The sequence below is a fragment of the Manacus candei genome, unplaced genomic scaffold (genome assembly GCF_025592945.1).
Source record: "Manacus candei isolate 608988 ecotype Guabito, Panama unplaced genomic scaffold, ASM2559294v1 h1tg000060l, whole genome shotgun sequence".
NCBI classification, from domain to species: Eukaryota; Metazoa; Chordata; class Aves; order Passeriformes; family Pipridae; genus Manacus; species Manacus candei.
Window position 1 is genome coordinate 142,165 of NW_026138108.1, and position 144,179 is coordinate 286,343.

The following is a 144,179-nucleotide window of genomic DNA, read 5'->3' on the forward strand; positions in this document are numbered from 1 at the left end:
TTAGGTACAGAATTTGGAGGCAATATTGGACAGGAACGGCATATATATATGTGAAGAGCTACTTGGTACATGTAATAGTTATTGCTACCAACTTTAGTTATAGCTAGTATTTCTTAATAACAGATAGAAATTTCATTTAATGGTAACAGATCAGAATAAAACCATTGGTTACCCATAAAGTTCAATTCATATTATAAACTGTTTACTTTGTAATGTATATGAAACCAAGGATAAGCAGCTGGACAGTCTTGTGGAGGACAAAAAGGAGTAACGCGTCTTAACCTCTGTTAGTAGACCTTTATTTTCATAGAATCATAGAAAAGCTTGTATTGGAAAGAACTGTGAGCAAGGGTATCACCGGTTAGATCAAGTTGCTCAGGGCCCCATCCAACCTACCCTTGAACACAAGGAAATCCACAACTTCTCTGGGCAACCTGCTCCTGCGTCTCACCACCCTCTGAATAAAGAACTTCTTCCTAATGCCTCATTTAAATCTTTCCTCTTTTAGTTCAAAACCCTTCCTTCTTATTTTATTGCTGTTTGTCTTTATAAAAAGTCTCTCTCCTTCTTTTTTATAAGCCCCCTTTAAGTACTGGGAGGCTGCAGTGAGGTTTCCCCAGAGCCTTCACTTTTCCAGGCTGAACCACCCCAGGACCTTCCGCCTGTCTTCGTAGGAGAGGTGTTCCAGCCCTCTGGTCAACTTCATGGCCCTAATATTTTGAAATATATAACTAGATTGTAATAAAACACCTTCTGCTTATAGCTTTGTCCTTTAGTATGTGGTGTACCTTGGCTCAGGTTACCAACTACTTTCTACAGAATGTTTCAAGTTGAAATATGAAGTCTGTGATGACATCACATGAGGTACTTTTCTTTTAAGGGACAGAGGGTCCAAACTGCATAAATGGGAAGATTGTTTCACTTTAACGTCAGCTAATGATGAAGTATTTGTAAGAACTAGAAGATGACCTTATTCAGAAGGCAGTAGCAAAAAGTATATTCCCAGACTAATAAATTTTATTCTAATACACCAGATTCTAATGAATTTTTTGTTATTGTATAATTTTTATCAAGTTATTACAAGCTATAAAAATTTAGATATTTTGCTTTTTGTGTTTAATTCCATGTTGTCCTCCATATTTTCTTTATTATTACAGTACAGAATCTCTGAGCGTTTTCTCTTATGTGTAATGGTAGGTACAAAAGTAAGTCTGTTATTGTATGTGACTGAGACTCCATTTTTGCTGAAGTAATGAGGGAACTCCACCATCTGTGTGGTACCTTATTCTACACTACTGATCTTTATATTTATTTTCCATTTGTATAGACATGAGATACATTTAGAGACTTAGATTCACTGGTTCACCAAAAGCCATTTGTCAAACTTGTGGCTGACTGGAAAGCGGAGTCCAACAGCACTTTATCTGCCAGGCAAAATAAATAGACATTATGACATCTCTTGTTTCAGAGGGAATTACAGTATTAAATGAATAAATAAAAAATAAAATAATTTTTTTTAGAAGTCCCAATGGATTTGAGCCCATTCTTGCTGTTTGTTTTCTAACCACTTATTAATTTTCATAAAAAAAAAAGGGGCATAAAAAATGTAATTAAAAATAATGGTATGTTAATCTTCTATCCCTAAGCTTCCATTTAATTGCTTGAAGGGTGATGGATTTGGATCTGATACTTATTTACTAGGGATGATTGCTTAGCCACTTACTGTATTAATATTGACAGATGTCCCAGAGAGATAATAAGTGAAAGCATATCAGTAGTTTGCAGTCATTTAATGTTAGCATATAATGCTACTTAATACATGTTGACTTTCACATTTAGCTTCTGTGGTGAACAGAGGAAGAGCGTGAGAGATTTTTCCAGAGTTTTTTTCCATCAAATAAATGAAAAATGACATGGAAATAAGCCTTTTAAAATGACAAATTTAATGTTTAATTCCCCCAATAGGGGGAATATAACATTAATTCTTCAGGTTAATTTATAGGTGTCTACAGGTGGTTTTAGAAAAGCTTTTGAACACTAACCATGATAGAAATTCTCCTCTCAAAGTCAGTATAAACTTCAGAGTATTAGGGGGACCAAAGTTCTTCAGCAAATTTTCACTTCTAAAAAGTCATGCGGAAAAGAAAGAAACAAAGACTGAAAAAGTCATAAATTCTACCCCTACAGGGACTATTGTACTCTTCCACAACATATTCTAAAGCATTTTCTGGTCTAGATTTGAAAATATTGAGTGATTAATCTCTCAACTGCCCTTTATTGGTTCCCTTGCTCTAAATGTGTGAAGAATTTTCAATACTTCTTTTTTAATGTCAAGGACATGCAAATACTAGTAGTAGCAGCAAAAAAAAAAAAAAAATGGGGAGGAAATGTTTAATGATTTTTTGAGGATTTTGAAACGTATATTATAGAGGTGCATGTTTCTGCCACACAGTTCATCTGACATGCAGTAACAAAGCAGAATGAATACATGAATATAAATACCTGTCTTAACATGCACCCTTAGCAAATCTTCTCATGTAGTAATAGCTAAATTAAAATTATGTATTCTGAAAGTTATCCAGGAGCTTGATATTTTTATGACTCTTCTTTGATTCCTATTGAATTTGAAAAAATGTAGCTAAAAATGTTTAGAAAAATTGGCTTGTTGCCTGACTGATATTACTTCTGATATACCTTTGAGCAGGGTGTTAAATTTTTATCTTTTCTTAGCCAGGGAATGCAGAAAAATATTAAATATATTCATGTAGTAGTAAGGAAAAAAAAGGAAAAGAGAGAAAAAAACCTCTTTATTCAATGGTAGTGATAGTAGTTGACATCATTATTCAGGATTAGGAAATGAGTTTGCTTTTTCTTTCTCGATAGGTATCCCTGTTTTGTTTCATATGATCCCCAGTTTAGCCAATGTACTTCCATTGCCCTTCAGAAGGCATAGACTGTTTCAGTAGGTAGAAGCTACTTTGGTTTACTGTATCTCTCTTGCAAGTTAAAGTATCCTTATAGAATCATACAATATACTGAGTTGGAAGGGACCCATCAGGATCAGTGAGTCCAGCTCCTGGTCCTGCACAGGACCCCCCAAGAATAACACCATGAACCTGAGAGTGTTGTTCAAACACTTCTTGCACTCTGTCAGTCTTGGTGCTGTGACCACTTCCCCGGGGGGGCTGTTCCAGTGCTCAACCACACTCTGGGTAAAAAACCTCTTCCTGATATCCATCCTAGGCCTCCTCCAACTCAGCTTCATGCCATTTCCTCTCACTGGTCACAATAGTTAAGAGATAACTACTGGCCCCTCCATTTCCCCTAGTGAGGAAATTGTCGACTGTGATAAGGTCTCCCCTCAGTCTCCTGTTCTCCAGGCTGAACACATCAAGTGACCTCAGGCTTCTCCTCCAGACCCTTTACCATCTTCTTGGCCCTCCTATGGGTGCTCTCTAATAGCTTAATGTCTTTTTTATATTGTGGTGGCCTAAACTGAACACAGAAATCAAGGTTAGGCTGCACCAGTGCAGAGTCGAGTGGGACAATCACCTCCTTTGACCACCTGAGCTTAATGCACCCTGGAACACCTAGAAAAATATTCCAGTTATATTCACTACCATTCTTCCTTCATCTATTGCTGCAAAATCAACAGTTACTTAGGAGCAGCCATGAGCCACTGTATTCTCTTGAGGAATTCTTTATCAAATTAGATAATATATTGACCATGTATCAAACCGTGAATGAACAGGGTGGGCTAAATGTATTATAGATGTTGTCTGTAGAGGAAATGGTATGAAGGAATAGGCTTTGGAACAGGTCAATATGTGAGCAAATTATTCAGCAAATGGAGCCTTTATTTTATTGGCTCACCAACACCAGAATGGAATGGATCCTTAACCCAGTGAGTATAGACAGGAGTACAGACTGGGAGAATTTGGTTACTGTGAGGAATATCTTGTTTGTTTGTTATTGGACAAGAGCAAAATCCATAAAAAAATTACATAAGTCTTTATTCACTAATTGAAAATATAATCTGATTGAAAAGAATCACAGAAGAAAAACTATGTGTTCATTAAGTAAGGAGCTGCATGCTTCAAGCTTTTCCCATATAAACCCCTTAGGTCTACAAGCACTTTTGAGCACCTTTGTTTATCAGGAATAAGAGACAGATATGACAATTTTAGATACAAGATCAAAACATGGAAATCCTGGTGACACTCTGTTGTTATCCTCCAGCTGAAGAAATCAATTTAGATTAAAAAAAAAGGAAAAAAAAAGTCTACATGGAGGAACTCCTTCAGATGCGCTGCTCTTCCTGCTGAGACAAGTCGAAGACTCTTTCTCATGAAGACAAATTAGCTCTCCCAGGGATTAGAGTATATTTCAGAGTGCAAGTTAGGTGTCTTACAGAATTACTGATCATTAAGGATGATGTCAGCTGGGTGGTACATTTAAAATCAAAAGACTTTCTCTGTAGAAACTGGTATTTTTAAAAAAGTTCAGTTTTATGCTGTGGTAAAAAAACCATATTATTACAGAGTGTATATCCTCAAAAGAAACATGTAAGCTAAGATCTATAGTTAGAGTTCCCATGATTGAATTCTCTATAACTTATTCTGTGCCCAAGAATAGGCCAGTAGGCTAGGAATACAGTAATGAAAAAAATTAGACAATTTATAAATAAAGGCATCATCATGCACAATTAATTTTGTCTTTTCATTTCTTCTGTCGAGCTGTTCATCCCAGGAATTCTGTACCCATCAACACCCATGAATAACTAGACATTTTGGAAACTGTTCCTTTTTTTTTGTTGTTATACTGTGATATCATTTTGGTATGATATGTTATAATGTGATATCATTTAGTTGCCTGTAGAAAGACTTGTATTTTTAACATACCTGGCAAACAGCCCTGAAAGTCTTGATTCAATTTTTGCTCAGTGAATGTTGTAGTCTCCTAAACAAATTGTCTGGGTAAGCCTGAGTTCAAATAGTAACAGTGAGACTTTATTCCTATTTAAAGAAGAGGAAGAGAAAAAAAAAGATTGAAGTGTGGGACGAAGTTGGTTGTCCTGATATTTTTTTCATATTTGGAGACTACGTATTTCAGTTTTAAGGTTTTATGTTAGTTAGATTTCTGAGATTATACAGAAACATGGACTTTTGGATTGTCTGTCTTATTGACTGTCTTATTTTAGAAATTCAGAATTTTCTTTAGTCAGCTAAACCTTTACCTTTGCTAATTTTTGTCTGTGACCATTGACAATCTCCCTAGCATGCACATTCTCTTGATTGTGCTGTTGTTGAACTAGCTTCACCTAAATTTGTGTCCCTGCTTCATCCATTTTCTACAGACAGTCAAGAAAAGGTTTTTCCTTTAGGTTTACCAGTACTATACTTGCAAGTTCCTGTTTAAAATTTCTTTTGTATGTGTGAAATTTCATTTAATTTGGTTAGTTTCCGGACTGGGAGTTACTCTTGTATCTGATGGTAATTTTGATAATTTGAATGTTGCCATTTGTTGTCATGTCACAGAGTAATATTGTTGAAAGTTTGCCTTCAGTTTATTCACATTTAAACACCTATCTGCCAGTCTGGTGTTCAGCTAACTGGCTATCACAAGAAAAATATAGTAGTCCATTATATGTGTATATTAGGTGAACAAAATTCTTAATCTAAGATTCTTCAGTATTTAGCCCAAAGCTCACATCAGTCATTTCCACGTTTCTCCATATTTTCCTATTATCACACTTGAAATTTTTATAAGTATTTCCTTTTCCCAAATAGAAGAAGATAAATTCTTCCTGAGACTGAGAAAGCAAGTAGAAAACCTCCTGGTGCTACATAGACACGAAACATCATTTGACAAGAAACTGAACTTATTAAATGAACAGAAATTACACTTCTATTGTACAGATGTACTGCATTATATACATGCAATTTAATTCCATTATTTCATTCTATTTCTTAGACTCGAATCTGTTGTGGATTAAATAGAAACATTTAAGGTTCTCAGGCCTCAGTTGTTTTACATGTAATGATCTTATGGAAACCAAATAACTCATACCAGGACGAATCAGAGTGTGCAAGCTGTAGTTTTCATGCTGCATGACTAAATTTCTTTTTGAGTCTGTGTTGCATTTAGGAACAAGAGTTGTGATCCTATTATTTTCAGAAGAGTTGTTTGAATTTACACAGTCACTTGAACTTGGACTTTTCACATGGATGATCAGGAAAATTCAAATAAATCAGTAAAAAGAATATGACACTATCCCTGGAAAAATATCAAGAAATTCCTGGGATTTTTTTTCAAGTGTACTGTATATGATTATGCTAGATGGCAATGGATAACTATTCAAGTTAAAAAAACAAAACCAAAAACCAAATCAGATTTTAAAAAAAAGAAGTCATACTTGTGCATTGTTGCATTAAAGGAAATGAAACATAGATATTTTCTTACAGAGCATGAAGTGGAAGAAAATATTTTTATTATGTTAAAAACAAAAAAAAGGAGGAATGAGATAACCTAGTTGCTTTGTAATGCATTGATGGAGAACTGCTCTTTGCCATTCTGTTCACAGACCTTCCATTAGCAGGTTTACCTTCTTGTAGAAAAAAAAAAGTCTGAGTATTTACAGGATCAGACAGATTATAGGACATGTGGAGTGTATTCCCAAGGAAGTTCTATTTTATGGCATGAAAACTTTCCTCTACTAAGTGCAGTAGCACTACCAAAAGGCTTGTGACTTGACTATTAATCTAAACCACTACAAAATGAATTTTAGTACCACGTAATAACAATTAGATCTCATTTTCATATTGCCTTTAAGAAAATATTAAGGGTTTTCTCTATCTACAGTACCCTGTTTTAATAGACACAATTTTAATTCTTCTGTGTTCGTTAACTGGAAACTTTAATATAAGGATTTAAACAGAATTTATCTGACAAAGTAAAACTCTTTAAGATGTAACTAGGTATATTGCTAAAATGATTTTTCAAAAATAATAACAAGTCAGAAAAGCAATGAACATCCCTTTTAAATTATTTTAGACTTTTCTACAATTTCAAACACCTTTAAAATGATTCATAAAAGCCAATTAAAAGCTAACCTGTTGGCTCAGCAGGAGGGATTCATATATCCCTTTTGCACAATCTTCACTGAGGTATGATGAAATGGGGTGGAGGTAAAGGAATAGTGAGTTTCTAGACTTAAAAGTGACAAAGTGTCTAGTTACCCCTCAGAGGAACTGAAGGGGAAAAATCAATTATAATGTCTTTGCATCTAAAAATATGGCTCATACCTCTGCATGGTGCATTATCATCAGAGTTGAGTAGATGAGAGAGCAAAGAGAGAATGGGAGATGACTGAGGAAGTGATCACCAGAGGATGTATTAGAAATTCAGTTAGCTGAAAGCAATTTCAGTTAGAAAGGAAGAAAGAAATATGTTTTGATGTTAATTCATTCATGCTTCACCATTTGACTTGCAGGCAGGGCTATGGGCTTTGTAGCTTACTGAAAGCAGGTAGAAAATTTTATGCCTGATTCTGACTTCTCTTAATGCTGAAGTAAATCAGAAAATAATCCAATAAAATCAGCCCAGAAGTATTTATATAAGATTAGTGTAAAAATCAGACCCCTTATATTTCTGTGACATAAATCTGTCGGATTTGTGGCTATCTCTTTCAGACACCCATCAATTCTTTGGACAGAATTAATAAATGTAATTCAGAGCAGTTTCTGAAGTAACTGCAAGCGGTTTTATTGTCAATTACTTCCTCCTCTAAGAGGGGAATCGGGATTCACCTTCCCTTCCTGAGGGAGATACATACATTTTAGGAAAACTCAAAAGTAGTTTATAAAATGTGTTTTGTTTGAGTTCTGGATGAAAGGGTCTTGGTTTTCCAAGCAGGTCAGTCTGCCCAATAAGAGTAGAAAGTAAAAGACCTGCCCCAATAATCATACTCACTCTTTGCTTAAGATAACTGCAAGCATTGACTGCAAAGTGATGACAGTACTTCTACTCTCCCCATACTGCAGTCAATTACACTTTGTTACTGCAGTGTTAGGACATCTAATACTCTTTAACTCACTCTGAAGAAAATGTGGGCAATTCATACAGAAAATTTCAGGAGTGCCATTCTGTGATGGCCAGACAAAGTCAAAGCAGTTATTTTAGATATTGACACCTTTCCAGTTTAAAGCATACTTCATTTTAAGCACACTGCTAAATTAGTAGACCTGCATATCATGTCTGGCTACCAGGTCTTATTCATATGATTTTGGTAACTTTTTTTTAAGAAACATTGTTTGTCTCCCTTTTCACACTTCATTCACCCCTCATCTGCCAAAAAGAAAAGCTTATTACCAATATAACACAGAGAAACCTATTTCCTCAGTAAGAAAGACATCTAAACCCAGGGCCATTAGAAGGTGGAGTACAAGGCAGCAAAACTGTAGCTCTGAAGAACCAGCAGCTGCCTTGAAATACTGTGCTTGTGGTGAAATTGCTGCAAATGGCTACTTTTCCACTGACTTAATTGGCACTTCACTGAACTGGAGCAGGATTCATTCTTTCATACTTTTCTGTTCAGACACAAGGAAAAGACTATATTAGCTGCTATGATGTATACTGACCATTTAGTCAGTTAACAGGATCGGTTGATTTGTTCAGTCCATCTAGTTCAGGCAAAATCAGACAAAAAAACTTTAGTTCTCTTTAGCGCATTAACTGATCTGCAGACAACTGTCAATAGAGAAGAGTTGAATCAGTGCATTTGACTAATATTTTGCACTTCATTACTGGAGCCAGAACTCAAGAGGCAGAAAGGTGCCCCTCCATAATCACCCCTTCTGCGAGACATATCTTCCAGTGTGTTTACAAGAATTACAATTCTACAACCATTTTTTTTCCCCAATGTTGGTGATTTTTATGTAATAGAAATATTTCAGTTGTCATATGTTTATATTGTATAACATTGTTCAGAGACAAGATTTTGACACATCTGTAACAATGGTTAACCAACCTTGTTGGAATGAAATGATTATGTAGAAAAGACAAGCTTAAAAGTATGGCACAAGAGAGACTTTTCTTAATTATTTCACTTTAAAAACTAGGGCTTAATACTTCTACTGGTAATTACTTAAAAGAAACAGTATTTTTAAAGTATACAGATATCTGAAAACAGTGTGAAATATATGTATCTGAAATATGTCCACCAGGATTAGTTTTGGCATTCCTTCACTCCAGCTGATAAAATAACTAAATTATGGAACAGAAAGAGCTATAAATTATATGTGAAAATATATTTAAGCAAGATATCTGGTTTTAAAAGCTCCAGAGGAACAAGGTCTTCATTTATGGTCAATTATCGCAGCTTAAAGCCCTATTGGGCTACATAGCTTGGCATTTAGTATAAAAAGACTGGATAGAGATCTTCTAAAATAAAATGCTTACTTGACCATGGCCTGAGAGTCATTTGAGTTTTTCCTGTGACTATTTCCTAGCTTATAATTGTCACGGGGAAAAACAAATCCTCAAACTGTAAATATTAACAGCTGTGTGTAGTGGTAAATGTATCTAACTGAACCATTGAACCTTAAAGCAGAACCTGCTCCTTGCTAACTGCAACTGTTGTGGACCGCTTGTAAATGCTTGAGAACACTAGCTGCAAAGAAAAGTGGCATGTCCCAAATCCTCCAGTTAACAGAGACATGAAATACAGGAGGCTGCTCTCACATTGCGTTACACATACAGAAAATTAAGAGCTTGGGGTTCTGAAAAGAAGACCATGTGGTGGAAAATAAGACTACCTAAACAAGGCAGTCTTCAAAATACAAACAGAACCGGGAAAGAAGAAAGCAAAGATCCTACCTGGAGGAATGATCCCGGAAATGGGGGAAGATCCTGAAGATTAGAAGGGTTTCACGAGCCATGATTTCTTTAAGATCTACAAATATGAGGAGAGCAAGTGCCCTTATGCTCGATGGTTTAACACGTTTTCTCTGTAGGCAGGGAAACACAAGCCTTTATTATTTGATGTCCCTCAATGTTTTAATGATTTCTTGTTGTCTTTCTAATATCTTGTTCTCTTTGTTGTGCATATCCACTTGCTTTTTATTATAGGGCTACATAAAAGTTATGATTGTTTTGATTTGTAAGTAGTTAGCTGTTGGAAAAATCCTTGCTGACAATTTTGGAACTGTATTAGGTTTTTGAAGATATAAAAGCAGATCTGTTAAAAAATGGACAGACCAAACATGACCATCATCATTTAAGATTCCGCTAAGATTTTATGCCCATGACCATAGCTTTACAAGATGATCCCAGGAGCATTTATTTGAACCCCTCCACAGATTATTGCAGGAAAAGTAAGTATTAAACCCTTTATGACAGAATAAAGATGATTTAATGGTGAATTTGATAATAACTTCTTTTAATATTTTTCTGTGCCTCGGAGACTAAGTATTTGGGTGCATTATCTCAGAGGATTATTCAATTTTTAGAATGCTAGCGTGCATCACAACTACCCTTTTTATTTCCCCCTGTTGAGTTATAGGAAGGTCGGTGTCTCCATTCTCAGAAAAGAGGGCAATCTGTTTAAATAATAAACAGTGAGAAATTAGTTTATGGTTCAAAATCAAGTTTGGAATCTGTGCTAGGGAGACAAAAGCAGATTAGATATATCCTTAACAGGAAATATTGCCATAGAAACTGAGGGAATACTTGATAGCTGTTAGAAGCACAGAGATAGGACTTATTTTAATTTTTGGGGCCTTTTATTATTAGGAAATCCTTAAAGTTTCAGCAGAAGCAGTATCTATAATCCCCTGAGATTTATACCTTTATTTTACTCTTTATCCTTCATGATGTACTAACCTCTATAAACTTCTCTGGCCTGCAGAAACATTCTAACTTCAATTCATTATTTCATCATAATAAAACTTATTTCAAGGCACATTAGGCTTTTCCAGCCAGAACACTAATATGATATGTTTGTTCCAAACAAACAAACAAATGAAAAGAAGTGGTGATGGGAGGAACATTTTTTCATTCAGCACTCAGTGAACTGAGACTGTCTCAAAATCTCTAGTTGGTTTCAGAGCTATTAACTGTATTGTGCTTGCTTGAAACGTATTGAAAGGAATAGGAATCTATAGGAAGAAAGTGATTCGTGTAGTTTTATGGGAAAACTTGGTGTCAGAATAATATCTCAAGGGAAAAAAAAAGCACAAAAAATACGAGAAAGCTATCAGGACAATTTCATCTGGAAGTTTCCAGTTCCTATCCTGGCAATTGCAGCAACATTGGCAGAGCCCTCAAAAGAATGCAGTATATGTATACAGATACATAAGAATGAAGGTGATCATCTCTCTTCTGTCTTTTCTCTATATATCGTTTTTCTCAAAACAAATCTATCCGTGTGTCATGGTTTAAACCCAGCTGACAGCCAAGTACCCCACAATCATTTTCTCACTCTCCACCCTGCCCAATGAGATAGCGTAGAGAATGAGGAAAAAAAAGTAAAACCCGAGAGTTGAGATAAGAAGAAGAAATAATAATAATAATAATAATAATAATAATAATAATAATAATAATAATAATAATAACAATAACAATAATAATAATAATAATAATAATTAATAATAATATGAAAGTAAACAAATGGAAGTAATTTGTTAACAAAAATTCTATACTGCATCAATTTTTGAATGAAACAAAAAAAGAAATCATACATTAAAGGACCATTGGTAATGTGAAAGTGAAATAGTTCCTTTAGTTAGGAAATCTATCCTTATCTTTCAGTGTTATTAAATGTAAACTGAATGCTCCTACCTAAATATTCATATGTATATAGTAATAGAAAGATGACAACACTCCCAGGAAACATGAATACATTTCACTGTCCAGGACAGCCGGATGAAAAAAAAATGCCAAGAATATGGCTGAATTAGACAGAAAATTTATTAATGCAATTTATCAGAGAACTGCTAGGCATTATTTTATAAACTGCAAGTATGCTGCAACTGTCAGAAAGACAGTATCAGCCCATTTTTTGACTCTTCTTCCCCAAGTCATAAGTAGTTATGAGAATTAGAGAGGGGAAGTGTTTTTACATTCCTACTGTATGAAAGATAAGTAATTTTAACTCATTTGTCAAAGAGGTTCCTCTTGGTTAATTTTCAGTTTTAGCTCATCAGGAGGCATTTCTTCATGCAAATAAATATGTAGTGCATAAAAAAGTTCTATCCCTTAAGCCACATTAACTCAAACCTAACCCCTAGATGAACTGCCTTAGATCACTGGCTTGTTTATAAATAAATTTTAAAAATAAACCAAACAAAAAAACCATGTACTTTCTACTTTGTCAGTAAGCAAATAATCCCTTTCCAATCCATACCACAACTCTCCTCTTTGTTCTTCAACCTTACAAGAGGCAAGGGGCAGAACGGCCAAGAACTAAGGCATAATTCTTGTCGGTTTATTATACTTCTTCAGTGCATGACACTGCAGATAGCTCTTTTCTGTATGCTTGGGTGAAGTTTTTGAAGAGTTGAATTACAGAAAAAAAGTTAAATTAAAGTTAAAAAAGGGAAAAGAAGAACTTCAGTTAAAAAGTTTACTTTGCATGTCTATGTGATTTATTATTTCATAAGACATGAGAATCTTATTCCAGAAAAAAAATCAGTTTCATATGTGTGACATTTTCAAGCCACATAAGTGAAGTACTAGTGAAAAATGTGATTTTATTTCTGTGAAGCTGTCAGATTACGGCATACTTGATATCTCATACTAATAGAGGAAAAGGATGTAAAATGTTCCATAATCACCTTCTTAGTTGCCACCAAGTTGCCCCTGTGAATTGTGTAGAAGATCAACAGATGCATTGCCTTCCTTATCTGTGAAATGCAATCTCATCTTTGGTTTAAAAGAAAAACGGAGACATACATATGCACAAAATTTCCAGCCAGTCACCTCCATTCTTTTTTAATTGAATGCTTATGTGCATTGGTCTCTCAGCACTCTACTGATAACAAAATTCCTTTCAACTCTCTAAACTATGAACTCTGTTTCCAAAGACACTGCATCTTCACTGGGATTCTTCTTCAAAAACTATCGTGGTTTAATTTTTCCCCTTTTCTTCTCTAGCCCTGTGTAATGCTCCAAAGATTTTTCTTTCATCTTCCTAAAGAGGCAGAAACAGGTTTCTCTATTTCTCACTTTTCTCCCCTGCACTGAGATAAACTTGAGTGGCAGCCAGTTGAGGGGATTAAAATGGGAAGAAAATAACTTCAGATCAAATATTTTGTTGATATCTTTCCTCCTAGATTATCAGCAGGAGATGTGCATATATATTTTTGGGAAAGTCACTACTCAGTTTTTATAATCAATCTGCTTTTGATTATAAAGTAACTGTAAAAAATTTAATAATATGTAACATCTAGCAAATGCACTTCAAAAAATCTAGGAATGACTGACTGCTAGAAACACAGATAAAAAGTTGCTATTTATTATTTAAATTCATGTTAAAAAATAAATGGCTATTTTTCACTGCTGCATACAAGCTGCACACTGTACAGAAAAGCTGTGACACAGTGTAGGACAAGGAGTAGCAACAGGATCTCAGATGTGCATGGGCTGCTAGGATTTTGTCCTGAGCTCAGCACTCCACAGGGAGTGGGACTAGAGAAGACGGATCTTTCACTACAGCCCTGCCCCTTGTTCCCCTGAGGATGTGGCCCCATTTGTGTTCTGCACCAGGCATAAGTGATGGGCTTTGGGTAATGGGACAGCTGGCTGCCCTGCACAGGGGAGGGTCAACCCACCCTGGGCCAATTCCAACTGGTCCTGAGGGGATGAGAGAAACCAATGCCCACCAAATACTTCAGTCAGTTGGAGGAGAGCATGGTACCTTGCATGAGTTTATTTTTTAAAAAGAGTGGTAATGGCCACCTGAGGGCCATTGATGGAGCAACATGCTGGTGGCAGTTGGCCTGGGATGTCCAGGAGAGGGGGACCCGTATCAAGACAGGTAGAACAACATCAGGTGGACGACGTGAGTGATGGCCAGGTCGGGCATGGCCTAAGGTGGGAGTAGCCAGGGTGACCTGAAGAGTCCAGTGGAAACTGTGGTGGTGCCCTAGCTCTGTGTGGGAAAAGGTGCATGCAACATGTGGACAGGAGAGAAATGGGGAGCCTGAGGGGACCCACAAAGATGCTGGCAGGGCAGGGAGGTGCTTAGAAAGAGCTGGGACTGGTCCTTCTCTTAGTCCCTGCTTAGTGTCCCAAAGCCCTGTCCCTCACCATGTGCGGAGCGGTGACCGGGAGCTCTGAGACCTGTGCTTAGCCCATGTTGTGCTTCTGTGGGCTCACTATGCCTTGAGTGGATGACTGGAGGGAGAGGGGACACTCAGCAGAGCAGGGTCAGGCTGAGGGCCACTGTTCAGGCAATGTACTGCTAACCTGGGTAGTGGCCATTGCCCTGGATGCCGCAGGGGCAGCCTGCGAGCTCGGAGGGGCTAACTGGGGCTGGGCAAAGCCTTTCCAACCTCACAGATGGAAAAACAGAGCTCATGAAGGCTGCCCAGTTCCAGCAGCTGAGCAGAGCTATGGAAAGGGGACCATGACTGCTCAGCAGTCCTATACTCCTCCACAGTCAAGAAAAAAGCCTGAACTCTATAATAAATGTTGCATTTATTCTGAACTAATAAGTTAGACTTTAGAGATAAGGGATGGAGAACGTATGGGTTTCCACTATTGCAACATTTTTGGTTTCGTTGAAGTGTTAACCCTTAAAACCTGGGCTGTAAGCATGAGCAGCTGAAGTTTCTGAGGAGTAAATGCAATAAAGTAAACCCAGTAATCTGTTTATTGGGGCAAGGAGTGGAGTTCAGCCCCAGGCATGTGCATATGTTACTGATGACAATTATTGTCTTACGAGAAGAGAAGACTTGATAACTCATTTATGCTAAGCTTGTGATGATGTTAAAGGAACTTAAAATGGATAGATAATCAAACTATTATTAAAATTCTTGAATAATCTGATTCAAGGAGGTGTCCGCAAGGTACCCTGTGGGAGGGAAAGGCTGTGAACCTCTCTGAGCTAGTCACAGCTAGTTCCAATGTGAAATAAATGAAAACAACCTTTTAAATGCCACTTTCCTCCAGTCAGAGAAACACATGGAGGTGCTAAAATATGTGTAAGAAAGGGCAGTACCTTCTAGAAACAGAAGACTAAGACCCAAGGACATAAAAAATAAAAGATGTGAGGACATGGAGAGAGACCTGAAGTTGTGTTAGGAGAAAAAAGAAGGAAGCAGAGGAGAGACGAAAATATAACACATGGAGATGCACTCTTGGAAAGAGGTGCTCCGTGGCAGAGGCAAATGTCCCTGAAGGGAGTTCAACCCTAAAGTGACCCATGTCAAAACAAGGATATCCCTGTGAATAAGCCATGCCAGAGCAGGGACGCTCCCAAAGGGTCTGTGTCCTGTAGGTGAGCTACACTGGAATAGATACTAAAGGGCCTGTTGCCCACAGAGGAACCCATGGTGGAGAAAAGGAACAGTACTGAGGAACAATGGAGGAAACAAGAGCCATGAAGTAATAACGAAATTATGCCAGTCATTATGCACTGACCCCAACCTCCAGCCTCATATGTTACCTCACCAGTGGATTTGTGAAAGGATCTGAGTTTAAAATACAGTGAAAACAAGAGAAGTTGAAAGTAGGAAGGGAGGAGAAGAGTTGATTCCTTAAGTGTTTATTTGCTCCCTTTTTTCTTCAATACTAGAATCAGTAATCAGATGAATGTTAAATTAAGTGAAATTCCCTTATTCAACAGTGCCCATGACATACCCATGCTGTGTGATTACAAGGCAGAGTTCAGTTGTGAACTCTTTAGACAAGTATTGGAGAATGATGGAGTGGAAAATCTGACTGTGCATCGCAGATAATGCATCAAATTTTCTGGCTACTTGCCTGAATAGACAATCAGTCTATACAGACAATCACCGGGGTTGTCAAGGTGAGCAGGTGCACAGGGGCATTTCCTGCACCAGGAAATCTTAAGGAAAGCTGAGAGAGCTACCAGGAGCCCACAAGTCATGTAACAGCCCCCCATTCCCTCCCCTTTCCCCTGTGTAAAACAAGCCCCGAGGGATCCCTAGCAACCAGACACTCTGCGAGCAGGGTGAGCAGGAAAGGAATGGCACTGTAGCTCAGCCAGCTCAACCAGGGAGCAGTGGTACCCACCCAGGGGAAAGCCATGGCCTCTCTAAGCCCTGCACTCACCACAACTGAGGCAGTTGCCCAGACAGAGCGCCAGTGGAAACATGCTGCCACCCAGGTGTAAGGTGCAGGGTGTCCTGCTCTTATGCCAGTGCCACACCAGCAGTGAGCACTGTGAGTTTAAGATGTTTATCCAACAAAGGCTTACTTATTTAGGTTTTACACAGTAGGTAAATTCTGCCTGCACTATAACCAGTGGAAACTTTGCCAGTATCTTAACTAGGACTAGGGTTTTACATTGAAGTGAGTGGTATTTCCTACAGGGTGAATTACATGAGTAAACCTAGGGAGAACTAGAACCAAATTTATTTATGGTGTCTTACAGTACTTTATAGATTGATCTTGGGGTTGTTAGATTTTAGTTACTGAAAAGCTTGTTTTATCACACTGGTTTACAAGTTCACAGAATAATGCTGAGATTAAAGATTCATCTTTCTTTATTCAACTGCAAGATCTTATATTGCCTATAAAATTGCAGTTACACAAAATGCTGTTCTTAGAACTTACTTACAAAATGGACAGGTGCCAAACAGGTAAAACAGATTCTGTTTCAATACATGAGACATAGCTTGCTCATATTTAAATATACTATTTATAAATAATTCACATTTTAGAAACATATGGGTAATGTGGCCTAATGATACTCATTAACTGTCATTATCCATTTCAGAGGTGAAACTAATTTGCTAGATTTGTGTTCTCCTTTAGCTCATGTAGGAGATGAAATGTAATTTCGAGGCTAGGTAATAAAAGTTTCCTCTGAAGGGAAAAATTCAAATGTGGATCATGAATTATGTTGTTCGTATACTAAAATACGGTGTAGTAATGTTCTAGGACTTTGTGAAAGCAAATTTCAGTGCCTTTAAAAATGAGTGTAAATGTAAAATAAGTTCAGATTGATTGCATTTAAATGAAAATAATGTCTGTTGAATCCTGAGTATGATTTTTTCAGATAATTCTGATTATAAAACATCTAATTGGTGATAAGTTAGTGTTTTCTATTTTGTTTTGATTACCACCTGATACAGATGTGCTAGTTATGCTAGTATCATGTCCTTCCCTATGCTCTTTGCCAGCAATAACCTCTGCTGTTATTCGGCCCTTCCCTCCCCTCTTGCTCTACTTCATCTTCCTGTGCTTCTTCCCCCAGATATCCTGTGCTCCCATCCTTCAGCTTCCATTCTGCCCAGAAGGTTTCAGCTAACTACAGAAAGGGGAAGGTATAAATGAGGGGAAAAAATGTGAAGTTCACAAAACTGGTAACCTCGCATTTACATTATTAACATTAACAGTGTCTTTCATATTAGGGGAAACTTGATCACCAGCTGTAGAGATGACTATCAGACCATATAAAGAATACTTCAAGAGGACAGTGTAGACTGATGGCCAGCTGCAAGCTTGTGTGTCAACGTCAATTTATCTTTTACAATTTTAGACCACACAGCAAAGTGGATTAAAGACCTCAACCATCAACAAACACTCTGGCAAATCCACAACCTGTCAGCAGTTCCTCTGCCTCAGTTGAGCTGAAAAGAAAGGAAGTGATGGTAAATCAATAGTGCTTAATTGTCATATGCAATACTGCATAATGGCAACACCGAACACCCAAGCTATTTGTGATAGTTCTCTACTTTGAGGAAAGCACAGAGTAGATGCATCTTTCTGGAAATAGATTCTAATAATCTCTGTGTTTTGCAATTAAATTGTTCCTTTCCTGCTGATTTCCAAATATACATGAGAAGGGGATCACTCTCTACCACTGTATTGAAATCAAAAATATAAATGTGACTATCTACAGGATTTCCAGTTCATTTCAAGGTACTCAGTCAGTACTAATACTTCTCTCAGAAGAAATTGTAAATAGATTTAGTATTCATGCATGTGTGGAAATCATTGTGGGAGGATGTACTGAAATGGTGTATATTTTTCTTTATCAATTTAGACATGACACAGGATAACATCCTTTGGCCTGAAAGAGATGATAGCAATGCATTGTTCATGTGACCATGTCTGTGATGCAATGTGATCCTCAAGTTAGAAAGAAGAACTGGAGTTCCACTTTGCATTCCAAATGTTAAATGTTTGTTAACATGTGAAGCTTAAATTACATGTTTCTGTATCTCTTGCCTGATGTTTTCATGAATACCAGATTTTTTTGGCCTAGCTCATTGCAATATCTGAAACAATTTATTGTGGTTTCTCTGTAAGGTATAAAATCACTGAATTCACACCTGAGCTAATACTTTATATGCAAGTTTTAACATATATATGCTAGGAATAGTTGATGGACAGATTCCAATTTCTCACGTCTTTTCTCTATTACAACACTGTGCCCTAGGAGGTTTTTCCTCCATTTTTCTTACCAATGTGTCATCTTGTTTCTTAACTTGAAAGGGTATTTATATTGATAAGCCATTTATTCAAATGGGTTTTTGTATAACACACCATAATCAGTCATTTTTAACTGTAAATGTCATACCTTTTTTAGGAAAAAAATTGTTTTATTTCTAGTTAGATTAGTCCCTTTGTTTAATTCACTCTTTGATAAGCACTGAAGAGGAAAATCTAATGAATTTTGTTTTTTCTGAGTTTTTTGAGTTATTTGAGTTATTTGTTGTATATCAAGCACAGAAATACACCCAACTCTCCCTCCACCCCAACTTTAATAATGCTACCATTACCATATTTTTCTCTCCAACGAGCAGCAAAAATTGTAGATGTTATGTGGTAAGCAGCAGAACATCATAATTTTAAGTTGTGCAACATCTCTTTTGCTTGGAGTTACTTTCTACCAATTGACTAGACTAACTCCCCTAAAATTTCCTCTCTCTGGATTAGTGCTGTCTCAAACTGGTTAGTCATGGTGCTTAATTGTACCACACCAGAATTTCAGGGTTGATTTCCTCTGCTTAAAGAAATTGTCATGTGCCAATGTCTGAAAGATGAACTTTCTCTTCCCCTAATAAACTGCTTATAACCTAACTTTTATCTTTTCACCTGTTGCACCCTGTGCAACTCTAAAATCAGTGAGTTTAAAAAATCTTAAAAATTGGAAATGCTTAGTGACCTCTTATTAATAAAGTCAAAGTATCTTTTGGTTTTTAATAGCTTAGTCTTACCACTTTTTTTTCAAGTCAGAAATTTTATTTTAATATGTATACTTTACATATCCTTTTACTGTATTAAAACTCACGAAGACATTTGCCCATCCTCTTCAGTTTCTGTTTACTTTTGTAGTTGAATTAACTAGCATATGTGACTGAATTTCCTTAGGCAGTGACGTTCTTTATTTAGTTTTTAATGTACCTTCTAATTGTACAAAACTATTGTATTAAGATAGCAATACCTTGGTATATCTTCCTCTGTTCTTAACTGTACCACATTAAGTGAGATGCAGTCCAGTGTGATGTCCTTTTATCATTGATGTGAATTGGGACTGTGAGCTTCACTCTTGTTTAACCATTCCATATGAACAATTTTCAAACGAGTTTTCTGGAAGCCTGAGCAGAATTATCTTTTTTAAGCAGAAGAGCATGAAAACATCTTTGTAGGCAAGATGGAGGTGGGAGATGATTATGTATTTACTAAGAAATTAAAAACAAACCCAAAACAAACTGTGTGAAATAGAACCCCATCACACACTATTCTCCCTCTGAGAAAATGAATGAGAAAGGGAATGCACTGGAAATGTTAGTCATATTGTTTAATGTACTATGCAAAGGTATTCAAATATTAGAACAAGGACAGTTAATTTGTGAATAAAACAGGAAGAAGAATATGCATATCGTGCTTCTACTTGGGGTACTTAAATGAGCTAAATCTAACATCTGTTTTATGTATTGTGTGTTTTATGCATTATGTTTTAATTCCTTTCTCAATTCCTATTTAAAGGAATATTTATTTTGTTGTATAAGTAACAAGTGTGTTTCTTAAACAAACAAAAACCAAATCTAGTCAATATGTTGTGCTTTGCATCTGTTCTGATGGTGCACAAATTTTCCCTGTAAATAATACTGAGTTATTTTCACTTTGGATGTACATAAAAGTTAAAATTTTCGCTGCCAGTCAGACATACTGTTTTCAAAGTTCTTATTCTAAAACTGTTATTTGATGAAACCAACACTACAGGTAAATTTTAAGGTACTTTTCCATGTGTAAGATCCAGGTGCACCCTGTCTTAATGCAAAGAACACAAAAGGAAATTGTGTGAAATGTGCTGTATGGTAGCTACATAGAGCAACATTAGGAGTATTTCTGTATTGACCTTTTAGATGTTTGAGGCTTTTTTCTTTATCTAATATTCTAGTTCTATATTCTCTGTTATAATTTTTTATCAGTGTATTGGTTGATTTTTTTCCTAATTATGACAGATTTGACCACTGGTGGCTTGAGTTTTATTCACCAGTTTTCTTTCATTTTACATACCTCTAGGGTACGCATTGCTATAATTTTGTGGTGAGGACATTGCTGAGTCAGCGTGGCAATAAATTGTGAATAATGTCTCTGCAAATGGGTTATTCTAGTACATCTCACCAGTACTTACATGCTTGAGTGACTACAACCAAATGCTTTTCCTTAGTCATTATGAAATCCTCATTCCCACCTCTTATGTAATCCTAGCCCAAGCTACCTCTCATTCTTAAGTTTGAGTACTTTCCTTCAAGCAATGACATCAGAACAGCAATGATTCACTTTCTCATACGCCTACACAACGGCAGAAGCTTGCCAAGTTAGAGAATGAAATGCCCAAGGTCAGTGACAGTGCAGTGTAGAAACTTTGTGAAAAAGATATAAACACCAAATTCTAAAAAAGATAAGCAATCAACTAAACTAGAGATACCGATTTCTCACAGAATATATTCCCTTCTTGATGGAGTGCTTTATTTAAGAAGTTTTTTAAAGTACAAGGCATTTCCAGTCTTTTGTTCAGATATGCAGTAAAAAGTACCCAACTTTCAAGAAAAAATAAATTTTTCATATTTGGGTTTCCATCCTAGCCTTTGTTTACCTCTGCATTTTTTAAGCTCTACAATGCCACATCAGTGTCTTAATTACAGAAGTATAATGTATTTTACCTACTTCTTCTATTCCTGTGGTTTGAGTTCTCTTATACCATGGCCCAGCTTCACTGAAGAGCATTTATTGTACCAATGTCTAAACCGTTTTGCAACTTAGAATTTTTTTGGAAATAGTGCATGGTGCCTTGAAGTATTCTGGGAAAAAAAATCAAGTCAATATTTTGCATTTTTCTGAGGGAAACACAGATTAAATTGATGTGCCATGATTCTTTTGATTTTCTCCTGAAGAAAAAACTGTTTATGAGGAGGAGATTATGATTTGAGTTATGAATTTAGAAGAAATCCTAATATCTAGACAGGAAGAGAAACTGGGATAGATCTCTTGTACTTAACATTTGGTCCCATCTATGCTTTCTATTGGTCAGTTTATCCTAAATGTTTTACATTTTTCCCAGCTGCTTTTGTATAGCACTAACCATATTCTGTGGATTGCATAAAACATTTGGGCATGTCAGTTGAGGGATCAAAATCATTCTGCTTGAGTATGATAACAAAGTTTTTATAACTTTAATACATACATGTGTTGAAAGTGTGTATTAATACCAGGTATTAACAAATTTTTGTCCCTCCTAAGTAATGATGGCAACTGTGACTATCCTAAGTGGTCTAAAATACTACTGGAAATTATATGTAAACTCTGCAGTTGCTATGATTTTTACTAACTCAATCTCTAAGAGGAATTGCTGTGCATTATACGACTCTCATTTATGAGCAGAAGGACTAAGAATGCAAAGTATCCCCAGGAAATACAAAATTTGGTGTGGGACATCCATTCTGTAGCAATAAAAATGGGGGAAGTAAGGAAGGCAAGTTTAGGAGATTTCTTTCTGGTATGTTAACAGAATTTTGACTTATAACGACTTGCTTTTTGCACAATTTTAAACTGTGACGATACTAAATTGGGAGGAACTGTTGACTCCCTTGAAGGCAGAGAGGTCCTTCAGTGAGACCCAAACAAATTAGAGGGCTAGGCAATCACCAACCATGTGAAGTTTGACAAGGACAAGTGCCAGATCCTGTACGTGGGACAGGGCAACCTTGGATACACATACAGACTGGGGAATGAGAGGCACTGTGGAAATCATTGACAGCAAGTTGAATATGAGTCAGCAGTGCCCTGGCAGCCAGGAGGGTCAGCCGTGTCCTGAGGGGCATCAGGCACAGCATCACCAGCCAGTTGAGGGAGGGGATTGTCCTGCTCTGCTCTGCACTGGTGCAGCCTCACCTTGAATATTGGTGACAGTTTTGGGCACCACAATATAAGAAAGATCTTCAGTTGTTGGAGAGCATCCAAAGGAGGGTAATGAAGGTGGTGAAGGGTCTAGAGGGGAAGTCATATGAGCAGAGGCTGAGGTCACTTGGTTTGTTCAATCTAGAGAAGAGGAGACTGAGGGTAAACCTTATAGCTGTCTACATCTTCCTCACAAAGGGAAGCAGAAGGGCAGGCACTGATCTCTTCTCTGTGGTGACCAGTTGCAGGATCTGTGGGAATGGCATGAAATTGTGTCAGCAGAGATTTAGGTGGGATATTAGGAAATGGTTCTTCACCCAGAGGATGGTTGAGTACTGGAACAGGCCCCCCAGGGAAGTGGTCACAGCACCAAGCCTGAGGGAGTGCAAGAAGTATTTGGACAATATTCTCAGGTACATGATGTGATTCTTGGGGTAGTTTTCTGCAGAACCAGGAGCTTTTATGATCCTTGTGTATGCCTTCCAACTCAGGAGATTCTATGATCCTATGATTTAATTTGTAATCAGGTAGTAAGTAAGATGCATTAATATTTATAAGATCTGATGTATACATATTGTATATTACTACAACTCCTGCAGTTTAAATACTAGTTAAAGAAGTTCTGGTGAAAAATATAACCTTTCCTGAGACTTTCACTGCAGTGGCCAGGAATAAGATGTATCTCTTGAAATAAGCAGATCCTTACAATGCAGTCTACTGCCTTGTGTGATAGGCTTTCTCCTCTTAAATTTGATGCAGTAAGGGAAAAAGTGTCATTGGCTGATTTTGGATGCTTCAGATGTAATTACAAATCATTACTAGCTTTGGAATAAAGCCAGATATATAAACTTTTATGAAAATAGTTGTATACAAAATGAGTCTTGATACAAATACTATTGTTTTCCATTGTTAACAACCATGTAATTGCTTCCAATTCCCACAAGAATAAAATAGAAGGGGATCCTAAATAGCAGTGGGGAGTAAACAATGACCATAAAAACATTGTGCGTAACTGATGCTTTAAAGTATGGATATCAAGATAGAGTTCTACCTCTGGGGATCAAAACCTGGAAATAATCCACAATGCAGCTCCCCTGTTAACTTCATTTTAATTAGTTTATTGTAAAAGAATATAAGTAAATGGGGAACAAGCTGAAATTCAAAAGGTTACAGATACCAGCACTTGAAGCAGAACTCTTTGCACTCTATTACAATTTCACAAAATGTGAAAAATACTCTGGAGAGATAATTTCCAAATCTGTGACGATCAACATTGCTTTTATGTGATACACCAAAGTAAAGTAAAACTTAAATGTGAAAACTTGTAAAAACAAGAAAAATGTATGATGAACAGGTTTTAGAGGTACATAGAAAAGACATCAGCACATTTAATCAGGTTGATACATTTTAGAAATAATCATATGAATAAAGCCAATTTTTTTGTATGATTCCTTATACATTATTGTGCAAAGTCGATAGGAACTGTTGTAGCCCTTGAATAACCAGTGTTACATCACCTGGACGAAATATTCACCTTGTAATAAAATCTGCTTGTGATCAATGTGTGTACACAGAGCATTTCCAATACACTTGGTGGTATCTTTAAGTCCCTGCAGATCAATAAATACTCAAAATAACTTCTTCACAGGAAAATTGAAGCAAAGATGAAAATGAGATAGCTCCAAATAAAGACTACTTTTTGTAACTTTAAACAGAATGACACAGGTGTTTCATTGGCATTCCCTTGATCAAGCTGTTATGATGGTACTTGTAAATCTTAACTCTCGAAGAAGAAGGTTGAAGGCTACATCTCCATAATATCAATTAAGCACTAGTAGGTATCATCATTATGATACGAAGAATTATATTTGTTCCATGTTCGCAAGTTTTATAAATCACTAATATTGCTAGAAGTTAGAATTCCTACATATTTATGTACTTTTTAGGGTAGCTATTTAGTATTAGATCTCCATCACATAAGATAAGAGATTCTATTAAAGCATGATTAAGAACAATTTTAATGGAATTTGTTTACCTTGCTTAAGCAAGACTTCCAGTTCCAGAGGGAGGTATTTCCTGAGCAATGAATACTTGCATAGCCAGTCTCCAGTGGGGTACTTAATTTTTTCCACTTTTTCTATTGGTTCAATAGACTACTGGAAACTGAATGAGAAGAGAGGAAGAAAATTTTTCAGGAACAAAACAGGAACTAAATATTTCTTTCCTAAATGCATTCAATCCCTAAAAGACTGGCATCTATTCAGATATGCTAAGAGTTTTCTAAAGCTACTGTGTAAATGTTCGTTGAAAATTACTGTCTTTTCTATTTCTTTTGTACATCTTTAGACACCGAATTCTTTTGGTTATAAAAGGTCAGATTTTTTGTAGGTATTAGACCCAATAAAATATTAAATAAGGAGAGTACAACTTCCATGTTACAAAGTGAGATACATGAAAAATTGGAATGAATGTGGAAATTATGAAAGCAGAATTATAAACCACTTGTAACTGTATTGAAGCTGGAAGGAGAAAAACAAGAACACTACATTCTTCTGTCAAATAGTGTGGAAAAGTATCCATTGTATTCATCTCTGATAGCAGCAGTAAGACTCCAAGAAAAACCCCCTGTTGTAAGATAGAATAATTTTAATTCAGGAAGAGCTGCATAACAGGGAGATGCTGAATGTAGCACTCGTTGTTAAGGATCCATATTTCTTCACAAAAACAAAAATCTCAAAAATATGCTTTGACTTGAAAAGATTATTCACTCTGTTTGTAGCTCCTATGGGTGATGTTAGTAAGTTCCTATGGGTGACTGCTTCAACCAGTTTTGCTTTTAATGTGTTGCTTTTAGCTATGCCTATCTCAGGCAATCCCTTTGTCAGGATAAAGTTCCTTTTTCAAGTAAACTTCCATTTTTAAAAACTACTCAAACAATACAATAGTCAATTATACAATAAAATTCATCATTTACTTTAAAGAAATGTATAATTTGCCCCATAAAGCCCTTGTGCCCATACCTGGTGCTTTCAGTGGTTCTGTTACATGCACTTTTTAGTATGCTTTTGTAATTTTTTTGTTACAGTATTTTTTGTTACAATTATTGTGACCTTTTAAATTTGATGATGTAGATTTCTGTGCAGGGCTTTTGTATGTATTTGGTGGATGACTGAAAGGTAGCTTAATGGATAATAAGTAAATAGAGTATTGCACATTACAGTTCATTAACTGTTCTACTATCTAACTATGGAGGGAGATCACTTAAATGGTGATATGAGGAAAAAGAGCTTCAGGAAGAGGAGGAGAGTTCTGGCATTAATTTCAGTGAGAATAAAGAAGGTTTGAAGATTTTTGGTAAGAAAAAACAGAACATTATGGGGACTACTGCAGTAAGCAGAGTGTATAGCCACCTAAGACTAAGAGTTTACTAGCATAGGAATGCTCTCTTCTGTGACAGTTGGTCTGGCAACAATTCTAGGCTTAAATTAGTAGCACGGATACTGACTCTGAGATTCAGAGTTTTAATATACAGATTTATATATAGGGAATTTCCCTGATCCACAGATCATTTAGAGCTAATTCAAGGATACTAGACAGTCTATTGTTAGCAGACTGTCATGGTTTTCTGTGGTGCCTTAATACAACTGGAGAATATTGTATCAAGACAAAATGCTGCATATGCATAAGCATACCGAGTCATTACAATATTCCTTTTCCTTTCACTTCTGCTTTTAAAAAGTATCACTGCTAATGGCAAAGCCCAAAAAACTTTACTCAGAACACCTGTACTTATAACTTACTTGCACTGAAGAGGAATGAGGAATAGTAATATGCAGTAAGTGCTCGCAAGGGTGCAGCAGGCTAAACAACAGTTTATTTAACAAAAGCACTAAGCTTGAAATCAATTAAAACTCAATTGTGTACAGCAATTGGGAAACAAATAGATTTTGTTCCTTGCAATACTCCTACTTTTCCACATTAAATTCTTTACTGATTTACAGTCAGCTCTAAACTTACTCTTTCTTGATCAATGTGATCCAAGTATAGCCTCAGATAAAGAACAGCCTATAAAAAATAAAAAGGCTGGGAAATGTTCCTGTTGATTATTCTTCAATCCAGAGATCAAAGTCAGGTCACAGGTTTTTGTTGTAGACCCTTTACTTTTCTTATCAGTACACATGCTCTTCACATCTCCATCTGCTCTCATACCAGCATGATCACAAAAAGTAGGGTTATGTGTGTAGGTTTTGTGTATGTGACTACAGAATCACAGAATCATTTAGGCTGGAAAATATCTCTAAAGCCATCAAGTCCAACCTTTGATCATTCACCATCCTGTTAACTAGACCATAGCACTAGGTGGAAAGTTGTCTTGGTTAATTCATAAAAATGCTATTGAATAAATTACAGATCTACATCTTCTGAAGACAAGCAATACAGAAACTGCAGGGACTGAGGGTTCCCTGGGGTCAGGGACGTGCCCCACCACCCACACTGAGGGCATCCAAGGGCAACCCCAACCCAGGATATCAGGCACTTCCACGGGGGCAGGAACAATGAGGCCAGGCTGGAATGCCCGTCTGAGAATGGGGGACAAACACTAGGGAGAGACACAGCTCCGGTATGGCTGGGCAGGACCACAAGGACATGGCCAGGCTGGGTTTCTGTTATCTGCAAGTTCCAGTTCGTCTTCTGGTATAATTTAGAGCATTCAGACAGTTGCTGTAAACTATACTAAGTTGCAGTTATAACCAAATTAGTTTGCCTAGTGCTCTGAGAAACTGCTTCCCCGATACTTTAGACTTGTGATAATGCTTGAAAAAAAGAAGCTTGGATGGTTCAGCAGGCTCTATCTGTCCATGCACCCTGTCTGATTAAAGGTTACCAGCTAGAAGATACTGGTATGAGAAAGATATAAAAAGCAGTGTATTGGATTCATGTTTTATTTGCTGCTATGCCTTTAAAATTGGGATTTGTTTTTAAATCCTAAAATTTGGATAAGAATGGCAAATTTTAAAATAATTTTTTAAATGGTAACTATTTTCCAACCTTAAGCAGAGAGATCATGGTCAGAAGCAGGTACATTCAGAAAAGGAATTATTTGAATATACTTTTGCTTTGCCCGGGACTATTAACATTTGTAGAAATTATCCTGCCTGGGCAGAGAAAGAGATAGGATGACCTAACAGGTCTTTTCCATCTCTTAGTACTCTTGTTCTGCTATTACATAAAATACCTTAAAAACAGATTTGTATAACACACTGGAACAGCTCCAAGCAAGCCATTTCAATCTCTGAGGAACATAATAAATATGTAATTTAAATACTGCATAAAAATGTATTTACTGATCTGTCTACGTTTATTCTTCCATTGGAGATTACCAAAGAACTCTCCCTAAATAATGTCAAAATCTGTCTTCACTGATTGAAGTCACACACTCAGAGGAAAGACTGAGGCTTTGTACCTTAGAGCATATTGCCTTATTTTTAAAACCTGTAAGAGCAAGTTTTGAAAGTAGGACTAGTCTTTAATCATTGATGAATTTCAACAGGAGTCTCTTTGGTCATAGTGCCATGCTTAGCTTTGAAAAATGCACTTTGAACCTACTTAAAAGAGCTACATATACATTGCTACACTGGATTTTCCAGCTCTAGTTACCAGATGGCTGTGTTGGTTTAGTTCAACTGTATTGTCTTCACATGTTCCTATGGAGCTGTTTAGTTCTCTTCGAACTTGCAGTGCCAAATTTCATGCACAAAAGACACCAGACTGATCTAAAGAAACAGATTGCAACCGTCCCTCTTCAGGTTACTTTCGGGCATGTACAAAACCATGTGCAAGATATACATAATTTAAAAATACCAATCATTTAAAAACAGCTACTGGTTTATACAACATATAATGTAGCTGCAGGAGTAAGCTGCTGGATGCTCAATGTTCACTACCCCTGACAGTACATCTAATGAATCCTTCCCCAACAGGTCTTTGATCAGATGGGGAGGAATGAGGCTTCTTTGCTCCTTGGATCAAGTTGAGCCTTGACATTGCTGAGCTGCTCTTTGCCTAATCTCTATTTTTTCCTTTTATGCTTTGGTAACTTTTTCTGATAGCATTTTTCCTGCTGAATGCTTGAGCTGCTCACAATCCTCTTTTTGTCAAGTTTACCTGTCTTTGGTTTTATCTTCCTGTCATGGTTTAACCCCATCCAGAAATCAAGTAGCAGCCACTTGCTCACCACTAGCAAGACTGGATAAAGAATCAGAAGAGAAATTGAGAAAACTCATGGGTTGAGATAAAAGTTTAATAGGTAAAGGGAAAGCTGGATGTGCAAGCAAGCAAAATGAAGAATTAATTCACTGCTTAAGGGGCAAGTATTCAGCCATCTCCAGGAAAACAGGACTCCATCACACTTAATAGTTACCTGGAGAGACAAACACCATGACTCCAAACATCCCTTCCTCCTTCTTCCCTCTATTTTACATACTGAGCATGATATCATATGCTATGGAATATCCCTTTGGTCAGTTGGAGTCAGTTGTCCCAGCTGTGTTTCCTCACACCTTCCCATGCACCCCCAGCCCACTTGCTAGCATGGTAGTATGAAAAGCAGAAGAGACCTTAGCTCTGTGTAAACACTGCTCAACAATAACGAAAACATCTCTGTATTATCAACAGTTTTCAACAAAAATCCAAGACATAGCCCCATACTAACCACTGTGAAGAATATTAACTCTACCCAAGCCAAACCCAGCACACTTCTTTACCTTGTATGGATCTAATATGTTCCTTCTGACAGTTCTGTATTACAATTTAGCAATTTTCCTGGAAGTCAAGAACTTAAATTTGTGCTATATCCCAAATAGAGTTTGGATCCACATTGATAATTAGTAGACTGTAAGTTCAGTGACGTCTCTGTCTCAATTTTGCAGAAGCCATAGAAACACGGTACATAGATACCCAAGTTGGTCAAGCAGGAAGTCAGCACAGGTATATCAGAATTCACTAACTCATTGTTCTTCATATCTTAGGAAAATCATAGTTGTTCTGCCATAAAATACAGCTGAGTTATTAAACCTTGTCAGATCCAATCTGACTCTACTATGCTGTCAATTCAAGTGTTTCTGAACCTCTAACACTGTTTACCCACAGCCTGGCTAATTGAAAGGTGCATATTTGATAATATTATTATTATGAAAGCCTTAGTATTTTATTTGGCAATTTTTGAAGAAAGGACATTAGTCCTTGTAGCTTAATTTGTGGAAAGGACAGAGTTCAACAACTGGGGGCCAAACTACAGGCTATCTTTTAGAAATGCATCATGTCTCTGATAAATTACTTCAAATCATGATGAAATAATGCTCACTTATTTAGCTCTAATACTTTTTGATTCTTTACAATGTTAAGAAGATACTATTGTAAATTGGAATATTCCTTTATGTTTAATTTATATATTTCTATCTTTACCTTTCAATCACTGGATCTTTTTATAATTTTATCTATCAAATGAAAGGACTTCTTCACTGGATTTTCTTTAATCAATTTTAAGAAAGAGAAAAGTAGAACTTCTAATAACCATAAGCTTAATGAGCTAACTACTATTGTAAATACTAGCAGCAGAGCTTAAAAAATGTAAGGTAAAAATTGTAAATATGAATTTTCTGAGTCTATATATGAAGTCCATATATGAAGAGGAAAACATAATTAATGAAGGAGACTCAGAATTTGTATTAGAATGCATTCATAGGAGTAAAAATTTTTTCTGGCAAAGTTAAAATAGGCCTTTGCCACGCTTGTGTAACAGGAAACAAAATCCACAGGCTGCTTCTGATGGAAAGTGTAAGAGTAGTGTACGTCAATGTTCTTTGTCTCCTTTCTGGGTTGAAACAAAGCAATGCATCCTGTAGATACGTTAGTCTCATGTTGTTTTTAAGCATTTATATTTTAAGACTTCCCTATTTTTACAACAAAAATATATGCATCACACACCTTTCTGTTAATCTGCCTTGTTCTCTCATGGGGAGAGATACTGGAAGTCACTCTTTATCTAAGGATAGAAGAACTTAGAAAAGGAGTATTTCTTTTTGCTATTAAAAAGACCAGCTCTAACTTTGGTTTTATATTCTTTAGAATATATGGAAGCTGAAAGAAAGAATTAGAAATAGAAAAAGAATGAAGGCTAATCCTCAATTTAGCAGCATGAATTAAAAAGATCACTTTCAAGGCCTGCTACTTTTCATTCCAAAAATCTTAATAGCAGCTCCTCTTTCTCAGTATGATCCTTCTTATCATTCAGTAAAGGAGAGCTTTTTTTAAAGAAAAAGAAACAGATATGAGAGCTTCAGTAAAGTTTTCAAAGAGCACGATGTTGTCATACAAATTAGAAGAAAAAGATCTCTTCATACAAATCTGTCTATGAAGAAATCAGAATTTTAACATAGGATATGGGTTATTGTTTATTTCAGATCTAATTAACCTAGCGAAATTGTCTGTTTAGGGTTGATTTTAAATCATATATTTCTATTTATAAATATAGGTTCCTGCGTTCCTTTCCACTTTCTTCCTGTTTAAATTTCTTAAAATATCAGGCAGCCTACAGATCTGCTGCTGTTGTGCCCATGGCCAACCATCGATGTCAGAGAGTAACAACTGGCAGCCACGCAACTCTGCTGCCAGCAGGTCCTTCCTCCTTCCCTCCTCTGCGTCAATAAACTCCAGCATCTGAAGAACAGTGATAGCAATGCAGTCAAGAGAGTTTTGGAGCAGTTTTAGTTGTTCAGTTGTGCCGTGGTGTTAGAAGTGATTCAGATGTCCTATTAACTAATCTTACATTTCCATTCCGTGTTATTTGAGGACCCTGTCAGTTTCCTTCAGTTCCCTGAGATTTAACATTCACATTACAATTTTGTAACCGAACAAATGCCATTGGAAGCTGTTTCTTTAGTAAATCTTATTTTAGTGAAAAGTAGAGGAAGCATGGAACAAGATTTCCCCAGACAACTAAAGCAATAAAAATAGCATGTATCTCTTTAAAGAGACTTTCATCCTGATTTCCAATAAAACAGACAAATTTATCTTTCTCTTCTTCTTTCTTTTTCCTTTTTTTGTCCAAGAGTTTAATAGAGGTTATAGTAGTGTGGTTTCAAATAATATCAGAGAATCTAATTATTCTTTTAAGAATCATGAAATACTTCTAAGTAGTACTGTGTTACATACCATTTCAAATGATATTTAATTATTATCTCCTGAAGAAAAGGAAGGAATGAAAAACTATGAAGACTGCGCAGATGATCTATTTTAATCCACTCCCTAAACCTTGAGCTCCTAATTTGATTATGAATTGAAACATTTGTGGGGACTACTAATTCCATTGCAATCTTAATTTCAAATACCCAGACTCATGGCTCTACTTCTCTTAATAAGCTTTTGCAGAAAGCACCAAATTCCTTTGGGACTTCTTATTACTTTTCCTTTTAACAAAGCAAAGAATACTTTCTGACCTCAAGTCTGCAGTTAACACGACAGCAGATGAGAATGCTGAAATCGCAACTGTGGCTTCATTTCCTTTCACTGGATGACTTTCTTCATTTTGAATGGGTACAGGACCAGGGAAGCACTACTATTGGCAGAAAGGGAATTGTATTATTAGCTGAACTGTTTGCATGTGCATCTGAGTATCTGAAATTAAATTAATTATGATTGTCACTATAAATGCTTGGGAACTTCCCAGCTTGGTTTGATGACAGAATTTGAAGGAGTGATTTTTTTTCTGCCTTCCCATGGTAGATCAATCTTCTACTTTCCGCTTAATTTTTAAACCTCTTCCCTTACTTTTCTTTAAACTGACTGCCAAATGGGTAAAATGCTAGGATGAAAATATTAAAGAGTTACACACTAAGAGACAATATTCTTTTGTCCTGTCTACTCATACATGAAAATTTTGAATTAGAGACAGAGAACAATATTGAAAGGTACTTAGAAAGATGTTGCTCAGTTCTGCACTGCAGGTTCATTAGTTTATTAAGAGCCTTGTATTACCAAAATACCCCTGCAAAAGTCAGAATACTTTACTATGACATCAATCTGATGTACATGGTTCCTGTACTAATGTTTTATGGAGGACAGACCAAGGGCACAACATGGCAAGCAAACATTTACTCTTTCAGTGCAGCAGACTCTACCTAGAGTAAAACAGGAACATATTTTCCTGTATTCTATTGTAGAGCTTCTGTGGATACACGGAAAAGTTTCTGGACTTTTCTGTGGGAATGGGTAGCTGACAGACACTACATGTCTTTAGGAACTCTTTATATGCTGGCTATTTTCAATCATAAGATAACACAACGTCAGTTAAAAAATATCCAAACAACAGAACTGGTGATGTCAGAAAAAAGAGGAGCTCTTTAGAGCATATTGACTGACTGTAAATCAGCCTAAATGAAAACAGTAGGATTTGAATATTTATTTCAAGAAAATTAGAATAGATAGTGATGTTTTTCATAAGACTTTTAGTTAGGACCTGTAATTTGTGTCTTCTCTATGATGAGTTTGTCCTTCTTTTAATATGAAAGACATTGGTCAAGTGCAGCCAATTCCTGCTTTCTCAGGTTACCAAGGGAAAAAGAAAGAATCTATAGTCTGTTAAATAACATAGTTAGGTGTGGTTTCTTGTTGGTTGTTGAGACCTATGCTTGAAGCAGAAGAGACTTTCATAACAAAAGGTACTAAGGATATGTCCTGGATCAAGCTGCGAGGAGATCCCAGGTGAAAAGACTGTATTACTCAGCTCCAGCCTTCCCATACTATTTATGTGGTGCTGCACTTTGTTAATAAGCCCTGCTGTTTAACAGAGACATGACTCTTCATAGTTCAGGGAACGTTCTCCACAAGTGCCTCTAAACCGCTTTTAGGGGTCCAAATTTGTTCAGGTTCCCTTTCTCAGCACGCACTTTTGACAATTGTTATTTCACAAAAGAGATGGACAACTTAGTAGGCAACAATCAAAACTTAGTATGCCACATCTATGCCCTAAACACACACCCTTTGCTTGTTATCTACTTGGTTCCATGAATCTTGCAATGTGTCCAGCCCCCAGGCAGTCCATTGCTTAATGTGTTCTCTATTTTTAATCATTCTAAGCTATAACTCTCTCTTTATCTTTAGACTTGATTCCAAGAATCAAAAAACTAAAAACAGTATGGCATTTCACTCCTGGACATGTCACCACTGAATCTACATTTATATATGTATTGAACTGGTTTCTGTTAAGCACTCTGCCTAAGATTTAGGCATGGCAAAGTTTCACAGTACATTTTTTTGAGGATGAAGTCAACTCAGATTTCATGCATTTTCAATAGCAGGTCTGTCTGCAAGGTTTACCTGATTGTTTTTCTTTCTAGAAAAGAGTTTTCTCTTCTGTTCGCACTGTAGAGCCAGAGGAGATAATGAGCTGGATTCTGTCCTGTGTCAGTACCTACAGAATTAACAGCTAAATTCTCATTTTAAAAATCATTTTAAGGTAATTATAATAAAGGCAATTAAATAATTTGGTAATATTTTTGTGTCCCTATGTTAATTACAAGTACTAGATGCTGAGAATTCTTAAGAGAATGTATTTGAACCTTATAGTCAAACCTGCAGCTCCCAGTTACATGGAAAAAAATAAGTCAAGCTACTTCAAAGCAAAGACAATAAAAGATCTCTAATGGCAGTATATTTGTTGTCTGAAACAAATTTACTGTAAATTACATGTTCTAAAGTAGAACTGTAGATTCCACAATCCAAAATTACATTCAGAGGACAAATAAAAAAAAATTCCTACCTCGTGTAAAAATCATCAGGAATAACAAAAAAAAATGGTTGAAAATTTGTGTGACTGTTGGGAACTATTTTATTAAAAATTGCTAAATTTGTACAGATGAAAGATGGTAGAAATGTTTAAACACAACATGAACACCATAGTGACAATTCATCAGAATAGCCAGGTGGGACATTTTTGTATCCATGAAATATACTACAAAACCATAATGCCTTTTTAATTTGCTCTCTCCAAGCCTTCCTGGCTGTCGTCAATATCTTTTCAAACCCGTGGCTACAAGACTTCCACTTCATTGCCAGTTTTAACTTCTGCCATAGCAGCACTACTTAAAATGTTATTTCTTTCTCTAAAATTTCTTAGCTATGTTGGTTTTTTTCAGACCAGAAGCTCGTATGAATATGAACAGCCTATTCCACCTAATTGCATAAGCTTTTCCTTTAGACTCCTCTGTTCTTCCTGAAAAGAGTGTTTGCCAAGTCACAAAAACACACATACTGTGTTACTTGCCTCCTTCAGTTATTGTCTTTCACTGGTTATTGCTAGTTCATCCAGTTTGTACTAGCTGATGAGGCAACTTCCTTTAAACTGAAGCATGGTGGGACCTCCTGTAAGGAATTTATGGGACCTGCTTTCTTAAGTTCTCAGTTCTTCTTGGACTGGTAGAAGGAGTTCTGCTAGGAAATGAAGACAAAGCCAGAGATAGCTTTATTTCAATGTGATTCTGATTTTTTCTGGTTTATTTATTTTAATCTTCTCTGTTAAGAGACAGTCATTGTCTTTAAACTTCACAGAATGCACTTTCGTATCTTTGGTAGGGATCAAGAGACAGAAGGAAATTTTTCTGTAGATTTCTGAAGTTTTCTGTAGTTTAGTAAATCTAGCACAAATATATCATAATGTCTTTCCTTTTAGAGCAGATTAAATTCTCTCCTATATATGTAATACACTGAGCTAGCACCACAAGAGTTTTGTAGGAGTTAAACTCATTTCCTGAGATACTACTTTTATTTGATGACAGAGAATAAATTCAAATTGGTGGAATATTTTTCTTGCTTTTTCCTTATAATCATATCCATTTAGGCTTTGCTAAGATATTGTCTAAGTACCCTCTTTCTTTTTCCCAGGATCAGTTTTGGTTTCACCTCAAATTCCTTAGAATATTGATAAGAAAAATATGGATTTTATTTATGATGTCAAGTTTCTGGTTTCACCCCAAGTAGATGCTACACATTTTCTTTATTTAACTATTGGCTTATTGTACATCTGTTCTTTAAGAATGAGTGATTTTATTTTTTTTAATAGAAAGTTACTCTGTACTTTTGAGAAAATAATAGTGAAACAAGAAGATTGCAGACTGTCACATCACCTGTGAAGTCTTGTTACTGTAGGACTGTTCACTATAATGTCTCCTAAATATTTTCAAGTAGCTCATAGGATTTCATGAAAGAAGGAAACAAGAAAAACAAAATTCATCAAAAGGAATGCTTTTTAATCTTCTCTGTGTTGCTGTTGTTTGGTGAAATGTTATTACTGCAAGTTTAGGCATCTAACTTTTGTTTGCAGTTACTCCTCTGAGATCAGTAGCTGATTTTTCTGCCAAGATTTATTTGAAATGCCTCAGTAGCATTAATGCCCCCGCAACTTGGGCTGGTATCTTCAGTTTGCCATACCTGAGTTTCTCTTATTGCTTAAAAAGAAGAAGAAAAAAAAAAAGGCAACATTGACCATTTTCTCTCTGGGTTAAGTACAAAGAGAATAGGCAAGCTGATGGTGTTGATGGTCTCCCCTGATGGGCAATCAACATTTAGAGGTTTTCTTCTCTCTTGTAGAAGTAAAGATGATTGATTGTGGTTTCTTACTTTTCAAACAGTTTAGTTTTGTAAGTTAATCTGCTTGTGGTGTAAGTAGAATATCATAACTATCTTTTACTGTTGGTATTGACGCCACTAAGTACTTTGAACAGAAAATAAAATGGACTGATAGAGTAACAGATGTTGACCTGAAATACTTGAGCCTACATTATTAATTTGAAAAGCTACCACAACCACAAATTGCACTAGTTCTGGAGTACTTTGGAACCTTGAATAAAGGAGGTAAATAGCCACAGTCCAAAGCGAGGAGAGGCCTATATGTGTGCATAAATATGTTCATGTGAAATATCCCTGCTATTTCAGCCTGAAAATTCAGCACTTGCTTCCATCAGTAATACTTTGATACTGGGTTAATGGAGTTTATGATGGAAATTAAATTATTAAAATTGATAAGGGAAAGGAACTGGTGCCTACTCTACCCTAGTCTTTCAAAAATTAATAGTCTCTAATGGATGCTATCTTCATTTACCTCCAACAGTTCAATTAATCTTAATTAGACTTGTTTATTAGGAGATTTGAGTATGTGTATTTAGCTCTGAAGCTTTTCTGGTGCAGCCCAAACAGATTGAAAAAGAAGTGCAATCAATTAAATGCTGTAGGGAAGTAGGAAATGAAGAGTGTTTCAGTAGGATGTAGGTAATGTGTGATCTTAAAGATGCATTGCACCTTTAAATCTTTGCTATTTCAAGCAAACCAGTTGAAATACCTCCCTGAACTCACTCTGCAAACACAGGCAATGAAGAGAATATATTAGGCCCAGTATCTCCATGACAGCGCCTGTATTAAAAATGGATGGACAGCTTCCGAATACCCATTGTTTGCTGTCTCCACAGATAGGATTCAGCTAATGAAACAGCTAATTAGATTTTTGTAATCCTGTCGTCATTGTTTGAGAGTGACACTTTGCTTGAATTTCTCATGTGGATCTCTTCAGTCTAGGAAGAAATACTTTTTTCAGGCCAATTTGGCTCTTGTCACTTTGCTGGAATGGCAGTTCCCTCTGTTGCTGTAATGAAATCACTGCTTTTCCAAACAGAACAATGTCACTCAGCATTTAAATAGAAAAGAACAGAAAAATGAGGATATGATTAGTCAAACAGGCCCTATGTTCAAAATCCATTTCTGAAATCAAATAGAAGAATTGGATTGAGTTCATAATGGAAGAATTACTTAGGTATTATTGCAAGCTGTATTGCATATTCATAGACTTGCTGAATGTGCATGGATTTGTCAGGCATTCTCCACTCTCCACTCCTCATTTCTTTCCAGTGCAGATGCAGTGAAGGGATAACCAAGTGAAAAGCCGTTTAAATTAAGGAGTGATTAAGGCAAGTTTGGGTGGATGCTGAATGTTAATCTCACAGGCCACACGTAAGAAGGTACAACTTTCACTGGTAGCTCTCTTACTTCAGCAGTGCATCGTGATGAGACTAATATATGAGAGACTGTAGTCCCTGAAGCTTAATTGAGTTGTGTGTTGGGTTTTTTTTAAAGCTTCCTTGGTAATAGCATTTCTGATGGTATTGATTTCTAATGGTAGTTGGGAGGTATATTCCCTTCGAGATTCCTGTAAAATCTTGCAATTAGAGAAACAAAACTGCACTGACCAGGAAAGCTGTATTAATTGGTAACTCAATACAGTTTGACCCAGATCACCTGCATTTCTGAATGGATGGTCCCCTGCCATCTGTGGGGCTCTGAGTTCTGCCCACAAGAAGCTCATTGAGCAGTTCTAATTATACTCTGAAAAGTCTTTGCAATAAGACTGCCTACATTTAGTATGTTAAAATAATAAAGTTGAGTGAATCAGTGTGCAAATTGCTAACCTTTACAGCATATACAGTCTGTTGAACAAACCTGTGATGTTAAAAATATTCTGTAGACTTATATGATATAATAACTACTGTTATGTAATTCAAAGTATTTGTGTGAATTTATATAACAAATTACTTGCACAACTGACCAGATTATAGACTTACTTGATAAAGTATCTTGCCCGCTGATATTCTTTTAATATTAACACCACAAGTCTATTTGGTTTAATTACATAAACAGTATTTATGAATTCCCTGCATTTCTATAGCACATCTGCATACAGAATCTCAAGGACTTAATGCATAGCCTATCTCATGATATCTCTGTTGTAGTAGATGCCATCTCCACAGTGTTCTTAGGCAAACTTCAACAAAGAAAGTTAATTCTTGAATCAAGTCAGAGGCCACACAGGATTAGATATAGCATCTCCTTACTAAGCTTCTGTTGTTAGTGTATCTGTTTTATGGGTTTCTTTTCATGGTATTTGTGGCTGGTTTGACTCTTTTTTTCTTGAATCAGAAAAGCTGTGGTTTTCAGGAACTTGGGTCTAGTGTTGAAGCAGGGGTACTAATACCTTCAGTTATTATTTTAAGTGAGAAGACAACAATTTTCTGTGATCAGATGTGAACTACAGAGTTAGTATCCTTAGGAAAAAAAAAGAGAAGAATGAAAAGGATAGTTACAAAGAAAATTTAGAAAAATGTTTCAAACTTTTCACAGCTGATTCTATTTCTGTAAAATTTCATCAAATTTTAGCTCCATTTTTCATTAATTTTCTTTTCCATTGCCATCCCATGTCTGTCTTATGTATATTAAGAACTAAGCTGAATAACTGATTTGGTTTCTACAGATGCTGTCATCCACATTTTGAGAAACTGAGATGTTCTGTTGTCAGAATGCATATGAAATGGACTAAATTATATGGGACATAAATACTTTCACAGCATTGTTGAAAGCCTACTGTTCTTTTTCATGGATCCTTAAATGTTTAAACATTATGCTTAGTGTATGCGTCTAAGAGGTTTTGTCTCATAATTTTTCTTTTCTTTTGTTTTTATAAATTGTTGAGATTTTTTGGTAAAAATCTTTTATAAATAAAGCAGTATTTACTTCTACAAAAGAAATTGGAAATTTTTAATCATAAAGTGTTTTTATGAAAAAACCCACAATTCTTTTTAGGTACTGAAAAATTTTGTTCCTTTTTTCTCTTGCTGATATTGAAATACTTTCCTTTCTTAAAATAAGAATGGCTTAAGTAGAGGAAGACGGATTTCTTCAAAATACTTTAGACTTCCCCCGACCTAAACGGACTATTTTTATCACGTATAGGTCATGTCAACATTTCAAGGATGCTAAAAAGGGCAATTTATATTTTTTTCTGGGAGTGTTGGTTCATTTTTCTAAATACGGACATTGTCTAGGAAGAAATAGAAGAAAAAGTATTTTCCTGGTCTTCTTGAGTTTTGGGGTATTAATGAGTTTGATCGCTACAGAAACAAAGTCAGTCCTCCTCGTAACATAATTTTAGTTTAAAACCCTCTGAGTCATCTAGTCTTTCTTCATAGTTACTAATTATTAGTGGTAATTGCATGAAAAAGAAGTTGTTTGTCTGTTCCTGCTGTTTATTCTCCGCTAGAAAGCATAATCCTTTGTTTGTGGACAGCACAATTAGCAGCTTTGGAGATCATAATTATTTCATACCTGAGGTTTGGAAGAAACCTGGGGAAAAGATACTCTTAAGCCTTGTCTGAAAACTGAATTTACTTAGAGCTACTTTTCAAAGTTTCAGTTGTTTGAGACATGAGTATATCTGTAAAATGCTCAGTCCACGAGTATCTGTGTGGATGGGTTACTGGAAAATTTGTATGGAACAGTCCTGATCTAGTTACTGTACACAGGGCAAAACACAACAATAACAAAAAGAAATCCAAAACAACAACACAAGGTGTAGCACAAAAGTAAAGATCCAGACATTATCTTACAATAATTTTCTTAACTGACTGATAGACAATAGATTTGATATTCCTGTGTACCTCATCAAACTTATATGAGCTACTTGACTGAGAAGTCTGAGAAAGAGAGAACCAAATCCCTAACTACTTGGTAGACCAAGTAGTGGTAGCTTTTTCTTCCCCTCTGGTAACTTACGTTCTTGTAATAGGTGTTGATATGGTGTCTTTGGCCACATTTCCAGTGTAGGTGTGATGGTATGCAAATTCATGAATTTTCCATTTCATACAAGTTCAAACAAACTTACATACTTCAAAAGGCAAATTTATAACAAATTTATAAATTAACTTACTTATCTAAAGCGGCAGGGATAATAAGACTCACATGTAACTGTTCCAGTTCAGCTAGGGAACATTCTGGTGTTCCTGTTCACACTGGATATGCATTGTATCAGACAGCAACTGATGACAATTTTTGCTCTGTAATAAATCACATTTTCTGTTTTAAAAAGTAGCAGTGGATTTCAGTTTGGTAATTTATCAATACTTTGTATCACTAGAACTCAGTGTAGATAGTATGCTCAGGGATTAGAAATTGCTGAGATTAAAAACCAAATCATCTTAAAACCAGAACTTTCTGATTCAGTTTATTTCCACATCTTTGATTTTGAAAAGTATCTGGTGACTTTGGTGCCTGGGATGAAACTTTATTTCTGTAGGCCCAACACATCTGTAAAAGAGCAATCTTGATTCTGCTTTGATTTCTTCATCTTCATTTCTTCAGAAAAATGACCAGCTAAATTGGCAATTTTCTATCAGTGGCAGTAATTTGACAAAAATACAGAGCTCAGCTTTAAACTTTGAACTGAGCTAGTGGCTAAGACAGCAAAAAAATTCCTCCACTGAAGCTGAGCATACTTGATTTGTGATTACTGAAAAGGTTAATGTTAAACCTCAAAATACATTTTACTTAACAGAATCAGTTTAAAGTAGATCAACATTAAAACAACACTTAAGCATGTCAAATAAAACATATTAGCATCTGTTTTATTTTTCCAAACCTATAGTTCATTTCAATTTAATTTTATTTATAACCTGTTTAATCTTAAATAAAAAGAAAACACAAAAGTGGGTAGTTTTTACTTTAAAAATCCCTGAACATTATTTGACCTGTAAGAGCATTTAGTTGTTGCTGTTGAAATAAGAATCCATTATATATACCAAAAATATAAAAGAAAAAGACACTATATATTCTGAAGAATTTGTCTAAACAAAAGTGTTATGTAAGTACTGCTAGGGAATGAAAATGACAGATTTGGTTGTATGAGCACATTGCATAAATTTTAGCATGTGTAGTTTGTTTTTTCTGAATACATTGTTTCATAATGTTAAATATTCTGCACAGACCCATACCATCTTGGTGTTCTCTGAGTGTTCTTTCATATGCCATTACCAGCAGTTGCTCTTCTTTATGTAGTTTCCAATATTTCTTTGCTGGTCTGTTTTTTTCTTCATATATGGCAATCCCCAAATACATATGCACTAACCAGCTTTTGAGAAAATGGCCTGATTTAGAGTCCAAGGTTCTAAAAGAAGTACTAGATGGGACACATTTTTTTGGTAATAAAGTCATCCATCATCCCACTCGGGAAACAATAGAGCATGTCTGTTTATAGAAAAGATGTCATCTGAAAAGCAGATTTGTTGTGATCCTGTGCTCCTGAAAGCTAGGCCTGGAGAACAGTTTTGTTTATTGACATTACTTAGTGTCCTGGAATCTCCTTGCAAAGGTATTACCTGGAAGGACAAAAGTAAAATGGAGGGGAAACAAATCCTGGGAACTCACGCGCTCTCTAGCTGTTATTTCACAGATGAATATAATTTAGCCCTCTTCCTTGTTTTCTAACATTTATTTACTATGAAAGAGATTTAATATATCTGTTTATAAACGTATTTAATAGCTACTGACATATCTTTCAGCAACCAAAATCAGTGTTTTACACACCAGATTGGTCAAAAAAAACTTAGTCCAAAGGTCAACAGTGTTTCTGAGCAGAAATACTGAAAACCTGACAGTAAAATTAGCTTGAGTTATATGTGTCATCACTTCTGGTTATGGGACTTTTACAACCATTAATTAAAAAAAAAATAATTAGAATGGGGTCCAATGTTAAGGAATACATCTGGTGTAGGTGGCTCAGGTTGCAAGCTGCCAATTGAGATGCAGATTGAGCTCTGGGTGGGAGCCTGAGACATGAGGCCATGAACTGCCAAACCTCTGGTTAACAAAGGGCATGAAGATGAGTGGTGCCCACCAGGTGAGTGGACACTGAGAGCCACAGCAGAAGATTGAAGATCGTTGGCACTAGCCAGGTGGAAGGACAGTGGGAGTCACAGCAGGAGCGAAGGACTCAGGAGGAAGAGTGAGACTTGAGTGAGCATAGACTGTGAGAGGATAAAAGCCCAGGGCTCCTTTGTTGGAGGAACCTCCTCAGAGGCACCAGCTTGGGCAGTTTCTGTGTTGTATCATGAATAAACAGCTTTATGGAGTGGGATATCTGAGGCTGTGCTATGGGAAACAGGGGGTCAAACCAGTAGGGAAACCTGGTCTGACTATGTGAGAATGGAGTGTGCAGAGAGACAAGTGGGGCACTCGTGGGCTCACTGGAGCTGCCCGCTGTGAAGCTTCTGCACGTAGCTTCAGTCAGAAGTGATAGCTATCATGAAATTACATTCTTGTAAAAAACTGCTAGAGGCCTAGCCACCCAAACAGCACCTGCTGATCTTCTGTGTACACGTGGGATTTTCTTCAGTTGCCTTTTCCCTGATAGAATGTGTTTCAGAGAAACAGACTTTATGTTCTTGTTATGTATTCTGCAGAAAACAAACAAACAAATAAAATCAAAAAACAAAGGGACAGTTTCTCCATTGTTTGATACAAAAAAAAAAAAAAAGAAATAATACCTTTAAATAGTAAAGTGTCTAACTTAGGGTGAGAAAAAACCCATACAACTATCTCACAGAATATTATAGCATTGTCCTGATCTTGCTTCATATAAATCCATATATTTTTGTTTGGACCCTTCAGTTATGTGTTAAGGTACTTCCTGAAAACATCACCTTTCATTCCCTTGACATATTTCTTGGCCAGAATATCTGAGGAACAACAGGCTGTTTACTAAACACCTTTTAAAGGCAGAAGAATGAATAACTGACTTTCTGTTTTTTCTGGAAATGGACTTCACAAAAGAAAGAACTTTTTAAATTTTGATTTTGCTTTGCATCTTAGTAGAGGAAGACCTATATAGATATAGTTTCTAACAAGCTGGGCCCTCAGTATTGACCGACATTTCACAAGACAGTTTAAAATTTCAACAGAGCAATTAACCTGTTTGAAAGTGGCCATTCACTGAAGCTGTGAAACAGGGTACTGCACATAAAAACGTGATTTAGGCTTGGGATTGCTGGTGAAAAGTAGATGGTGGTGCTTGTTGAGTAACTAAGGGCACCTAATACAATGGAAACATTAAACAAAAGCAGGAAGAACCCAGTGGGATAGTCCATGGAAACAGCTGTGCCTTACTGTGGTGCAGACAGCAGGTTTTGCTGATGCTGTGCAGTGAAAGTGAATGCTGTAAGGAACTAAAAATATATTCAAACTGTGAAAGAAAACTGCTCTTCTTTTCTGGCTTAAACTGCAAAAGGATTGTTTTCATTTTGCCACTATTTGTGCTTATGAAGCCCATTGTTAATACAGCGTATCTTACACATTTATGGTAAGTGTCTGTCTAACAGAGGAACTCTCAATTCTTTATATTGTAAACTTGTATGAGAAAGAACTCGTAACATCATTCTATCACTGACTAATTGTTATTTTGGACAATTAGCCTAATATAGCCTCTAATATAGCCTCTTCTCTGTAAAATAGATATGAAAGTCATGATATAAATGTACATCTCAAAAAATAATACTCTAACTTTTTTTAAAAAACCTACTTTATGGATGCTTGCTATTAAATATGAACATAATAAAATAATAAAAATCAGTGCCTAAGGAGGGACAGAAAAAACTTGAAGTGGTTTCTTTTATGAGTATAAACTTTCTTGCTTCCACATCAAGTGAACAATGCCCTCTGCTGATTGTGGGGAGAAAAATAGCTAAAAATGTGGAAGAACATATCTGAGACAAAACTGTAAGATAAAATAAACTAGATTAATTCTTCTGATGTTTATTGACATATCTAAGGCTCTGTCTATAACTTGTTTGTTTACTGTAGTTTATATATGTATATGTATACGTGATAAAACATGTTTGAGGTGATACTTGCAAAGGTTTTATACAAACCTATCTTTGTGTAAATTAAGTCATTGAATAATACAAAAGATGTTGATGTCAATGCATTTTTCAGACTAGGTGGGTGGTGTGTTGTATGCATGTAGCTGTCAGTGTGATCCTAAAACTGAATGACCTATGCGCAAAGTGGAAATTCTGTTGAAATCTACAGATAAAACTAAGAGAACGGGAGTTGTCTCTGTATTGCTCAGTACCTCCCAAACAGTTTGTGCCTCTCTCAAGTGCTAGAGAAGAAGGGAAGGGAAGGGAAGTGAAAGGGAAGTAGGAAGATTTAGCAAGAGCAGCTTGAATGGGAGTTTCTGATGTGGGTGTCTCTGGGGAGTATTGCCTGATGACAGTGAAAACATCAAATAGTTACTTCTAATCATTTCACTATGTTTGGATCCATCACTTTATAAATCACTTTGATACTTTGTAATGTTGATTAATGTGTATGTTCCTTGATTCCAGAGAACTTGGGGCTTTTCCGATATATAATTCTCCAGCTAACTATTTACTTCCCAACACACTCTCTGACAGTGGGGGGGAACTGAAGGCAACGTTCCTGAACTCATAATTGCAGTCTTGTAGACTGGAATTCTGAGGTGGAAAATGCAGGTTTGAAGCATCTCCTTCAGAATTCTGAAGGATAAAAATTATTGTGTTTGTGTTTTTTCCATGATATATTTACTGGAAGCTCTTGTGAGCAGCAGAATTTTTTAAAAGTTTCAAAAAATGTCTGTTTGCAAGAGTCTTTTTGTTTTTACCACTCCCACCCTCCTGCTCAGTGCTCATGATGAAAGCCACCTGAGTCAGGTTTTGAGTTGAGACATTCTGTGATGCTCTAGTAACTACTATATTTTAGTTCTTGCTTTATAAAGATCTGAGAATTTGGTGATTTACTGCTCCTTTGAGGCTTTTGTCTCATTAGAATCATAGAATTATAGAATGTCTTGAGTTGGAAGGGACCTTAAAGAATCCAGTTCCAACCCCCTGCCATGGGCAGGGACACCTTCCACCAGACCAAGTTGCTCAGAGCCCCATCCAGCCTGACCTCAACACTGCCAGGGATGGGGCATCCACAACTTCTCTGTGCAACATGTTCCACTGTCTCTCCACTCTCTGAGTAAAGAATTTCTTCCATACACCTAGGTTTATTCTATCCAGTTTCTCAAACATTGAAGAATTTGAATGCTGCAAAAGTGTTTTTTTTGTGAAATGTATCATGTAAGAGTCAATATTATGTCAGTCATCTTTGTCTTAAGGATTTAGATAATATGTCTGAACAACAAGAATGTTTTTTTTTTCTCTATACAATGCACATACACCTACAGGAAAAGAAAAAAAAAAGAAAAGAATGCTTAATTAGTGGAATGAAAAATTAGTCCTGCTTACCTAGGCACCACTGTGTCTCAGGATGTAATAAAACATCACTTTGCTTACATCTGCATCCAGTTAACAGCTGGTGTAAAACTGATAATATTCAATTGGATTGATATTTTAGTTAATATAATGTTTTTCTCTCAATAAATGTTGGTGTTCCAGATGAACACATTTTTCTTGTTTTCCATGAGAAATGGATAATTGTTGAATGCCCTCATAATCCTATTTCAATCTCTGCATTCTGGAATACATATCACCAATAATGCACTGCCAGAGTGTTCTCAGTTACTTTTGATGATTTTAGGCAGTATGACAGAAATTTCCCTCGAGATCTGTGGTTTGTTTACAATAGGAAAAATAAAAAAAAAATCCAACCCAAAACAAACAGACAAACAAGCAGAAAACCCCAAACCCCAGTTCTGTACATGTTTGTGAACTTTTGGCCTTACTGGGCTTAGTGGAAAAGTTATTATTGCTTCAAACAACAGGATCCTGCAGACTTATATTGAAGCAATTACTTGATTAAAAAATGCTCACTTGAGTAAGAACAAAAAGGTCCAACATGCAGATAAAAATTCTCTCTGTATCAAGATCTTCCATCCATCTCAGAAACACTTATTCCTTGCACATATGTATCTGTAACTATAGCAGAGTCAGCTCTACCATTGCTGTCCTATTGATCAGCTGTTGATTCCTGATATCATATCTGCATATTGGATATTTCCCAATGACAAAGGGAGCAGCCAACTGTCATGCATTCCTCTCCCTATTATGGACTGTGATTCAGCCAAAGCAGTGTTCTGTTCAAAACTGAAAAGTAACCTGGATTTGAGAGTGCATCTGGATATGTTTTTAACCCCTGCTTTGCACCATCATCTGACAAGAATACCAATAGAGAGGGCTTATTACAGTGAGGTGCAATATTAAACCTCAGTACAATGAGAAAAACACTTCATCTTAGGACCAATTGAGACAATATTGAATGCTTTTTAGGATATTGTGCTGTATTTCTCTGTCTGATGTATGTCTCCTAGGTTTGCTTTTTTTCTTTAGACTTTAAGAAGTGTTTTTGACTCTGTTCTGTAGCTGTTGTTGTTTGATGTTTGGTTTTGGTTTGTTTGGGGGTTTTTTGCCTCCCTTCAAGGATTAATTATCTTTCCTTTTTCTACAGATTTAAATGTCCAGAGTGACAACTAGAATAAATGAGGAGTGCAAAGGAAAAAAATGTTAATATGTTTTAGTCTCAAGTTTCAAAGAAAAACAATCTAGTAAATTTTTCCTGTACTTAAATCTATGATGTTCTTATTGTGTTTTAATTTTAATAGGAAGGCATAAAAGTAAATGGCAGCTTATGGGTATTTGCATCAAACAAGTGTTGTGTTTAAGCTGAATGTGTTCTGCATATTTTATAACAAATGTTTTGTACCATAGGTATTTTAAAGACTGGACTACATCTCGATCCCAAGTTCATTCCAAGATGTTATAATCTGCCAGTAGAAAGGATTTGGGAAAGTGAATGGAAGAGATGGGGGGGGGATTGCCTCTGTATGGAACTGGCACAGTTTATCCAACAGTCCTTGATTCTGCTGTGTTTTGCTACAGCAAGTGTGAGAGAACATGTGTTATTAGTACTTCCAGAAGGGACTGTTTCCTTCTAGCTTTTGTCAGACTCTGAGGACATCCCAAGTAGACTGACAAACTCATTAAATAATAGCAGCAGTTTCATTAAGGGGTTAAATTTTTAACTTGAAGTTCAGTACATTATTCAACCCTTATACCGGTTGATTATAGGCAGAAAGTAAATATTTAACACTGATGCTCTGACTGTTATCTCTGTGACCAACTGTGTGGTATTACAGAACCGAATATCAAGTAAAGAGGACTAATGTACTGAACTGCAGGGAGTTTTTTAGAGGCCAAATACATTAACTTAAAAATTGGGAGGGACATTAGGAAGAAAAAACATAATATTTTTTAGTGCTAATAGCTTTAGGTGAGTATTGTATCTACTGAACAAACTGATATGTGTCTATGTAATTTATTGTTGCCTAGCCATGATTTTTCTGTTCATCTGTGTTATGATCTGGTTATTAATATTACAACTTGAAATATTTAAGACCATGTCAGACAGCTGTTTCAACTTCCCTCTTTTATACTGCAACCACTTGCATTCATGCTTACCTTATAAAAATTCCACTTTTTCATAGCACAAGAATGAAGACTCCAAATTAGTTTAAAACATTTCTTCTATAATTAAAAAATCTAGAAAATATTCTCAGATTTATCACACTGACAATTGCATCATTATTTTTCTCACTTCCACAGTTTACCCAGTACAAGGTTTGTGATGTTTTGCAGCATGTTGTTAAAAGCTGTGGAGGAATTGGCAGCTATGGTACAGTCCCTTTGGATGTATTTTGTAGACCTCATTTAATTCTCGCTAGTACTGTTGAATATGGTAGAATGTTGTATAAAACTACTTAATCACATTCAGAAATCAATTTGTTCATTTGAAAATATATATATTTTTTTTTAATCTTATATCTTTGTGCCTTTTTTCTCACTGTACAATGAATCAATGGAATTTTCTGGTATCAGCAGTTTCGGGACAGTTACAATGAGCAAGCCTAAAAAGAACAAATTTGTACATTGCTGTGGCTAAGTCATAGGCATCAAAGGCTTTGTGTGACAAAAAGAAAGGACATTTCTTAAAAATGAAAATACATAATAAATGTAATTCATTAGAGTTTTGGAGAGAGTAACAATTTATCTTCTGTAGGAGCACTGTGTGTTTATAAATTAATGCATTTATCATTTGGTGCATCGTTTTGGTGTTTGGATCCAAATGATTGCTTGAAATAATAATGCCTTACAGAGGTTTGGTTCAAGTTTTTAAACATACTTATTTCTTATGCAGTTGTGTACATGGAGACCTCCACAGAACTTGAGCTGTTCTGAGGACTGAGCAAACTCCTCCATAGAGGAGTCAGTCTGTCACTCTGTCACTCCATGACAGATACACTTAAATCAGCTCACAGCAGTAATGACTCAAAGCAAAGTGCCCAATAAAAGTATAAGCCAGTGTGAAAATGTATTGTACATATCTGCAAAAAGAGAAGATGTGATGTTGTGGGGTAGAAATACAGAGGAGATATGCCTTTATTTTTAAGGGACATCACAGAAGACCTGGCACTCTAGATAAGCTTTTCACAGACTGTGTTGGCTCCATGGGGCATATAAATTGTGTATAGCCATCATTTACCCTACAGAGCTTATTTGCTATATTTTCAGAAATTCTGTATATCTAAAATTTTATTTTCCATCCATACCCTTACAGAAGTGATATGAACATTATTGTGCTGATCATAAAAATGTATAAATGTGAATTTGTGAAAAAGTTTGCTCACATGAGAAATTGTAAAGAGTTCTAGTACATCAGTTTATATTATTTTGTGGTGTAACACTTGCAAGCACTTTCTACCTCTTCATGACAATGTCACAGTTTGAAAAATATTGTAGTCATAGACAGCCTTCAATTCTTAAAAGCAATTTGACAAAATGTTTTGCTGCTAATACTAGCTTCTCTGAGATATAGATACTGATATTTTGATTACAGCATTTTTTGTGTATTACAGAAAACTGTAATACATTGCAATGGTCAGAAGGATTATATTTCTTTTTATGCTTACTTACTATCATTTCTACAATTTCTAACAGTGCAGACACTGAGCACTCTTCTAAAAATTGTTAATGGCAAAAGTAGAAGCAATGCCAATAGCCAAAACTTGCATCTGTTGCTCAAAATTGCATAATTATTAGAAATTTTAAGTAGGTGGATCTTAAAGGTCTACCTCACCTTATTTTAAATTATAGGAAGTCTTCTTTCTGGCATAATATTGTGTACAGTTTTGGGCACCACAATATAAGAAACATACTAAGCTATTAGAGAGTGTCCAAAGGAGGCAATAAAGATGATGAAGGGCCTTGAGGGGAAGCTGTACGAGGAGCAGCAGAGGTCATTTGGTCTTTTCAGCCTGGAGAAGAGGAGACTGAGGGGAGACCTCATTGCAGTCTACAACTTCCTTGTGAGAGGAAGAAAAAGGGCAGGCACTGATCTCTTCTCTGTAGTGACCAGTGACATGACCTGAGGGAATGATCTGAGGTTGTCACAAGGGAGGTTTAGGTTGGATATCAGGAAAAGGTTCTTCACCCTGATGGTTGTTGGGCAATGGAACAGGCTCCCTAGATATAGTAGTAGCAGCACAAAGCCTGACAGAGTTCAAGGAGTGTTTGGATGATACTCTTGGGTACATGGTGTGACTCAGGGATGCTCTTGTGAGGGTTGGACTTAATGATCCTTTTGTCACCCTGCGAACTCAGTATATTCTGTGATTCTGTGATTCTATGAACCATATTCCTTTGTACATATCTAAAGATTTCCAGCTTTCGTTTGTAAAAACACTAGTTCTGTGACAGTTTTTTGCAGAAGTGTTATTTTTTTGGATGCATGCCATTTTCTCTGAACATGAGTTCCCACTGTCTTTTACACTTGCAAGAAAAAGTATTGCTGAATCCAAGTCCTGTTTCAAGGTCAACTTTACATTCAGAAAGATTGGAAGTAGTATTACTCATTTTGTGAGTCATGAATTGCATGCAAGATAATATAGGCTCTGCCTCTGTAAAACTGAGTATCTCGCTTTCCTCAGAGTTCTACATTTAGCTTGAAGCTGGAGGATTCATGTGCACTAGAAACCATTGCTACTTGTCATCCATTCTTTCTGTGCTGTTGTCATTCACCGCATAAAGTATGCAATCAAACTGAGCACACTGTTTGAAAGATCATTGAATACTACAGATTGAGGAGACCACAATCTATTCATTCCTTGTACATTTGGTGTCATTACTCATCTGTTAACTAGATCTACTTAAATGGCTATTCCGTTGTGTTTTGTTGATTCCAGCTGTCCCATAGGAAATGGTTCCTGTTAGCATATTTAAGTATGCATTAATAACATAGTTTTTAACATGGTCAAATTTGTTGTTTCCCTAGATTAGGAATGTATTTCTGACTTTCGTCCCTACATACTGTGCTTAGGTTCATATTATAGAACTTTCTTGGAGTATTCAGCTGGAATTTCGCTAAAGAACACACAATAATAGACAATATTAGATATTCAAGAAAACCATTGCAAATGCTTAAAACAGCTGCTGGTTCTTTAGCATCAACTATTTTGTTCTACAGAGCTTATACCACACTACTTGCTGACGTAGAAATTTACACTTGAAATGACAATGACTTTTCAAACTAGTTTTTAAGAGACTCATATTTTTTAAAGATGTGTATGTTTGATTTACTTGGAGTCTCCTTGAGTGATCCTTTTTTTGACACAATTCAAATGTTTTGTTATTTTTCTTTTTAAGTAATCTCAATAATTTCTAGTGTTACTGATCCACTAATATTTCATCCCTAGTCAACTTCAGCAACACGAATGTAATTTTTAGATCTAAACAATTTTCTGAAATGTTTGAAGGTGATATTAGATAGGTATTTGGACCTTCTGCAGTTTCCTAAGTTATTCCCTTCTGTTTTTATTTGTAGATTGTCATCTGGCCTTTTAAATCACTTCTTAGCTCCATGATTTCGACACTTATGCTTCAGTTCTGCAACAAAAAAATTGTATGTACTCTAATATTTAGGCACACCTGCATCCCCTCCCCCCCCCAAATAAATCCCTGAAACTATTATTTGGAATCCTATGAATAAAATCAGTAATAGAAATTGTGTAAAGTAGATAACTGCTGTAGCACTCAGATTTTGTTTCACTGACCATTTGCCATTTCATTACCAATATGGTAGAACCTGAAAATATATTGCTATAACTATTTAATATAAACTTCAATATAAAAAATAAAAGTCTTTTCACAATTATCAACTATGAACTCAACAGTGTTTAATATTATTATTACATACACTGTTGCATGCATATTAAGTGTAATATTTCTTTTCAATGGACTGTGAAATTGCATTCATCTACCTCATAATTACAGAACCTTCATGTGTATTCATCTTCTGCTAAGAATTCATCATACCTTCACTATTTTGCTTAATACACAAGGCTAGGAATTTATTGCAATTTTTATCTGGAGCACCAGGTTTCTGGCTTTAACTCTGGATGTTTCATATTCAAAGATAGTCTGGAATAGCAGCTGTTAAACATTAAGAAAAGAGTTAATCCAGTATACCAGCAGTTACAGATTCCTTATACTTGGAACAAATGTCTTTTTTATCAACGTATACAAAAAACCCACAAAGTTTCCTCTGAAATCAGAGCTGACTGTAACAAATCTACAGTTCTAGTCTACTGTTGTCATTTTCTGAAACAATCTTGTCAAAATACAGTAATTTTTTTTTTCTATGCTTATGAGAACATTTGATAATGAAGTGACCTTTGTATAATGCACCAATTTCTGTGCTTGGTATTGCATACCTGACATTCTAAGAATTACCAGCAAGTATATGGCTATTATGAAGTAAAATAAGTTAGACATAAGCAGTAGCTCCTGTTATTTCCAGTCCAATGGACTGAAATAAAATACTAATTCAGTGTCTGAAAAAGGATATAGAAGAGGACACCAATTCAAAATTAAACTTATTTAATTAGTGCATTTCACTAATCAAACATTGTCAGCCATAGCACTTCCACTTAATAGGAAACTGAAATGGAATATCTACCATGACAGAACTTGATGTGAGTGACTAGATTTTTGCAAAATAATGAGTGATAAATATAAGGAGCAGAACAGGAAAATAATGAGGGGATCCACAACTGCTTTATAATTATCAAATTTTGTCAAGAATGCCAAACAGCAATATTATCACCTGCTACTGTGTTATCACTCTCTCATGTGACTCTTAATTTCAAGAGCACAAAGTGTCAAGAAAAGTAGTCTTATACCTGTTAACACATATGAAGTTATTTTAATATTATTCATTTATTGGCAGAGGAAAATTTGTAATTCTTTTAACTTTTACAAAGTATTTTACAAAACCAAATTAAAAAGAAAAGGCAATTTCTTTGGCAAGAAGTAAATGTTGAACATCATTTTAGTGTAACCTTCAAGTCTCAGCTGAATTGCACATAGTAAGAAAATATAGTTGTGGTTATGTTTCCCAATCAAGAACGATATCCTCTGTTTAGGGAATTTTGTCTACTGTCAGTTGGGCGTTTAACTGAACATGGTTAACAGAAACTCACAAAGAAAATTTACCACATTTATTTTAATTATACCTCTATTTCAAAATTTTGACCCTCAATGTATAAGTGTTTTGACTGAAACAGTTATAAATTTACTCCGAATGTTTTGTCGTCTAGATTACTTTTATGCTCTTACAGACTTGAATAACCTCATCTGGAAAGTTTCAGGAAAATTTTGTAATGTATGTGCTTGCTTGCCATTATGTTACACAATTACTAGCAGGGTTAAAAATAGATCACAGAGTCTTAGAATCACTAAGGTTGAAAAAGATCCTTAAAATCATAGAGTCTCATTATTTTACCCTAGCACTACCAAGTCTACCACTAAACCACATCCATAGATATCACATCTGCACAGCTTTTAAATACCTCCAGGGATGATGACTCAACCACTTCCCTGGACAGTCTGTTCCAATGCTTGACCACCCTTTCAGTGATGAAATTTTTCCTAATATCCAATCTATACTTCCTTCAGAGCAACTTGAGGACATTTCTTGTCCTATTGTCATGGAGGTAGACAAAAACCAACTTCATGTAGCTCATACATTCAGACAAACTAATTTGCAACCAAAACCAATGGCCAAAACTAGCAAAAAACAGGTGTAACCATGATGACACTCCAATGACATTTAATAGGTTACAGCTTTGGTTTATCAGTCAGGAATACTGGTGCTACACAGACAAGAGCAACGATGCAAAATGTGCATGCATGCACACACACAAGGAAGGCCTCTCCCTCATGGGTACCATGACTGGTATCCTGAAGGTTGGTTCACTTCATTCAAAGTGTTAAGGGATCACTTAAGGGTATCCAGTAGAAAAATAGTCACTCACTATATAGTTGAATAATATATTATTATATAGTTGAAACTATTATTATATAGTTGAAACTATTATATAGTTGTATTATATAGTCATAGTATAATAGTATAGACTATTCAGCTTCTTTACTCTAGCCAAAACTAACACAACTGTTTAATTTTTTTGTTTATACAAAGAAATGTAATGTTTAAAATCAGGAGTCACAAAAACCTAGTATTCTCCAGTATTCAACATAAAATTGATAAAGCCATAAAATACTGTTATTATAGAAGTGCAGTGAACTCCTCCTCCCCCAGCTTTCATTTAGTAATATATACATACATGAAAGACAAACATATTAAAATCCTCCACTGCAATTTTATAGGATGCTTTCCATTGATGATACAAATGGAGCTAAAATATTCATTATTATTATAATTTCTGTGCCAAATCATTTTAATCTGTATATTCTCACAAGTTACTGATGAGGAAAGTAGGTACTGTCACTTCAATTTTACAGATAGGCTTAGAGAGAAATGTACTTGCCCATGTCTTTGAAGGGGACAGGATCTGAGGTCAACCCTCTCAAGTCTCAGGAACTAATTATTAGTTTGTCTTCTTTATAACTTGCAAAAGAAATTCTGCATTGGCATATCTCGGGAATGAGCTCCTGTGTTTATTAACAACAGAGGTAAGTCTGCACTGAAAGAAAATTTATATTCACCCTTATTGAGAGGGACAGGTTAGTGAGGAACAGTAGAACAGCCTTTTTGTCTATTCAAGTCTTTGTACCTCAGCTGAGACTACCAAAAGAATGCTGGTTAATACTGGTGGATTTTATGATAGGTCCTTTGACAATCAGAAAGTGGAAAAGCATGACCAGTTTATTTTGTATAACTTGTTTATTTCCTAAAAATTATCTCAAAGTGGCTTTCAGTAGTTTTGGACAATCAGAAGTTTAAAAGGTGTAAGTATGGATTTATCAGTGGGGGACAGGATGTAACACTGGAAATGGAAATATTAAATAATATAATAATTAGTAATTTAATAATAACACAAATATTAAATATTGAAATATTTGATTGCTTTAGAGTTGTTCTCTTTGGAGAAGAGTAAACTTGAAAGATGGCCTTCAGTTCATCTCCCAGTTCAATTTTACAATTAGAAAGTTACATGTCTTTTTATTCCTAGGTAGATACCAAGCTTTTAAAACAAGATGAGATTTTTTCATCTTCTGCAGCTGAATAACCATTGATCTGCCAGAGTAATTGACTCCTGATCTAGATCTGTGTGTATGTAATCAGATAGTAGATAACTTTGTAGTCATTAAAAAAAAAGAAGCTTAAATTACTTAAAACTTAAATGATAGTAAAGCTTGGTATTAGAACAATCCACTTCATTTTTCCAGAAATGTACATCTTAGAATGTGAGAAAGCTCTGGGGATAGCTAAGTCACAAGAATCATCCCTATATCTGTCCCATTTCTAACTCTATAAACTCTTTACCTGAAGATCTGCTAGGTCTTATGCAAGTAGCTCCTGGGACCCATAAAGAAAATCTTTTTAGAGGAATGGTTAAATTGGTTGTTAAATATTAAATGTCTACCTGCAGCATGGACTCAAGTTCCTCAGGGTTTTGAAAGAATTAAAATTGGTTCTTTCTGAATACTTATGTTACTTACCAGGATTTTAGACAGTTTTTCATCTACCCTGCTGATGGCCTTAGGGTGTGACAAAGTCAGTTAGTGTTCAGATGCAAAGAAATTCCATCAATTATTTGTGAAAACCACTTATTAAGTTCCTACAGTAGCTGGCAGATATTTGATATTTTGAAACTACTAAGTAAACTATAACACATTTAATCACAACTACATAACACATCTCTTTTTCATTACGAGACCACATTTAATCTCACTTTCTATTACACATATTTAGGAATTCCATGGACTACTTAGGGTGGACAACACTAAAATAATTAACAATACATGGAACTGTTCCTGCTGAGTGAAATCACATTTTGTGCTTCAGAAATAAAACATTAAAGGTAAATAAGAAATGCCTGGCACTGCAACACAAAGAGCTTCTCTACAAAGTGACTGTGTTTCAATGACACTTCCATAGGATTCTGGCACAGAGAGCAGTCTTTCTGTCTCTTGGGTTACTTTTGGCCAAACTTAGCACAACAACACAATAAGTGTGGGCTGTGCAGCCCATACGTAGGTTCATTATAGGTGAGAGTGCAGCTTTGTCCTTCTACCTTCCCCTACCGTCTAATATAATAAAGATCAAAAAAAAATAATTGGGGATTGTAAACAATAATATTCACTCACAGGGAGAAATTCTCTGACGAAATGTCAGAAATGGTAATGGTAGTAATTTATGCATGGAATATGATAGTTGTCTTGAATATTTTGTGGAAAAAATAGAATTGCAAGTTTCTGTCTAAAATGTCTTTATTTATACAAGTTCAGAATTAATGTGGCAAAGCTAAGCTATTTCATAAGTAAACTATAAAAGTTGTCAGAAGTATAAAGAAATTTAATTAAATGTGAAATTATAGACAGAGTAGGAGTAGAGCATGCGGAGTTGATAGATACACCATATTATAGGATGCATACTTGAATAAGGATATTTTTATGCAACATAAGGGTAATAGGCAGGAAAATAAAATTAAAATATAGAGGAAATGTTCTAACTGGAGGATCAGTTTATATAAAAAAAGTTTTAGTGAATTTAGGGCTAGGTACATTTTAGATAATTTGGTAAATAAAAAAAATGTGGAATAACAGAAAGTCTGGCACTGAAAGGAAGTGTTTTGCATAAGCTAGATTGCCTTTTTCATCTTTTGAGTATTTAGCTCTACTTCTCACTTGAACTGGCTAGTTTGGACAAACTGTGATTATCTCTATTTTTACTCATCTGATTTTAGCTTTGACCATCTCTAAGCTGTGTCAGCGGAAGCAACAGTGTCAAAGAAATACTCTGCCTTTGGAGTTGTATTTTTAGATTGTGAATGCTCAAATAAGAGCTAAGCTTTTCTACAGCTTTTCAATATAGCAGTTGGGTCTGTTTCTTTTAAACTGCTTTTAAAATGATCACTGTCAATGGAATCACCAAATCACAGAATATGCTGAGTTGGAAGGGACCAGAAGGATCATTGAGTCCAAGATAATGCAAGATCTGAGTATGTGGATTAACCACACAAGGCAAGTCATTATTCAATTGCTGGGGCATTCATCTGTCACCAGTTAGATGCTAACACTCCCATGGTGTCATCTCAGCAAGAAACCTTCTACTTACGCTCAGGAGGCATGACAAGTTTAAAGTCTATTTCCCAGAAAATGTGTGATGGATTGGAAGACTATTACACTCTGAGTACTGCCTAGAGACATGTATTTTACTAGAAGCAAATATCAGTGTAGCAATTATCTGCTGACACTATTTGCTACAGTCTTGTCAGTACTTACACATTAAACAAAATCAAAATAAATAATTAAAATTGTGGTATCAAGGTTTTTCCTCAAAGTTTCCTATGAAAAATAGTATCAATGCAGAATGAACATTTTTGCATTATGAAAATTTTTTCTTGGCTTGTATGGAGCAGATGTTCTTTATATGAAACATTCAGGTTCTTATGCATATAACTTTGTGTACCTAGAACCCTGGAGGAATATTTGAAGGAATGGCACTTGTAAGGAGAGGTAGAATATTTTATATGTGAAAGTTTCTCAAATGAGCACTGCATGCATACTTGATACTGTTTGGTCGCATAAAAGGAAACTTGATTAACTGCTGTAGAGATCTCAGAAGACTTGTCACAGAGATGGTACTTCTAGCATATTACCTAACTGGTCTAAATTCATCAGTGGAACTAGTTCTAGTTGCGTGCAAAACTCTGATAATCATCCTGTGTGATACAGCTCGTTCTTCTTACATTATATTCCACTTATTATTTATCTTTAGGATGAATTGGGGGGGTTGCTTTTCCAGAATGTCCTTGGACTCTGGCAACCCAATAGGTGAGCAGACAGAAAATCAGGCAGTTTGTTGTTCCCAACCTTTCTGCATTTATTCAGTAATTCATCAAAACCAATCTATTTTTGCAAAACGCTTCCATTTGGCAGATAAGTATTTTGTGACAAAAGTTCAGTTTAGTCAGAAAAATCCTGTTTAATTCTACTCATTATATGGTAGGAGAGAGACAAAACAGATGCATTTCAGTCTACTAATCACAGAGCATGACTGGATGAGTTTCAATCGTGTCTCTATCCTCTTTGTCTTAATTGCTGTTACTAATACTAAGATGGTAGCTATGAAACCTGCAGACTGCATTGCAACTTTTTATATTGACAGCTGTTGTTTTCAAAATTAACACTATGTACTTAACATCTTATATGTGGAACACCGTCTTCTGAGCAAATGTTGCTCAAGTGTTCTTTGCAGACATCATTGGCAGGTCACTTAAACTTCAGATGATTCCTCATTATGGTTATGGTGGTTGATAGCATCTGAAATACACACAAAAAATAATACATTTGTAAATGAAATTAAGGCTCAGGTCAAGACAGTATTTATGATCTTAGAATTTGAAATTACCTTAAGTATAGGATTGCGGAGGCATAAATGTATATAAATCTTTTCTTGAATTAATGACTAAATACTTAAAGTACAATCAGCAAAGGAAACATCTAAATTGTGCACTGAATCTAATAAATAGGACAGCTGTGACCAAATATGTAGCTTACTAGTTTCTGGCTGGTATGGAGTTAATTTTCTTCCTAGCACCTGGTACAGTTCTGTGCTTTGAATTTAGTATGAGACTAATGTTGATAACACACTGATGTTTCAGGTGTTGCTAGGTAGCACTTACCCTAAATCAAGGACTTTTCCATTTCCCACATGCTACCAGTGAGAAGGTACACAAGAAGCTGGTAGGGAGTATGGCCAGGAGAGCTGACCCAAATTAGCCAAGGAGATATTCCATAATATAGACCATCATGCTCATTATACAAGCTGGAGGGAGCTGGCTGGGAGATACTAATCACTTCTGGCTAGGCATCAGTCACCAGGTGTTGAGCAATTGTGCTGTATATCAATTCTTTTTCTTGGGTTTTATTCCTCTACGTCATTTCCCTTTATTAATATTATTATTATCATCATCATTATTATCACCATCGTCATCACCATCATCATCATCATCAATCAATCATCATCATCATTTATATTTTACTTTATTTCAATTATTGAATTGTTCTTATCTCAACCCATACTTTTTTTCCATTCTCCTCCCCATTGCACTGGAGGGAGGCAGAGTGAGCTATTGGCTACATGGTACTTATTTGCTAGCTGGGGTTAAACCATGAAACCTAATAAGAATAGCTGAAAAGAATAAACCTAATTTCTTTATTATTTTTATTAAAATAGTAAATTTTTATTTTTAAAAAATATTTTTAATAAAATTGTTGATATTCTCAGCAGTGACAATGCCTCAGATTGAACTATTCTGTTGACTTTTTTCATGTTTTTATGTCATTACTGGGTTTTTTGTTTAGTTAGAAGGAGTTTTTGCGAGAAAATACCTGTCATCAAAAGGAAAACTGTTCAAGAAAACATATGTGAAACTTTGTGAGCCCACCCAAACCCTTCTCTTTTTTTTTTTTTTTTTCCTTAGGAAGAGATCTATTCTGGAATATCCAATAACTACATGATTAGAACATTTGAGAGAAACAAGAAACTGAATTTCAACTTACTGCTTTGCCCTTGAACCATCACTGCTCTCTGCAAATGATCTAGTCACTTTGAAACATAGCAATGTTTTGCTTTTGTTCAAGTATATGGTAAAATGTAGTTAATGTGCTGGTATTATCATTTTAAAGCTTTGGCTACAAAGAAAACACATGAGAAAATAGTACTTTTTTGGGATATACACTTGTCCAGCTGGTGTAGAGACATTTGATATAGCCTGAGGGCAGCTTTCCACAGTCACAGCTCTGAATAACTTTCAAGCAGCACTGCAGAAGAAAACAAAAAATCAAGGTTCCCTAATGTTGTTCCCAATATTCAAAGAAACTAACAAAAAAGTAGTATGTAAAGAAATATCTCTGTGAAACTTGATAAATTGGTACAAATAGAGATGTCTGATTAACACTTTTTTTATTTTTTTCCTTCAATCTGAAGCCTACTTTTTGATTTTATGCACTTAGTCTCTGTTGCTGATTTGTTGTTGTTTTCAACAAAAAGTTGAATTTATGACACTTTTTTTCCTTTTCCTTGGCTTACGAGTGGGTGAACCATGAAGAAACAGAAAGACAAATGGAAAGGGGGAGAGCAATACAAGTTTGACTCTATTAAGCCTTAATTTCTTTCTTTGTTTAGATCTGGAATTTATTCCTGCTAAATTTATTCCAGCTCTTGGCTGAAGAGTAAAGAATGCAGAAGCAGAAGAAGTTTTTAACCCAAACAGCCCTCATCCTTTCTACTGAATGGTATGGACTTCCATCTACAATTTCTACTTTATGGTAAAGCAAACAAAAGTTGCGCTAGAAGGAAATAAACGGTATTTTCATTTAACCACTTTAATTTTTTTCTTGGAAGTTCGCTTGCATTCTTTTCCCTCTTCTAATGCAAGGGGGTAGGGTTAGTTTCCTAGTATGCCTATAATCATCATAGAATATCCTCAGGTGTACGGGACCCACAAGTATCTTCCAGTTCAACTCCTGGCCCTGCACAGGACAGCCCCAAGAGTCACACCATGTGCCTGAGAGCATTGTGCAAACATTTCTCGAACTCTATCAGGCCTGGTGCTGTGACCCATTCCCTGGGGGGCTGTTCCAGTCCCCAGCCACCCTCTGGGTGAAGAATCTTTTCCTAATATCCAGACTAAATCTCTCTGAGACATCTTCATGCCATTCCCTCAGGTCCTGTCACTGGTCACCACAGAGAAGAGATCAGTGTCTACTGCTCCACATCCCCTCAGGAGGAAGCTGTAACTGCAATGAGGTCTTCCCTCAGTCTCCTCTTCTCCAGCCTGAACAGACCTTATCTGCTCTTCATATGACTTTCCCTCAAGGCCCTCAATGGACAGGCACATTGATATGAATAGAAGAGAATTCAACTATATATAATAAACATATTGTTTAACCATTAAATTGACTATTTACTATTTTTCTTGAGTTCTTTTTTTGAAACTTACGTAAATTTTGTCTATTTTGTTCAGTAAGAGAAACTTACATACTTAAAATACTTAGAGAGAAAACAGATGGTACAGTGACCCTGAGATTAGCTCAGCTGGTTAGAGCACAATGCTAATAATACCAAGGTCATGAGTTTAATGTCTATATAGGCCATTCACTCAACGGTTGGACTTAATGATCCTTGTGAGTCCCTTCCAACTCAGAATATTCTGTGAATTATAAAGCTCTTATAATTATGCTAAAAATGTGGTTCTCTGGCTGATCTGGGAATCCAAAAGGAAAAACTAATTTATTTTATATCCATGAATGGGAAAGTTCATTAAACTTCAGGTTTGGGAAACAATTTAGTATTGATTGTGGTTAAGACCAGAGGGCTAAGAACTGGAAGGCTTGGCTACCATATTAAATTCTTGTGCAAATTTGCTCTGTGACCCTGGAAAAATTAATTAATTTACATTCTATACCTCAAATCTAGTCAATTTTTTAAAGTCAGTCACTTAAATCAAAAGAAAAATAATTTAGTTTCCTGATCTTTTGAGTTTAACTACATCTAGCTAATGTGGATGAGAATTGCTACTGCTGGCTTTTCTCTCTTAAAATAAACTCTATTTTTCACCAGCTTATATATGGATGGAGATATTACTATAAGGCCTCAGACTTCAAACTACAGAAGTCTGCCATTGTTAGTTAATGACTTTTTATTTGAGATTTAATACCCCGAGTTTTTCTAAATCTTGATATTAATCAGGAATGTCAATAAAGGTTTTCTGATATTTTCAGAACTACAGCTGATTTAATTAAATTTTACTGAAACTAGATGCAACCTTTCTAAAATTTTGCAATTATGCTGGGGGTTGGAAGGAGATGATTTTTAAAGTCCCTTCCAACTCAAGCTATTCTATGATTTTATGATTTTCACTGTCACAAAAGATTTCTTTAGCAGGTTTTGGCCTAATTGGGGCTTTAGGTTTGGGTTCGGGTTGGGGTTTTTTATTTTCTGTTTCTCTGTTTTTAACTTCTGGGTACTGTAAAACAACTGTCTCATTCTAGTGAATTCATTTTTATTAAATGATGAGTGTGTTTCTGGGAGATTCCTTTACATGAGAAGTGATATATTCATGCATTTTATTAATATGTCTAGGACTACTATGAGCCCTAGTTTATAGCATTCTATAAGGTTCTGCAGTATATAGATAGTAAAAACTTTTGAGAAAGCTTTTTTTTTTTCTCTGTTGTTTATCCTTTTCACTATTTCATCCAATTTTGTGGTAGGTATCATCTCTGCAAATCAAACTGGGCCTTCACTCTGTTTTTTGTTTTAAATCTCCTCTAACAGTAAACATGTAAAATCTACTGTACTGTAACAGAGAAAACTTGTTTTATTGAAGTACTTTATTTTAGAATGTCAAAACAAAGAATGAGAACCAGATCTTATACAGTGATGGAAACTTAACATTTGTCTCACAGTAACAGCTAACATCATTATTTACAATACACAGGAAATAGAAGTAACCTCAGTTACACAGAGAATTCTGTTCTGTTTCTTAAGAAAAATATTGGTTAAAATACTCCAAATAAGAACTGAAATAGCTAATTCATGAAACACACATCCAGGCATACTGTTGTGATTGTTGAATAGGATTTGGTTATTATCCACTACTGACAATTCTTCACATATAAAAATACAGAAAGCATAGAGAGATTTTGCAATATATAGCAAAAAATATCTTCTGTTTTTAAGCAGCTGATAGATGAATCATAAAAACATCCATACATGATTTCTTCCATTCTTAGTCATAGTCTTCTGGAAAACAAGCTGATATATATAGGATAAGGATTTCAGGAAATGCAGGGTATTGAAAGAGCAAAGCTGTATGTTCCATTTTTTGGCATGCTTTTAAGTGTGGAAGTATGAAAACTGGTACTTTGGCTATTTATTGGTCAATAGCAATAAATTAAGAAATGTTTAAACAGGTTACCTAGTCCCACTGAAGCTAAAAACTTTTCCATTGGTTTTAATGCAGCTGAGACTTCATCTGAAATTCTCAGCTTTCAAATCTTAAGATATTTCCATGTTAACTCTTTCTTCAAAAGAAAACTATGTCATTGATTCTTTTCTTGTACCTACCAGTCTCACAGAATCACAGAATATACCAAGTTGGAAGGGACCCACAAGGATCCTCGAGTCCAACTCCTGGCCCTGCACAGGACCACTCCCAACACTCACACCATGTGCCTGAGAGTATCATCCAAACACTTCTTAAACTCAGACAGCCTTGGTGATGTGACTCTTTCCCTGAGGAGCCTGTTCCAGCACCCAGCCACCAGTAACAGTATTACTAACCCATCAATGTAAAAACCCTTCAACCATCATAATGCATTTAAACCTGTGTGCCATGGAGTACATTCAGAAATTATATCAAGATAGCATGTACATGATATCCGTAAGCACTAGATAGCCTCTGAGACAGCTCCAAGGCATAAACAATCTATAAAGATTGAAGAAATTCCAATTCACATCAAACCTTTCCAGACAAGGAGTTTCTTGTATGAATTTGGAGGAATAAGATTCAATGAATTTGGAGTTGAGCAGTGGTAAACTCAGTTTATAGTTGTGTTTTTTCTTTGGTAAAGCCTAGTTTGGCTCTAAGTGGTTACGTGAAATTTAATTTTGGGAGCTTCAGGTAACCATTATTTTAAATGAGAAAAATGCTAAATGCTACTCCAGGCTATGTTTTATTAATTTCCTTTTCTGTGATTATAAAACAAACACTTAATTTGTTTCAAAAGTCTTAGTTGGTTCTTTTAATTCTCCAGAATATATGATCAGTTCAATACTGTATGTAATATTCAGTAGCACTCATGAGGTGGCTGTTAAACCATCATGCATGTATCCTCTGTAAGGTTTCTCCACATTTTGCTGCATATCTCACTTTAAGAGTTCGTTGCATAGCTGCTTTGATTCATTTTAACACTGAGGTATTGTTTCACATTGTGTTTGATTACAGCAGCACAGTATTATTAATTCCAATTAAGATAATTCTCACTAATGAAATAGGAAATACATGTCAGTCAGATTGCAGTTAGCAGCTTCACTTTCTGTATTTTGTTCCAAATGTCAGTCTACTTGTTATGTTTTACTCTTTTTACGTTATTTCTATTTTATCAAAATGCAACCAATTCTCTAGCTAAGATAAATTCATTCAGAGTCAAAAGTAGTATAAAAATTCAAAATGCAGATTGCAAAATAATGAGTTTTCATGTTGATATAGCATATGACATATGCACATGCACAAAACTTATTCTTTTACTTTCTGCACATTTGTGAAGAGATGTTTTAAACACCAAAGAAAAAATTTGAACTTCTGTGATCTGATTTTCATATTATATGTTTGATATTAATTAACTATAGCTATTCTACTTCGGAAATGATATTGTATTTATGCAGGTTAAAAAACATATGACAGACAATTGCACAACAAAGCAATTATATCAGTTCTTAATTTATGATATGGGATTATTTTGTGAAAAATGTCAAGTACTATAAGTAGAATGAGTGCTTCAGTGTTTTAAAATAAGATGTGTGTGTGTCAAACTATATTTCAAAGTAGTGAACACACTGATGGAAGAGAATTCCTCAGTCACATTCACTGAAGAACAGGGCTAATGAACGTGACTAAGAGGTCACAGGTGGTAAAGCCAACTCATAGGCCAACTCAGTGCAGCTCAGGTGGTCATTGATTAACATGGCAAAAAGTAGAATGAAACCCAGAAACTTCATCCCTCATATCAAGACTTCCACACCTTAGTAACTCACTTTCCTTATATATACATACTTGAATCAATTTAAATTTTCTAGTAAAAATTTCTGGAAAAAAAGGCATAAATACAACACTACATATTAAATTAGCCCATATGACACACAAAAGTATGATTCAGTAAAGTATTCATATAGCTGGAGCTGCTAGAACTGCTGTATTGCTGCTTGGTTGTTTCAAATTTTTTTTTGCCACACTTTTCTCAGGCAACTGTATAAGCAAGAACTTAGAAGGAAATAATTTCATTATCAAAGACACTTGAGCTTATGCTTCGTAAAACTTCTCCATTTTACCTGTCTTCTGAATTTATGAGATACCAAATGTGGTTAGCAAAGTAATTTGAACTAATGCTATAGCTTAAATGCAAAGGTAGTAGTTAAACTTGAAATAATTTCAGAGGCAGTAGATCAATGTGGCATCCTATAATGAGCTAAAAAGTTATGAAGCATATGTGAATCATTAATGTTAATTTTTTATTTACATTGAAATATTTGTATTTGGATACTTCAGAGCAGTGATCTACGTCTAGCTGATATTTAACAACTCCTTTTTAGCCCCATCTAGCCCTCTCATAGGTTCTTTTAAGGCATATGGCTCCAAAGATATTTCTACAATACTCAGATATTATGTAAATTAATTACATAGGTAGAAGGATGCTTAACAACAGAATTATATTTATTTGGTTGCTCAAGTAGAATACTTCTGTCTTCACTATTATACAAGGAGACTGGTACTGTATAATCCTACCTGGGCAACATGAAGAAAATCAGTGGGCCAAAACCACTTCTTGAGGTACTAAAGAAGTGATGTGTTTTATTAGAAAGGGAAGAGCATTTTTCATGTCCTTCAAGGGCAACCAATCCTCATTAGCCCAGTCTGCAACCTGATAAAAATTTGAATATGTTGAATTAGTCATAATTTTTTCCAGCAGACTTTCTTTCATTTTGGATTTCGTACCTCATAAATTTTACAGTAAGCCTGAACAAATTCCCACAATTAATATAGCAGTCAGTAATGGTGCTTAATAATGGTTTCAGTAATAGCCAGAATTATAGATATGAACCTGAATTTCTTCAACTTTTTTTACTGTAAAGAAATAGCTGTCCTTGCTGAAACTATATCTGATTCCTACCTGAAATTAATGAATATAGGTTTGGTTGAGGTTCTACACGAGACCACAAATAAAAATGGAATTAATTAAACATCTGTAGAAGTTGGCATTTGAGATCTAACCTTATGCATCAAGAAGATTCTTACAGAAGTGTTGCTGCTATTACAAAATCTTCAAAGGTAAAATTCTGCCTCAACCCACCTTGCTTTGTCTTAGTACCACTGTCAGCTTTAGCAGTGCTTTAGACTAAAACCATATGAAATATCCTCACTAAATCTCAAATGTTATACCATGATCTGAGACATTAATTTTTTTTAAAATCAGCATATATTCATAACAGTTCACAGGTACTGAAGAAAATAATACAGACACCAAATTTTGCTCCTGCTATTTAACTCATAGACCTGCCTTTCACAATGCCTTAATGCTGTTATTTTGCTATGTGCCATCAGGTGATAGAAATGGTAAAGCATCTGCATAATTACAGCATTGACTTCCTTTATATAGTGACCTATGATGAGAAAAAACCCACTTTTTTCATTATTTTGGGAATACTTTGTTGACCTGTACCCTTAATCTTGGTTGGGGGTAAGGAGCAGTGGAACTTCTAAACTACCTATGCAGCTCAGATGAGTATTTCCTGAATATGTCTACCACAGCTGATATACAGTCATGCAAAATGCTCTCCATATCTTATATTAGGATGATTTTCAGAAGAACTTTATAAAATAAAAAGCCTTGTAGTATTGAGCAGATCATAAATACCACTTTAGTTGAAGGAGGTAACATAGTTTCTTCACTAGAAAAAAATATTTGTTAAATATAAAAAATTTTCTGAACCCCTGGGTAGAAATTAAAAAACAAGATGTAATGAAAGTCAAAACTCAGTTGCAGGAAGGAAGGGAATACGTTTCTATGATCTATCAGAAGACACTGAGATGTGATGTCACTTTTCAGGTTTAGTTTATTTCTACAAATGAATTGCAGGATTCATAGAATCATAGAATCATGAAGTGGTTTGTGTTGGAAGGGACCTGAAAGATCATCTACTTCCAATCCTGTGCATGAACAGGGATACCTTTCACTAGACCAGGTTGCTCAGAGCTCCATCCATCCCAGCCTTGAAGATTTCCAGGGGTCCAGGGGCCACAACTTCTCCGGCCAACCTGATCCAGTGCCTCACCACCCTCAGAGTAAAGAATTTTTTTCCTAATAACTAGTCTAAACATACTCCCAGTTTGAATCCATTCCCCCTTGTCCTGTCACTACATGCTCTTCTAAAAAGTCCTTCTCCATCTTTCTTGTAGGCTCTCTTCAGGTACTGGAAGGCCACAATTAGGTCACCCCGGAGCCTTCTCTTCTCTAGGCTGAACAAACCCAACTGTCAAACCCAACTGTCTCAGCCTTCCTTATGGGAGAGGTGTTCCATCCCTCTCATCATCTTGGTGGCCCTCCTCTGAATTTGCTCCAACACATTAATGTCCTTCATGTGCTGGGGACCACAGACCTGGACAGAGAACTCCAAGGTGGGCTCTCACCAGATCAGAATAGATAGAGGAGCAGAATCACATCCCTCTACTTTTGATGCAGACCAGGATGTGTTTGGCTTTCTGGGCTGTAAGTGCACATTGGCACGTCATGTCCAACCTCTCATCCACCAGAAAACCCAAGTCCTTCTCAGCAGGGCTGCTCTTGATCTGTTCATCCCCAGCCAGTATTAATGATGGAGGTTGCCCCGACCCCGGTGCAGCACTTTGCATTTGGTCTTATTAAACCTCATGAGATTCCCATGCCCCCACTTCTCAAATTTGTTGAGGTCACTCTGGATGGGATCCCATCCTTCGGATGTGTTAACCACATCACTCAGCTTGATGCCATCTTCAAATTTGCTGAGCGTGCACTTGATCCCATCATCTATGTCATTAATGAAGATGTTAAATAGCACTGATCCTAATATATACCCCTGAGGGACATCACTTGTCACTACTTTCCGTCAGAACTCTGAGCCATTGACCTCTACCCTCTGGATGTTACTATCCAAGCACTGTCTTATCCATCTAACAGTCCCTTTATCAAATGTCTCCAATTTAGAGAGAAGGATTTTGTGTGAGACCATGTCAAAAGCTTTACAGAATTCCAGATAAATGACACCTATAGCCTTTCCCTTGTCCACTGATGTAATAACTCCATCACAGAAGGCCACTAGGTTGGTCAGGAAGGACTTGCCCTTGGTGAAGCCATGCTGGCTGTCCCAAATCACCCCCCTGTCCTGAATGTACCTTAGTCAAGCTTCTAAGAAGGTCTGTTCCATGATCTTCCCAGGCACAGAGGTGAGGCTGAGAGGTCGGTAGTTCTCAAGGTCCTCCTTTTTACCCTTTATAAAGATGGATACGATGTTTCCTTTTTCCAGTCCCATGACATTTTCATGGAGAGTGGCTTGGCAACTACATCAGCCAAATCCTGCAGGGCATAGTCCCACTGTCATGTCCCCGACAAAGATGTTAAACAGTGCTGATCCCAACACCGAACACAGAGAAATGCCACTCGTATTTGATATCCGCTTGGGCATTAAATCCAACTTTTTGAGTGTCACCGTCCAACCAATTCCTTATTCACCAAGTGGTGCACCCATCAGATCCATGTCTCTCCAGTTTAGAGACAAGGCTGTCCCTTTAGTGGATGAAAGTGCACACAGGAAAATGAAGCCTAGTGATGTATTGTGAACAAAGTCATTTTGCCAAATTACTCATAGAACTGATGATTCAGTTAGGAGAATATTTTTCTTTCTCAAGTGTGAAATTCCATGTAAATTGAAAGGAATCCTTAAAAATAGTAGTGGGTGCAATTATATTTGTAATATGTCAGATAATCATGTAATTTTTCAATAACAAATTAATTAGTGTTATTTTTCATATGAACACTCTAATTGTTTTCCTCTGAGGATTTCTGAATGATACAAAGAGCATATAATTAGGCCTCTAAACAACCATTTGAGGTAATCATTGTTTTTCTCTACTCACAGGAAACTGAGGTACCAAGTCGTGAAATAATATTTCTGCTAACACACACTGAGTGAGGAAAAATCAAAGTATAGATTTTTCTTAGTGTTAGAACACAGGATATTTTCATTTATAGTGTTTATATAAAAATAGGATAACTTTTAGGCTTCAATCAAATTTTCTAAGTTGAATAACCCTAAAAGAAATAAGTATAGAGCACCGCTCTATTCTCAGCAGATGTCACTAAGCACTTTTTCTCATCTACAAAATGTATTAATCTAGTAATTTCTGATGACCATTTTATTGTTTGCACACAAAGAGAGAGCTGTTATTTACATGATCTAGTTCTTTCTCCTGCTGTCTTGACTTGTATCCAAATACTGACGTCCTTGAAAGTAGTTTACTGATTTTAATATGATGAAAACAAAATCAAAATTCATCAAATCAAATCAGTTTCTACTATAGAACTGATGGTCAAGTACAAGAGAGTTTTATATCCTTTAGTCATAAAAAAGGTATATTTTATGCCAATTATAGGAAATATGTCGTATTTGCTTAATATTACTAATGACATCCAATCTGTCAGTTTTCAATTACAATTTCTCACATATCTAGTAAGTTACCCATTTATACATTAATCAGGTAATTATGCAGTGGTAGAAAAAATCTGAAAACTGGGTCCACAATCAGTGTGTTGCAGGATGACTGATTATGACACCATATTTCCTAATTAGCAGGAAGATTCTGCTTGGCTAATGTCTCTGCCTGACACATTATTCCAACCTGATTTTTGTTAGTTTTTCATCAAGATCGGCAGTCCTTAAAGGACCTTCATTCTTCTGCTTTGGATCTCTCTTCTGTCATTCTTTCTATTTTACCAGAGTTTGACCTCTGAGACTTATGGTATATGTATGTTAAATATAAGTCTTGATGAAAGAATCTCTAGCTATACAAAAGAATTCTATTTTTATAATAGAACTTTTCCAGTTATTGGACTCAACTATATGTCTTTATAAGAAGAGACCTACGATAAAAACACACACGCAATTCTCAGTTCTTCAATCCGAGTAAATGTAGCAGTTTAACAAAGAAAGTTTATGAATAGATTCCTTTCAGCAAAACACCTAGAAAAGTGCAAAATTTTATGGGTGTCATGAATTTGAAAAACTATGTAGGTTCTCCTCTGAGAATTCACATTATGTTCAATGCTCTGGTGTCTATTACCTTTACTCAAAGGCATGTTTGTTTAAAAAAAACACCATAAATGATAGGAAAGATGGGTACTTCAAAGTATCTTCAATGTTTAAGTACAGAAAGATCTAAAAAAATAGACGTTATCTTCTATTCTCTCTATAATTTCCACAATAATTTAAAATGGCATTGAAAATGGCAATTAAAAATACAAGTAGGACTTAAATTGCAGAAATTCATAGAATTTGGTATTTTTCCAGGAAACACCAATTACTAACTGGCTACAGAAACCCAGATGACAAAGAGTGATGTTTTAAGGATGTTTTATGTATATATATAACAATTTTTTCATCATAGTTTTTAATTGGCGATGTAGTTTTTAATGCAAAATAAATCTAAATGTGTCTTCAGCTATTTTTAAGATTTCTGATTAACTACAGTTAATTTTCAGTTTAAATGTTCAAGAGAATAGTCTATAGTACTATTAACCCATTCAACAGCTTAATTATTGCAGTTTTATCTCTAGTTCCATTTGTTATTTTATTTCTTTGTCTCATTCTTGGGATATGGATATATTTATTTTTTTTTAATTCTAAAACAAATAAATGTAGAAAAAAATCATTGAAAGCACTGAAATATTACAGTCAAGAAGGATTTTGATTTTCAGACTGAATTAATTATATATTTTGGTTAACTTAAGGATTTAAAAAGATAACAGAAATGTATGTGTATGCAATTGAAACTCGGGTTTTGTTAACACAGAAATGTTTATAGGAAATTCAAATACTGAAGAGCATCAACATCTGGCACTAGGAAATATAAAAATTAATAAATTTTAATTTTTGCTTATAGTAATTTACAGTAGTGAAAGTTTAAGCCAAATGGATTGGGATTTTATGTCTATGCTTTTTTTTTCAAATCAAAACAAACACTGGGACAACTGAAATATGCCTTTGTTTCAGAAGCATTTGATGTGGTTGTGGAAACCACTTCCCTTACAACTCGGCCTTGTGAAATCACAAAGGGCCACACTCTCTCTTTGCTTTAGCTTAAGACGAGGCATATGAGCTGAATGAATTCAGATGAACCACTGACTATGTTCTCTCATCAGAAAGGACTGATAAGTACTTTTTCCACACCCAGAAGATGGGAAGGTGAAATAAGTAAAACTTTGGCAATGGCTGATGTTGCATATATTTTATCTCATTCAAAAAAAGACATAATGCACAAGTTCTGAAGGAAGCACTGAAAAAACAAGGTACGTGACAAACAGAAAAGCTTGCTAATGAATCACCCGCTGTATGTTATTAAACTAAAACTAAGACCCTAATAAAGGACACCAAGAATAACAAAAATGCAATTAATTTAAGCTTTGTTCTCATTAAGCTCCCATAATTACACTTTCAAGATGAAATGTAATTATGTGGGGGTCAAACCATTTGAAACATGATTTCTGTCACTGAAACTCTTTTAAGGAAGGTCAGACTAAGCATCTTAAATGTTAACAAGATACATACACATTTGCCTGGAAATGAACAAAAAAGGCCAAAATTCATAGCACAACTCCTTTCAAAAGGATTGCCGCAAAGATACTTTTTTTTGCTTACAGTGTTAAATTTGGTTTGCATCCATTACATTTACAACAAAGATTGGAAAGAAAAAATATAAGCAAGGGGAAAAATAGATTCAGAATTTAACCCAATGATCCTAATGCTCCCACTGTAATACTGCATTTGAAACTCTACAAAGGAAACCCATTGAACTTTCTTGAATAGATTTTGCTGAATGAAAGACTAGATTCTCCTAATGGGCAGGAATTACTGAGAGGGCATTTCAGACTTGATTTGAAGCTGGGGAATGGATCAACATCAGAAGAGTCAATCCTATCTTTCCTGTAGTCTTTAGAATTTGTAGCTTTATGCATTTGAAATGAAGACACAAGGAAAAGATGCCCTAGTGTTCCCCTAAACTTATAATTTCATGGTTCAATTCCAAATAAACAACAGAAAAATAAAAGAACCTAAAATATTTAATTTGATTTGTCATTTAATTCTATTTAATTTGTCATATTTTAAAAGATTCGTGTTCTCCTCCACAATTTTATTATTCTGTTAATACAACAGTAAGATGGCAGAATAAAGAAATTTAAAGTAGTAATTTCTATAAAAAGTATGTTTCCTGTAAAATCTTACTGGTTTTATAGTCTCAACTTCTTTCTGATGTTACAGGTGAAATAACTCCATGCACCAAAGTGAACCATGCAGGCAATCAAGTCTAACCACCACACAGGGAACATTTTCTACAGAACTATTCTATCTCTGACTCCTCCAGTCCTGATTCTCAAGGGAACCTTTTTAAAATACTTTTAAAAATGAACTTGGGAAATAAAGCTTTTATAGATCTGGAAGCTAGAAATCTTGAATTCCATAGAATTAACATCAGTTTTTATATTCCAATACAATTCTCTCTCTGATTCATCTCTGTTATACAAGTTCAGGAACCTCTTTTCTCTCTTTGCCAAGTGAGATAACAATGCAACACTTATCTCCTCGATAACACACTTCTCTTTTCTGGTGTTGTTCTTCAGTCCTTCCTCTCTCATTATCTAACACAGGCAGGTTAAGCTAAGAACGGTAGTGTCTTGTTTTTTCTCATTCTAGTCAAACCTGAGTAAAGTACTGTGAGCTTGGAAGCTTTTGTTCGATCCAACTGTAGGGATGAGACCAAACAAACAAACCAAAACACAACCCCTTTCTTCTGGTAGATTTTTTTCTGTCTTGTACTCCATGTGGCTGCAAGATCATGACTGCAACAATTGAAAACTAGTATAACTCAAAAAACATTGCAGATTTATTTAGTACCTCGATGCTATCCTAGGTAATAACTGGAATATAACCATGCAAAGAGAATATTGAAACCGTGCAAATGCTACTACAAGATCTTCAAGCAGTTGCTAATTTTTATTTTTGTATTTTATTTTGTGTCTTGTGCCATTATAAAATGTGGAGTCTCAAGGTTAAATATTCCGATCATTGATGCTATCATAGAATATAGTCCTGAAGTAATCTTAAAGGTTGTCTAGTACATATCCACTCATTCCGCATCAAGGCAGAATAAGCTCTACCTATGACATCCTGACAGAGGTGTATATAATTTGTTCTTATATTCTTTCACATTGGAGATTGAAGTTCTTTTGTGTATCTAGTCTACTGCTCTCATTGCTTTTCTCATTTAGCAGAAATTAATGTTAATGTAGGCATTTGTTTTCTTCCATTGTATTTCTGAAAGATATTCTCAAATTTACCATAGTCCATAATAAATGGATGTGTCCAGTGCAGTGTTAGAGAGGTCATCCCAGTGAAAAAAAGTCTCAAGGGGATTATTTTTGAGTGGTAGACTTACTTCTGAATACTTATTTTCAGCCCAGATAATTTTTTTATTTCTTTATTTACAACACAGGTTTTTTGTGTCACAAAGTGTACAGCATAACAGGAAGGAGAGTGAATCGCAATTGAAAAAGGGATTAAGAAAATGTAGAATAAGTTTCCTAGTTTCCTGGTTTCACAGGCAATTTCATATAACTGTGTGCCTCTGAGATCCAGTTGTGTCACTATTTTGGCAGTTTTTTGAGGGTTTGGGGTTTTTTTTGAGCTGTTAAGTTTTACAAAGAATTTTAGTATTTATCCAGATACATGCCTTCCTGGGAGCAGCTATGACTATTCAGTCACATTGTTACATTGCACACATCGTCAGTTTATGTACAGTGTCTGTCTGGAATTCAGGCTCTTTAAGATTACGTAGCTGAATACTTCCTTTTACAAAGCTTTGTTAAATGACTGCTATACAATCTCATCCAGCAGAGACTGACAAGACTTGTGTTTTTTCTAGCTGCCCATGCCTAAATTACATTTTGTGGGTTTTATTCTTGCTTGTTTTTTTTCTTTTTCAGGACAACTTGATTATTCTTTAGTATAGTGTGATCAGAATTCTCCTATAATATGTCAGGCTACGTGGAAACAGAGAGAGAAAGACATAAAAAAAAAAAAGAAGGAAAAAAAGAAAAAATAATAAAGAAAATTAAAATAAAAATATAAATAAGGATAATAAAAAGTTGATTAGTGCCTTCTGTCTGGAGTGAGAGATCATCATCATGATACCATTGATCATGTTTTCATGAAGCCAGCTACAGTTTCCAGACAAATCATTGCATCTTTCATAGATTAAAACAATATTTTAGATTGAATTGCTTTAGCTTATTAAAATATCACACAGTGTGGAAATACTTAGGGTAAAGAAAACAGACAGATGGCTCAGTAAATTAATCTATAAGCAGCAACAGAGCATAAGGTTAGTTGCTGACTGACTGAATGTTGTGGAACGTGGTAGAAAGATGACAGTTAATTAGCAGCAAACATATGAAGGTGAAAAAGGATGTGAAAGGGGATGAGATGGGTTAGGAAACTGTCATTTAAAGGAGGGTGAAAATTCATATTTGAGATTTATAATTGTATTTAAAATTTCCTACAATTTTTTTACATTTTGATTGAAAGCTCCAGTCAAACGCATTATGAAAACAGGAACACATCTCCAGTGTTGATCTACATCCTTTACTCCAATTTCAAATGCAGCCTCCATTTGAGACTGCTTTGAATTCTATTCACCAGTTGTAATCATAATGCAGTAAAATACATCATACAGAAAATAGAAAATAGGTCAGATGACGTTACAAGGTGCTTTGATTAAAACTGCTCTGAAACAGACATTTCCCTGTTTTTCCAAATTACTAAAGATTTTTTTCTCTTACGGTGTTTCCAATTGCAATATATTTTTGGATAATATATTAGTATAAATTTGGAATTCCAAAAGCTACACTATTATATTTATGGTAAACTGTATGCTGTGTTCCAAGCTGGATTGTATTCTTAGCTTTTAGCTCTGGAAGTCAAAACTTCTTGCTCTTTAAATGTTGACATTATTACAGCTATAAAAATTACATTATTTATTTTTCATATATTTTAAAGTAGATAATCCAAGTTCACTGACTTTTCTGGGGCTGTATAAATTCCTAATAGCTGAAGACTGGGAATAGAATGTTTTCAATTTATTTCACTTTTATTTCTGTAAACTTACTGAACCTGATTTTGAAAAAATCCTGAGCACTCCTTCAGGTGCTGAGTATTGCATTTACTTGAAATTTCACTTTTTATGGTCTTCTGAAGAAGGAACTAGGGTCAAAAAAACCAAAAAAAACCCCAAAACCAGCACATGAACACAATTTAATATCTCCATGTATGATTTTAAAAAATCTTCCAAAATCTGTTAGTCTTTTATCCTATGACAATTCATATATAGAGACTAGAAATACATGACAAAATGGTACATAAATGCCTATATTAAAAGTCAAGTATTCCCTTATTTGTTTTCTAGTGTTATTTGACACAACTTTTCTCCATTAATAGCCTAGTGGTGGCAATTTTTTATTATTTCCACTCAGTAGATTTAAAAGTAAAATAATCAAATATCTTACTACATCATATCTGGCAGAATGACTGATGTCAGAATCAGTTTGGTGTGTTGAATGGGATATGGGTTCTTTGAGTATTCTTTTGTGATAGAAATCTGCCTTAAGTGCTTCTCTTTGAAGTTTTCACTCCATTCAGAGACATCTCTGTATTTAATCTAGAAAAAAATATTGCAAGTGTTTTCTTACTCATATTTACTGAGGTATGAAAAGTGAAATTTGTTAGGAAACTTGAGAACATAAATATTTTTTGCTTTAATCATATTACACCTCACTGTCTTTTATTCCATATGGCTTATGGGTTGAATGTATATAATTTTACATTTTTCATTAGTCCATTTATGCTTCCATACTAAGACTTTCAAATCAAAAAGATTTTTTTTCTTTAAAGAATAAAAAGAAAAATGTAATTTCCCAGGATCTTCTGAGATCTGTCATTGACATCAAGACTGACAATGAGAAAACAAATCTTTGGCTCTATTTCTGTTTTTAGCCTCTTATATTTGTAAAAGGTCACATTACAAAAACAGAAAGTAAGAGTATGTTTATGTATGATAAAGATTTTTGTGTAAAAATGTTTGAAAAGACAAAAGCATTTGACACTGGCTCATTGGTGATTTAAAATTTCTGATTTATTTATTCATTTTTCTTAGCCTGCACTTGACTTTAATTCTGTGCCCTTAAATCCAACTTTAAAGCCTGAGAAGAATTTAGCATGGTCCATGGATCATATAGACATGAGAGAAATCAATTTGCAGCAGAAGCTAAAGACTGAATATTTAAGAGATGAGAAGAGAGGGAGACGATGGACTCTGGGACGTGTTCCACGAAAAAATGTTTGATGCTGAAACTCAGGTCCTGAAATGGTGTGTGATAGTAAAGAAAAACATTTATAAAAGAAGGGATTGGAGGCATAGTAGTGGCTGGATGCTGATAATCATTCTATAGACTGAATAATACTTCACAGCTCTAAAAAAAAAATACTTTTTAATACTAGGATATTTTTCATTAAATAGTGATTGTTAGACCTATTAAAAGTGGATCTGGTTGCAATAAATCACCGAGTATCCGAAAGCTTATGCTTATCTTTACATGTTTCCAGCTCTTCTTGTTTAGCAAAAAATACTGAATGTGATATTTTACAGTGCACTTCTAATTTAAAAGAGTAACAGATTAAAAACATCACCAGAAGAGAGTGTTTGTCCTCTGGAATGGTTTACACATTAGTGAACATAAAATATATAGCTTACTTCTACCTGTATAGGTATCTTAAGAAATCTAGGCTATTATTTGGAAACATAATCAGACCATTCCGCCTTTTTCATAGCCGTTGAATTTTGGGTAGCATAAAGGAGATGGAAACAAACATCTGTGAGTGTCAAAAAGATAGCAGGAAAAAATTAATGGCATATTCTGGCCTGAGCCATGGCTGAGTGCTATTCTGATCCTTGTTCCTCCTCAGCTGAGTTCTTCAGGGCTCTGAGTGTGGATATAGAAAGGTATGTCTGGATCTGTGAATTCCTAGACCAGGAACCACTTGTAAGTTCCTGAAAGTGAATCATGCTGACTTTTGGTGCAAAGTGTTTGTAAATGTTTCACAACTGTTAGTTCTATTAAAACATTACCTCTGGAACCGTGAAAAAGAGTAAGGAATTTAAAGGTTTTTTACATAAATCTCATTGAGAAATTAGGTGTGGATTAGGATTTGGGAGCCCCAGCCCCCAGATCACACCCTTGGATTGGAAGGAATTATGTGTTCTTCACATTCTTTCTAAAAATCTTTCATTCCTTTAAATGGATTTTAGTTAGCAATGTTTACCTCATAAAACAAGTGCTTTGTATCCTCTGAAGACTAATTTACACAAAAATTTACATATTCCTCAAGCTTAATGTGCCTACAGTTCTCTGTGCAGTAAGATACTGCGTGGTATAAATAAGTATACCTTAATAAGAGCCGTACTTTCTATTTCTGAAAATTTTTTATAACCTTGAATTTTGAAAGTCTATATGACTTTACAGACATAATCCCTACAGAAAGGAACTATTTATTACCTTTGTCTTTTCTTTTCATCTTGCTTCAAAATACCCTAAGTTTTAAAAAGGCCTCCAGGTTTTTTTATAAAAGAAAGACACAGTCACACAGATACACACATGCATGCGCCTACACACACAGACACTTTGATTTTACATGGACTGTCCTAAAGAATCTGATTTGTTGAAGCCCTTAAGGTTTATCTCAAAAGTGCATTGAATACATTCCAAGGATCAAAAGATCTGGAATCTGAATATTATTATTCTCCTCTTACAATTTTTAAAGAAGAGAAAGCATTCTGCTGTAATAGAACTAGTGGATGTTTCAAGGTCAGGTGGCCATCTCTAGCCTACCTTCTCTTTATCAGCAGTTTGTGGTTAAACAGAGGAATTAAACATCCTTTTTTTCCCTGGAAAATATATGATTATTTTTTCTTCATTTAGCTTGGCATAACTAAATTGGCTTATCAGTTTTATATAGTTGCATATATAAAAGAATGCGAGAAATCTAATTCATTAGTTACTAATGAATTAGTTACTATGAATCTGTCAACTTTGAATACTATGTTATTTTAGAACACTATCTAATCTACTAGTTGCAGACTAAGAATGCTTTTACGTTGTCAGTATTTTGATTAATTTAATAATTTAAAATATTTTTTTAATACATGGTCCAATTTACTAGATTGTTATTCAGACTCCTCAGTAGTTATTCCTTTTCCTCTTCTTTGACAGGAGAAAACACAGGAAGAGTTTATTATTCACTATACCTTCAGTTCTGTACTATTCAAGTTCTACTGTCTCCATTTATGATATCAAAAATTCTTGGCTGATTTAGGAGCTGTTTATACATGTATTCCCAGTTACATTCCATTATCTAAAATGCATTGATAACAAAAAGGCCTTCTTCCAAAATTACCAGTGTCACCTTGATTTCCACAGGTGTTATTTGACAGTGATTGTACTTTTCCAGTTTTATTGTAGAACAAATTGCTCATGATCTCTGATGACATGCAGCTGCTAATGCAGGTGCATTTATAACACAGCCTAAGGAAATACAATGAATATTTGAAGCAATAAATCTCATTTTGATTTCTGTAAGAAGGATAACGTCAGTTCTTTTTCCTGTCCTTCATCTCTTCATCTGTCAAAGAGAATTTATAAATGCAATTATTTCAAAGGCATTTTAAATAAGAAAAGGAAATAGATTAAAAAAAGGAGGTGACAGGTGACAATGACATCAGAATGAGAAAATACGGCAAATATTGTAACCAATTTTTGAAAGGTGGAGTATTCTAGATTTGCTTTATCTTTTGAGATTCTCCTAGATGAGTCTATTATATGATTTTCCAGTAGTATTTGGAAAGTAATCCAAACAATCTTTTATCTTAGCTAGTACTGATTGGTTACTAATGTTTGAACAACTAATTTTCATCTGCATATATGGTGATGTCTGCTCTGGCCATGTCAGGGGGAGCTGACGGAAGAGCCAATACCAGAAATCAGGGATTCCAGTGGCATTGACAAGTAGCTGCAAGATGGCTCAGCTTTAGTGTTCAGGAGGGCTCTGTGGTCATTCCACTGATGTTGGCCTTTAGCAGCAGAGACAATGACAGTAAACATGTTCTGAGAGAAGATGCTAATTGGCATGTCCGGTTGAATTACCCTCTTGGTTTCCTGGGGTAGAACTTCCCCGGAGCATTGAAAATGCCCTTCACTGCAGACTGTTGCACAAAAAGAGGCTGACACACAACGCAGCTGAGGCTACAAATGCACAGTCAGCTTGTTATAAATGTCTTGCTCATTCTTATTCTAAGTAAATAAAAAAGCACAGAATGGTTTTGAATAATTTTGTAACAGGCTTTAAGAAAAATTTTCATTGTTAATCACCTTTCTAGTCAAAATTACACTATTTCAGTCCTGAGAACTAAGGATGGGTAGGGAATAGTGCAGTGTGACCTTTCCATCACAAAGCATTGCAGAAGCCCTCTCAGTGCACAGCGACTGACATCAGAATAACATCTTCCTTTGACTCCTACCTCAGGAAGCAGTTGCTTTGTGGTTTTTAACTCCAATCATACATAAAGAAAAATCTAATGTCATGTACCTCATTAAATTAATATTCAGCAAAGGCTGACTATATTAATGAAACTTTGAACATTTATTCTCTTTCTTTTAAGATTTTTGTTTCTTTTTAAAGGAGGTATATGAAAATTAAAGTCAATGAACTCATTACGATATGAAGATTTTTTTTTCAAAGAATCATCTTCTATTTATCTTAGTTTTGGGGGTTTTTTATTTATATGAGCTTTTAAAGATACTCAGGATGGTGCATTTTGCAGGAGAGTCCTTATAATATAATTTAAAGAGTAGATTAAAGGAATTGATTTCTACAGTGGGACTAATCTCAATTAACATTAACTTTCTCCAGTTAAGAGCTATGAGAAGTTTTTCGCTCTCAGTTTATTATCCAAGTTCCCAATATATTCAACAGAACTCTAAAAATCACCTTCAAATAGCAAGGTTTTTCTGCTACAGATATTACCTTTGTGTATTGTTTTCCTTAGATCTGAGTTTTCTAATAAGAAGGTAACTCACAGGGTTCTACCATGTCCCTGGGCCAAGGTGGTCTCATTATACTGTAGTGCACGCTCACCAGGTTAATGGCATCGACCTGTGTTAAAGATTTGTCTCAGTATGCAGAAGTCCACAGACAAAAATTCATCATTTGACACACCAAATACAAGACACTACATGTGTTTACAGATTACTTATGTGGTTAAAAAAATCCTGTTGAAAAATATAAAAGCTCAGAGATGCTCTACTTGGAGCACTTCAGACTTAAGGAAATTTATTAGGGAGCACCCGTCTAGTATATTTTGTTAGGATAAACAAAAGTTCCTCCATTTCATATCTTATGTTTAGGCAGTATTTTATCTTCCTCTGATTCACAAACATTTCATTCACTCTCTTTATTTTACTGTTAGGTACCTGATAAACAGAAAGGATAAACTGTGCCAAAGATTTATTAATTAGTCTGTGATAGATCTCAAAGGCAATTATTCATCTAAATATCTTTCAGGATCTGTGCCTCATCATTTCATTGTTTGTAATTCTCTGTTCTGACATTACTTTAAAGTTATCTGATTGCTGTTCACTGCTGAGGATCCTGAATGTTATTCTCTTAAACAGTAACAAAGATGTGTCTGATCCTCACAATCTGTTATTGGAAGTACACCAGGACTACTTTGCCATTTGAGCAATTGCAGTTGAATTCTGAAGTGTTTCCATTTGGGTGAGCTACTGATAATTGTCTGCTAAATAGAAACCTCTGAAAAAGAGGGAACAAACCTCTCCAAGTCCAAGAGTGCTATGAAGCTGTAAATAGAGACACTCCTACTGTCAGTTATGATATTGGAGTTAAAATAAGAGTGAAAATATGGTGCTATCCTAAGATAATGTAATACATTTCCTATATGGCACAGCTTGATACAAGATGAGGAGCAGAGCAGTGAGAGACTTATTGAAAAAGCTGCTAAGAGAGAAACATGCAATGGCAAGTGGGAAAAGCACTATTAAGCCAGGTGAGAAAAGCACTGCATTGCATTACAGTATGAAGTGGTTGCTTACTTACATGTACAGCTATGTTGTTATACCATCAGTAGAGAAGAAGGAAGATTCATGGTCTTGTTTCCTTGTCTTCGTGTAACTGGTAAAAGTTGTGTGTATTAGATAAAATAGTTAAAACCACAGACAGAAGAATTTAAGATTTTCAAGCTGGAATCAGGACAGCTGAAGTGGTAAAAGAGTGTAAGATCATAATAATTACTATATTTTCTCTCTTGTCAATATTATTATTTACCAGCCTTTTTTTTCCCATTTCACTCATTTAAAACCTACAATATATTTCTAGTCAATAGAATTTAATGGTCACAATATATGCAGAGAATTAGATTAAAAGGTACTAGTTTTTTGGTGTAAATTCTGTAATGATCAGATGCTCGGATTTAGCAAAGAATGTTCTTCCAAATGCCAAGTACTTTAAAATATTTATTGAATCCTTTTTATTTTTTTTTTCAATATTTCCAATAATTGTGTTTCCAATACACAATTACCTTGTGGATAGAAATTGATTTCTGAGCTTTGACTATCTCACCAAATAAATTCACAAAAATAAACATTGGAAATATATTTGAAGAAATTTTCCTAGAAATATTTTAAGTCATGAAAAATGAAAAAATCCCAGCCTACATGTATGGTAAGATTTTGATTTTCTTTTTCAAGAGTATTCAGTATCTGGAGTCTGAAGAAGGAAAGCTGGATTCATATGACCAAGTGTAGCTTTTTAGGGAGACTCAATAATAACATATGTATATTCATAAGGAAAAACATTCATTTAATTCATCAGGAGGAGGGTAATTACCTCACTATGCAGATTTTTGCAAAATCTTATTCACTCACAAATTATCTTCATCTATATTTAGCTCAGATATGATAAATCCACTGAGCTTACACATTTAAATAACATTTGGAAAAAAAATAAACTTTCAATAGGCAATTAAACAAAAGGACTACAATTATCACCATATATATGACCAAGGTAGATATCAAGTTACTAAAAATAATTCTGATGAGATATATCACCCTTTAATAATACTTCTGATTGCTATAGCAATTAATGTCACAAATCTGTACACTCTCAATATAGTTTTCTATGAAAATCTCTAAAACTATGTAGGTGTTTCCTTTTTCCATTATTTTTTCATTTTTTTTAATGTCACTGTATTTCATATTTAAGGAACTGCATTTCTGTGAATATTTAGGAAAATTAAAATCTGAATCCAATTTTGAAAAAGGACTTTTAATTACATAAGAAAACATTTTCTTATGATTCAATAAAGTCTCACTTGAGCTAGTTATTATGGGAACTGAAAGTAGTTCAGCTGTGCTAAAAAGAAACTAGAATCAGTGACCTACTCATACATTTTCTCACTTTCTTGAGTAGATTTTTTAGTAGTGACTATTGTGAAGACACAACCTGTAAGCACTTTTTAAAGCCTGTTTAGCTTTTCCAGGTGTCTTTGAAAAATCGGTGCTGAACTGTATTTTATGTTAACTTAATTTGTTCATAATTTCAGAATTCCAGATACAAAGAGCAATGCACAGTTGTACACTGCACATTTTATATGTTTTAATTAAAACATTTTCATGAGGATGTAGGTGCTTTACTACAATAAATCTTGGAAAGAAATATTATTGATAGCTTAGAAAAAAGAGTAAAGTTAAGTAACACAGGGATTCCAGTGCCATTCATTTCACCGATTGTTTTTAAATAACAACTCCAAACTACTAATTGATAAAACTAGTTCCATAAATTGGTGCTCTGAGCCAGGATGTGTTAGAGGTTGCCAAAAATATCCCAAAGGCATGGTGCTCACAAAGTGCAAAGGTATCAAGATGTTTTTTTCTCTTCTGTGTTCCCATGCCAAACTTTCACAAGATTATGGGAATTATGGTAATATTACACACACAAAAAAAGTGCTATTTTGTCTCCAGTGTTTGCAATCACAGTCATTACTTACACTATTGGTTACCGCACAAAATTATGATAAAAAGAATGGATCTTACAGAGCAAACAGATCACATTAGTGTAAATTTGAGTCACATAAGCAGAAATGTTAACTTTAAGAAAACTACTGGTTTCATGCTTAGAATCAAGACTCACTTCTGTACCTGCAGTTGTGGACCACAATGGAGATAATCTGATAACTTTGAATGTACTAAGCTCTTTAAGATATTACAAATTTTATTCTGCAAACTGTGTTCATTATTTATTCATATAATTGTTTTCTTTTTTTTTCTTTTTTTTTTTCAAACAGTGAAGAAAAAGGCACAAAAGTTCTTAGAACTATTTCAGTGTCTTGGAACATGAATTCTAAGAGGTTTACAAATTTTTTGTGGTGACCTGAATATTTCTGAGGAGCACCTAAATAAGAATGTATAATGCAATAAAATACCTGTAACTGCTGAAAAGGAGAGCATATAAAGAAAGAAAATGCATATTTCATACCCATTGTTCATAGGGCTTTTTATTCTGTCAAATATGACTGATATCATTTGACTGATATAAATTATTATTGATTTCCAGGCTCTGAGAAATCTTTTAGGCCCTGAAAAAAGATTTTAACCCTTTTTGGGGTTTAAATATTATTTTTATATTATCTTTTACAGAAGGTTTTATAAAGTTATTCATTTCATTATCTCATAATAATGACTGTAGTTAAACAGTACATTTACAGAAGATGACAAGGAACTGCCTCATTAGAAAGAATTTTATGTCCAGAAATAAGGCCCAAATCCATACAATCTTTGCTATATATATATATCAATGTCAGTAAAAGTTCAATTTAACACAGATAAGTGAATGCCTTTGATAGAATTTTTGTCAGGAAAAGCTAAATAATCTAAAAGATTTAGGTTCATAGACCTTCTAATGACTTATAAAAAGGTGTGATTAAAAGAATCTCCAAAGATCACCTTCTCTAAAGCTTTTTGCATATGCAGACTCCTATATTCAGGACTGTAAAGGTATCACGAAGGGATGCTCACAACATAATGCAACGCTTTTATTTAATCTGCAATGGATCACATCATAACCTGCTCTAGTAATTAATATTCAATAGACTGGTAGACACGGAGGCACCAGGCTCTGGATCACTTGCATGTGTGGACTATTTTCTGCAAGACAATTGAGTATTGCTTGTTCCTCTTTGAAGCCATGTGGGAGGAAAAGCAACCTGAAGCATCAGCAAGCATTCCTTCCCAAGGAAAGTCATTAACACATCTGGTCTGTTACTTACAAAATTTGGAGTTAATTGAACAAATATACACAAAGATGTAATGTGTTTGAAGAGATAGGGTCTTTAAGCTCTAAAACTGGCCATGTTTAGGTTTATTCCTGCTGCAAGAGAATAGTAACTTGAAGTTCATGTCAGTCTCATGACCTATGAAAATCCATGGGAACTTTTCCATTGACTTCATTGTATCTTGGATGGGTCCCCTCTTACTCTGATTATATAAGTACACAAACTTTTAAACATTGCTGTGAAGCAGCATCTTCTGTATGTAAATTCTGTAATGGCAAACCCAATGTTTATAGTAGATCTTAAAGGCAATGGCTGACAATATGTAACCCATGTAAGACAAAAAACCCTGCAGATCAAAATAAGTATTTCAGAAGAAAATCTGTGCTCCAGAAGGAAATTTGGCCATCGAACTAGAAATCAGCAGAGACAGGGTTAAATACAACTTATGTTACTCTTTGAAACATCAATGCCTGACATTTCACAGCAGTTAGTATGCCCAGATGCCCCCAGGGCTCAGCTGGTCCCTCCTCCATTCTCCACTGCGCTTTGAACAGTAAGACACCGCTAACAGGCAGCTAGCCCATGTGCTTTTGAGCCACTTTGCAGTAAAAAAGAACAGCACATGAGCTGGACTTACGTCAAATCCTTTCTGGAAATCTGAACATGTGATGTCCATTGAATTCCATTTTTGTCTCCTGTGGTAGTCTTGTCTTCAAAGAAACCTAACCAGATGGTGAAACTTGCCTTTCCTTTCTTAGAGGACATCAGTCTTTGCTCACACTGTGTATTTCTAAGTGTTTTTCCTGTTTTGATCTCTGAGAAAGACTTTGTAAGACACTTCCTGCAAGTGAAGTTTAATGACATTCTCAGATATGTTCTAACTCTTTTGTTAGTCTATGGCTCCGTGATAACTACCTGAACCTACTGAACTTCAACTAAGACATCTTAAAAAAGTAATACATACAGAAGCTTCCCTGCAACTCTGGTCCTAAATCTCAGCTCACCATGGGTAAATAATAATGACTTCCATTTATAAGAGCATTTTTAAGCCCTAAGATCCCAAAGGTTTTGCAAACTATTGTCCTGATTCTTCAGTCATCTATTTCAACAGGTAGAGGACAAAGTTCTACTGCCATAGATGGTAGCTTCTGGCATCGCAGAAATCACAGATGGGACAAAATTTTTCAGGTACAAAGTGGAATAAAATATATGGTTAGGAATAAATTCATATTGTCATCATTTTAGAAAATTCTGGTGCAATTTGTTCAGCAACTCAAACATCGTCATTCAAACTACATTTTGACAGAAAAGTAGAAGTCAAGACTCCAACAACATTTAAACAGAACCCCAGTAGATTTTGAATGGGCATTAGTCTGTGAACCTATTTTTATATGTATTTCCTATGGTTCATAAATGCATGACCAGTGTAGACTCTGTTCTATACTGCTGGATTACTGTTACTACCTCAAAGAGCAATTACATATTCTTGTAATATTTTCTGTTCAGATACCACCCAGACCACTTTTTAGTCTTTAAGAGTGCAAAACAATGATGAAAGTTGTGCTTGAACATACTATATTAGTTCTTGGCAGCATAAGAACAATAATAGCAGAGAAATTTTCCAACAACTGCTTCCATATCTCTTTTGGAAGTAATAGTCTTTCAGGGGGTAATTTGTATTGTGTTTGTTTCTCTTCAGTCAAAAAACAAAAATTGTCTGTGTGGACTTAGGGTGAAATCAGTTTGTGGAGGAAAATGAATCCCTTTCTTTCAGGTACTATACATAAGTGTATATTTTATGCCTGTGTTTTATATTATGCCATAACAATGTAATCTCTTACAGATATACCAGAGAAAATTCTACAGTAAAGCTATATTATTTGTTGCTGACATATCACATCTAAAACAACATTTCACTGTAAGGTAGGAATTACCCAACAGATAACAAGTTAATATATTTTCAATGAATAATTTGAAAGTTATGGCCTTTTAGTGTCTTTGGAATCTAACAATAAGTAGTACATGATATTGCTATTTTTATTCACCGTAGTTGGTAATTATAAATAAATAAATAAGAGTTTTTGCATTAGTCATGTCATGAGCCATACCATTTCTCTTATTTGTTAGGTTACTAATGGCACACAATATAGCTTCTCCTCTAGAAATGAACAAATGAGATTATTTGATAAAAGTATAACCAATGATAACAGAGAATAAATACTATTTATTTATGAACAAAGGCCTTAGATTGTAGACAAATATAGGTGATCAGAAAAAAGTACTGAGAAAAATTTTCTCTATTTCCCATTATGACAGTTTGCACAGTACAGCTATAAGAGATGGGTAGCAGCTTTGGTGACTGAGGAGAAAGTTGTAAAAAGATTAACTGAAGAACATGTTAAATTTCAGTTGCCTCAATATGAGCTTGAGAGGACTTACATTTAACTAACTGTCCTAATTTAGGAACTTGACCTTCAGTTCAGCTCTCAGCTATAGAAATTTTATATATCTTGAAATTTATTTCCATTTAATGGACAATCTTTTATTTCTTATCTGTGAATAAAACACAATCAATAATGTATATTTTCTTCTAATCTTTGCCTTTCTCGTCTAATTGTCTGAGACAAAGGCATCATGATATGTACAGCATATCTAGTTCAATACAATGTTTGACTTGGTGGAAGAACTTGTGGGCAGTGATCAAACTAATGCTTGTTATAAAATACAGTATGAAAATTGTTTGTATTTTACTCTATTAATAGACACTTTCAGATTGTCACCAGATAGTTGATTTTTATTAACTGAAAACTGTACAGTTTCAGGTCATTTCAGTTCAAATATTATAAACTGAGAACTAAGAATGTATACAAGTTCCTGTAGCAATTAAAAAAAGACAAACACAACCCACTTTCTTTCCAATAATTCTTTTATCCCTATGGTTATGTATTGGGACAAAAAGAGAGGAAGAAGATGAGAATAAAGACATCCTGAACCATGTAATATGTATAATTGCTTTTGGATTTTCACCTAGTAAAAATTTATGATTTATAATTTCTTTGTCACCCAGGCCTGGAGGGAATACATGGAAAACCTATATAAAAAAACGCTATTTTACATATGTTCCTGAGGGATGAACAAGTACTATTTTATGGAGAGATTGTTTAGTTAAGCTAGAGAGTTATGTGTGAGCATGCATTCTTCTTTTTCTGCCTAAAATAACTAAGGAAATTGAGTGTTTCAGAGAATAAATTCCAGATGAAAGATGTTTAAGTTATGTGTTGCTTTACACAGATACATAAAGCTGTAAAAAAACCACTTTTTTTTTTTTCTAGACAGAGGTTATTCTTAGTTCATCAGGTACAGTACCTTACTTCCATTATTGACCAACACCTGTTTATTCAAAAGAGAGTAACAGTTGCTTACTACCTACTAAGCCAAGTGTGCTTGCCACATACAGACATTCATTCTTGTCTCTTCCCGATCAATTTATATCTTCAATTTATGTCCCTTTATGTCCTACATTTTCTTTTGAATATTATTGCTAAGAGCAAATATCTGATAGAAAATCATAAATATGTATCTTTCAAAAAATTAAATGTTCAGACACAAAGAAAAAGGAAAGAAAAAATTAAAATTATACCCCGCTTTTCAACATGTATTTTGAAACAATCATACTTATGGTTAAGTGAAACTTTCATCTTTAGCACATCACCTACTGTACTTCCATGAAAGTCTCATAAAGCTGCTAATCATAAATGATTTCCTAACAGTTTCTGATGGAGCATTTCCATTTAAATATGGTAGAAGATATTAACAGACAAATAGAATACATTTCTAGCTGATTATCAAGTAAATTAGCACTAGTCATAAGTATCGTTATCTAAAAGTCTGCTTGCCTGCTTTTTTGTTTATTCATCATCTGTTGTCAATTTGTTATATGACAGATGTGTCATATAATAAAGACTTGTTTAAATTTGGTTCATTCTAACAAAAATAGTGGGTAGTAGATATTTCCAATGTTTTCTGTCATGATTCAGATAAGAATATAATAATGGCTGTAGTGAGTTAATCATTCTGCTCCAATAGTGTCATATAGTCCAAAAGCTGTAAGCAGGTGACAATACTATGACAAAAAAAAAGGAAAGCATATATTAATAGCAATTTCTAATAATACTCTTCTGACTATTTTCCCAGTACTATTTTTCCAAGTACTTTTACCTCAAGACACACGTGGGGAGATTTTCAAGTAATTGATTTCATAATCCTGTTCAGTTCTGTTCAGTGTTCCTTGCCTCCATCAAAACTTTCTGCAGCTACACTATCCTTTACTCAGAGTGAAGCAAAATACAAGTAAGCCAAGCCAAAAGATTCATATAAAGGTTTATTAACTTGTATAAAAAAAAGTTTTCAGTGACAGAAAATATTCTGTCTTATATGCCTAGTCAAAAAGGCAGTTCCTGTAACTGTGACCCAAAGTATAACACATGACCTAGTAATACTAATTTCTCAATACCCCTTAAACGAGCATTCCATTATCAGTCAGTGGTCCCAGGATAATTATCAGTAAATCTGGAAAATCATCTACCGGGAAATAAAAACTTAGCTCATGAGGAGACACATTTTCTTTGAGAGAAATGACAGGGCTCTTGGACGTAGAAGATTGATTTTGATAAGATCTGCCCTTATGGAGAGCTAAGAAGTCAATGTGGTTTTCTTTTTCTGTCTACCGGTATAATTGTATTACTGTGGCTCTTGCATATTTTAATTTTTATTGAAGTACCTTCTTAGAAGATGGTCCTGAAACAGAGCTCCTACATCAAGGTCTCTCCTGATGTTGATATGAAATTTAGAAGGACACTGTGGAAGTGTCATGTCCTCCTACATACTCCTTTTAAAGGGTGATGTTATTTGATCTCTGTCATCATAGAATAACAGTTGTTTACACTAAGTTACCATTTAGTCCATATAGAGCTGCATTTGGAAAGCTTGTGGGTACATCCTTTGAATTCATGCAATCATGACTATTCAAAGTACTGTAACACATGAGGAACTTGACTCACTTATTTCTTCATCTTGCCACCTTGGCATATGCATATTTCAAATTTACTTTAGCACGTTGATTCATGTTTTTCCATGGTTTGATTGACATTCAGAATACTAAATTACTTCAGTTCTGGAATATCTTTAACTGATTATAGCCTTGAGACACCCTCTGATAAATGGCTGTGCTCTAATTTTCAGAAGCAAACACTCTCATAATCAAAGGAACCTTCTGTTTATGCACTTCTCATCTGGCAGTATCACAAAAATGCTTTTAAATTAGTCCGTGAGCTTTAAAATTTATAGCTTTATAAATACTATTATCTAGTTTCATGTTTGAAGTTATAAATCCTTTTTATTCCATGTCACTTGTTTTAAATTTATTCAGATTTCTATATCATCTGTTTGGCTTCTATTCCAAGACAATTCATGGTCCCGAGAAAATGGTTTTTTGCTATAATTTTGAGAAAGACATAATTGTGACAGCCAGATCCAGCTAATAAATAGTTATAAGAGCCAGAAATCAAATTTCTTGGGATGATAAGGAGGCTGCAAAAGATTATATAGAGTGATGCATTTTCTATTATCTATATAAACCAACTATTTCAAAGAATCAGTATAGACTTTGAGATCCAAAACTATTTTTGAGATACAACTGCCAGAGAAGATCTAAGAAATTAGCACCACCTCAATAAGAAGGATGTGGGTTTATATTTATGAGCTAGGGCAAAAATCTTACTAGGGAATTCTGATCAGAGTTTGGAAGATCCTTGGATTCAATTGAACAGGCTGCTCATTCTAATTAATTCTAATTCACAATCATATTACAAATAAGAGTTTTTTCTGTTCTGGGACTAGCTTCTGTAGGTCCAAAAATTATACCTTAATTAAATGTATTATAGCTAAAACTTACATAAAACATGAAAAGTTCTAGCTGTGTTGAATTTCTCATAGACAAACATTCAATTGCAAAGAAATTCCTATTGGACCCAGAACTCAGAATCAATATGGGCTGAGATGAATATAAGACTGAATTTTTCCCTCTTTTTTTTTAATGCATTGATAAAAGCCGACAAGAAGTTAAAATCTTCAGCCTCACAAATAAAAAGGGAGTTAAAAGAGAAAACTGATTCTCCATTGTCTTTTAAAGATCAATAATATGTTGATAAAAACAGTTGACATAGAGAAAGAAAACATAATTTGTGAATCTAATAACACCTAAATTGGACCTGTTAATCTCATTTGTACATGGTCATTTTGATTTCCAAATTAACAGGAGTGTATGATCAACAGCAAATTAGGCCACAACTGTCTTACTTTCGAATTATTTATGTGGTCTGACCACATTGACCTTTGCCTTTGCCATGTCAACTAAAAGCTTAATTTTCAGTTTGGGTAATCTTGTGCACTTGTAGCAGGTTTTATCTGTGGATTATGGAATAACTCACGTATGGTAGAAAGACCAATTTCACTAAAACTCAGGATCAGAGAAGTTCATCCAGTACATTGTGAAGATCCTTTTAAGCCTGCAACTGTCACTTTCTTTACAAACCATGAACAAGGCCTCCGTTTTGTGAAGCAAATCTAGACTTGATGATCCTTAGTGATCTGTGTGCAATCCTGGAATATATGTTCACTTCTTAACTGAATTTATGTAGCTTGTTGGTTTATTGAGAATATTTTGCTGTCTTACAGAACCTTTGCAAATACAGCTTGAAGGGTGCTGTACTGGTTGATTTACTTTCTATGAGCACATAGTTACAATGAAACATGAAGTATTTCAACAGTGTGGTACAGTGGCATTTGAGGATAACCAAATTGGTTTGTAATAAAGCTTCTGTCTATGATGCAGTGTCAAAATGTTTTTGTCATCATGTGGGATCTGTTAAATGCTTTCCTGTAGGTCACCCAACCCCTGCCTAAACAAAGCAAAACTAATTCTTGGCTTGTGATAAGAAGAATCAGACCTTAACAACAGTATGCATATTTTAAAATTTTAAAAATCTCAAAGATATATTACATCAAACCCACTTCAGCTATTTAATTTATTTCATTCATCTTTGACTACAAAAATTTAGTATTCTTATGGTACCTTATGTTTTAATATGTAAAAAAAAAAATGGACTGGGGTTGGGACATTTAAGAATGTGCTCCCTTCCTTCTCTGCTCAAACCCCCAGAGATCTCAAAGTGATTTAAAATGTCCAGGATTCTTATTCTCATTTTTTACCGGAAGTGATAGAGTCATTGAGGCCTAGAAACATTGAAGTAACTTGTGACCTTGCTAATCGGTCATAGGATAAGAATAAAAGCCAAAACCACTGGCACTCAGGAAAGGCCATTAGGCTGTACCTTGTAGCTTGCAGTAGAATAAAGCCATTCTTCCTATGCCTTCGTTCAACCATTCTTCAAAGCCTATGGTAGTACGTAACAACTGAATACAGAATTACAATACATAGAGAAAGTAAAACTACTAGATTGCTTAGCCTGTCCCCCTACTACCACAGAATTTTAAATTTTTTCAGAATTTTGTCAAGTATGATATTAATCGTTGATGTCAAATAGTAGCAAACATATGAAGTAATCAGGGCTAAAATACCATATTTATGATGTAAATATGAAACACAAATACTCCACAATTAATAAAGAAGTAGGATTAATTTAGTAGCCTCTGTTATCAATCCCAAAATACTATTCTCTCTGGCTATAGTTGGCAGATGGATTGAAATCCAGGCTATGTCACACTAGGTATTGGAAGCTGCTATTAGATCTGCTAAATTCTGTTCTATTCTTATGGTTGCTACTGTTCACAACTGACACTTCCTGTTAGATCCTCAGTGCCTCTTATTGAAAACATCAACAGCAAACAAATAAACAAATGAATAATCATATTCTGTGGTTTGTCCTTCCAAATTCCTTTAAATGAACTTCCATCTTCAATGATATCCAGGGCCAGTTTTTCTGACCCCTCTCCCCCCTCTCCCCAGCCATTCTGACAGTCTAGGGGGAAGGAAAGTTCAGATTTTAGCACAGTAATTTAAAGTGTTAATTAATGAATAATGAAGTTACCTTGATATCCTTGTTTCTCCAAGACTGTGTGTTATAAATTAACCCTGTGGTTAGTTTGTGAGAGGTAAGGAAAAATAAGTGGACAAACCTTCTCACAGTATATTCATCATTAATCAGAATCATGACTCACATTTGCTTAAAGAAATATATCAGTAATAAAAACATAAGCAAGTGTCTTCTCAACATCTGGAACCAAATGAGTTGTGCTAATTTTAAAATAAAATTATCTATAAAAACAAATTTTTTGAAGAACTAAAACTTCTGTCTTATTAAACCTTACAGGAAGTTTAAATGTAAGTTATATTGGCAGAACAGAAACTTAATTCATTCTTTCTTTCAGTATATAAATTAAAGTCTCTAATTCAAAGTGTGGACTCTTAAGAAATTTTCAGTTTTGCCACATTAGTGAATAAATGAATGGAACAGAATTAAAATGGTGATTCATCACTGCAGGACGATACACCACAAAATATGGTTTATTCAATTATCTTGACAACTGAGCTACAGTTTTAACTATTTACAATAATGCTTTCATAATGTAGTAGTGAATATTTTATAATGTATTTTATGAAAATAACAAAGACTTATAAATTCTGCACTGCACACAATAAAACACTGCAGCGCGCTGCCGTGAAACCTTTGCCAAGAAGCAGGGAACATGGAGACACTTCGTGTGTAAATCATAAACTTTACAGGTTATTAAAATACAGCCTTTTCTATGCAATCTTTGAAGAAGTAGTAGAATCAAGTCACATTTTTATCCTTTCTAAAGCCATGATTTCTCAAATGAAGAGTCAAATGCTTCTGGCTTATACTAGAGCATGACTCGTACATTCAGCTCTGCTTCAGATTTTCTACGAAGACTGAAATTGTGACAATTTCTCCTGCACAACTCCAGATATATTAACATCTCTAGTTGCTGTTATACATATGTAATTAAATAAATTTAATTTACAGACTTGCCAGAAGAGCTTTAAACAAAAGACTTAAATTTAAGCAAGATATTCAATTGACAGACATTTATTTTCAAGTGCACAAGATTTGTCCATATTTTTAAAATAGTATCACAATAAAGACAAAAACTCAATAAATGGTAGTGCTCTGTAGACTAATTTTTTAAAATGTTACCTTTGGTTTATTTTTTTTTTTCCAGACTTGGATTTTATAGATATAAATATCAGGAATATGTCTAAAACATTCTAATAGATTTGGTAATTTCCCTTATCTAAGTGAACCAATACCTTTTATCTAGCAATGTACAAATAAAGTAATGAAAATACTTTACTTCTCCTGTCACTGCAGTGGCAATTAGAGCAGATAGACTGTTAGAGAAAGAGATATAAAGGGCTTTAGGAAACAATTTTTATGGAACAACATCTTTATGTGACTTATTTATCAAAACAAAATAAAATGAAGTAAAATTTTAAGGATTTTCAAATGTTTATTTTTTATTTGAGATGGAGTGAAGAAAACTCTCTTCATCATAGCTTGAAACAGCATTTTTTTACTAGGTGTGTAATTTTAATTCTTTTTTTTCATAGTAATTGAAATAGGTGCTTAAAATGAATATATTATGTAGCATTTGGACACAGTTTTACATTATCAAGAAAATTTGTCAGAACTGTATAAAGAAAAGGAGTATGGTCAATCTATTAAAAAATCCACCATTAAATAGTTACATTATAGAAGTAATTTTAGAAAATATAAAAATCAGCATTAGCATTCTTTAATTTTTTAGGAAATCCAGAGTGCTTTAAAATATCTGAGCAGTTGAATTTATTGACAAAGGTCTTTATTAATATCCTGTAATGAATTTTTTTCCTGCATCCTCCCAGTTAGTTCTTTTGTACAAAGTACTTATATTTCAAAACTTCTATTTGGAGCCTGTCTGTATTCCTCAAATCTGCAAAGTTTGGGTGGTATGGGGGAATAGAATGTAATCTCAACAATTTTAAAATACATCTACTGGCTATTGTATTTAAATATTACAATAACTTTTTTGGACACACACAAATTGTGAATACAGTCCTACTGTTAAAAAGAAAGAAAGTGTTGAATAGAACCTCTTAATTGTCATCTGTAAGTTCTTATATTGATATAACAAGAATCGTAGCCACAACCTTCTCTTCATTATAGTGCAGTTGAGGCAACTTTTAATAACAGAGTTTTCCAGACCAGAAGTGCGTAGGCAGCTCTGATAATTATACTTTCATTTAATTTTTTTAGGCTATTTCAGGACGTCCATTATCTTGAAGTTTCTGTAGCAGGCAGTTCGTATAATATAGCACAGCTGGTACCTCTCATGTCTGAGGTTAAACACTTTGATTACTATTTTCTTATTTTTTACTTCTTTTTTTCCCCTCTGTGGTCAAAACATGAGTTTATAGAAAAAATTAAATCAATTCCACACATAGAAATTATTTCCAAACAACCATAACCATTTATTTCTGACCTTCCATTTAGCAGAAATCAGATTTTGTAACTTGGGGTTTTTTATTTTTTAAAGCAGGCTGGGAATACCAGGTCTGGCAGCCTCTGTGAAGGACTCCATCTCAGGTTTTTTGCCCAGCGGAGCCTTCCTTAATCTAACTGCATTTTACATTGGAAAATTATTTTAGTTTCTATCTCCAGTTCGTGCATTATCTTGGTCATTTGCTTCAGCACAGAACTGTTGCTCTTCTCATTTCTAACATATAGAATATTTACCATTAACTGTGATGAAACCTCTTATGTTTTTCTTAATAGTACAAATAAACCTAAATATTACATCAAAATTCTCACTAAAAAATCCTATTTGCATCAGTATAAATGACTTGGATTAACACCATATTTCTTGCTAGAACTGAGGAAGAAATAGATCTACCACATATCAAACCTCTGCCTGTAAGGTGCAAGAAATAGGTTGCCTTGGAAAAAGGGAATTGGAGAGAAAAAGGAAGAAATCAATAATGTGTCAAGTTTCTTTTCTGCTTTGAGAATGCTCAAAAAAGATTAAAAAAAGATCCAAACCACCACTATATTTGAATACTCCCACCTTATTCCCAAAGATAAAAACTCAGACTGATTTCTCAGAAAACAAAGTCTTATCCTGTTTTATTCAAGGCATAAGCTAGTTTATCAGCCTAAATAGGTCTAATAGCCTAAACAGAACTACAGTTCATGGTATACAGGTAAAGGACTGACAATTTTCTTGTCCAAAGTATCAACTTGATGTGAAAAATAAGAACTATGGAATAGGATGAAGAAGAAAGAGTAACCTTAATAGCTGTATGTGCAAGGATCTAATATTCTTTCAGAAGCAAAGCCAGAAGAGTCTCCTTATAAATTCTCAAGTCTTCTGCTCTAGGCATACTTCATCACTGGTGTGCATATAAAACCAGAATTACCTCTGCATACAGTGAATATTCTTAACAGCCTAAGGATCTGCATTCAGCAATAGTAGCTTGAGAAGGAATTTATATTGGAAAAGAAATAAGAAAAAACTAGCATGAAAGACAACAGTAGAGAAAAACAATTGTCCTAATAATACCAGCTAGTGTCCTCCCACCACATATTTGTTTCAATCTAATCTTAAATCGCCAAAATAAGAGTGAATATGATCTATCCTCAGCTAAATTTCCTTACTGAGTCACAGTTAGGGAGATAAACAGCATAGAATGAATTTCTACTAGTCCTCTGGATTAAATCACAAAAATCAAAGGCCCCCAACATTCAACTCTTTTATTTTGGCTGACAGCATAACAACTTACCAGCTACTTGTTTGATCAGTAGAGCTATTTCTCTACATCTCAATGAAACAAATTATTTCTGATTTAGACCCAATATCACCTTGTAAGCAAAAGCCAAGAAAATGCTGTAAGTGGATACTGTCAGAGACATTAGCCAATAACAAAAGATATTTGGAAAAGTTCCATATGTATACCGTGAAGTGCTAGCTGTAACTTTTAACTTTTTGACTTTTAATATATGAAATGTTGTTCATATATGAAATTTCTATTTTTTTTAATAAAATGCTATAACTGCAGTGTGATGCTCACACCTGGACTGCTGAGACAGGCCAGAAAAGATGTGTCTGGCTAACATTCTGCTATGTCCATTCACTTACCCCAGCTCCCATAGTGTTCCAAAATGAAAGATTCATTTTTCCTTCTCCTGACACTAATGAGATTATTTCTTTGATTTCATTGTAGGAAGAACTGCACTATTGCTGAGGAAATAATTTAGATTTTTCCTCTACCAGTCTAGACATATTTAAGATTTAAAGGAAGTAATCCAGAACAGAAACCGACTTGAAAGTGGAGCATAGGAGTAAATGGTAGAATCTGGGAAAAGTCTGTCCTTTTTGAATCAGAACTGCAGTCTTTTTGCAGCAGAAAATATGTAAGGTGAAAAATGTGACAGCAACAATAGATTAGGTCATATATTGGGCAGTGTTTTGAATTGTGACCCAAATGTGTTTTAACTTGATTCACTCATTGCTATACTTGTCCTTTTGTCTTCTACTAGAAAAGACTCAGACAATAACGTGTGTTTTCATAAACATGTAATTAACTGTTTGGGGGTTTTTTGGAAGATCTCAAATGAAAGACCTAATGGGTGTTAGTTTCTGGATAACTAAAATTTCTAGCTGACAGGGATTTGATGAATCATGTAGGTATCTAGGAAAATGCTTCCACACTCATGACAGTAATTATTTTTAATTGTGACTGAAGGAAATGTGAGAAATAAGAGACCCCTAGAGATTGAATACAGCTAAAAATCAAGAAGGACATAACTCCATTGTGCATCTGCCATATGTGACAAAGTTAATGAGGAAAGCATCTGTAAGTATAATCTTTATCCAACAGTTCTCTGTGTAACTTGTAGCTCAAAGATTTACCACCAACAGGTTCAGGGACCACTTTCATGCAACATGGATCCATTCGTAGTAGCCTGTCCTACTGGGTGTCTTATATCATTATTAGCACTTCTCATTCTTGTTTTTGTTTTAAATTAAATTGGAAACTTTTAAAGAAACAACTGACTATAGTTATTTGCATGTATTGGGGACAGGAAAACAGCATCTTGATCTTCTCTGGTCTTTTAGTGACTACTGGCAGAAAAACAATAAATGAGAATTTATTGTATATTATATATATGTAGATGTGCTTTTTCGCATCTAGGAACTCAGTCCTCCTAAGTGGTGATCTTGCACAGAGAAATTAAATAACCTGGAAGATGGTTTGATCACAATCTCTGTGAGTGGGAATCAAAAATCTGTGTGCAGATTTGACAGCCACAGCCTTGATATGGTAACAACATGCTTTTTAAGAAAGTAAACAAAAAAGGAAAAGTATCGTACAAACATTTTTTAAAATTCATGGGGGGTTGTATGTTTGTTTAAAAACACAAAATATATCTATTTTCTCAATACTTCTCAATATTTCTTTAAAAGTATGAAAAGCACCATAAGTTGAACGTACCATCCTTCACTTTACAATATATACATTTTTCTTCCTTGTGAGAATAAAAAACACAATACAAGCAAAAGGAGTTAGTGCTGAGTATATTCATTCAAAAAGTCTTTTTGACACAATGACCCATAAGGTCATTTTAAAGAGAGCACGGTGAAACATGTTCTTCTCTAGTGTACATATTGTGTGTTTTTTAAATTCTTTTTTTAGTGTATAGAGTTACAATGTAATCTTTTGGGAGCCCAGGTCACTTTCTAAACTTTCCATTGAACATGTAGTTTAAAGAATCAAAAATGCTGAGTGCTTTTGTCCTGCAATTCACACTATAAACAGCAAAAAAAAAAAAGGAAAACTGTAGGATAAAAATGCTTTCTTCTATTCCCTTCCCCCATGCCTTTTTTCCCAGTAGGACTTGTATTGCTGTGCTTCGCTGCCTGATGAAACTTCCAGCAAAACCAAGCACAGGAGAATAAATGTTCAGGAATCTCTAGATATCATATTCATACCATGCTGTTTCCTAGTAGTCAGGAAACTACAAATCACTACTCAAAAAATAACTAGATCATCCTCTAATGCTAGTTTTGAGATGAAGATATTGCTTTATTTAGCTTACAATCTAAAGGAAATGTAGAGATAAAGCTTATATTTAGTCTTCATGATTTTTCCTATCCTTATTCATGTGTATTGAACACTCAGTTCACTTTATCTTTTCGAATGTCTCATTATCAATTGCCTCTATTCACAATCTACATGAAAGTGAATGTCCAGAGTAAAAACATTTGGTTTGCTGCCACAATTTGTTTTCTGTTAATAAAAGTAAAGGTTGAAGTTAGGGAGAAATGCTCTCAATGACCACTCCTTTTATGCTTCTTTCACTGTTCCCATAATTTTGCTATAAACCATTTATCAAGAACAGATCACTGAAAAATGAAGTATTCTCTTAAACAAATAAAATAAAAAGAAGCTTGAATGATGACAGCTTGTTTAATATTTACCAACTATAAGCAAAGACTTACAGAAGAAAATGTGATAAATGTCCCATGAGCATTTACACTGTGCAACTACCATGAAATTCTTCAGTGTAATATTTTAGAGAATGCAAGGAACAGTAAAAGGATGGAAAATATAAAAAGAAATGGAAGAAATGTACTCTGAGTTGCAGAAAGGAGGTCTTTTAAGGGAACATCTCTTATTTGTGAAAACTGCCAAAAAATGTTGTCTACAAAAAAGTAGCGAAAACTTTGAGTATGATACTGAAGAACGCAAAGAGTTTGAGTAAATATCTTTAATGAACTTAGTGAAAGCAAGATGGACTTCATCTAATAAAAATATATTTCTAAACTTCAAATTTCTTAGAGGGTAGAAATTAATTAAATTAGAGATTCTATCTCAGTTGTGCAAAATATAATTTTATAGTTTGTTCTCCATTTTGATTGTCAATCAAAATATGAGGAATAGTTTGAACTTTAAATAAGAATGAAACAAACATTCATTCATTTCAACAGGACATCTGTTTGCTCACTGTTCATATCACTAGACTGAAAGACAACAGGAAGAGAACAGGAAAGATAGCTTATCAACTTGCTTAAGCACTGTAATACTCCAACTTTTAAGAGAAACAATTGGCCATGAAGAGACTAATTGCATTGAACTACTTATACTACTTTGGAATCACAGTTATCTAGGAGTCACTAGGGTTCTTCCGAAAAACTGCAAAACAGATTTTGAAATATCAACCTGCACTGGTGTAACACAGGTGACCAGTTAAATACTTAGCTCAGAATTCTTTGTATAGCTGTGGAAATACATGTGGGGATGACTTTTGGAGCAGTGAGGTTTTGTTTTCTTCCTAGCCTATGCTTTTTTTTCCATGCTTAATCCATTTCTGGAGAAGTAATCCAGAATTTAACCACTGAGAAGCAAAAATTTCCATGCCTTCCTATGCATGCCTTCATGCATTCCCTCACTCAATGATACTCTTTTCAAGTCACTGAAAATATTCCAGCTATACAGAAGCTTAACTTAACCACTAAGCAACAGCCTACTTTACCTGCAACATCTTTGTCAATTTGCTACTACTACTACAATCACCAGTTTCCAGTTTCCAACAATTAATACTCTTTTTCCTCAAAAAAACACCAAAATTATCTGAAATGTTTCCTTCTTTTTACTTCTTCTTTTCACTAAAGCTATCTGTAATGTCCTTCTCCTCAGTTGCCTGTTTTCTTATGCCTTAGTTTACTTTATTGAGTTATCAAACTAAAATATAAGGCACATGGGAAAAGTTGAGATTTGATAGAGATCAAAATGACAAGGTGTAATCAGTGCTACATTTTTCAAACATTGTAAACTTCCAGTTTACCTTATTCTGACTTTCAAGTTTTGCTTATTTTAGACTTCCAAAATTAAAATAAGTTAGAAATATCAAATTTTGCCATATTTGTTACAAGATGTCACACTAATTATAGTGGAAAAGAAGCCACTATATAATTTTGAGTATACATTCAAATATATGAGACGAAGAAAAGCAGCGATGCACTCTGATTTGCAGCAGCTTTGCCATATCTGCAGGTAATAATGTTCTGTGACAGGTGCTATCTTTAGGTTACTTTGTCCTGAAAGCTCAAGCCACTCTTTGATTCCTTTGTAAGCAGTCATACCTGCACAGGACTTTAGTGAACTTGGTTCCCTTGAGAAATATTCTTGGAAATGAGACCATTCTCTCTGTGGTTGGAGAAGTTTTCAGAACAGAAGCAGTAATGTGACTTCTGTGGTTGCACTTTGCCCCTAATTTATATTTAACACCTTTGAGCTTCTTTTAAACAGTTCTCTGAATAGGTTTGGACAAAATATTTTGGATGAAATTGCTATAACAGAAATATTCTTTCTAAAGTCTAATTTCTTCTATTTAAACTGTAAAACTTCATTTTGGAACACTTGTGTGTGTGTAAGGGCATGTCTGTGTTTTTCTACTTGAAACATGCATACACAGATGCCCTCACATACAAGCACCTGTGTGTAAGAATTGTGTTAGAATCAACATTTAGTTTCATGCTGTAGAAACAATAAAACAGTTCCTTCCATTTGAAAGGTTTTTGAGATATTTGGAGATAAAGAAGTAAAATATTTAATACAGCTACACATATCTACGGCCTCAGAAGTTTTATTGCCATAAAATAATCCTGTTTCAAAAGAGAAAAAGGGAGAGAGTAGAAGGAGAATGTACTATTGTCAGTCTCAGAAAAGTCATTTTGGTTCAGCAGAGAGCAATGATTACATATGAATAAACATTATGGAATTTTTTTAAATTGTCTAAAAGTGTGATATCTAGAGAGGGGGAACACTGGAGTATTGGAGTGGGAACGTATAAAGTAATGTTTTGATCTTTGATAGCAAAAGTATGCTCATTACAAAAATGGAAGATGGTATGCATATAAATGTTGAGATGACAAGCTGTATCATATGAAGTTAATGAAAAAAATCAAAGAGAAAATACGGAAATCAGTATTTCTAAGAAGAAATCACACCCATGCAACGAGACTGATGAGTCCAAGACAATCTACACTGCTCTGTGTCTGTCTATTTGTGTATGTATGTATGTATGCATGTATGTATGCACGTATGCATGTATCTATCTATCTATATATCTATCTCCATACTGTTCATGCTCTGTAGGTTGTTCTAGGATGGAATGTGGACTGCTCACCTGACATTTCTTCCAGATTGTATACACTGAAAAATTCTAATAATCTCATTTATTATTTGATAAAAATATGTTTTATTTAACAGCTTCTGATCTTCCTGTCTGAGACAGAGATTATAAACATGAGAAAAAAAATGTAGATATGAATTGAAGAAGAAAGTCATAACAGGAAACTTACTACAATTTTTTCCTTTCTCTCCTGCCACTTTACACACTTGTTCAGTATTCATTCTCTGTTCTTACTCACTCTGTGAAAATGTCACTCTTGTACATGGTTACCACCCTATTTTACTGCTTTGTATGTTTCACTAGAGATGTATTGCCTTCTTCCCCTACATTGCTCATGATAAAACTTAGACTTCCAAAACTACTGCTGTATTTGACTGGTGAATTGCTTCCCTTATTTTTTCTTTTCTAAATAAGAATGAATTTGCTTTCAAAAAGATGGTAACAAAAAATTTCCACTAATAGCCTTAGTCTCTCATCTGGTATCCTTTCATTTTCAGTTTGTTCTTTTGACAAAATTCAATCCTCTGAATATGCATTATTTAGGAGGTTTTTGGCTGTTAACAACGGTATTATAATCATTTGTTTCAAATCTCAGGTCAGCCAACTGCTATATAAAAGTTTAATTTTTACATAAAAACAGTGATGTGTTGATCCGTGTCTTGCAGTTCTTTGAAATCTAGCTGGAAATGCAGACAATAGCTATCTCTTCAGGTTATTCTTTACTGTTATCACAGCAAATAATTTCTTACACAGATGAACATCAGCTTCTTTTTTCTTTATGTCATCTGATTTTGCGATAAAAAATAGTTGAAAGAGGGTTTGTTTTTTTCCCCAACTCTAAAGGCAAAATACTAATTGCTTAAGAAAACAAGTGTCTAATTTCTTTATCTTTTCTTTACTGTACAGCTGATTACAAATAATGACATTTTAATTGAAAAATTAGTATATGAATTAAGAAAGATGATTGTTTCCAATCTAAAGTATACAGATCACAGAAGTAGAAAATAATAAGCATTCTTTAGGAAATAGAAAAGTAAGCTGGAAAAGTTAATGCTTTAATTTTATTATTTATTTTTTAATTCTACATGCTTATGAATGTTATCCAATCTCCAAAGCTTTGCTGTCCTTGGAGATTGTATATTTACTTTTTTTTTTCTCTGTCTTTACATTTATTTCCTACTTTCATAGCACTGGAAAAATTTGAAGACTAGAGTCAATCAACAGCAATATATAAGCACTGGTTGAGAAAACATATAAATATTAATATTAATAACTATATGGGTAATATAATCTCTCAGAATCTGTTACATAAAGGAATTTAAATGGGTTTTCTTAATCTTTTTGAATACTGTCATTGTAATATAGTTTATGCTAGAGTATCAGTGCTATATACTATTTTTATAGTTCCTTATATAGTTCTAAATATCTTCTGATTCTTAAGCTAAAATAATTGACTGCTCTTACTGTTTGGTAATTTTCAAATTTGCTTTAGAAAATTAAATTATATAAACTATACGTGTTTCAGGTATGTCTCATGTATTCTGGACTTGGCTTTTGAACATTTCTTTTCAAATATCAGTTTCCAAGGGTTATTTACCTGGGCTGACATTTCCCTATATGAACAGTCAGATTTCAGAGAGGTAGCCTGTTTTACAATTGCTGTAATTTAAATTAATATCATATTAGTATTTTAATTTTGTCAGGATTGATTTAACTCAAGTTTTGCATTAACTATCTTGGGCACAAGAGTTGCATTTTCAAATAAAAGATTTTGTTGTATAGTTCTTTATTCTCTTGAACATAACGTTAAAAAAAGACATAGAACTTAATCTAATCCTCAGAGATCCTTTTTAGCTATTAGGATTAGATGAGGGTTTTATAATCCTCTAGAGATTGTCTTTTTTTCTTCCATTAGTAGTGTTGGCAAAAGATTATTTTTTATCTCGTGCTTCTTTGGTAAAAGGTCACAAACTCTTTTGTTATTTTAGACCTTCTCAAAACATCACCAAATGTTTGAGCACTTAGGAGTTGTTTGAGACTCCACTGGAGACAACTGTATGATGTCAGAGTAGAAAGGGTTTTGTTAGGTCATAGAAATCCCTTACTCTATCAAGTCTGGCCTGCCAAATTTCAGTACAAAGAATAAATACAATCCCTGACAGGGCTGCATAAGGTATTCCTTTTTAGTTCTGTCCTATAAATCTCCATTTCTGTGTTTCAGGCACTAAATTCTATTTCTTATTCTGTCATGTTTCACTCAAGATAATATTTATATTCCTCATAAGATAGTTTATGCTTTGTTGATGGTTCTGGACATTAATTTCCTGTCAGCTATAAAGGATAAGATAAGAAATATTTTGTTAAAAGTTCTACATTTAGAATAATGCCTGAGCATCATAGTACAAAAGTCAGACTAACAAAACATAGGAATTGAAGTTGAATTCGGTAATATTAAACCTTTTACCAATTACTTGGTTTCTCATTTCTCACGTAAAGGGATCTATGTCCAATTCCAGTCTTCCCAAACTCTTTTTTTTTTTAAGTTTTAATTTTAATACAAATAGCAAGAGTTAGCTTAAACTCTGAGGATCTAATTCAAATTTATGTGATGTCAACTACATGGAAGAAAATTAAATACCTGTAGTTCTCTCTGGTCTCCATTGCCTTTCATCCTTTGCCTGTTACCAGGCAACTTGCAGTCTTGCTAAGATTTGTCTGGTTTTCAAAGTAGACATAGGCACAGAGTGCAGGAACAGTTCAAAATTAATTATACATCTTGGTACAAGCATATTTGTTTCAAAAATTTGCCATTTTCTTATGAGTGATATAATACAGCTCCACAGTGACCAGAACTCAAATATGATGGATTTATGCTGTAACCCTCCAATGATTCCCTGTGTTATATCTTTTTCTCCCTGAAGTTCCTCTTGTTTTTCTGTAACAAGAGCCAGTCATCACTGGAATTGAAACAAAAGAGGGACAAATTTTCTTCTAGCCCTCTTCTGCCCATATGAAAAAAGCCCTCTTCTCCCCATATTAAACTTTGTCTGGTACTGCTGTCAAACTACTTATTCAATTCATGTGCAAAGACTTCAAGAAAAATATTGCAATTTAAAATGCACTTCTTTGCTGTTTCCTATGCACAAGTTTCTCAAAAAAAATTTTTACTTGATTTTAATCACAGATATTTTGGAATGCACTAAACAATGTGCCAACGTTGTTCGGATCTAAACTAAAAATTTTAGGAAACAATGTGTTATAGGAACACTGTCTCAGTTTCAGAAATAACTGAGATAACCCAGGGACACATAGAGTTCAAACCTAGGTATGTATAAGAAGCACTGGCAAATATTCATCTCTCTGGAACACTGTTTATGGGATAAAGAACATGATGTTCAATTAGAAACTGAATCTCATAAGCAATGCCTAATTCAACAGACTCAAAAGTTCACTTGTCCTTCTATCCCATTATAGAAATGTTTAGAAATATATAGGATATGTGGCTTTCACAGCACTGAAGACGTAGAGAGAACACTACAGAGAACAACCAGAGAGTTAGACCCAGGGGATGCTGCATGACACTTTCCCATCACTCAGTGTAGTGGTGCTGTACAACCAGAGTGAAACAGGATTTGTTGTTAGGCAGAATGTATTGGTATTTAGGGTACTAAAAAAGAGAAGAAATCATGGCCTCATCCAATCTAATAAATTCATAAAGCCAAATTTATACTTTCATTTTTATAATATAGGTCTTCCTTTCAGAAATGTAATACATTTTCAAACTCTTTTTCAATAGTTTATTCTTATCTGTAATTTTATTACAGTTTAAAGAGGAAATATTAGGTACTTTTGTTCTTCATATCTTTTTTGTCAGCAGAGCTGCACATTGTACAGTTGTTTTCAATATACAGTGATACTGATCTCTGCAAAGAGATGCAGGATATTTCTCCTCCCCTTCCCGAGCACCTCTCTTGACCTGAGAATAAGGATTAATAAAACGTAAGCCTTGGTGCTTCTGGGGGTTAACTATAGATAGTTTGCATTTCTGCCCGTCAGCTGTAGGTCAGAAACTACTGAAATACCATAATGGCATCAAGATTTCTGGTAGGCCACACACAGAAATAAAGTTAGTCCTCTGAAGTGCTCCAAACACATTATTGTAAAAATCTTAATTTATAGATCTTAATCTTACAAGTATTTCTGTATGCACAAAACCTTATTCATGTTAGTGATACCAGGCACACTGTTATCTTATTCACAGGATTGGGTCATATCAACAAAAGACAGAAGTTACTAAAGTCAGTAATGGAATGGAATTTTTTATTCTTTCAATAAATATGTGTGTTTATGATACAATCTCTCTAAAAGACAATGATAGTATTTACTGAGTGGATAATAATAGAAAAAATTATTTTTTAGATTTGGAAAATTAGGAATAAAATTAGATAGTCTCAGTTTCAGATACAATTTTATTGTTAGGTACAAAACATATTTATTGGTTTATCCGAAACAATAAATGCACGCAAGAGGTAAGCAGCATGAAAGACTTCAGTATTCCATACTGAAAGGGTTGAGAGGAAAAGATAAAAAGAAAATCAAACAAATTAAGTAATAGTGGTCAGTTAGAAATAACTTAGTGAAAACTACAAGATATTTCCGAAAGATGGAGTAGCTCTCTAGTCTTTGATAACATGCCTTCTAGTCACAACTGAAAAAGTTTTTTCCTAATTATGTGCATGTTTTGAGATATATATTATACAGAAGGAAAAAAATCAAAATCACTATGTTACAAAGCAGCTGGAAACAAGTAAAGCCTTTCAAGAAAGTTAACCTAAGACTTGCTTTAAAAAAAAAATTGATGACTAACCTTACCTTCAAAATTTTTCCCACAAAAAATACCCACCTTACAGTGGATGGATGGCATCCTGATATTACTTCTCCCAATCTGCTAACAAATTCAAACTGCATATGGGATAGTTTAGAGCAAAATCATTCTTATTTCTCATCCACTTTTCTTAGGTCCTATTGCTACTTATCCATTTACATGTTCTGTCTTCACTCTGAGTCTATAAACATCTACAGTCAAGAATTTTTGTTTATTTTGTGTCTAGAAAAATGGGTCCTGTTCTAGATAATGCTTCTGGTGACTGTAGAAAAATAAGAGATAAATAATAATTATTTTATTTGTGTGGATAACTGCAGGACAGTAAAATGAAAGTCTTCACAGATTCTGAACTACTCCCACATCTATAAGATGGACGCATAAAATATCTGAATTCTAATTCTTCTTTAAATGACAGAAAAGTGCCGGGACAAGAAATAGACAAATAGGTGATAAATCAGAAGGTTGGATAAGAGGGAACATGGAACCTCTAATTAACCATTTTAAATTCTACTTATTTTTGATTTAGCATGATTTTAATCTTAATAAAATAGCAGCAACCTTGAAAGTATTGATGTTATTTTCATGTAATTTATGACAATAAAAAATGTGCTGAGGTTATGGGTTATGTCATTTGCCAGTGAATCAGATAAATCTTAAAGTTTATTTTCTGACTGCATACTTAGCTATTGCAGTTATCTCTAAGACATTAACTTATTGAAAAGAAGATATCATCTTTCAAGAGAAACATGTCAAAAATATTTTGATAAAGTATTTATAATCCCTGAAAACAGATGGCTGTTTCATAAAGATTGTCAGCTGAGAAGATTTGCTGACAGAAACATGTTAAACGTCTTAAAATTTTTTGAAGGAAGAACTCGCACCACAAAATCAGATGCATTCTTCCATTAATCAATCACAGCTGGTTGATTTTTTGACAGCAGGAGCATGCTGGACCTAATTTGATTGCCTTACACTTTTTCTGATTAATAATACCTGGGTAAGTTGAACCTTGATGGAGAGAGTATAAAAGCAGATCACTCGCACAAAGCATAGGTAGGATGAAGAAAATTATTTGATATATGCAGATAAAGTAAAATCCATGGGATTGTATTCATGCATAAAAACATTGGGTTTGTTTTGGCTGAGATAATAATAGGCAGCATTTAAACTTTCAGAACTTTGGTATAAATCTCCCCAGAGAACACAAATTACATAAGCAGTATATAGTTTTTGAAATTTCACAAAATTGTTTAGTTTTTTCTGTATGCATAAAGTGTTTTTTTGATGGAAAGAAAAACACGTGGCAAGGCAGAGCTCAGTAAAATGTTGTGTTACCGCATTCATTCTCAGTTGAAGAAGTCAATAGGGTCATGTAGTCTAAGGTGCAGAAAGATACTGAGAGACTGAGAACCATAATCAGAAGAGCAGCTGCTGACATATATTCTCCTTCTTAATATGTTATTTGGTGATACTTTGTAGTGGAAGCCTTTGTTGCTTTGTTACTTTGCAATTGGGCATTCTGCAGGGCCAAAAACCAAAAACCTGTACCTTTCTACCCAAACCTGCTTATACTATAACCCTGTAGACCTGCTTATACTATAGACTGCATTGGCAATATTTAGATACTGTATCAGCAATAAATCTAATCATAATCATCCATATGATTAGTGTCATATTTCTCACACCTGACCAGGAGTCTTCTCTCTACTACTCTGCCACACTATAAATCATCATAGTAGATAGGAAAGAAAGCAATTTCCGTTTCCGCTAAGGCTTGTTTTTTCCTGGGAAGGATACCTATTCATATAGGAATATTTTCAGACTTACTCTGCATTTCTGGGTACGTGGAGTATTGTTGTGCACAAGAGTTGTATCTAGTCTCAGGTGTGGGTCAAGTAACAAAAATTAATTCTATTATTATTGCATCGTTCTTCTGATCCTTTTAAGATGCTGGGACTCATAGCTGATCATGAATGGCAGCAGCAATGGTTATACCATCACACAGACTGTGTCTATTTGTGAGTAACTGCTTTTAGTAGGCTCAGAGTGGGAACACCTGAGTGAGAAGATACACAAGGTTAATTTTGAATGAATAATATGAATATTCACTGGAAGGGATATTTTTAGTGTTTACAGAAACTGAAATAAACTTTGCAGGAACTACCATACAGCTAAGAAAACTTTGTCTTATTTACCTTCTTGAGGAAAAGTTGCGGTAAGTGTTAGCATGACATCACTTTCCTAAGTGATTTACATGGCCTATCATAACTTCCTAAATTAATATGTAACTGTACATAGATTTTTTCCTAGTTAATGAATCAGATTCACGTTTAAAATATATATATATATATATATATATATAAATAGACATTCTTTAACAACACCCAAACCTGTTAAGATCTTTTCCTGGGTCAAATTTGTCAAATATCATTCTTTTTTGCAGTCTAGATTAGAGAATTCATTTTTTCACCCATCTAATAGTAGGTATTTGATCTCAATTAAGCAAATGTTCTTCAACTGCACTCAGTATGACAGAAGAGCTAAATAAAGAAGTTATCCTGAGAAACACTGTGGAGTGTTGTATTCTGTATCCTTTACAAGCTCAGGTTATAATACTGTAACTTTAGGATGGCAAAGAAAGTATGAGCCATGCAAAGTATGAAAAAGTCTTCAACTGACCTGTTTAAGCTTGCAGAGAAAGGTGAAAAACGCACTCTTGTTACATGTATTATCCTGTTAAATTTTTTTGTGCTTTAAAGTATGATACCAGGTACACTGAGCCCCAAAATAAATACTTTCTGTAAGCAAACAGAAAGAAAGAAACAAGCCAACCTTCTACTAAGTCCAAGGTTCAAAATGTATTCATTTTGACTTTTGAAAAGTAGAATTCTATCATAGAAAATAAAAGATTAACAGAAGCAGCAAAAAAATTAATTTCTTATTTTACTCTTCATTGGTAAAATGAGAAATGAAGTGCTACATAGAGATTTTTGATAATTCTTAGGGACAAGGAATTAATCCTCTTTTTTTCCTGATCATTGAATACTGAATGGCCTTTTTAAATATGAAAAACCCCTCTGTTTTTGTTTCTACAGTGTTTTCTGTTTCAACTACTCTTCCAGATCAATTTTATGAGGTTTGTTACCTGCTCATTTATGAGAACTTTTGTCTCAGTATTTAAAAACGAGAATTGTCAATGAGGAGCATTTTCAGTGTCTGCTTTTCACAGCTGATGTCATTTAGTTCCATAACTTTTTTTTCCCTGAAAGCCCCTGTTGACCAGGTTTCACACTGTGGTTTGCTTGAAAATTATGGAATATTCACACTCTGACTGGGACTCTGGCGACTTGTATTTTTGTGCATGTGCACATATCCACCGCAAAGAAAAACCTCCATTTACTCTAGTAATATATCACCATGTTACAACCATCAGGGTATTTAATTTACAACTCAAATCAATTGGGACTTGCTTGTGCTAGACAGTAATATACAGTCAGTTTAAAAAAACCTGGATATTGCAGCTCAGTGCGAGATGGGCTGTCAGTCAGCAGAGTAACAAAATGACAATTTATGGTTTGTAAATATCCAGCAGATAAATTGCAAGAAAAAATGCACTTTGACTTTAGCAACACACTGTGAGGAATACGTTTTTGCTGAAAGAACTGTGTAATGTGGGAGGAAATTACTTCTATTAAATAGAAATACTTTGCTCTCTCTTCATTATATGTTTTCTTAAAGAACCTGAGACTTTTAAAGAAACCAAAATATATATACTGGGCGTTTTTCTTTGGTGATGTAATGACTTCTAAGACAGTCATCTTATGTAGATCTATATAACTTCACTAAAGCTCACCAGAGCTGTACAGGAGGTTGGTAAGTGTAGTGCAGTGTGTGCTGGGAGGAGGAAATACATACTACAGGGTGCTGCTACGACACTGAAATAGCCATGAATCTTGAAGAAACAAGATGATTCTTAGCATTGAAGAAACATGAAGAGACAGATTTCTAGGTAGACAAGGGTCTAATATCTCAAATTTCATGAAGTCAAAAAGGAGAACTTTCTCTCTGCAGTATCTTCAAGGCCTGTGTAAGCAAAGCAAAAGATGAATCAAGAATCCATTGATGACCACGTGAAAAAGCTTGAAACGAAGGAAAAACACTTTGTACATATGGTTTCTACTTTCACTGTGCCCTAGGTTTTGACAAGAAACATAAATAAAAATTTTTTGAGGGCGGAGGGAGGCTGTGCTGAATCATAGAATCATAGAACCATAGAATCAACAGGGTCAGAAAAGACCTCTGAGATCATCAACTCCCACCCTTGACCCAACACCACCACGGTTACTAGACCATGGCACTAAGTGCCACATTCAGTCTCATCTTAAAAACCTTCAGGGACAGTGAATCCACCACCTCCCTGGGCAGCCCATTCCAATGTCTGATTACTCTCCCCATAAAAAATTTCTCCCTAATAGCCAACCTAAACCTCCCCTGGCACAGCTTAAGACCATGCCCTCTTGTCCTACTGCTGGTTGCCTGGGAGAAAAGACCCATGCCCACCTGGCTACAACCTCCTTTCAGGGAGTGATGAGGTCTCCCCTGAGCCTCCTCTTCTCCAGGCTAAACAACCCCAGCTTCCTCAGCCTCTCCTCATAGGACTTGTGCTCAAGTTCCTTCACCAGCCTTGTTGCTCTTCTCTGGACCTGCTCCAGCACCTCAATATCCTTCCTGAACTGAGGGGCCCAGAACTGGACACAGCACTCCAGGTGTGGCCTCACCAGCACTGAGTACAGGGGAAGAATCACTTCCCTGGTCCTGCTGGCCAGGGAAGACCAGGATGCCATTGACCTTCTTGGCCACCTGGGCACACTGCTGGCTCATGTTCAGCCTCCTGTCAATCCAAACCCCCAGGTCCCTCTCTGCCTGTCTGTTCTCTAGCCACTCTGTGCCCAGCCTGTAGCGCTGCAGGGGGTTGTTGTGGCCAAAGTGCAGGACCTGGCACTTGGCCTTGTTGAACCTCATCCCATTGGAATCAGCCCAACTCTCCAGCCTGTCCAGGTCCCTCTGCAGAGCCCTCCTGCCTTCCAGCTGATCCACACTCCCCCCCAGCTTAGTGTCATCTGCAAATTTGCTGATGGTGGGCTCACTCCCCTCATCTAAATGGTCAATAAAGATATTAAATAGAATTGAGCCCAACACTGACCCCTGGGGGACAGCACTACTGACCAGCTGCCAACTGGATGCAGCACCATTCACCACCACTCTCTGGGCACAGCCCTTCAGTCAGTTCCTAACCCAGCACAGAGTGCCCCTGTCCAAGCCGTGGGCTGCCAGCTTTTTCACGAGTATGCGATGGGAGATGGTGTCAAAGCCTTTGCTGAAGTCCAGATAGACACATCCACAGCCTTCCCCTCATCCACCAGGGGGGTCACCCGGTTATAAAAGGAGATCAAGTTGGTCAGACAGGACCTGCCCCTCCTAAAGCCATGCTGGCTGGGTCTAATACCTTGTCCATCCTGTAGGTACTGTGTGATTGCGCTTAGGATGATCTGCTCCCTAATCTTGCCAGACACTGAGGTCAAGCTGACAGGCCTGAGATTTGGGGTTTGTTTGCTTGTGATTTCTTTTGGTTGCTTGTTGTTTTTTCATGTGTGGCTTGGTTTTCGTTTTATGGTGGATTTTCTGTTTGTAGCTTTTTTTTAGCCCTTGTGGAAGTATAAAAATAACTTTTAAAAGTTGCAAGTTTTCTCCACATTGAAACTGCCCAATCCCAAACAAACGGTTTCATCCATTCAACTATCATGTGAGTTAATTTTCATGAGGTTTCCCACCTTTGCACTCTTCATGAACAATTTTGAAAGAAAAGGATTGATTGGCATGCAAATTATGAATTATCGTGTATAGTGAGGATTAAATATTCTTTAACTTAATTTTCAGAGAAGTGAATTGCTACAAGAATTTATAAAAAAGAAAAAGGAAGAAAATTCATCACATTCCACCTAATTTGTGTATTTTTAAGCAAAGAAAAATATTGCTGTCTTGGAAATTCAGCAATTACAATTAAATAGAGAGAGTAATTTTACCTTACCTCTTGGAATATACATGATTTGTATCCTAAACACTTATTCTCCTTTATTGTATACTTTTAGTACTGTTCTGGTGTATTGCATACTGTAATTAACACACATTCTCTTTTTTTAGATTGAATTCAACACCCTCGAAAAGCTGTTTGAATATGAAGTCCCTTATTATACTCTCCTAACAAAAGAGTATTAAAAGCATATAAAACAATTATTATCTTATACCCCTTCACTGTAACTCAGTCTTGACCCCTAGGGATATTTACTTTTGAAATCTGTGTAAAAAGTTGCAATTTTGTCCTCATATCCTCTTAAGATTTGGCCATTCTGCTAAAATTCTCGTGGTTGATAACAATAGAGATGAAGGGGGATTTTATATTAATTATTTCTGATATGACTGATGGTCATAGAAAAGTTGCCATATAGAAAATATAAGTGGTATAGGAATTAAATTAATTAAATTAATTTAACACGAGAATATTGCCATTATTTATGCTCTACATGCCAAACTATCTAGATGCTGTTCATTCATAATCTTTATGCAATTTTTTTCCCCACGTTGGTCATAAATCCTAAAATATTTAGATTGTTATCCTAACTGCATATATAGACACCCAAGTCTCAAGAGATCAAGTAATTGTTAATAAAGTGACTCAAAGTGAAAAGAAATGTCATCTGACTATTTCTAAGTTCAACAGACATTTTTGAATCATGAAACGAATTGTAATAGCAGATATTCTTCAGTAACTGATAAAAAGACCTTCTTTCTCCAAGGAATTACTTGTATAAAAGTCATGATAAATGCATAATCCTGAAACTCTTGAGATCCTGTAATTTTTTGCATTTAGCATTCCCTGAACTCAGAATTCAAGTTCTATCCAGAGGACAGTTCTGTATTTCTAGCAAAGACAATTATTGTTGGAAAAATTCCCTGCTGATGTCAGATTTAGTGTCTGCATTAATAAAATATATAGTTAGTGTTTTATTGCAGATGAAAAAAAATCCAAACACGTTCAACAAATTGAAATTAATCAGAGGCACCTGAGATCATGATTATATTGTTTGTTTTGCTCTTCTATTCTCTTGGTTTTCTTCTTTTTTCTTTTTTTTCCTTTTTTTTTTTTTTCCTTTTTCCTTATTCATCTAGGTGAAGACTTCTATCAAATGAAGCGGAATATAGTCATTAAAGTTAAGATTTAAAAAAAAAATCCAGCTTCACATCAATACTGATCCTTTCTATTGTGAAATTACTTTTCTCACCTCATTTAATGATAGAAACTTGGCAACCACGATGTACTTCTATTCTATTTTTAACTTCGCATCTGATAGATACATGTGTGAGAGTGTTGAAAATTACAAAGATATTTTTGTCACTTACTATGCAATAGGCTGCTGTCATTTATTGTACAGTGAGACTCTACTATAATAGAGCATGAGTCTTTTGATAATTCATAGATGAATTCTCAGAAGAGAGGCTCACAACTGGTTCTGTGCTGGAGATACCTTTACGTTGCAATGCTGTCTGTCATCAGCAATGTCCTTTTAAGACTCATGGCTCCCAGTCAGAAGGATTTATGAGTATTTTTCTCAACCTATGCAGAGCTCTGTGTGCATGGCTGGGCCTTTTCAGCACTAATCCAAGTGGGGTAGGTAGCCCAGGCTGAGAGTAGCAACCTTATTAAGGGGTGTTATAAAGGGGGCATGAAGAGAGAAGTGGAGTAAGACACAGGGAGTGTGGATCAAATTATTTTTATGGTGAGTTATTTGGCTTTGTGGGAAGCTGTTTCGCATCACTGTCAGTACAGCTACTGCTGGGTGGTTTTGTTTTGTAAGAATGAACAGAGAAATACGTTCTTTGCCAAGGAAACCATGCAATGTGAGAGCAGGTGAATTATTTGCTTGTAAGGCCTTTGGGAACTATGTCAATTTTTCCTGTCTCTGTTACTGTACATGTGGGTAATCTGTTCTGAACACTGATTTTACTGAGAACTAGTAAATCTGAGCTTTTGCTTGTTTTCATCACTAGAATAATAAGGCAGAAAAGATAAAAATATATTAGTGAATCTACTCATTGTATATGTTACCTATGGTGAATTTTGAGAATGTGGAGTCAGAAAAAACAGAAGCTTCAAGTTCCAAAATGGAGTGTATCTGTCACTGAAGGGATCTATGTGATGGTGTTTGGTTGCCACAAGTACAGATTCACAGTTGAGAGTACTGTGTGCTCTGTGTACTGTGGTGGGACTCTTCAAGTATTGTAGGCTGTTGAACTAATGCAAGATTTTGAAAATCCTAAAGAAAAATAGACTGTTACAGAATAAAATGAAAGGTAAAAACGTCATTCCTTTGATTAAATAAAGGTATATCTTCTGTCAATAAGTTGGCTTTTCACCCACTCATTGTGTCTACAGCAGGTGTACTGGAACTTCATCACAGTTTCATAGCAACTAGACCCTGAATATTTTAGTGTTTAGCAGTAATTACAGCTCTGTTGCAATTGTTTTATCAGAAATAAGTCTTCTTCACCTTGCTTTTCCTTCTTCCCTGGTTTTAACGTATTTGCCAAGATTATGACTTTCTCTTTGAGGAAAAATACCTATCAGAAAATAAGTTGAAACAAGCAGATGTGTTTCACCTCACTGATAAAGTGGGTCTGTTATGCTTTGTATATAAGCAATGAACGTGCAATGCTTCCCAAAGGATGAGGGTACAGACTCCAGTCACTTACTTAGCTCTCCAAACATTAACTGTATGGATTAATTAAAAATTACCCGGATGTCTCTGAAAGCTGCTGTTTTAAGTATTAAAGCATTTACATCTCTAACTTAGGAAATGGAAAGCATTAATAATCGATCATGTTGAAATATCCACTGTCCCTGGAAACAAAAAGTTTCTAGTCTCTGTGTATAATGATGAATTTTAAGACAGAAAAATGCACTGCTTATATTATTCTATCATGTATTTAGATTCTTTTAATATAAGTAGTTACATTATAGAGGTGTAGTCCTTCGTTGAAGTGGATACAACTTGCTTTTCACTGTTACTCTATAACAATCGGACTCTTAATAAAGCTATCATGATATGGATGAGAAAATTTCTGCCATGAGTTTTCATCTATTCAGACTTCTTCTGCTTAAAACCAGTGCACATGGTGCTTATTTAAACTTTTAACCTGAAAACTTTTTTGTCCTGCATTTTTCTCTACATTCCCTGCATTGTCTTACAGAAGTGACAGACATTTCAATGAGTTAAGTAGAATAGGATCTCCATAATTCCTATTTACATGTGTTTAGAAGATTTTTTAACTCATGAAAAAACAGTATTTGAAACCATTAGGATCACTTTGCTAAAAGGAAAAATACATATTTTCTATAAGTCTTTACATAACACAAGAAAAACCAGAATAAAGTACTCTAGCACCACTTATCTGCTTGGCCATCACTGAAGGATTATTCCTCTGAATCGGCCACTAAAATAAAATACAAATTCTTATTTAGAGCATTTCACAAATCTTTTCTAGAAGATATAGCATTACTTTCAATTTGTAAGTTACAAAATGAAATTTTCTACTGCACTCAGAACAAGACAAAGTAGGAGGTTTTTTGTTCTACTTCCAATTAACAAACAGTGCTAAATATCTTTATTGTCTGAAAATTTATTTTCAGCAAAATTAGCAACATAATTGGAACTGAAAGAAAATACTGGTATTTTCAAATCATTGAAGTGCTTTGTCATACCGCTTTCAGTATGTCTTGAGCAAGAAAATAGATTTCCCTCCTCTCATTAGGAATGATTTTGATTAGCACTGAGAAACACAATAAATAATGCTTATGTTGGCTTGTTCATCTCTTTCAGTGATTAAAATTTGAGTAAAAATGTTAAGGTGAAAGAGACTTGGCAACACATGTCTGGAACCTTTCTTATTTCACAGTTGAATGATACTACCACTACTTGTGGTACAAGCTTACATATGGTAACATTGGAAGGATGGAGATGAATGCCACAATACATTTCAATAAAATGTTGGCATAACTAATGTGTGAGTAACAAAGGAGCTGCAAGTGTGCTCATGTAAAATCAGGCCATCTCTTTTTCTTGTTTCATTGGTGCATGTATATAAACTTAAGGAAAATTCAAATATTTGGTAGCAATAACACATCATTTTTGCCTCCAGATCCAGTGTTCTACAACTGCACATAAGGAGTTGTAAAGAAGCTGTAAATATAATTATTCTCCTATCAGAAAGGTATTTTTAATGTCTTACTCTAAAAGACACCACTTCTGCAAAACTTGCTAAAATTAAGTATAAACATCAAATCCAGGACTGAACCTGATTAAATAACTCCCGTAGGAAGTATTTGCAAGTATCTCACTGCTTTTAAATAAAAGGCACTAAGGAGCCAAGATCAAGACTGGCTAATCAGGGAGACTACTAAATGGATTATGTGGGCTCAGAAAAACAGTCTTACTTTGGCCTGTCCATTCAGGTTCAGATTGGTTAAATAAAGGAAAATCACTGTGCTGGATGTCACTACAACATAGTTTTGGTTAACTACTCTGCCTCAGATACAGTATTTTGTACTAGATTTATTTAATTTTATTTTGTTTTAAATGTCAAACAAAATTTAATTGCTTACTTGGGTATAAAAGTGTTGCAAAATTGGAGTACAGAGACATCTCAATCAATGTCTTACTGGACAGTATGAGTGTTATCTGACACGTATCTATGTAATCACGATGACTTTCTCCTCCTTGACGATGTTTATCTGTTTTATTTATTTTTCCCCCATAATTATTATTGTCTCTTCTGCATCTGTTAATTCAAATGAAGAATGTATTTGAAGTTTGGAGAAAACAATGTAGATTTCTTAGTTCTCCTTATGCTCAGGCATGTAAATCCTTTCTAGTATTTATAATGCCTTTTTCTGTAGATGTTCTTTGAGATGTAACTTAATTTTGGTAATAGGTAAACCTGAGGGGTTTTCCTTCAGATGCTGTCTAATGTTTTTATTGTTACTAATTAAAATGACATCCTAAAATAATTACTTAAGATCTATGTTGTAAAAGTAGTAATATTCCCTATAAATATTACTGGTCTAGAATGCTTACTCAGCTAATAAATATATTCCTAAATATGCCAAATTAATCTCCTACTGCTCTAACTATGGCTTACATTTGTTTTCCATGGTCAGCATACACCAAACTTACATTTCCTGAACAAAGAAATGCTAAACCATTCTTAAAAATAGTTTGACAAATCACTGTAGGACTCTGGTCCACCACACTCTCTCTTTGGTCTGACATTAGTGGTAAATTTACTCAGAGATTTCAAAAGCAAAACACTGTTCTTGGCAAATGGTCTTATATCTTGAGAATAAATGGGTTTTCTTGAATTTCGGAGTAGTCACTTTACATTCTGAAGCATAATTCTGAACTTTAGAAAACATAAAGCTTAACGTTCAAAGTTATATAAAATCATGAATGTCAGTACATTTCAGTAGCATGGCCTCTGGTTTATTCTTTACTTCTATGTCAGACAACCTAGTTTTCAGCTCAAAGTACCAAGTGCTTTTGTTTTATTATGGACCTCAGATTTTTTCTTGTTTTTTCTGAACAGTCTCACAATGTTGATCTAGCAAGACCATAAACACATTGAAGCCAAATTGAAAGAATTCTTGTATATAATCTAGTGTGGAAAATGAGTAATCTGCTTGTCTTACACTACAAATGTGTAACCTTATCATGGAGACTGAGAGATGAGGAAGAGTTCTTTCCACCTTTATTTTGAATATTAAGGTAAAGAACATTAAGTGATGTGAAGTTGGTTTATATTAAAAAATATCATAAACTAGCTTGAATGGGATGTTATCTGGATTCCAGTTAACTTTTTCTTAAATAAGGTGCTTGATGGGAATTGAATGGTGCTCAAGACATTGATGTTGACTGCTGTAAGGAAAAGTTTTTAAATGCAAAAATTTAGTTATGGTTAAAGAATGAATCATATATGATTAACAGCATGAATAGAGAGAAAAGTAATAATTTAAACAGTCATTACTTAGTATCTTAGTGTGGTAGCAATGGTTAAGCAAGATGAAGATAAATCTCAACAGATTAATGAGACATGATTTAACTTATTCTTTAGATGTTCTTACCATAATTATTACAACATGAATCATGAAAACTGAAGTCCAATCAATAAGAAAAATCAGAACAGCCTAAGCTGGAAGGAACCTTAAAGATGATCAAGTTCCAACTCCCTGCCATGGGTAGGAACACTTTTCAGCTAGACCAGGTTGCTCAGAGCCTCATCCAATCTGGCCTTGAACACTTCCAGGGATGGGTCATCCACCATTTCTCTGGGAAATCTGTTCCAGTGTCTCACCATGCTCACAGCAAAGAATGTCTTCCTGATAGTTACTCTAAACCTACTCTCAGTTTGAAGCCATTCCCCCTTGTCCTGTCACTACATGCCCTTGCAAATAGTCTCTCTCCAACTTTCCTGTAGGCTCCCTTCAGGTACTGGAAGGTCTTAATCTGGTCACCCCAAAGCCTTCTCTTTTCCAGGCTGAACAATCCCAATTCTCTCAGCCTTTCCTCATAGCAGAGGTGCTCCATCCCTCTGATCAACTTGGTGACCCTCCTCTGGACTCATTCCAACAGTTTGATGTCCTTCCTGTGCGGGGGACCCCAGAGCTGGATGCATTACTCAAGGTCTCACTGGAGCAGAGTAGAGGGGGACAATCACCTCCCTTGACCTGCTGACCACACTTCTTTTGATGCAGCCCAGGATACAACTGGCTTTCTGGGCTGTGAGCACACATTGCTGGCTCACGTAGCTTACAGATAAGTTAATGTTTTCCTAGCCTCCTTCTTTAAATGTCCAGAAACTTATTTTGTTTTGTTTGAATTTTATGAAATCTATAGGAAAAGACATGCATGTTAAAGGACAAATAGGAAAAGAAACAGTTTGGGGTATTCAATTCTCATCTTTAGTTTCTTCAGTAGCCAATACTTTTCAGTGAAAATAGGTATCATACAATAATATAAACTGACAAGAGTTGTAATTACGTGGTATTTGGAAAGTATCACATTCTCAGATGACAAGAATGTGAAGAAAATGCCATTTGATACTAAATATCATGATTTTATGTGCAGGATCGATGTATAACTAATGCTGATGGAACAGCTAATGCTGGTGTCTTTGACCACAACAAAGAAATCCCTGATGCATATCTCAGAACCAAATTAGATTGAAGAATGCACCACGTACTTGCTTACACATCAAAATTTTCAATGTGTTATGTTTTAATAGGAGCTGTCCAGGTTAGTTACTATGCAAGTTGGAGCATTCCCTGATGAATGAACATCTGGCAAAGCCTAATGTGAACATTTCCAAAGAATTCATTACTTGTAACTTTTAATTGACAGATAAAGTATCTTTCTTATCTATAAAATCCCATAAATGCCTAGAGAGAAGAAACATGAAGATCATCTAGATAAATCTCCATACCACTGATGCTGGAATTTGGTTATTGTGTTGTTTTTTTTTTTTTTAAATGGTTCCTAAATTCTAATAATGTACATTGTTCAAATATCCCCAGTTGACCAATTATTAACTAATTTCAGTTAACAAACTTTTTCCTAATGTGTAACCTAAATCTCCTTCAAAATTTATTTGATTTTTCCTTTTTTTTTTTGGGGGGGGGGTGGATGTTGCTTTTTGTTTGTTTTGTTTTACTGCTATGTTTTATTTAGAGTAGTATAGATGATTGCTGCCATAACTACCACCTTTCTATGTATGGAGAAACTTCTTGTGTATGTTTTTATTGCTTTTCCAACTCTTTTACTTATATCTTAGTGTGATAGAAAAATTTGAAGATTGAATACACACTGATATTTCTTTCCGGATGAATATGCAAAATAAGACCCTTAAGCATCTTAAACTTGATACATCCATGAATTTACCTTTTCTGTGGGACAAAACTACTCATTACTTACGATAGCTTTTCAATTGTGCTGGTTTTGGATGGGGTAGAGTTAATTTTCTTCACAGTGGCTAGTATGGGGCTTTATGTGCTGAACGCAGGGTTGATAACAGAGAGATGATTTTGTTATTGCTGAGCAGGGCTTACACAGAGCCAAGACCTTTCTGCTTCTCGTACTGCCACACTAGCCAAGAAGGTGGGGGTACATGGGAGGTTGGGATGAGACATAGACAGGACAGGTGACCCAAACTGACCAAAGGGATATTACATACCAAAAAACATCATGCTCAGTATAAAAAGTCAGGTTAAGAAGGAAGAAGGGGGGACATTTGGAGTGATGGTTTTTGTCTTGCCAGGTAACTGTTACATGTGATGGGGCCCTGCTCTCCTGGAGGTGGCTGAAAACTTGAGTGCCCATGGGAAGCAGGGAATTAATTCCTTGTTTTGCTTTGCTTGCATGCACAGCTTTTGCTTTCCCTATCGAAGTGTCTTTATCTCAACACACGAGTTTTCTAGCTTTTACCCTTCCAACTGTCTCTCTGGTCCTGCTGGTGGGGAAGTGACTGAGCAGCTTTGACTTGATTTCTGTCTGGGGTTAGATCATGACAGGCTTGGTGGCTGGCTGAGATTAAACCATGACATCAACTCACTTAACCATGGAGAGTTTTCAACAGTGCATATGATCAGATAGTTATTTTATATTTCTATTTTGGAGTAATTTTTCAATAGACACAGAACTCTACATTTAATTACATTCCATTTTCTCTATAGAATATTTTATCAAGTCCATTTGGAATTTCCATTATTTTTCTCAGGAGTGCTGAAATTTTGTCAGGTGGATAACATATGCAGCTTTTTTTCTTTTGTGCAAAACCATTGATAAACTATAAGAACTTGAATAGAGACAAAATTGTAATGGATTCCACTTGAAATGCTTTCCTTAGTTACCAAATGCAACTTCAATCTGGATTTCCAGACAGTTGCAAATACCTTATTTCACCAAGGCATTTTTCTTCCCTTCACTTGGAAAAATGTCTTATAAATGTCAAAAATCAGATGGGACTTGTCCTTGAAAAATCTTTTTCACTTACTTCTTAGCTTAATTTCCTAAGGAAATTAGGTTCTGCAATCACACTGTGTGTGTCTGTTCTTCCTGATTAATAACCTCTTTTCAACAAAATTTGACATTGACCAGAGGGATAGAAGTCTCAAATATAATTAAATCCCTATGCACTGCAGGGAAGTAGGCAACTAGGTAAATGAAAAGTGCCTTTTATAAGATAAAGACTGAAAATTCAACACATCCAGAGACACTGGTGAATCCATCCAGCAAAGACATTACTTATTCCCTGACCTTGGAGAAATTTCAGTGAGTGCTCAACGTGTTATTAGACACCAGAGAATTTGTAGGGTGTTGTTCCAGATGAGAAGCAATGCTGACTTTTGATACTGACCATGTTTAAGTGAAGTACCTGATGATCTGTTTTAGTGTTTTTTTATGTGATCATACTCACAATTCTGTCTCTTGAAACTTACTCATGAGTTTTTGTAAAAAGATGATAATGGCTCAGAGAGTACTTCAGAAAGTTTTTTGACAATATTAAACATGTATTTTGGAAAGCTATACCAATATAAATATGTATAACTTATCTAAATTTTCCTGAATCTCTTTCCCTATCTTAGCTTTTATTCTCATTTAAAATTAATTTTGCTAACTGTCACGGTCCAAGGGGGTAAGGGACCATGACACAGCACGGACGGGTTCAGAGACAAGGTAGAGGTGCAACTGGAATACTTTATTGAGGTGTGCCGATGTTTTATGGGTTTAGGCGAGGAAAGGGCTAGGACACGAGGTGGAGCATGAGACAGACAAACAGGGGAACAAATCGGGGTAGGGACACAGGCAAAGGGGGAGGAACGTGGGAGGAACCAGGGAAGGAAAGGGCGAATGGTAGCTGTCTCCTCTCTGCAGCTTCTGCAGCCTATCAGAGAGGGGAGCGGGGAAGCCGGGAGCTGGCGAACTCGTGGCAAGCCCGAGCGTGGTCAGGCTGTGCACTGTGTTGTGTGGATACAATGAAACCACATAATAACAGTAAAGTCCATATAATAACTGTAAGGTCCATATAATAAAGTCCTGTCAATTGCCGTATGTTTTTGTCCACACCTGGAACCTCTCCCATCCCGAATCTTGTTTCTTCACAGCTAACTGTATGACTACTTAAAGACTACAATAAGGAAATTGTTTGACTTGCTTCATATTGTTTGTTATATGCCCCTAACTTAACATGGATGGAAAAAAATACTCTCCTACTTTCTTGTGTTTTTGTTCTTCCCCCACATTGCAGTCCTTAGTCTTTGTACCTTTTCTTTCATAGACAACCATATTTCCATTTGTTTTAGAATTCTTGGCTTTAAGACTTGTAATAAACCTCCAGAGACATAACTGTTCATCATGATGCTATGAGGTATTTAATATAGTCTCTTTCATCAACTGCAAGCTGTCCAATATTCCCTTTACATTTGATACTATGTTGCTCTAACAAAACATGGCTTGAGTATGAGGGTGAATAAGCAAGTAAGTTTTGATATTGCACAGAATCAACCATATGTATTCAAGTTTTTTCCAGAGATTCCTTTTTTTTTTTTTTAATTTTTTTTTACCCTCTAAATGTTAAAACTTCTGTAAGACTTTGTAGATAGTCTGAATTCCATTTTCTCCAGTTTACAAGCATTTTTAATGGTAACTGTTTCTTGGATCAGTAAAGAGATTTAAATAGTGTTTTGCTTATACATTAACAATTGACTGATTCTTTTCAGAACACCTACATGCAATGCAAGAATGAAAAAAAAAAACCCTTCTGGCTCAAACAGGGTTGTTTTTTGGTTGGTTGGTTGGTTCTTTTCTGTACAATCTGTAGAGCTCCTCCAATACTGTTTTTGTCATTACTTCTTATCTATAACAGAAAACAAAATGCTCACTTTTGTGGGTTTTTTTTAATATTTTACCAAAAACATAATTGCAAGCAAAGCAAATTTACTTATTTTATTTTTGTGTTGTTCTCTTCAGTTTGATTATGTCTGAAGGAAGTGGTCTGCATAGCAAATGGGCAGACGGAGCTGGAAAATAAGTCAGCAGATGCAGATCGATATCCCATGTTGTCGAATTGTTCCCAAGCATCTTTCTTGCTTTACTTTAGTCTATTGAAAGATACATGATTCAGAAAGAAGGAATTGTGGCACAGTGAGGTAGCATGGCCAGATACAAAGCCTTTGATTTCACCTAGCTACTTACATAATTTAGATAAATATTTTTTTCAATCCCACAAAAATACCTTCAGTTTAGCTTCGGAAAATTTTTTACTGTATCCCACTGCCATTACAGTGTAAGTGTGCACATGAAAAAGCTGCTCAACTTTTCCATTTTTTTTCATAAAAATTTACAACATTAGAAGACATTTATATATGTAGTTACTAAACTGGCTCCAACTGGCAATCAAAATTAATTCCTCAAGTCATGTAATTATACTGCCTCCTCCTCTAATAAAGAAATGCAGCAGGAAGCCAAGACTTCTTAAGTGTTTATTTTCGAGGATGAACAACTTGCTTTCCTTTTCAGTTTGTATTTCTTAGTGTGGGTATATTCTAATTCCTAAGGTTATTACTGAGGTTCCTCTTTGTCACACAGGGAATGGATGGTCATGTACTTCAAGGGTCTGGGGCAAGATAATTCTCTGCTTGGGTTTTCATCATGGCATATGTAAGATGAGCAAGATACATCAGAAATGGTAGGGATGTTTTAATTGTTCAGCTATAGCTCCATTTTGCCACAGGTAACTACATCATGCAAACCCTTTCAGAACTGATAGAGCTTTTTCCTGAATATAGTTCAATTATTCCTGAGGAACATTAAGAGCTTGAACTGATAGCACTCACCACAAGACTAAAAGGTATGAATTTGTATGTCAGTTTTCCAAAGTGAAACATTGTGATTCAGATGGCTGAGTATGTTCAGTTAAGGTTTAGCCAAGCACTAAAGATGTTCTTTAGATTTTCTGACAACAAAATTGTGCAATATCTGCAAAATCAGCAGTTTTCTACTTTTTCCTTTCCCTTTTAAAAGATAAATTTTTCACACATATTATTGACAGCAAATTTCAAAACAATGCTTCTACTGATATTTTTGTTGTCCTTATTCAATAGCTAACTAGACAGTTGAACATGGTAAAGCTAGATCTAACTATTAATTTAGAGTACATGATGGTAACTCCTTTTCTAACTATAGGCTACAAGGCTGTATGTACTTGAATATGCAGATCAATTTCCAATATATTGTGAAAAACTTTATTATAAAAAAATTATTGAGTGTAGTTATGTGATGTTAAAATCAAATGTGCACACATCAGTCAGTAAAAAGAATTCAAGAGCAGGCACAATTGTTAAAGTTTTGTGCTTTGGTATTTCACTACAACTTCTGAATCCAAATATGGTGAAACTGTGATGAATCTGGTGTATCATATTGCTCTTGGGTTTTTTTTTTTGTTTTTACTACAACTATTATTCCACACTTGCACATACAATAATTTAGGAAACTACTAATAGAAAAGTACTTCCAGCTTTCAGAAGTCACTGAGTGTATCTTGTTACCTTCTAGTTTATTTCCTGTCAGAAAGAAAATTATCCCCATATTCTTTTACATAACAGTTAATTTTGGAGGTGATATAAAGTTACTAGGTTTGTGCTGTTAATTAATAACATTACACCCCAAGCAAGACATTTCAAAAAATGTCAGTTGACTTCTTACCAGACCAATGGATATCTACCAGATATTTTGCAAATAAAAAATATTCTCTAACATTAGGTGAGGAAATAATGATAACTAATATTTTACAGGCAGTGTAGCATAATTAGTAGATATTATGGGAATATGTTTTAATATTTAAATTGCAAAATTGAAAATTGATTCCTTCTCTGAAAAAAAGCAAAGTGAAAATAAAACAAGCCACCAATAAAACAATTCCAAGCAATTGTGCATTTGTCTTCTTTAAAGTGGCTTTCAGTAGCAATTATTCCTTGTTGGGGTAGAATGTTTCATCTCAAAACATTTTGCAAGGAATCAGTCCCTGAGCAACACTTCTCTGCATGTAGTGGCACAGGTGGGAGCCTGTTTTACAAAAGTTCTCCTTTGAACAGAGTTAGACCAGATGCCTTCCAGAGATTGTTTACAACCTAAATTATTATATGAGTCTATGAAGTGTCATGGTTTTTTGCAACAAGATGCACTGTTTTATTAGTGATGATTTCAAGGTAACTCAGAGAGGTTACCCTCCTTGTATTGAAAACTACTTATAAGAATCCAGATTGTTCTGCATTTTCATCAGAAATTTTTGGGATTAATTAGTTTAAATATTACTAGTAATAGCTGTGTAATTTAGTGAATTCTGATTTTGTGATCAACTCAGAGGGATGACCTTTTTAATAAAACACTAAAACCAGTGCTAATAAATGTGCCTTTATATAAGAAACGTGATGATTATCCCAAGGTTCATGTGAAGAGTAAGGAGTTCTGAACAAATATTGACTGGAAAATGATCTAAAATGTGTTTAAAAATAAGTAACCAATAAGAGAAGGTGAAAGATCCAAGGAAATATAGAAAGCTAGAGTGAAGGTATTTATTTCAATATATTCATACAACTTAAAATTCTGTTTAGTTGGCTTCGGGGCTTCAGTTTGCTCTAGGACGATTCAGAAGAACTGTGTTTATAACACAGACCTGTCCAAGTATATCCTGGGGATGTGTTGATTGATTGTTAGGTGCAATAATTCTAGTTAACAAGAAGACACAATAATCTCTTCCTTGGTTATCTAATGGTAAATCTTTCTAACTTGTGCAGAGACATACTGATGTCCAGATCAGAGATAAGGAAAGCATTTCCAATTAAAAAGAAAAAAAAGTCAGTTTATTTGCCCTGTGTATTTCTGCATAGAATTGCTTTACACACTGAAAATCCTAGTAGGTGTCTCATGCAATCCCTTTATGGCTTTTCGTTGCTAGACATTTTTAAATGTCATTCTTCTCCACTGTCTGTCTGAAGAAATAGTTATTCAAGGACTGATTTGTATTTTGTCTAAAATTTTTTTAACTCTAACAGGAGGTGAATGGATAAAACTGTATCCGCTACAAATCGTACGTAGTTAATTGAGTCAGTTTATTCTTGTCCTAAACTCTATGAAATCTATAACTTTAGCAAATTTCCTCACCAGTTTCATATTTATTCTTCCTATTTTAATAAGGTGAAATACTGTAACATGCTACACTGTATTCCTTATACCAACTTGGTATTAAACAGCCATGATTAGTGTTTTCAAACCAACCTTTCATGTGCATCAATTTAGGAAACAAAATGCTTTAATTGAAAAGAACACTTTTTATAAGTTTCAATGTGTTGTAGGTATCTGTAAAATCCACAGTAAAGAGAGACCATGGCTAGCTAATTTGTCACACATCTTAGTTGTTTGATGATGGCTTGCAGTAACTGTTTTTTATTTCCCTCTTGTAAATTATAAGACTTGTAATACATTAGTCATATTGTAAAGCCTGAGAATCTAAACAGATCTCAAAATAGGATGGGAAAGGGCAGGGAAAGTCATAAGCCTGATGCCTCTACTCTATTTCTTCATCCTGAAATTCATTCCTTTACTGGCAGTTAAGAGCATCAGATGTTCTGAAATCTCCTGTTTGGTACCAGCTGATTGTTTTGCCCTGGACGCTGGGTGAAATTCAGGTCAGTCTGTTTATTCCATCTGACTGCTCAGCTGGAAAACCAGTTAAATAGTGCTTAACATGTTTGAGAAATCTAAGACTGAGCCACAAGTGGCATTTGTAGCTTAAAAAGAACAAATCTCTATTTTCTTAGTTTAGGAAGACTTAGTCGTGAAACTACATTAGGATATAAGTAATACAGTTCAGAAACTTTCAGGTAAATATCAACCAGGCTTTTCCCTTAGTACAATGAAATGTTAGATTTATTTCAACTCTGTAATAGTAAATACACTGCAGAATTATTTTGTAATAAAATAAAACCTCATATCATTTAGCCCCTCTTGTAGCATTCTTAGAAATACCTGAGGCACATCTGTACAATGAAGTTTATCTAGAACCTGTCGAGTCTACACGGTTGACATGTCATAATTATTCTTCATGTGCTGGCACACCTAGCAAAGGCTGCTGATTGCCCTACAGTCTAATAATGAAGACAGACCACAAGTATAGAAATAGTAAGAAACAACTCTAACTTTTTTATTTCTGAAGATGCTGCTGAGAAGGGCAGAAGCTTGAGCTCCCTTTCAACAAACAAAAGAGTTAGTATAAAGGTAGATAAAGCATATGGACTAATAATGAAAAATGCAGAGTCCTGTAGATGAGTTTCTTAGATTCTGTCACAGTTCCTCAGTCTGAGCACTGTCTGGACTCCTGAGACAAGCTGGAAAGGATGAGTCACTCCCATGTAAAGTGTGCATGGCACAGTGGTGTCAATATCCATCCTCTACAAATGCCTGCGTCAGCAATTGAAATCTGCAGCAATAGTGGTAGGAAACATTACATTCCTCTGTAGACAACTTCTTGATAGAAATCAGGATGGAACGAGCTTCCAGTGTTTATTCTGAGAGTAGTGACAGGGGCTTCTCTGCAGCATCAGGACTGGACTGGAGAACTGGAGAAGGAACTTAGCACTGACTGTGCTACGTCCGTGTAGTTTGATGCTCCCCGATGTGCTTTTCAGGCTGTTCTGGAGTGGCATCTAGCTTAGTGCCTTTGCATGTTCCCCTTGGGAGTTTGTTACTTCTCACCACAGTCACGTGCTCTGACACAGCATGTTGTTAAATGTGCTACCATCACTACAGGTTACCCTGTTTCCTTGCTTTTCCCTCTGCCACTGCCCCTCCAATAGAACTGAACATAATATGTTAGAGGTTTACAGGAAAGGGTGAGAATAAGGTAGTTCTTCTAAAATCAATAGTGAAGCTGAAATGAAGATTCTAAAAACCACTTTTGAGACACATTACTAACCTTTGATATGCAGCCATTTCTTCTTTCAAATAGCTTGAAGGGATTATCCTTTACTTTTCTCTCTGTGGGTCCTCGTTGCTTCGTTATTTCCTTTTCAGTTTCCTCTGCCACTGTAAAACTGTTCCATATTATCCTTGAAGCCATTTTGTCCCTAAAGGGTTAGTTGATTTAAATTTGCCTCCAAGTAGATGGTGTAAGTTATTTTATGTAGTTTTGACTCTTTCAAGGGCTGTCTTTATTTCCCTTGAGGCAGTTCCTGAGCCTAGGGGAGCAGGCCCTTATTTTTTTTCTAATTGATGCTTTGACTTTGTCAGAATGACTGTCTGTATACATTGGTGGGAAAGTTAGTGAAATTGGATTTTAATGCATAAGTTTGGACAGCATGGTAGAATATATCTATTACAGACCTAGTGACTTTCAGAGAAACAGAATATTTTGCTGCAGCAATGCAGCAATGCACTATCTGCTGCATACAGGTAACTTAGCCATGAAACTTCTTGGAGTTGCAAAGGATAAAATAAACATAAGGGTATGAAGCAGGAGGTTAGCACAGGCTGTCCTCAAGGAAAGATGCCTTAGAAAATCAAGACAAATGATCAAGGTGTAGCACTTTGAATGACACCTCTGCTTTCTAATTTAAAAACCTTGATTTGAAGCGTACTACCATATCTTATTGAGTCACTTACTAGGAAATAGCTGTCTGAATGTTTCACTGTTTTTTCAAATTAGAAGATTGTCTTTCTTAGGTTACATGGAGCAGCACTTAACGTGGCTTCTGAAAGATATATGTATAACATGAAACCAGAATCTTGTAGGGAAAAGTTCAGCAGAAACTCACATGAATAAATTTTGTAGCCTAAGAAAGTGAGCCTATGCTTGCATTTTGAAACAAATCCTTTGACACATTTTATTATCAATTATCAAAATATTCTGTTGAACATATCAACAAGAAGATTTTTCCAACCATAAGTTTTGGTTCCTGAACAACATCATTATCAGGCAAAATTATAATGACTATTTTTAGAGGCCCAACAGCAAACAGTCCAAAGGTTTAACATATGTCTCATCTGATATATTTATTGTGCCATAGACTTCCACAGTGTAAATGACACAAAAGTCTGTGGAGATTACTCTTAAAAACTGGACACAATGTTATTCAGAATAGACATGCAATACCAAAATACAAAATTAAAGTATGCAAAATTAAAATATGTTCACCTTTGAGGAGCATATGTTTCATAATGAATGACCATGAAGATACCACTTTGGCAAGCTTGCTATTTTGCAACTCATTACCTTGAAAATTGAAGTATAGATTTAATTTGAGAAGAGAAAGGGAGAAAAGTCATTGACTGTATATTTTCATTTGCTCTTCATGTTTGTTTTCAAAAAAGAAGATGAAAATTGAAAAGATGCCCCCAGGTTGGATTTGGATGCCCAGGAGGTGATTTACTGTAGTGCAGTAAATCTCTTCTGTGTGACTGTAGGCAATGGGCCTGAGACAAATTGAGTCAGTCAGGCTTTATCTCTTCATTTCTCTACTCACTTGTCAAGAAATCCTTGAAATAATAACAGAAAGAAGGAGGAATTGTTTGGAAAGGCACCAGAGGTGGAAGTTCAGACACAGGATCTCTCCTTAAGGTGTCTTTTCTATATGCTGTTCAACTAGAACACAAACACTATTCAAACAAGCATCAGCATATCGTAAAAGCCTAATTTCTGAAAACATAGGAATTTATGTGTGTAGATTTTTGCATTAAGATTCTGGTGTTATACTAAAGAAGAATATAATGGAAAAAAAGGTTAAAAACTCAGTACGAAGATGCAGTAGCATTTTTGTTGCTCCAACAGCAAATTCACAGAATATGTAGTGCTCTGTCAGATAGACTCCCAGGACAGGGAATCCAGGAGACTAATTTATAAAAGCTGGATACAAAGAAAGCAAGAGTCTATTTGTGTGAAACAAATTGAATCTGACACACAAAATCTAAAGTACTACTCATAGTATCGTTGACATCCACGTACTGCATACTTGCAGCTAGTGGATATTGGAGATCTGGATAGGATTAAGTGCAGTACCTGAGCCCCAGAAGATGCAGAGCTTAAATTAAAGCTTCAGAAAGGGGACTTTCAAGTGTAATTGAGGAAGTGTAGGTTATAACTCACATTGCTCTGAGGCAATATGCCTTGCACTGGCCACTGATATCTGCCTTTGAGAATGAGGAAAACAAAATTAAGTACTTGGTTTCAAGAATAAAAATATTTACTTAATGCAAGGAATTATATCAGGGAGGAAATATACGTATTGATTATTTCCAGAAATGGTGACATCTCTCCAGCTGATAAAAGCTGAGAGGTGATTGTTATCTCTTTCTTTGGCAGAGTAAAAACCAGACATTTACAAAGTCATTGATCCTCATTGTCATCTCTGCTCAATTGGTCTTTATTTCCAGACTTAGTGCACCTGTGTCAAGCACTTTTTTTGCAGTCCTTAGCTCAAATGAGTTTTCTTCTGAAGTAAGTGTTTCAGTAAAGCTGCCCAAGGAGGTGATTGAGTCACCATTCCCAGAGTGATTTTAGAAAATACTGGATGTGGCACCTCGTGCCACAGTCTATTTGACATGGTGGTGCTCAGTCACAGGTTGGACTTCATGATCTCAGAGGTCTTTTCCAACCTAATCAATTCTGTGTGTGAGTCTGTGTCTGTAAATAAAGTTGATATCTCTTTTTAGGCCAGTTGATAGTTAGAATAATTAGGAACCTTTTCAGCAAACATACGTTGTTTAGGCCTGAAACAGAAAAATTAGATTTCTAAACACAACACAAACTTAGAAAATTTTTTCATTTTTAACTCCTGTTTCAGAGTAAGTCCCTGGAATAAAAATGGTTGGTGAATAGGGAGCAGAAAAAAAGTGGGGAGAAAAGTAAGGAGTTATTAATTAAGTTATATAAGGGAAAATAGACAACAGTGTATGTCATGCAAAATAGAAAGGGTAGAAGATAGGAAGACTATAATTTACCAAACTACAAATTTTGTAGATATAAAAAAACCCACAAAAATTAATTAGTCATTTTAATTTGCAAGATCTTCCTTCTCAGTAGTTTAACATGTTCCGCTTTGGTTTCAAGACTAAAAATATGATGGAATTTGAATTTTATGGGATATGTTCCTCTATTAGAAGTGTGTAGTCCTATTCATATTTTGTGTGAATTATCATTCTTGTATGGAAAAGCTGCTTAATTTCACCTCCATATTTACCATAAGATTATGATGCACTGGGTGAAGTGTGCAACTGTAATATATGTTGGCTACTAATTCTTCTGCTATATTTATTGTAGTAGATGTTGGTACATATTTATTGTAGATGTTGGTATATTTTTTAATGTTTACTTGTACAAAAACTATATTCATTTAGTGTGTTTGAGAGCACAAAGTGTTTCCTTTCAAAATCAATTTAGTGAGGCTGCAGAGCTGCTTGAAGAACAAGGAGTTTCTTGTATTAAAATTATATTTATTTAATGATACTTTGTTCAGCTTCTGGGGTAGGATGAGATGTGTCAATAGAAGATTGGTGACAGGTGGAGGTGTCATGTTCTATTTAAACATTTCTTCACTTAGTGTTTCACATCTCTTTCTAAAACTCTCTTCTACATGAGCAATCCTGATGTATGTAAATCTTTATTGCTAACGTAAACTCTATGAGTACTCTGCTGTATATAAAGGCTTCTGAGGAACCTGTGTATGTGCTGGCCTTTAGTTTCCCATTTATCACACTTGCAAAGCTACCACTGCTGATGTTGTAGGGAAATGGTGCTAGGGTACAAGTGTTGCAGCGACAGTGTGATAGAGAATGGTGATTATTGAATTTGTGGTAAAAATCAATAAGGGAGTCCAAATTTCCAATACATATAATAAAAATGTCATCTATAAATCTTAGGTAGAGTGTTGACTCAGTGATAAAATTATTTAGGAACTCTTTCTTATTGCAGTTTTTGAAAAACTTGTCATAATGCAGGATTGGAGAGAAGCTATCAAAAGAGAAGGATGTTTCAGTTAAGTTTTGCAGATAGCTGTGGATTTAGTCCTGTTCAGTAACTTCATTGATGGTTTGAATGATGGAACAGAGAGGAGGGATGTCCTGTATTTGATACAGATGTGAATGGTATTAAACTATTAAGATCTGTAAGACTGTACACCGATGGAATAAAAAAATACACTAATGAAATTGGGAAAATGACTGGAAAAAATAGAAGGGAATTTAATAAGAACAAGTGCAAGGTTAAGGAAACAAAATGTTTTCCACACACACAAGATGAAGAAAAAGCTGGTTAGGGAATGGATAATGGAAGAACCATAGCAGCTCCCAGTACTGTGCTGTTGTAAAATGGGTAAATACTGCTCAAGATAAATTTCTTCAAATTATCAAGAGGTATTACAGAAATTTATACATACATTTCAAAATTGATTGCATAATTTCAGCTGATGATGTAATGCTATTATATTAAATATGTTATATATTTCACAATTCTTCCATCCTACTTACGAACTTGGCATCAAGCTGTCATGTTACCTCATTGTGTAAATATATTCAAAGTTGTTTATAAGTGAAAGTGCATTGCTGTGTAGTACTAAACAGAACGCATACAAGATATATACTTTGAAACATCATGAATTCTTTGAATGGTGATTTACCTATTATAACTCTTGACCTTCTATCCTTGTAAAATAATATTATGAGTGCAATCAACCTACAATAATTGTGTAATGAAAACCTCTGGGCTTAATATTACCACCCATTTCTCTCATCAGAACTTAAATTGCACCCTGTTCATGTAAATTACTGATTAATCTTTAAAGCTCGTTCACCTGATGAATAATTGTGTGAAATAAATACATGATGTATAAGCAATATATGGCAGTAAATAGATTGTTGAAGTGAATTATTCAATTTTTGGCATATTCAATACTTTTACAAAACATTCATGAACATGAAAAAAGTTTATATTGAATTTACACATGTACCTACTTTGTAGTTTATTACATCATAATTGCTTCAAAATCTCTCAGTGACTGTAATCTTTATTTTCTTCCATGTTAGATATATCCTTGCAGATAAAAAGTTCTTGCATAAACTGTATCATAACTCAATGTAGAACACAACATATTTTTTTTTCACGAAACTGCTATTTTGAATGGGATTTTGGATGTCACATGTTGAAAATGGGGAAAAAATATGGAAATAGTTCTTTATATGTTTTTCTTTACAGAAAGAAAAAAGTACAGGGTGTTTGTACAGAGCAAGAGTACAAACACAAGAGTACAGTACTGTATTATAAACTCTTATCACCTCCCTCTCCATAAGCTCTTTTGATCGACATTGACTTTTGACAGTCTGAAGCTCACTGCCACAAAAGAATTCACATTAGTTAACAGCTAAATTTGTAGAAAGAGAATTCCAACTAGTAGTCAGCGCTTGTCCCACTCTGCTCTGTGATGGTTCAGTGCCACCTGAAGTCCTGTGTGCAGTTTTGGACACCACAATATAAGAAGGATATAAAGCCATTAACATCTAAAGGAGGGCTACAAAGATGGTGAAGGGTTTGGAGGGGAAGCCGTATGAGGAGCAGCTGAGGACACTTGGCTTGCTCAGCCTGGAGAAGAGACTGAGAGGAGACCTCACTGGCTACAGCTGGCTACAGCTTCTTCATGAGGGGCAACAGAGGGGCAGGCACTGATCTCTTCCCTCTGGCGACCTGTGACAGGACCTGAGGGAAAGGCATGGAGCTGTGTCGGGGGAGGATAGGGAGGATAGGTTGAATGTCAGAGAAACGTTCTTCACCCAGAGGGTGATTGGGCACTGGAACAGGCTCCCCAGGAAAGTGATCATGGCATCAAGCCTGACAGAGTTCAAGAAGTGTTTGGATAATGCTCTCAGGCACATGGTGTGGTTTTGGTTTTGGGGGTTTTTTTTATGCTGGACCAGGAGTTGGACTTGGATGATCCTTCTTTGTGCCTTCCAAATCAGGATATTCTGTGATTCTAGATGTGAACTTTACTTAAAGCTAGACAGGGTTTTGCAAAGAGGGGTGGTAGAATCTGTGTACAATAAGGCTCAGAATGGTCAGGAAGTCTAATTCTATGTTTTCTACTGAGTGGTATTTTATTCAGCAAGACAGTTGCAACCCCATGCCATTTCAGTCCTCCTATTTACAGGCAGCATGCAGGATTTAGGATGAAGATAAGTTTTCATCACAAAGTTCAATGTTATAAATGAAAGTAGAAACAGATTAAAAAATGTCTAAGAAAAATCCAAGGCTTGAAATTAAAAGAAAATTTTCAGCCATCAATGTTACCTCTAGTGGTAGAGAGATGACTTGAGAGCTTTGATTTCTTTCTCCTTTTTCCCTCTACCTATATATCTAATTGCATTTGATTCTCTCATGTTCAGAGAAAACAAGATAAGGTTTTTTTTCATTTTCCTACTTTTTAATTTAATTTTTCCAACAGCAGCAAAAATGCAGATTCCCACGACTTTTAATTAAGAAGTCCTTGAGTTAACAGTGGTGGTATCATTTTAGCCTTCCAGGTAGGTAGTGTTTTGTGTTTTAGTCATTACAATGCAAAATACAAAACTAATACATTATTCTTTCACTATACTTCCACAACTCGGTTGGGAGGGTTTTTTTTTAATGTTTTGCTTTTCCTGATGATACCATGTATTTATCTGCTGCCTCTTCACCAGATATTTTATGGACAGATTGCCTCATTAACTTTTTTCTAAGTAATGCCAGGATTTTCTTTTGTTCATGCAAATCTTTGTATAGCATCAAGTACTTACTCAAAGACCCATTCAAAGAGTCTCATATACATTTAAAAGAATAAAGAAAGGGAAGTAAGGGAGGAAAAGGAAAGTGAAGCTATCAATGTTTGATAATTCATAGCAAGTGGCATCTTTTAAGAAATGATAGCTCCTTTATGTAAACCAAAACAAACAACAAACAACCTCCCCCCACCGAAAAAAACAAAAACCCAAACAAACAAAAACCAATGCCATAAAGCAAAAAAATCTCAAACATGAACGGATGTTTTTGCCAGATACCAGTAGATTTGCATTGCTTTATGGCTCACCAAATAGCTACTGCAGGGAGAAGCCTATTCTATTATTGAAAAAGCTAAATTCTTTGCTTCATGCCCTTGATCTCCGAGGACAGATAACAGGAGGAGACTGCATGAAGCTCCCCTGTTTATTTTAAGTCTGGATAAGCAGATCAGAAAGTTATAAACAAAGAGATACTGCTAATAAATATACTGTTTGAGTATATTATGATAACAATTACTTCTGGTTTTTTTTGCAGTGGAAGCAGATAGAGAGATAAATCACTGTGTTATCTAGCTGAGTCCTCTTTGTATTAAAACACGTAATGCTTAACCAGTAGTTATTTCTTGCTTTAGGATCCACTTTTGCCTGTCACTTTGCTCTTTCACAGTATAGAGACATATTAACCTTTAAATTAAATGTATCAGTTGAGAACCTGAGCAGGTGTAGATATTCTACTTCTTGAAACCAAGAGATAGTAGGACCCAGCTAATGAAGAGAAATGCTTTTCACTCAGACAGGTGTTACCATCTGTTCTGCTACTCACTTTCTGCTCTAACCTTAATCTGAAGATTCTTATTTCAGTTATCATGCATCTTGACAGTACACAGCATTACACATAATAGTTTGGATGCTCTTGTAAGTACTTCTGAAATTTTGTACAATATCCTTAATTACTTGAGCTATCATAGGATAGTTTTATTGAACTTCAAATCTCAATGATTCAGTGATTTTCATTTTCCCTTATTTAGACTTGACTTTTGTTAATTTTTATGCCTTTTTTTCTGCTTTGTATGCAAGAAAATTGTATGCCTAACTTATTTTAAATGGAAAAATTGACTTCCTTCTATTACCTAAGGAATTCTTTATTTTAAATATGTCAGACATGAAAGATTTTCTTCTCCTCTCATTTTTGTTCAATGTTCAGTTCTGTTATTCAAGCTCAGATTGGTCTCTAACTGTTATGAGTTGATGTAATCCATGATTATGTGGATTTTTATTGGCCTAAGATACTGGAGACTCTTAAGGATAATAGCTGATTTCATTCTCATGTTGTATATGTTTTACCCAGAAATACCTTATTCGCCTTGCAATTTGTGATACAGATTTAAATAAAGACTAGTCTTAACAGTTTAGGTTATCACAACAGTTTAGGTTACTCACAATCTTTGTATTTCAAGTTATTGATACACGGCCTGTAGTTGGACACATTTCCAGAAAGTGCATTAATGTATACGTTATGGTTATAAAGAGGATGAAAAACAATTTAGTTTTATTTGAATAAAAATGGACTTAACAAGCTTTGGAAGCTGATAATGGTATAAATCTATCTCAGAAATGAGGTCTGTTTTTAAGCTGCAATTGATAGTTACTAAAGTGCTATAAATTTTAGAATTTCCTTCTATATTGATAATATATATATATAGTAATACATATAGTATCCTCTTTCTCTCAGCAAGGACATGCAACAATATAAATGTAAAACAGGGAAAATGAACTTATTTAGTTTAAAAAAAGAACAAACATACTTCAACTTGATTTTAAATTTAACTGAAAAATCTGCTTGTGTCAGAAGTTCCTACACATGGGAACTAGAGTATCTGGCTGATTAAATCATACTATATGCAATTAAAGCATAAATTAAGCATATGTGTTTCTCATTATCTTGCAATACAAACAAATGGTGCATATGCACAAATGCACAATGAACCTTGTATATGTCAGAAAGGTCAATACACATTATGATTTTAAACTAACATTTTTGAACAACATATTGAATAAGACAGGCAAGGTAAGTTTACCATTAAGATTGTTGAACTCTTGCATGTTGCTCATAGAATTCTTTACAATTAATCTTTTGCAAACTGCATTTAACAGTGTAGCAACTATGATTTTGCAAAGAAAGCATTTTGAAAATTACCTTCTCAGAAGCAAGCTTTTTTTGTTTTTATCCCTTCAGCTCTGTCTATTGCTTAAATCCTGTCAAGTTTATGCATACCTACGAAAGACAAAATTTAGATGATAGTAGTGTAGCTGGACAAAACCTAGTGATGCAAATAGGAAAACCATGATGTTTTCTTTGTTATTTATAATACTGATTAGTAAACAACTTTCCAGAGCTTATTCACTCATCAGTTTTATGTTCCTCTAAGGTAATTTTTATGTATAGGACTTAAGTGTAGCATATGGACAATTTTTTAAAGGTTCAGACATAACCTTTATGGTTATGAGAGGGGAAATCTTGATTTCAAAATAATGTTAAATTCCATTTCAGATTCCATATCTGCCTCTCAGTATGCCTTGTGTGTGTATATCTTGATTGTTGTCCCTATTTTCAAAACCACTTTTTTCTCCTGCTTTTATGTGAAGTACCTACCCAAGCAGAAAAAGTGGCAAGGACAATGGCAAGGAAACAAAATGCTTTTATCTCTAATCCTTAAGATACCATCATGTCAAAAACATTTGATTATTGCAAATATTAGAAAAGAAAACAAGCTTCGGTAATTTTCATATGTAAGTTGACAACATTGCTTTAAATTAGAACTCATACTAATTAGTTTCTTCTGTCACATAACAAACACAGCTATTTTTGGCACATGAAGGTTTAATGACAGATTGTCTGCTTCAATAAGCATTGCCAAAAGTCAGTAAATGTTCCCTAAGTGGCTTTTTTCCCAAATAAACCACTCAAGACACATTCAACAACATATACAATATCTTGGTCAGGGATCATCCCAAATATTTCAGAATACTGGTTTGTCTTATATAATCTGTTGTCCTTTCAGATTAGAAGTCATACCAGCTGGTTAACATAACCATGCTGGAACACCATGTAAGGTTGTCTCAGTTTTTTCTTTCTGTTTCCAGCTGCCCTCCCCTTAATTCTTGGAGGATTGATTTACATATCAGTATAAGGCTACGTAAGCTCATTTTAAGTTAGCATTTCCTAAGTTTGGAAACAGGATATATTTTTCCAGTATTCTTTCACATTTTATCACTACTTCTGTGATAACATCAGTAATTTCAAGACTATTTTGCAGATGCTTCATTAGGCTTCTTGTTATCATTGACTTTCAGTTGTCAAGTTTGCCACAGTACAATAAAGCTGAAATTATAATTGCATCAGATAGTTTTATCTCATGCTGAAGGATATATGCTTCAGTCTCCAGATGTCCAAAACATGTAGGCACTTTTTATATTCATGCATTTTGCTCCTCACCTTCTATTCCATTGCAGTTTGTAGTTGCATTCAAATATATGAGGCATCAAGTGCGTTTCACTGCTGATCACTGAACAGAGTTATCTCTGCCTTTTCAGGCTGTAAATAGATACATCTTGTTTCATGCCCTATTCTGGGCTGTCAGCAGCAAAGATCCACCCTCAAAACTCCGACATGAAAGTAATATTACTTTCTGTGAGTGTATATGAGGATAGCAAACATGAAAGTAATTTTCTCTGAATTGCTGAAAGGGTGCTCATCAAGTTATGCTAACCTGAAAGTGTCCTGCCTTTGTCCGTGTTTTATAAACTGTTGAGGATTTCACTGTGCATAAAGCCAGAGGAAGCACATGAACACCTCGTCTCATCCCTGCATAACATTGCCTGTTGCAGCTCATTTAACAACCCTTGTGTATAAAAAAATTATAGCTTCCATAAGTCCATAGACTCTTAATTCAAAATATGAATATAGTTGCAGTTTGCTACATCCGTTTTCTTTGTGTTTGTCTAGTTACATTTAGTATCTGAAGCCTAATTTTCAAACACAGTGGATGGAACGTGAATTTTGCTTCCAAATATCTACCTTGAAAGTACTAGGAATATAGAACCTTATCTCAAACTGAGGTTTCTTCAGAGTTGCTTTGAGCTGACTCACAAAGCAGCTAGTATTTCCTAATATTTTTATAAGTATATAGTTCATAAGTATGTAATATAAGTTTATAGCTTCTTTTCGTTCAGATAGAATGTTTCAGACATTTTCAGAACTTAGGAAACCTGATTTACTAATTTAAATTTTCCTCTGTGCTATAATAGCATTAAACAGGATGTCTCAAAGAGAAAAAGACCTCTGAGTTTAGCAAATGCATTAGCCTTGCCTTGAGAATTTGTTACTGCATTAGCAACTTCAACATTTATGAACAAGTGGGAGAATACTTAACTCAATGCAAATTAAAGCAGAAAACACACCTGCTGTGTTTTCTTTTGCCGTAGTCATCTTTGTTGTTCAAATACAGAGACATTGACGGTATTTGGGGATTGCAGTAGAATGGTGCTTTTTGAAGGCTATGATTAACTAGTTGACAGCAGTGTTGATTTAACTTCTTTCCTGATAATGAACACAATTCACTGCTGAAACTTTGTCATTTAGCCAACGCATCAGTAATAATTTACACTACAATATGTGTGGAGCAGTTCTTTTTTCTCTAGTGCAGATTCATGATACTCAGTTACTTATTCAGGAAGGTGTTAAAACACATTCCTTACAGGACATCACAGAGAAGGTATATTGAGAAGAGAGTATTTTTAAAAGGTAGATAAAATAGCAAGCATAAAGAGCAAAATGGCAGTTATCTTCACATTCTCTTGGCATTTGTATTAGAAAAGTGCATTGCTGTTCAGTGTTATTTCCAATTTCAGTTGTAAAATGATGTTTTCCTTCCCTGATGTAATTTAATATTCTTTGCTATACTCTGTTCTATTCCTAAGATGGCTGTATTTAAATAGGAAATTAAGAAACTCTCTTAAGTACATAGATTCTGCATTTTTCCCCCCATATAATTATTTGGAATAGTTTTTTTGTGAAAAAAAATATGTAGGAGAGTAAAACTGATCTCTTACCTCTTCAGTTTTCCCTGCTTCTTCTTCTTTTCCTGCTTTGTAAAAATGTCCCAGTTAGAACTTCTCTAACATGGTCATACCACTCTCACCAGTGGACACCAAAACCTTACTCAGCTTGCTTATATTGTATTTTTCATGTCAGGACTATACAGTGTTGCAGATAGGAAAACATGAATTATAATTACATAATAGGTTTGATTACATGGAAAATTTGGTAGAATAGACAGAATTTGCTGCTTGAAAAGTTTCATCTGTACTGTATGAAGGTACTACCAGAAGGTATATTCAAAATATAGGTCTCTAAAAGACCTTCAGAAGGTCCAAACGTGCCTGAGTGGCTAAGGTCTAAAATTGTAGGTGGAATTAAAAAGTTTAATACTAAATGATTAACACAAATGCAATAGTAAAAACAAAGAGAAGGTAATTATTTTCAACACAGAATGAAATCTAGGAGCTAGGAAAATGTTAGTTTGGTGATCAGTAGTGATCAGGAAGCAAATCAAATGTGCAGAATATTAGGAAAGATGATAAATGAAGACAATATCATTAGGACACTAAAGCCTTAGTGTGCCAACAATTTGGATACAATGTGCAATACAATCTCATAGAGAAAAAAATTCAGAAAACATCGGAAAGATGGTCAAAGATGAGGATCAGTATCTGTATAAAGAGCAATTGGATAGATTAAGACTCTTCAGGTTGGGAAAGAGATAGACTTCTAGCAATGTATTTCACTTCAGCTATGATAACTGGGGTGAAAAGGAGTAAGGGAGTTTTTCGTCAATTGTATCTTGAAATTTAAAGTTCCAAATCAACATGAGGAGAAAGTAAATAACATAAAATCTCCACTGTGTTTTGTTATTTTATTTATCAAATAATATGATTGCTAACCATAATAGTTTGGACTAGGCTTCCCCGCCAAGCACCCAAGACTATAGCAAACAGCTTCCCCCACACACCTTTTTATGAACACAGGGGAAGGAAAGGGAAGGAGAAAAACCACCAAAAAACCAAAATAACAGAACCAAAGCAGTATATATATATTTTACATTTATATACAGTTACAAAAACTATATACATATAAGAAAGAGAATCCCAACACCCCAAAAACCCAGAAAAACAGATATACACAGCCAATAAAAAACTAGCAAACAAAATGTTAATACTTTCCTTAAGAAAGCAGAGTCCACACCACCAGATCTCTCGAATTGGGAAGAAGCAACAGCCTCTCAAAAAAACTTACAGGCCTACATGCCCACACAAGAAACCCAGCCGCAGAGAGGTTACTTTGCTTTCTCCAATTCCACCGGAAGAGATCTCTTTTCCAACTTCCTCCCCCCTTCTATTTATATTTCTGCTTATGTAAAGAATAGAATGAAATATTGGGATATGAGTAGTTCCTTAGTTTTGACCTGGTTACCTGGAAAAGACCTAAACTGAACCACTATACTAACATTTCCCTTTTTTCATATACTCAAAGTCTATTATTTCCAAAACTATTTAATCTTTTACTTCTTTTAAACCTCACATCTTTATGCATTAGGAGAGGAAGAGAAGCATTATGGTGCTCCTTTTTTTTATTTTACTAAATTCCATTGTTTTTGTAAAGACTACTTTATTATTACATGAAGAACAGACTTGCTTATTATCTTGACTTTTATATTTAAGATAAGGGTAAAAACAAACAGGACTTTTTATGCAGATATTTCTGCCTCTCAAAAGGTCAGCTGCCTCATCTACATACAAACCTGCAGATATTTCAGAGGTTCGATATGCAGAAAGATCACAAGTTACAAAAATATACACATTTGCAGTAGACAACATGGAAAAGAGAAGACTACCAAACACCTTAGTTCCTTTTTCCTTATGCAAACTGACTATATTTTCTTACCCTTTTACTGCTATCTGGCAAATGCTTACTGTTGAAAAGTAATATGTTAATGTGTAGTGATGTGCCATGTTATTCTGTGCCTAATGATGTTCTCTGAATCCATTCTTAGATTTCTAGCACAAAAACCTTCCATACCTTTGTATTAGTAAGGTCTGACATTCGTAAAATCCTGTATTAAAAAAAAAAAAAAAGAAAGAGAAAGAAGAAAAAGTTCTTGACTATGTATAGCTCATATATGCTGCAGGTTTTAAAACAGAAAACTGACTTTTACTCACAAATACTGATATGTAGCTGCAGTTATAGATGTATTTTTGGCTAACATTTGACAGAAGCTACTTCAGATGGCTCTTTCAATTCTGTTTTTTCATCTCTGTCTCTGTATACCTTCTGTTTGAAGATAAGCCACCTGAGTGGCTTAGGGATCAGGGTAAGCTCATCCAAAAGGTCATGATATAATAAATAAATCTTGACCTACTCCTACACAGACCTACATCTACTTCTGTAGAAATGCAACTACTGAGACAGGGATTTTATATCTAGTACTTAGTACAAGTAATTGAAAATTAGAAAGTACTTGTTTTCTTTCTCCAGAAAGGGGCAATACAGACTGTCATTTGTGTTTTTACAAACTATTAGAGATTTACTCTCTGATTTTATCATAGCATTTATTATTCATGAGCTTTGAACCATCTAGATGCAAAATAAAATAGATTAAGTATTTTGAAATGTTTTTCAAGACTGGAAAGTTCTAGAAGTTAATACAAGTATGGAACAGGTTTTCCTATTAGTTTTAAAAGGCTTGTGATTCCCAAATTAGATAGTGAAGAGCAACAACTAATTCTTGAAGTCTAAAGACGATAATTTATTTCAGCACAAAATAATTCTTTTTGGAAATTTCCCCAAGCAACTTTAAAATGGACGTGTACCATAACAATATGAATGGCTTAATCCAATGCTTTTCAAAATGTCTTCTTTTGAGAAAACAAATATATATATTTACTTTAGAGAGTCATCAATTGCTGACGTGATTAACTCTTAAAACATATAACAGTTCTCTAAGCCTAAAAAAATGGGGTTTAAGGCTCTTTTTATTTTGAAAGTCTTAGTAATTTCTAGCAGCCTACATTCATATGTACAGAAGTGTCTAGAAGCTTAGCTATTTAATATTAACCTATTTGTTATCCAGCAGTCCTGCGTGAATGTTTGAGATTTTTCATTCTGATGCTCCACATCTATGTACTAACTCAAAAGTTTATGTAGCAGTTTGTTTTGATGAGAGTTAAAGATGCTGAACAGGATTAGACAGGGAAAGAAAGAGGAATTTTCTCTCCAAGGCATCCAAACTCTTCAGACTGAGAGACCTTTCCCTCTTCTTCCATGGAATAAACTGATTCAGTGCCAAATGAGAAGATCTTAAGGTATCATTTATTACAGATATTTTCCCTCACCAACAGGTCTGTTTCAATATATAGTTAGGAAGAACTATGAACTTGCTGGTTCTTTCCTCTAA

The 144,179-nt window shown here is 34.9% G+C and overlaps 1 long non-coding RNA gene across 2 annotated transcripts; it reads right to left on the minus strand.

Annotated features, from left to right (window-relative positions):
- Positions 1-58,138: 58,138 nt before the first annotated feature.
- LOC127478321 (uncharacterized) lies at positions 58,139-109,493 on the minus strand. 2 transcript variants are annotated; one of them, XR_007907177.1, is made up of 3 exons: positions 109,391-109,493; positions 81,322-81,396; positions 58,139-58,331 (listed from the first exon to the last, which is right to left on the minus strand). It is a non-coding gene; the product is annotated as an uncharacterized LOC127478321 (long non-coding RNA). The 2 variants fall into 2 exon arrangements; XR_007907178.1 differs by lacking the exon at positions 58,139-58,331 and adding an exon at positions 80,300-80,361.
- Positions 109,494-144,179: the final 34,686 nt, after the last annotated feature.